This window comes from Mus musculus, chromosome 11 (assembly GCF_000001635.26).
Source record: "Mus musculus strain C57BL/6J chromosome 11, GRCm38.p6 C57BL/6J".
NCBI lineage: Eukaryota > Metazoa > Chordata > Mammalia > Rodentia > Muridae > Mus > Mus musculus.
Genome location: NC_000077.6, coordinates 97,085,818 through 97,201,317, shown reverse-complemented (window position 1 = coordinate 97,201,317; position 115,500 = coordinate 97,085,818). Strand labels below are relative to the sequence as shown.

Sequence of the window (115,500 nt, the reverse complement as noted above, 5' to 3'; positions counted from 1 at the left end):
GTTCATGGAATAGCCTTGTTTAACAGGTAAATTTAGAAGATAGTCTTCCAGCCCTTTGTCTTTCTTTTTCTTCTTTTTCCCTTCCTCCCTTCCTCCCTCCCTTCCTTCGCTCTCTTCCTCCTTCTTTTTTTTAGAACAGGTACTTATGTAGGCAAGACCAGCCAGACAAGCCTAGAACTCCTTATTCTTTTGGGTCTTCCTCTCAAGTCCCAGGATCCTGGGCAGGCACCTCACACCCATCCTGATTATTCTGTCCACACTAGTTTAAACGTTTCAAGTGTTTGTAGGGATAGAGATAGGCTGTGCCCCCTTTTCCTGTCCCCTGTGCACTCTGGTATGCCACAGCCTGGCCATCGTTGATGTCCCCAGCTCTTCACATGCTGCCCATAATGGTGTGCTTGGCAGTCACATCTGGAGAAGCGCACTGCCTCTGCTAGAGTCGCTGGTCCTGTATTGCAGCCAGCCGTCTTCCTGTTAGGTGTCAGTTTGGTGTAACTCCTACCTGTGACAAGTGAGGTGGAATGCATCTTGCTTCGTTGGTTCTAAGTGGTTCCTGTCAGAGTCCTTGTCATTGGAGATGTCAACTGTACTGTAACTGAGACCAGCTCTTCTAATGCTGCCTGAGTGTGCAGTTCTATTTATCCAAATTGGTTTTTAGACAATTTCACACAGTGCAGACTGACCACTCCCACTCTTACCTCCCTACTTCCCCCCTGTCAACAGCATCCTCAACTACAACTTCTGGCTCAAATCAACATTAACCGGATTAGAAAGCTATGTAGGGGGGGCTGGTGAGATGGCTCAGTGGGTAAGAGCACCCGACTGCTCTTCCGAAGGTCCAGAATTCAAATCCCAGAAACCACATGGTGGCTCACAACCATCTGTAACGAGATCTGACGCCCTCTTCTGGTGTCTCTGAAGACAGCTACAGTGTACTTACATGTAATAAATAAATAAATACATAAATACATAAATAAAAGAAAGCTAGTAGGGATGTGTTTTACAAAGATTCTGCAGGGAGCGATACAGCCAGCTAAGAAAAGGACCACAGCCTGCAGAATCCTAGACTGCAGAGACTGCAGCTCCCAGAAGCTCATGCTCACTTGCCGAATGTGGGACATCACAGCCTGAGTTGTGCTTAGGCTTCATTAATCCAGTGATTACCTTCCCCCAACAATTCAGAAAACCAACATGCCGGTGCCAAGCTATAGCTGTAGTCAGGTGCAACTTCCTGAGCTTAGTTTCATCGTGAGAGATGGGGATGAGGGGAACACGGCACAGGAAGGACCTCAGATAGGTATAATGTGGGAAGGGTTTTTTGTTTTGTTTTGTTTTGTTTTGTTTTTTTGACAAGGTCTCACTGTGTAGTTCTGACTAGCTTGGTGTAGACCAGGCTGGCCTTGAACTCATGGATAGCTAGGACATGCCACTGCCTCCTGAGTGCTGAGATTAAAAGCATAGACCACTACTCCTGGCAAGGTGGGTAGTTGCCATTTGTGGTCCATCCTCGACCATGCCTTATGTGTGCTGATCACAGTTTCTTGCTGGCATGTGAGTATTACAGAAGGAGGAATCTAGTGCAAATGACACTGGCCTTTCCCAGTTGCTATGACAGGATGGCATTGTGCAATCTCACAGCGCGACAGTTGCTGTGGCTGATGTACCTTTTAGTCACTGATTAAAAGACCTCACTTAATCCTAGCACTTGGAGATGGAGGCAAGTGGATCTCCGTGAGTTTAGGGCCAGACTGGTCTATACGGGAAGTACTGGTTATTGACGCAGAGGCTGAAGAAAGAGTTCAGCAGCCAAAAGCACACATACTGCGCTTGTAGAGGTCCTGTGTAGGTTCAGTTTCCAGTACACACCCATAGGAATGAACTATCAGCAACTCTATTTCCAGGGGACCCAATGTCCTTGTCATGCATACGGCACACATAAATACACAGATGTGCATACGCACACAGGCATGCACGCACTGGAATGCACATGTGGGCCACACATGCATAAATTTAAAAAACATTTAAATATCATGGTCATTGAAATTGTGTCAGAAAAGCCCCTGTCCCAAGTGGACTGTGGTGTTCAAATCCCAGCCTGGGATGTCTTAGTTCCTAGCCCTGGGGTATAGACAACAGACAGCGACTCCTCTGAGCTTTCACTCACTAAAGAAGAATGTCAGACATGGCAGACGTGGCCTCTGTCTGCCTGAGGCTGAGGAGTTAGCATGGACAAAGGGCAGCAAGTGAGTGCTCTTCTCCTGCAGGGTTAGGGCTTTGCTAGGTAATAGTTCTGCCGCTGGTCCCCGCCACTAACCATTTGGAATGGGAAGCACTGGATGCCATACAATTGAGAGCATCACTGGGGATTCTGAATGCTCAGGAAAAGTCATTTTGAGGATGTGATGTTAAATCAAGACCTGAAAGATTTTCCAAACAGGAAGGAAGGGTTTGCTTCCTAGCACCCAACTGCGGCTTCCAAGCAGGCAAAACTCCAGTTCAGGGAATTCAGTGCCCTCTTCTGGCCGCTAGGGGTACTGCGTGTACATGGTACAGACTACATGCAGGTGAAACGCCCATACACGGAAAATAATAAAATAATTTTTTCATTGAAAAATAGTGCACTCTAGGGGCTGGAGAGATGGCTCAGTGGTTAAGAGCACTGTCTGCTCTTCCAGAGGTCATGAGTTCAATTCCCAGCAAGCACATGGTGGCTCACAACCATCTGTAATTAGATCTGATGCTCTCTTCTAGTGTGTCAGCAACAGGATGCTCATATACATTAAATAAATAAATCTTAATAATAATAATAATAATAATAATAATAATAATAATAATAATAATACTGCATTCTAGCAACAGTACTACCGTAGTCACTAGTAGTGACGTTGCAATCTAAAGGAGTGGCACCCAGGGGTCCACATCTCCTGCTAATGGGAAGCTCTAATGACCTGCTGCTCCTCCGGGGATCTGATGGTAAGGCTGGAAACAGTTCACTTGAAAACTTCCAGTGTGAGGTCCGGAAGCCCAGGGGGTGAGCTCAGCTGCTCTGAGCAGGATCCAACCATTTATGGCCATGTGCATTTTTCAAGTACGGTTCTGCAACCTGGCTTCCAGAAAAGCTCAGCTTTCCTCGTCTTCCATAACCCGGTGGGGCGGACCCACCAGAGTCCACCGTCTTCCTGGTTTCTTCCAGCCAAAGCGTGTTCCGAAGACCTACCGGCTCACACATGCTGCCATTATCCCAAAGTGTTCTAGTCCTCCAAACTGCCCCGTCCCCTGTCCAGGCAGCCTCTGAAAAAGCTTCCTTCCCGTTAGTACTTTTGTGACATCTTAAGGAAAAGACAATGTTTTGTGAGTCGACTCTTAGAATGGCTCAAAAGTACATTTAACCGGGCAAGTCTGAGAGATCTGGGACTTAGGTTGCTTTAAGACTAGAGCCTCTATTCTTTTTTTTTTTTTAAAGATTTATTTATTTTATGTATATGAGTACACTTTAGTTGTACAGATGGTTGTGAGCCTTCGTGTGATTGTTGGGGATTGAACTTAGGACCTCTGCTTGCTCTAGTCAACCCCACTTGCTCCGGCCAAAGGTTTATTTATTAGTATAAGTTCACTGTCGCTGTCTTCAAACGCACCAGAAGAGGGCGTCAGATCTCATTATGAGTGGTTGTGAGCCACCATGTGGTTGCTGGGATTTGAACTCAGTACCTTTGGAAGAGCAGTCGGTGCTCTTACCCACTGAACCATCTCACCAGCCCCTAGAGCCTCTACTCTACTGTGTAGAACTTAGTGTTCACTCTGGGCCATTTCATTGTTCATCTATGGATGCTGACATCTGCAGGCCCTGTTTCTGCAGCTTCTTCCCAGCTCTGAGGAAAAAGAAGAAGACCCAGGTGCCCCAGCCCCTGGCCCCTGACTGTGGAAAAGCCCTACACAGCATAGAGGCTGCAAACTTGCATCCCCCCACCCCCACCCCCTTTGACCTACACAGCGCCTTTTTTGTATTATTGAGGGTTAACTTAGGGTCTTAACAAGTATGCTACGTGTATGTATGTACAGGAGGGTGCAGGTGCCTGAGGAGAACAGAAGATGGCGTTATTTCCTGGAGCAGGAATTACAAGACTCTGAACTAAACTCTGCCCATCTACAGGAGCAGTACGTCCTCGTCCTCTTTGCCACTGAGCAATCTCTCCAGCTCACATTTTTCCCCCTTTTTTTGAGACAGGGTCTCACTGTGTAGCCTAGTGGGCCGTGTCCTTCCTGTGTTGAACACGGGGCAGGCCTCACACTCGGCTCTCTGCTGCCTGAGCTTAACGCGGGTCGGGTCACAGGCACATGCTAGCACTTTCAGTCTGCTTTTTTCTATGTTTGAGATATGTCGCCCGCCCAGGCAGTTCCTGACCTTGTTGCCTCAGCCTCCCCAAGTGCCACCACACTAGACTTATTGACAGTTTAGTCTAAGTGTTGAATGTGTTAATTCACTAAATGAATCCCGGTCAGTGAAGAGAAACCCAGGATACACGAGACAAAGAGAACTGCCGGCTGGAACAGTCAGCACAACTGGAGGTGAAGCAGACATTCGCGCTGCAGGGGGCGGGAGCACTCCTGCCAAGGCGCAGGTCAGCAGACTGTTTTCATGGTTGTCGCTGAACAAGTTACGCACGGCTGGACAGCCTAGTCTCTGACTATGTTGTTTCTTTGTTAGGTTTTGTCTGTTTGTTTGAGACAGGATCTCACTATAAAGTCTTCATTGGTCTGGAGCTTGCTATGTAAACCAGGTTGGCCTTGAATTCACAGAAATCCTCCTGCCTCTGCCTCCCAAGTGCTAAGATTAGAATTTCTTGCCACCAGACCTGGCTCTTTGTTATTTTTTTTTTAAACATACAGTATATCTTCTACTGTATTTTTCCTTCTGCTCTTATGAAACCACCTCTATACAGGCTCTGGGGGAGGTCATGGGGCAGTGCCCTTTCGGGCTTCACGAGATCGATTCCTGACTACCTTGCTATGAATGGCAGAGCTTGGGAAGTAACGCAGCTTTTCTTCTTCTTCTTCTTCTTCTTCTTCTTCTTCTTCTTCTTCTTCTTCTTCTTCTTCTTCTTCTTCTTCTACTTCCTCCTCCTCCTCCTCTTCCTCTTCTTCTTCTTCTTCTTCTTCTTCTTCTTCTTCTTCTTCTTCTTCTTCTTCTTCTTCTTCTTCTTCTTCTTCTACTTCCTCCTCCTCCTCCTCTTCCTCTTCTTCTTCTTCTTCTTCTTCTTCTTCTTCTTCTTCTTCTTCTTCTTCTTCTTCTTCTTCTTCTTCTTCTTCTTCTTCTTCTTCTCTTCTTCTTCTTCTTCTTCGGGGGCTCATCCTGGAGCCAAGGTCCAAAAGCTCGTTGCCAGTTTTTAATATACTAGTATAGAGTCATAAAGAAACTCAGCTGCTAGCAGTGGTGGCGCATGCCTGTAATCCCAGCACTTGGGAGGCAGAGACAGGTGGATTTCTGAGTTTCGAGGCCAGCCTGGTCTACAGAGTGAGTTCCAGGATACCCAGAGCTACACAGAGAAACCCTGTCTCAAAAAAAGAAAGAAAGAAAGAAAGAAAGAAAGAAAGAAAGAAAGAAAGAAAGAAAGAAAGAAACTCAAAGCTTGCAATGCTCTGTTCTCTCATTCACTGTTAAGTGTGTTCTTCTAATAGCCATGTTATATCTTTTTATTATTAAATTTACTCGTGTGTTTGTGGGCACCAAGGAACAAACTTGAGGAAACTGGTTCTTTCTTTCCTCTGTGAGGGTTCCAGGGATTGAACCCAGACTGACTGAGCAGCAAGCACCTTTCCCTGATGAGCTGTCCCGGCTTGGGTGCATCACTTCTGTCCTGACTCGCTCTCCAGACCTTCTGCCTGGTGAGTTATTACCCTGGGGATTTTCCTTCATTGTTGTCTTGGAGACCTGTATTCTGACCCTAGACCACACCTCTTTTAACTCTTGGTTTTGCTTTTGTTCCCAAGGGTCTCACTTCGTAACCTAAGCTACTATGTAACCCGGGGCAGTTCAGGCTGATAATCCCAGTCCTGCCTCCCTAATGCTGTTGTTCACGGATGAGACACCGTGTCTGGCTGCCTTTCTGTCTTGCTTTACTAGCTAGTTTAAAGTGTCCTGTCTCCCAACTGGCTCCTGAGAAACAATGCCTAGAATAGGGTGTAAGAGGTTCTGTGTTTCAATTTCGTAAGTCTGTAAATGTGTTTGCTTAACTGAGTCGATGTTTAGTTACTATATACGATGGCAGGTTATGATCGTCAGGACGTCTAGCCAGGAGAGGATCTCTGGCAGGTCTCTCCGTGATCTTCCATCTGGAAACCAGGAAGCACGGTGCCTTTGCTGATGCTGTTTCTTTGACCCCCTTCATCTTCCCTCCATACTTTGGATCCACGTGGTTCAGCGATGTCATGATGCTGTTTCCTGCTTATGGATCCTTTTCCTCCTCGGGAAATCTGTGATCCTGGGCGGTGTCTCTGATTGTTCTGTCAGGGATTGCTTTCCCTCCTTCACTTTTCTCTGACAGTCTGTGAACATAGGACCTACTAGGCTACCTTGCTCCTGCTTGGTGTTTGGACAGGCTCTCCCTGAGTTTCTCTTTTCAGATTCACTCTGAAGCCCAGGTAGGCCTTGAACACTCAGTGAACCTTTCTGTCTCAGCTCCTGAGTGCCCATGGTTAACATGTGCCCCCGAATCCAGCTTATCTCTACCCGTGTGTGTGTGTGTGTGTGTGTGTGTGTGTGTGTGTGTGGTGTCAATGAAGGTATGCTTACCCACGAGTGCACAAGTGGAGGTCAGGGCTCTAGGTCAAGATGTCTTCCTTAATGTTGTCTCCACCTTATTTTTTGAGGCAGGTTCTCTAGTGAGAGATGTGAAACAAAGCTTTCTGCTTCAGCTAGACTGGCTGGCTGGAAACCCCCAGAGATCTCACTGTAACTCGGCTCTGCCATGCTCAGCTTTTACATGGACACTGACGACCTGAACACAGATCCTCATGGCTGCACAGCCAGCAGCAACCCACTGACCCATTTCCTTATTAATCTATTAAGAATAAACATAGGGCCAAGTAAAGCTGTCTTGAGTTCCACATTTTCATCTTTCAGATTTTCGGAGTTATGTTTTCTTTTCTTGTATATATTTAGGAAAGGTGCCATCTTGTTTACCGTATTGCACTTTTATCTACTTTCTGTGTATGAGTGCTTTGCCTGCACTTATGTATATGTATCACATGTATTCCTGGTGCCCAGGGAGACCAGAAGAGGGCATCAGATCTCTTGGAACAGATGGGTGTGAGCCATCTGTGGATGCTGGGAAACAAGCAAGAGCGACAAGTGCTTTTAACTGCTGAGCCATCTCTCCAGTGCACACCTTCATAGTACTCTGTAGAAAAACATTTAAAAAAATAATTCATTTATTTATATGGGTGAGGAATAGGGGGTCGGGTGTACATAGACCATGTTATGCGTGTGTGGAGGTCAGAGGACAACTTGCAGAAGTCTATTATTTCTGCCATGTGAGCCCCAGGGATAGAATTTAGCTGGTCAGGTTTTGTGGCAAGCATCTTTACTCAGTGAGTTGTCTCATTAGATCTATTGTAGTCTTTAAAATGATTTTATTTATTTTGATTTCTTGAGACAGGGTCTCTCTATATAGTCCTGGCTGTTCACTTTGTAGACCAGGCTGCCCTCAAACTTACAGAGATCCTCCTGCCTCTGTCTTCTGAGTGTTGTGATTAAAGACGCATACCACCACTGCCCGGTGCCTTTAAAAAAATTTTTTTTTAAGATTTTACTTTTTTTATGTATATGAGTACACTGCAGCTGTCTTCAGAAACACCAGAAGAGGGCATTGGATCCCATTACAGATGGTTGTCAGCCACCATGTAGTTGCTGGGATTTGAACTCAGGACCTCTGAAAGAGCAGTGCTCTTAATCTCTGAGCCATCTCTCCGCCCCATTGTTAGTTTGTTTGTTTTGATATATTTCTTATTCAAGTTGGGCTCCTAGAAATCCCCTGGCTCTAGGTCCTCATGCTGGGACTATGGGCTCACTGATGCTCCTACCATTTGAAATGGGGGCTGTGGTTGACTTCAAAGTATTGCTTTTACAGCAGGCACTCTACCAATTTTTTGGGGGGGGGGGGTTCCAGACAGGGTTTCTCTGTGTAGCCCTGGCTGTCCTGGAACTCACTCTGTAGACCAGGCTGGCCTTGAACTCAGAAGTCTGCCTGCCTCTGCCTCCCAAGTGCTGGGATTAAAGGCGTGCGCCACCACTTCCTGGCTCAGCTTCTTTTTATGTGGGTATGTGGGAGAGAGTGGGGACAGTGTCATTCTACAGCCACACACTATGCATTTCAGATTGGCCTTGAGTTTACAATAATCCTTCAGCACTCAGTCACCACCTTCTAGGACTCCCCTTGTGCACCAGATGGCTGTGGGCTTCCAATTTTTTTTCTTTTTTTAAAAAGATTTATTTATTTAGTTACATGCATACTCTCTTTGCATCCAGAAGAGGGCATCAGAACTCATTACAGATGGCTGTGAGCCACCATGTGGTTGCTGGGAATTGAACTAAGGACAGCTGGAAGAGCAGTCAGTGCTCTTAACCACTGAGCCATCTCTCCAGCCCAGGCTTCCAATTCTAAGGTCCTGCCTCTGCCTCCTGAGCAATCTCCTTATTTGCAAAGCTCTCCAATATTCAATTTATCACAGATTCCCTTGATTCGAAGTCACCTCATGACTGAGCCAGTGGAGGAAATGCTTTCTAAATGACAAGTTCTGTAAGGCAAAGATCACGTGCATCACTGTTTAAACAGTGCATGGCACATAGTAGGTTTTCAGTGTGCTAATAGATAAAACAGACATGATTCAACATGCAGCACATTCATGTGACTCACAAGAGAATGATTTGTCAAAGATGCCTTATAACTCGGGTCTGCCCGCCTCCCCATCATTCATCTTAGCCCACAGGAATGTGTATCAAGATACCTCCCACACTTCTGAGCCTCCCCTTGTCTAGAATTTTCTCATCCTTCTCTCTCCCTCAATACCTTATCCTTAATGGGTACATTCAACTACATTAATAGATTTGATGACTCCTTAAGTCTCCAGGCATTTTAAATGTATTTGGGAGGCCTGGGTGTGTAAAAGCCTTTGTAACATTAGCATGAGAATCCTAGCTCAGATCTCTAGTGTGATCTGATGTGTTGTGTAGTGATGATTGACTGTAATCCCAGGGCCCCTGGGGGGAGGCAGGAAATGAGGAGATAGAGGGCCAGTTAGTCCCGCATATGGGCTGACCTCTGGAGCAAGGAGTGATAGGAAGGAACCCGCCAGGTGGTAACTAAAGGTGCTGGGGTTACAAACCAAGGATCACTCAAGAACAGCTCAGTGAGCAGAGGCAAGAGGAGGGGCTGGAGAAGTCTGAGTCTTAAGCGTCTATTCCACGTGGATGGGTATTTTGCCTGCATGTATGTATGTGTGCCGGGAATCAAATCCTCTGGAGGAGTCAGTGCTCTTAAGTCATCGCTCCAGTTCTTGGAGAAGTGCTTTGTTTTTAAAGTCAGGTCTCTGCTTGTGAGAGCTGAAGCTGGAAGAACATCTCTGCCCTGCTTCTCTGTGAATCCTCTCAAGGTCCTACATTTCTTGTGAGAAGTGCTGTATGTAAAGATTAGTCTAGACAGGCAGGCAGTCCTTGGGTGTCTTTTTGCAGCACCGAGAGACTGACAGGGAACCCTCCTGCTTGGTCACTTGGCTGTGGACTCCTGGAGGGCTGGAAGGGACAGCAGTGAGCTCAGGGTTAGACAGCATTCATCCAATCAACTGGAGCTTCAGAGTAAAACTAAGAATCACGGGCTGAAGAGATGGCTTAGTAGTTAAGTTCACCTGCTGCTCTTTTTAGAGGACAGAGGGTCGATCTCCAGAACACACATGGTGGCTCACAACCATTTCTAACTCCAGTTCCAAGGCATCTAAAACTCTCCACGATGGGACAGTTGTGTTATGTATGCTCAACCAGTGCTGTGTGCTAAGGTACATCCCCGGCCCTGTTAGCCCCATTTGACTGAAGTACATCTCACAGGCTATGGAGAGATGGGAACACAAACTCAAGCAGGTGTTTCCGCTATCTGTGCTCAGCACTTAATGCTGTGGTCAATGTGGTGTTGTGGGTATGCCTTTAATAGGAACTAGACAGCACCATCTATAACTTTAGCTGAACAGCAAAAATACAATCCAATTTGGTTTCACTAAGGATCTGACGCTTGAGAGTAATTTTATTGCCACCCTGGTATCCTTTCGCCATCTCATGCCCTCTGACTGGTCCTATACAGACTGGTGCTGCGGCAGGGGTGTGCTCAGCAAATTGCAGGACATCAGTTTGTTTCCTGGAACCAAATTATGGGTCATCCTGCCTGGGCAATCTGTAAGAAAATGACAGGATTCTCAGGGATGTCATGTCACTGAGTCTCATTTCTTTTTTTCTTTTCTTTTTTTTTTTTTTAAAGATTTATTTTATTATTATATGTAACTACACTGTAGCTGTCTTCAGACACACCAGAAGAGGGAGTCAGATCTTGTTACGGATGGTTGTGTGAGCCACCATGTGGTTGCTGGGATTTGAACTCTGGACCTTCGGAAGAACAGTCGGGTGCTCTTACCCACTGAGCCATCTCACCAGCCCCGAGTCTCATTTCTAAACGTCTAGAAGAGGGCGCTGGATCCCCTGGAACTGGAGTTAGGAGGCTGTAAACTGTCATGTGTGTGCTGGCAACTGAACCCAGATCCTCTGGAAAAGCAATTCGTGCTTTTAACCACAGAGACATCTCTCCAGTCCCTACTATTTGAGAGAGGGTTTCATGTAGCTCAGATCAGCCAAACATGACCTTGAACTTTCCTCCTGATCCTATATCTACTTCTCCAAGGCACCCATTCCTGTGGACTGATAAAACTACGGAGGACTGCTAGTTAATGCACTAAGCAACCCCTCTGATATACATTCCCAGCTTCCCCATCATTGACTTAAAGCCACACATACAGAGCAGTCCTCCTAGTTGAGAGCAAAAGGTTGGGGTTAGGGAGCTGATAAGCTAGAGGAAATCACTAGGTAAATTATTGAAATACTGTATGAGGAATGATGGGCCTACATTTCTTTCTTTCTTACCAGGCTGGCCTCAAACTCAAGAAATCTGCCTGCCTCTGCCTCCCAAGTGCTGGGATTAAAGGCGTCCACTACCAAGCCCAGCTCTTTTTTATTTTTTTAAGATTTAATTATTATATGTGAGTACACTGTAGCTGTCTTCAGACACTCCAGAAGAGGGCGTCAGATCTCTTTACGGATGGTTGTGAGCCACCATGTGGTTGCTGATATTTGAACTCAGGACCTTCGGAAAAGCAGTCAGTGCTCTTATCCGCTGAGCCATCTCTCCAGCCGGGCCTACATTCCTTGTTGCAAAACTTCAAGTTTCTATAGCATTAAGTCTGCCTTTTGTCTTGAGAATCAGAGTTACGGAGGCACAGGACCAGCATGCTTCTGCATGTAGGTGTGTGCACATGCTTACAGTGGAGAGAGAGCACCATGGGTAATTCCAGCACTCAGGACTCCAAGGAAGGGAGGCTACAGAAATATTGAAGCCAGTCTGAGATACATATTGAGTTCTAGGCTAGAGATCCTGTCTGAAAGAGGCAGAACAGAATAAACTCACAAAAAAGAAAAATCGAATTACATTCTAATGAATACATTACAATAGAACTCATTTCCTGGGCAATCTTGGTGGCCCATGCCTTTAATCCCAGCACTCTGAAGGCAGAAGCAGGTGGGTCTCTGAGTTCAAGGCCAGCCTAATCTACAGAATGAGTTCCAGGACAGCCAGGGCTATACAGAGAAACCACCTGGCTCCGCCCCCCCCCACCGTGGGGGGAGGGGGGCAACCCAACCCAACCAACAAATCACAGCCAAACAAAAATTATGCTTGCATAGTAAACAAAAAAATCTTTCTTAAAATCAGGATAAGATGTGGAAGTATTCAGAACATATCTATACATGAAGCCATTGGAAACATACATTACAGGCAGAAAATACACACAATTAAAAAACCCCACGAGGCTATGACTTTAAGTGTTTCAGAGAACACTAAATCCCAAGTTTCCAAAGTGTGGCTAGTGTAGGGCAATTTCTTTACACCTTAAAAACAATACAATTTACATGCTATTTTGACCCATATGCTCCTAATCCCCCCATGACTTGCAGCTGGGTATCCAAATGAGGGGAGGGGAATGTTAAGCAACTATATGCAACGTATTTTTATCTTGTTTGTTGTATTTGTTTTTTGTTTTTGAAACAAGATCTCAGACTGTAGTTCAGGCTTCGGGATACTGAGATGGCAGGTGTGTCGCTACAGCTCGTCAATGCACACGTTCTTTATATAATACTACACAGATCTTGTAAACGAAGTCTGGACATCAAAGCTTTATGGGAACTGCTAAGTGGTCTAAGGACGCGCCTCCGCGAAACTTTGTTAACAGTCCAGGGCCCCGACGGGGTCTCCAAGGGCAATTAGGGGCGCCTGAAGCCAGCTCTGCTCGAGTCTGGAATGGGCTGTGTGACCTTGGACAGGCTCCACTCTCTCTCTGGGCTTCAGTTTGCAAATCCGCACGTTGGAAGGTGAACCACGTGGTTCTCATGGTCCGGTTCCGCACAGAGCGCGGCAGCAAGCCGACCTCACCATGAAGGCAGCTTCCTGTGGGCGCGGCGCAGGACTTTAACGGTTCCCGTCCCCGCCCCCTCCGAGGCCCGCGAAAGGCTCGCTTTCCGTACACCGCGGCGAGTGACGGCTCTCCGTAGCGCGCAGTCCGAGCCACTCGCGCGCAGCTCCGCCCCACCCCGGAGGCGTCCCGTCGTGCTCCGCGCCAGACTCCTAAGAGCCTGGGCGCCTCCCGCCTTTCCGCGCGGCGGCGACCCCGAACTCCTCGCTTCAGTTCTCCCGGCGCCCCGTCCTATCAACGTCCAGGATCCCAGCCAATCCGACGCGCCTGGAGCCTTTACCTTCCGCCCACCCTTCTCCCCGCGCACAGCCGGGCTGAGCCCGAAGGCCTTTACCGGGCCAGCCCAATCAGCGGCGCGCTCTTACCTGCCCCACCCCAGAGCCCCTCCCCTCGACCAATAAGCACGCCCCATCCCGCTGCCCGCCCAGCCAACCGGACCTTGAAGCCCGCAGGCCAATGGGCGCGTGGCGGCCCTTCAACGCTAGCCGTCCGGCCAATCGGGGGTTCCGCGTGGCCCCGGCCGTAGCCAATCGCTGGGCAGCGCGGTGCCGCCGCGGAGAGGTCCGGCAAGGATATCCCTCCGCCTCCCTCCCTCGATCTCTCTCCCTCCCTGCGATCCGCCTCTCACTCACTCACTGCCGCCCTTCCTTTCTCCCTCCGCCGCCCGAGCAGCAGCCGCGCTCCGAGCTGCCCCCGGGGTCCCTCCCCCGCCGCCAGAGGAGCAGCTGCTGCCGCCTAGCACATTAGGAGGGCGGAAGGAAGGAAGGAGAGCGGGGAGGAAGGGGAGCCGGAGCGCCTGGCCAGAGGCAGCCGGTGAATGGGCTTGTGGTGACCCCCACCCCCCACCCCACCCTCCCTTCCCACCCGACCCCCAACCCCCATCCCCAGTCGGAGCCGCCGCCCGACAGGCCGGGCCGCCGTCTTGCGAGGAGTCCCCGCCGCCGTCACCTCCGCCATGGAGCTCATAACCATCCTCGAGAAGACCGTGTCTCCGGGTAGGACTCGGGGCCGGGGGGTCGGGCCGAGGTGACCGGGGTGGGGGAGGGGGTGGCCCCTCTGACCCCGCTGCCTCTCCCCCCATCTCTCCCGGCAGATCGGCTGGAGCTGGAAGCGGCGCAGAAGTTCCTCGAGCGTGCGGCCGTGGAGAATCTGGTGCGTGCCGCCCCGCCGCGCCCCATCCCGCCGCGTCCCCATCCCTGCGTGCGGCCCTTCCCGCCCTCCTGGAGGCCCAGGCCTCAGGAACCCACCCCGCCCCAGCTCGTCCCCCTACCCCCCCGCCCGGCCCAACCTAACCCCGCCATCGGGAAGCCGGTGGGTGTGTCCCGCCCCGAGCCCCGCGTCTGGCCAATAGCGAGGCGCGCCGGGGTGATCGCCGTCCAATCGCCACGCGGCCTGAGGGCGGCGGTGCTGCGGGAGGGAGAAAGAGGGAGGGAAGGGAAGTTAGGTTGCATGGCGCTGCGTGTTCAGCAAGGGTGGGGGTTGGGGAGCCGGGCCTAGGGGCCATGTGGAAGCTCTGCGCCCTGCCGCCTGCCTTGTACTGGCTGCGGCCGGCCTCTCCTTCCTGTCCCCTGGTTTTGAGGCAGTATGCAACTACTTCCCAGAGCCCTACCCTTCCCCAGCTCCCTTGGTCTGTGCTCATGGCCACGCCTGGCACCCGACCACCTCTGGACCCATTGCCACAATTTTTTTCTTTTTCTTGCCCATTATTATCCCATTCCTGGTCTAAGTGCACGAATGTTCTGTTTGGACTTAGGTTTTCAGAGAACTCATCTTTAAGGATCTCAGGCTGAGGCTCATTTCTGAGATTGAGCCTATTCTCTGATAAATCACAAATGTAACCCCGTTTTTCATACTTTCGGATTTAAGAAGTACATTTGAGAAAAGAAAAAGTGACTGACTTTTGTATAGGAAAATGTGGGATTATTGAAGCAGCCTATTGCCAGAATGTTTCTCCTCTCCTTTTTGGGGGAAGGGGAGGGAAGCGTGGATGATATGGAAAGTCTCTTTAAAGGTAGGAAGTTTTAAAAAGTGAAAAAAAACATTGTAACCCAATGTCCTTTGTGAGAGCTTTGCAAAATAGTAACATCCATACAGCGACATATCTGATTTGTACTGACCACTTTTGGTGGAGAGGTAAGCGACTTGTGTTAAGGTTTTTTTATCTCACACCTTTCCAAGCATTTCCTTTTTAGTGTAGACTGAGAATTCTGCTCATAGTATATTCTTGGTTTTGCTTTTGCTACTTTGCAAGAAGCCCTTTTTCCTGCTCCTAACTCTTCAGTGGCACAGAATAGAAATTGGAGAATTGTGTTCTGAGCCTACTGTAGAGTTTGCTTACATTGAGAATTATCTCCTGTGTTTGAAGAGTTTGCTAACACTAAAAAAAGTGTCTACTTTGGCCTTCTATAACATTCCTGATTGGACAGATTACGTACAGGCCCACCCCCCTGTGTGTGCCTCTGTATGCTCAGAAAGAGGAAGGGGGGTGTTATAGATGATTATCTTTTGGACCTGTATTTCAAAACATAGATTTTTGGATGATTCATTGTTAGTTCACATTAGGTCCAAAACACCATAGGCTCCCTGGTATGTTCTGCTTCTAAATGAAGCCAGTTTTTTTTTTTTTTTCCCCTCTCTCTTTTTTTTTTTTTTTTTTTTGGGCGGGGGGGAGTCAAGACAGGATTTCTCTATATAGCCCTGACTATCCTGGAACTCACTTTCTGTAGACCAGACTGGTCTCCCAACTCTGAAATCCACCTGCCTCTGCCTCCTAAGTGCTGGGATGAAACCAATTTCTCTTGACAATTCATCATTCACATTGTCATATTCTTTCAATTTCTGAAAACTAGTTAACACTTTGGCTTACAGATCCCTTTTGTTGAACATGCAGAACTAAAACACGGAGGACTCGGTCTTACATGTATGTTAGACTGGCACACATATGTTAGAAAGGATGCCTTACATGAGATCACAGGGCTGTCCTGATGTTTTTGAACAAGATTTTTTTTTTTTTAATATACTTTTCAAGAATTCTTTTCGTTGAGCTGATTTGCAGTACTGGACATTGTTGTACATGCTTGGAGAAAGTTGTCACTAGGATTGCCGTGTCACCAGGCATCGACTTGCCTTTAATTCTGGGGAGATATTTATTAGACTTGGGCTCAAAACATGTTCTTGATAGGAGGAATCTGTTTCTTCATATAGCAGGTGACTTGTCCTTGAAGTGGCTTTTGTTGCTTAGTCAGGCCTTAACTTTTTGAACCCAAGGAAACCTCTTCAATGTTGAGTCTAGGCAGGTACTATTTCAAAGAGAGATTTCCCAGTTTCCTGAGATACCTTGATTTGATCTAAATTTTGTGTGCTTCTCTAGTTTAGTACTTTATAAGCAAGGGGAAATTGCTAATATGCTTGCAAATGCACCTTCTCCACAGCCCACGTTCCTTGTGGAACTGTCCAGAGTGCTGGCAAACCCAGGAAACAGTCAGGTTGCCAGAGTTGCAGCTGGTCTACAAATTAAGAACTCTTTGACATCGAAAGATCCAGATATCAAGGCACAATACCAGCAGAGGTGGCTCGCTATTGATGCTAATGCTCGACGGGAAGTCAAGAACTATGTAAGTGACTGTCCAATCCTTGATGTCACATGGTCTAAGGAACAGCATTGTAAGGGAGTGTTCATTTACCTGGCATAGAGCATGACAGATTTCTGAGACCTCAACTTTAACTGAATGTAAAAATTTATTCTGATTAGTCTCTTGGTGTGGAAATGGGTGTTTGGTGTGTTGTTGGGTTCAGCTTGCTAAGGTGACCTGCAGCAGCTTGGGAAACTTTAGTTGGGTCTCTTAAAAGATTTCACTCCTGAAGTACTGGGAGTGCCACACTGCACTCCGGGGTATCTTTGAGTGTGTAACAAGGTGTTAAGTAGCCCAGTCCATCCTCGGTTTTATTAAAGGGTGGCTATGAACTCCTAACATTTCTGCACTTACTCTAAAAGGGGTCAGGTGTTTGCCACCATGCCTGGATTTTCATAGATATCTTAAACATATTTTCTACTTTAAAAATGTGTGTTTATGTATGTTTTAGCAACTTTGGAAGCCAGAAGAGAGTGTTGATTCCCCTGGATCTGGAGTTACACGCCATCGTGAGGATCAGACAAGGGTGCTGGGAACTGAACTCTTTGGAGAGCAGGGAGGGTTATGCTGTTTTGCTCTCCCCAACACAGTCCCACAGCTCCCCTTTGTTTTAGGGATGGCAGGTCCTGTTGTTTGCTGGTTTTTACAGGATAATGTGTAAAGTCAGGGAGATAAATAAGTAATTTTGAGTCAAACAAAGAGCTTGAAGATTTGTCTATCTATTTATGTTTCACTATGTAGTCTAGGCTGGCCATAAACTCACAATCTAACTGCCTTTGCCTCTGAGTCCTGGGTGTGTAGCTTGTCTTTTTATGTACTTAAAACCAGTTATGGAAAACTTTCTTGAGATCTCAGCATTGTGAGTGAGTTCTTTGCTGGTTTTGCATTGTGGCCTTTTTATGATTTTGTTGTTGTTTTGTTGTTATTGTTGAATTAGAAAGCACAGGATTCAAACATAGATAGATAGGCTTGCCTTTTTCTTGTTTTAAGTACTAGTTACTTAGTGGTCTTTATGGATAGGGGCCAAAGGAAACTTGATAAATTAAATAGTCACAGTCATAATTTGTTCAGGGTATTAAGGTGGAAATGAGAGGAGTTTCTGTTTGTATTTAGGCAGGTCAAGATTATGGGCATCATAATTGCTGGATTTAGATTCTACTTTTAGGCAAATTAGTGTCCTGTGAGGCAGGTGCTTCCCTAGCAGTGACCCCCCCTCCCTTTTCCAGTCATCCTGTCTACTGTCACTTGGCACAAGTTAGGAAAACCAAATTACTTTGATTCTTCCTTGGAGTATATAAAGTTATTTTTACCCAAAATTGTGTCTACTCGGAAATGACATTTTTCTGAAGTGTTACTTTTAGACAGAGTCTCACTATAGCTGAACTCACTATGTTGACCAGGTTGGCCTCAAACTCACAGAGATCAACCTGCTTCTGTTTCTCTAGGGCTGGATTAGAGGTATGCCAATGTGTCTAGCTATTGAGTTATTTTAAATTACACATATGTGTGTGGGTATGTGCACTTTAGTACAGGTGCCTATGGAGGACAAAGGTGTAGGATCCATCCCCCTGGAGCTGGAGTTACAAGGAGTTGTGAGCTTCGTGACATAGGAGCCAAGCTTGAGTTCTCTGCAAATGTTGCATGCACTTTTAATGTCTGAGCCATCTTTCCAGCCAAGCATAATAATATTTTAATCCCCACCTCCTTAGTTGTTGGACATAAATCTTTTTTCTCTTTTGTTAGTTTTAATCATTTGAAGCTAGAGATCTCACATTGTTCCCAGGCTGGCTTCTACCACACACACGGTAGTCCTTTTCCCTTGTTCCCTGGTACTAGGTGTCTGCATCCTGGGCAGGGATTTAGTCAGATTGAGTAACTCCCATTCCCCTTCTGAAGTTTTAGAGAGCTTACCTCATTTTTCCTTTAGGATTTTCAGAAAGGAGCTTGCTCACTGTAGCCCAGGCTAGCCTCCGTCTTCTGAGTGCTGAGCTTAGGTGGCAGCCAGGGTGTCCACCACTGTGCGCCTTTGACAGCCTTCGTTTTATTGACAGCCATTCAAGCTCTGCTGTTCCTAGAGAGCAAAACTTTAAGATTGAAATTATTGTTATTAGGTGGAGGCTGGCAAAAAATGATATGCCATATAAGAGAGTGTTCATACTAGCTAATAACTGTACCACAGGGCACTAAGTGACCTGACCTAGTCAGCAGAGCTGGCCTGAATATCTACCAGCTCTTTTTTTTTTTTTTTAGCCCAGTGTTCATGCCAGGAACAGTTAACTGTTTGCCTTTGAGTGAGCTCATGGTCTGACTTAGATGATCATGGTAATGGTTAACCTTGCAGAAGCGGTGGCCTCCTCCTTTATTTTAAGCTGTGCGATTGCCCTGTATAAATGCTGCATTTCTAGTGAGACATGCTTAGTGGCGGGTTTCCATTTGGCATCACTGACTACTTCTTGGTGATGGCTAAGAACACTATTTTGGTTCCTAGGCATATAGAACTAGTCGTCTGAGAATTCAGTTATATAATGGTTGGGTCTTAGATTTTGGTAACATTTACTTGATGGTGTCACTTAACCCCAAGCTTTTTACATAAGTCAGTACTAGATTGTAGTGGACAGAAAGGAAGGAATTGTGTTTGTCGTTGGTGAGAAAATGACTTCCTTGAGTCAGATTAGATTAATGTATTGGGATTTATATTCCCCTGGGTGCTCCACAGCAACCCATCCCATAACCCTACCTTCCTGTCCAAAAACGGCAGTGAGTGTGCTCTTACTACAAACACATGCCTAGAACGCATATTTTGCCCTCTCATCTCTCCTGCCTTGCCTTTCGGGGCTGCTACTATCTGACTTGTTGAGTTTTGATGTGAGATGGGTTGGGAAGAAGAAGTCTATATTTGGCTGCAAGCAGGACTGGTTTTGCTTTAAGCTTCTGGTGTTGCTACTTACCTAGTCTTTTTGTGGGGTGAGAACAAAAGTCAGATACATGTTAAAGAAGTGGTTGTTGGTGGGTGAAATATACTCAGAGAATGTTACAAACTGATATTCTGTGTCATTTTCCCTCCTCCAAACTCGCCCCTCTAGGTTTTGCAGACGTTGGGCACAGAAACGTACCGGCCTAGTTCGGCCTCACAGTGTGTGGCTGGTATTGCTTGTGCAGAGATCCCAGTAAGCCAGTGGCCAGAGCTAATTCCTCAGCTGGTAGCCAATGTCACAAACCCCAACAGCACAGAGCATATGAAAGAGTCCACATTGGAAGCTATTGGTTACATTTGCCAAGATATAGTAAGTATTTGCCTACGGTTTCTAATCTATGCTTTGATTCTCTAGGTGTCACGTGAGTGATACTGGGGTCTCTATCACAAGACTGGGAGCACCGAGCTGCTGGAGTGCTTTAGAGATAGGAAGGCTTACTTTGGACCTTCTTTTCTTTTTTGGTTTTTCAACACAGGGTTCCTCTGTGTAGCCCTGGCTGTCCTGGAACTCACTCTGTAGACCAGGCTGGCCTTGAACTCTGAAATCCTCCTGCCTCTGCCTCCCAAGTGCTGGGACTAAAGGCGTGTACCACCACTGCCCCGCTGAACCTTTCTTCTCAAATTACTAATCATGTTCTGAAATAAGGAACTCAGAATGGGGCTGAGTTTGGGTGTAGCTAAGGTAGAGTGTGTAGTGTTCAGGAGACCTTCTGATACGGTCTCCAGCACAGAAGGAAAAAGAGGAAACTCAGTGGCAATCAGAGATTGTTTTTATGGTTTTGAGACAGTCTTGTATTCCAGGCCGACCTTGAACTCCTGAGCTTTTTGCTTCCATTTCTCAAGAGCTGTTTTTAGGGGGTGTGGGCGGTAGCCATGAATGTTCCCATGCCTTTTTATTTACTGTCTGGAGGCTAGTTTTCTCACCTCCAGTGTTAGGCACGGGAACCACAGGAGTCCTAGGTACAGCCCTCCTTGGACTGTTGCTGGTGAGGTTTACTCCTCTGTTCTCTGGTCAGCACTGACTTACTACACAGCCCATAACATTTGACCTGACCTTAGATATCCTTAGTCACTCCATGCAGGTCTTTGGCTGTTGTAAACTTTTATTTTTGGCACAGGTGGGGAAAACTACCAGATGCTGCTGTCCCTGTCCAGAGAACAGGGGCTGATGAGTTTGGTTTGTGCCATTCTGGGGGTATTTTGTAGGTCCTTTGCAGAACTACCCCAGCGAAACTAAGAGGAGGTTGTAGGCTCTCTTCAGTAGCTGTTAGCATTGGAAGGACAGCAGGTTAGTCAGCAGCGCGTTACTGGGTCGTAACCTTTCTCTGCTTGTTTTAGGACCCAGAGCAGCTACAGGATAAGTCCAATGAGATCCTGACTGCCATAATCCAGGGGATGAGGAAGGAGGAGCCTAGTAACAATGTGAAGCTGGCTGCTACCAATGCACTCCTGAACTCACTAGAGTTCACCAAAGCAAACTTTGACAAAGAGGTATGTTTCTCCGACATAACCTGTTAGAGTGTGAGAACTGAAAGACTTCGAGTGTTGGTTTTGTCTTTAAGGTCAGAATGTGCTCATCTCCAGTCTAGTGAGGTTTCTTGTGATGTGTCCAGGACTTGATGAAGTGGCAGATTGGCCGTGACGACCTGTTTTAATGTGTTAGGTCGGTTGTTCTGTTTGCTACGGAGGCATTCATCAAGTTTCATCTGCAGACTGACTTTATACCTAGTGGCTGACTTCCCATTTTCTCCAGTCTCCAGCTGCTAGCACCCACAATTCTGCTTTCTGTTTCTGTGAATTTGATTACTCCGGATACCTCATGTAAATACAAAAATGGAATCAGGCCTCATTTGTTGAACTTTTGAGTTACTCTAATGTTTTGTGTGTGCGCATGGCGTGTGGGGAATGGTGCGCATAGTACGCATAGTCAGGGGACAGACAATGCCGAATCTGTTTTCTCTGGTCCCCTTTATGTGGTTCCAGGGGTTGAGCTCCGGTCATCAGGCTTGCACACCAAGTACCTTTACCCACTGAGCCTTCCTACCAGTCTATCCTTGACTTTTCGTAGCTAGTTTTGTTTTGTTTGTTTTGTTTTGTTTTTTACCTAGCAAAAAGTTGTCCATGTATAGTTTTCTTCATAAAGCTTGATGATGATGATAAATGTTTTATATGTATGTATTGCATTTTGTATATCAAGTCATCCATTTTGGGTAGCTTTTGCCTTTCGGATACTGTGAACAGTGCCCGGGGAAAGTGAGCATGTGGATGGTTTTTGAAAGCTGACTTCAGTGCATTTTAGCCTATACTCAGAAGTGGGATTACTGAGTCATATGGTCTGAAAATATTTTTTGATTTATGTTCATTGACACCTTGGATCAGTTTTTGTTTCTTGGCCTTGGGTTGTGAGAGCTAGGATAGCACAGCAAACTAATTTGTGTATGTGTGATTGGTTACTTTGTTTTCTGTTTTGTATGAGACAGGCTCTGAATGCTGGGATTAAAGGTGTACGCCACCATGCCCAGATTCAGAGCAAACTAATTATAATTGGTCCAGAAATGGAATTTTCCTTTGAGATCACAAAGAGTTAACAGTGAAGTTAACTGTTCTGTTTGCTCTTTACCGTGTTTGATGTGAATTTATCTTTCACAGAAAAAATTTGTCTCAGAAACCAAATGTTCTGAATACCTTTATTTTTTTTTTTTTTTTGAGGTATAGAGTTCACTCTCTATAACCCTGGCTAACCTAGAATCCATTATAAAACATGCTAGCCTGAAACTAATGAGATTTCCCTGTTCTCCCTCTACACATGCGCTAATCTTAAAAATTCCATATAAGGAAAGTGGTTTTCCCACGTGTAGGGTTTGGTTTTGGTTTTTCCTCTTCTCACCAGCTGTTGTTAGCCTTGTGACAGTCTTGGTCTCTCTGTCCCCCTGATGCCTTTCTTGTGGAGTCTTGACGCTTCCTACATGGAGTTAATTCATTCCTAATGCTCTTTTCCTTTCTGCAGTCTGAAAGGCACTTTATCATGCAAGTGGTCTGTGAAGCCACACAGTGTCCAGACACAAGGGTAAGTTTGTTGCTATTTGAAAATTCTCTCTCCCTGTCTTCCTAGGAAACACTCTTATCAGCCATTTGGAGATTTAGGGAATCATTGAATTAAATAAAGTTTGAGTAACCTTGCTAATGAAAGTTTTCTTCAACATACGTAATAGATAGATACTATTACTCTCTTAACGATAGAGAAGGTTTTGACCACCTTTGCTAATTTAGTGCCATGAGTTGTTCAGTGTAGACATTGTAGACATTGAAATGAACGGCGCGTTACTACTGCTGTGACCTAAATTTGACCCTGGAAGTTAGTGAAAGGAATGACTTGGTCTGGGTAGCACCAGTAGGTTTAACCCTTCTGTGGGTTTTCCTCATGGTACATGGAGGGGGGCAGACTGAATATACAAGAAGAGATGTTTAAAATGGAGGGGGTAGGTGACAGCGTTACTCAGAGGTGCCTTTAGTCATTAAGTCTTCCTTCGCAGACTGTTTGCTTTCTTAGTAACTGTTGCATCTGTTCCTAAAAGGTAAGAGTGGCTGCTTTACAGAATCTAGTGAAGATAATGTCCTTGTATTACCAGTACATGGAGACATACATGGGTCCTGCCCTTTTTGCAGTAAGTATTTTATGTAATTTGAACTTGTAGTTAGTTGCTGGGCTCATTATTTTTAATTACTATTTTGTAATTCTGTGGGTTTTTAGAAACTTAATATTATAAAGTCAAGAAAATTACTTGAGTATGGGTGTTAAGGCTTGTTGTTTATTTTTGTGAGACAGTGTTTCACACCATACATAGTTCCAGTTGGTCTGAAGCTCACTATATAGTCCAGAGTGGCCTCAAACTCAACAATCCTCTTTAGGGCTGGAATTATAGGTGTGAGTCCCCTGATGAATGGTAATTTTAACTTTATATGCCAAGAAGATGTCTGCTTTCTTTGGCATTATATATATATATGTCTACCACCAACACTCCAAACAGGGTCCCTGTGACCCTGGCTGTCCTGGAGCTTGCTCTGTAGACTAGGCTAGCCTTGAACTCTGTAGACTAGGCTAGCCAGGCTGCCTCTGCCTCCTGAGTGCCGAGTAGTGCTAGGATTGTTGTAATTAGAGGTGTGCATTCAATAAGATATTTTAACTGATATTTTGCAAGGCTTTTTGTTTTTTGTACTCAACTACACTACACAAATTGCTTTATTTATTTTTTAGAATTATCTATTTTACGTATATGAGGACATTGTTGCTGTCTTTAGACACACCAGAAGAGGGCATTGCATCCCATTACAGATGGTTGTGAGCTTTCATGTGGTTGCTGGGAATTGAACTCAGGACCTCTGAAAGAGCAGTCAGTGCTCTTAACCACTGAGCCCACAAATTGTATTTTTTTAATCTGTTTGTTTTTCTTTTTTAGAGGCAGGGTTTCTCCCAAGTGCTAGGATTAAAGGCATGCGCCACCACTGCCCAGCTGTATTTTTTTAATCTTGAATGTGTGGTTAAAAAGGTGTCTGACTTGGTGTCTTTTTTCCTTTCAGATCACAATTGAAGCAATGAAAAGTGACATTGATGAGGTGGCTCTCCAAGGGATAGAGTTCTGGTCCAATGTCTGTGATGAGGAAATGGATTTGGCCATTGAGGCTTCAGAGGTGAGCCTGGGGTGAGCCTCTCTGAGAAGAGCTGCCATTGTGTCAGGGCTTGACACATCATCTCCTGGAGGGGTTCTGTTCTGGCTGGGTGACTGTAGAGATTGTTTTTCGGCTTACCAGATTCCCTTACTAATAAGACAATGCATGTTTTTGCCAGTTTCAGGTATTTATACTGGTAGTTCTGTTGTGAACACAAGGGGGCAGCAGATTGTCAGCTTACTGAAGTGGCCGCAGGGAATTGTTTCCTTAGGACCAAGATGTGTAATTGACAACTTACCAGCTCTGGAGAAGTAGTCAGCTATGGGGAAAGGGTGTCTCTGACTGGGGACCTTGAGCAACTTTATCTTGAGTGACCCTTGTGTATCTCGTGAGCCAAAAAAGCACTGTATATCAGACTTAGTTGATTTTTCATATACATTTCCTGTGTGTTTTGAAAATACAGAACAGCCTCAGGTGTTCCTATCCATCTTGTTTTTGTTTTTGTTTTAATTAATTAATTAATTAATTATATGTAAATACACTGTAGCTGTCTTCAGACACTCCAGAAGAGGGAGTCAGATCTCGTTACGGATGGTTGTGAGCCACCATGTGGTTGCTGGGATTTGAACTCCAGAACTTTGGAAGAGCAGTCGGATGCTCTTACCCACTGAGCCATCTCACCAGCCCTGGGGGTTTTTTGAGAACTTGTTTCATAGGACTTGGGGCTTGCTGGTGGGGCTGGTAGCCAGTGAGCCTAGGACTCTACTCTCTCTGCACTGTAGTGCTAGGATTATGAACTTGTAAATCATAGCCAGTTGTTTTCTGTTTTGTTTTTAAAACAGGGTCTGACTATGTAGCTCTAGCTGTCCTAGAGCTCATGTGTCCCACTGCCTGTCAAGTGCTGTTGAAAGCATGCACCACTGTGTCGGGCAGCACACAGTTTTCTCATGTGCGATCTGGACAGGAAACTTTGCAAACATTTTACTAGACTGGGTTATCTTTCTAGCACTAGATGTCAGGTTATTAATAGTTTTTTTCTTTTTAATGTATTCAGGGATGACCCTGAGTTTCTGATTCTGTCTCCCATCTGCTAAGTATGGATCATCTCCCACTGACTTGTGCAGTGTTGGGGACTAAACCACAGGCTTTGCACACGCAAGAGAAGCACTGTAGCAACTGAGGTTCATCCCCAGTCTAAGAATGTAGTTCTAAAAGTAGGCATGGTCCTTTAATATACAGGAACGTGGTGCATAGATCTGCATATGTGTGCTACATAATGCTGACGTTGATCAGAGTATGGCCACCAGCTCCAAATACCACAGCGAACACAACCCTGGCATTATATACCTGCTGTCGTTCTTACTGTAGGTCGTAGCATTCATCATAACAACTTGTGTACTTTGTGTTTCTCCTCAGGCAGCAGAGCAAGGACGCCCCCCGGAGCACACCAGCAAATTTTACGCCAAGGGAGCACTGCAGTACTTGGTGCCCATCCTCACACAGACACTGACTAAACAGGTGAGCCTCTAGACTGGTTGGTTCCGTAGGGAACAGCTTCCATGCATGACGTTGGCGCCATCTGTTGTGGATGACTCAACTTGGGACTAGCTGAGCTGAGCCACTGAGTTGTGCCTGAGTGTTTCAAACATTTTGGTTGTGAACAAACCTTGCATTGCTGTGATTTCATGAATGCTATAGCATTTATACTCATGAAACATGTGTTTTGTATAAGTTCCAATAAAGATAGGTTGTGGGTAGTAGCAGGAAGCTTGCCTGGCATGCACCTGTTCCCTCTGCTTCAAAGAAGAAAAAGAAAAAGTAGAATTGATATGCTACCTATAGGGCTCTTAAAAGTCTGTTTTAGTATCTGCAATAGTTTCATGAAATCATTGGATTTATGTATGTATTTTTAAAAACGAATAAAGTTGGACACATCCAAAAAAGGACTCTTAACCCATGAAAAATACTTGTTAGGGGCTGGGAATTTGAGCTCAGTGGCAGAGTGCTTACCCACCATCATGTATGAAGCCCTGAGGTTAGGTCTTCAGGGCCACCTAAAACAAGGTGTGTGCCTGTGATCCTAACACTAGGATCTGGAGGTGGGAGGATCAGAAATTCAAATTCACTTGGCTACCTAGTGAGATCTGTCAAAAGAACCCTGGAACCTAATCCAAAGCCTTCCATGTCAGTTATTATTCATTACAATGGCTAAGTGATGGCTCAGGGGTTGAGAGTGAGTACTGGACTCAAGTAGCTACAGCTGCCAACTCCAGGAAGACCTGTATTTCTGGCCTGCCTTCACAGACACATGCATACACATATTTTAAACACATTCATTCATATTTGTAAACAAGAGCAAGTTGTCTTTTTGTTCTATTTTCTTAAGACAGAATTTCTCTGAGTAGCCTTTGCTTTCCTGGAATTCTGTAGACCAGACTGGCCTAAAATTCACAAAGAAAGGTTCATTACAAAATCAAAATCAAAGCTGTCTTGAAGATCTAAGTGATGGGTACATACAACATTCTTAGGTTTTTTTGTTTTGTTTAAGCTTTTTTTTTGTTTTGTTTTGTTTTTTGAGATAGGTTTTCTCTGTGTAGCCCTGGCTGTCCTGGAACTCACTCTGTAGAGTATGCTGGCCTCAAACTCAGAGATTTGCCTGCCTCTGCCTCTCAAGTGCTGGGATTAAAGGCATGTGCCACCACGCCTGGCTTGTTTAAGCTTTTTGAGGCAGGGTTTCTCTGTGTAGCCCTGACTGTCCTGGAACTCCACTTTGTACCCCATGCTGACCTGGAGCACAGAGTTCCACCTGTCTCTGCCTCCTGAGTGCTGGGACTAAAGGCAGCCAGAGGTCTCATGAGCACTGGATTTTATACCACTGCTCTCCTCACTTTATCCATTGCATTGTTTCCTGTTATCATGTTTATGAACTGTTACTAAGAGAATCTCGCAGTGTCCTGTGTGACTCTGAGCTGTGAAGTATTCTGTGCCGGAATGTACATGTTTCTCGGTGCATATCAGTCTCAGAGTTTGTTAGGAATATGCAAGTTTAATAGCTTTGACCCTTTTTTTTAAATGTATGTCTCTGTGTGTGTTGCTTCCATATGTCTGTACACCATTTGTGTGGCTGCTATTCTTGGAGGCCTAGAGAGGGTATCAGGTCTGGAGCTAGTAGCTATTGAAGACAAGCCCCTCTACATCTCTCCAGCATCTGCAATGCTTACCAGGAATGCCTTTACTTTTGAATATATTTGCTATATTTTTTCCTCCTGAACAGACTTTTTTTTTTTCTTTTTTGAGACAGGGTTGCATGTATCACAGGCTTATCTCAAACTTGATATATACTTTGACCCTTTTTCCACCTACCAGTGTTGGAGTTACAGGGGTGTTGTAGCATGGCTGCTATATGTATTGTTGACAACCAGTCTCAGGCTTTGCAAGCCCTCTACCAACAGCTACATTTCCACCTGCTGTTGGTTTGAGACAGGATCGTTGTACACCTGGTTAGTCTCAAACTAAGATAGTCCTCTTTCCTCAGGCTCTTAAGTCTTACTTTTACAGGTGTGCTCCACCAGCCTGGGCATTCTTATAGGTAGTGGAGGTTTCTTAATTCTATTGTACATGATAATTGTATTCTTCCATCTGTTTCTTGGGGTGACGTAGGTTATGCTGTGATGAAATGTGAAAAAAGTTTTTTGTTTTTTTAAATCAGTGTTTTATATTTTACTCCCTGATTAAGCTCTAATGATACTTGGGAGTATATAGCAAGCCTTCTAAGTGAATTCATTGCAAGAAAAGCTTACTTAGGCTGGGCGTGGTGGCGCACGCCTTTAATCCCAGCACTGGGGAGGCAGAGACAGGTGGATTTCTGAGTTTGAGGCCAGCCTGGTTGCAGGACAGCCAGGGCTACACAGAGAAATCCTGTCTCAAAAAAAAAAAAAAAAAAAAAAAAAAGCAAAGCAAAGCTTACGTAGTGCCACATCTGTCACCAGGATGAAAACGATGACGACGATGACTGGAACCCTTGCAAAGCAGCTGGGGTGTGCCTCATGCTCCTGTCCACCTGCTGTGAAGATGACATTGTGCCGCATGTCCTTCCCTTTATTAAAGAGCACATCAAGAACCCTGACTGGCGATACCGGGATGCAGCAGTGATGGCTTTTGGCAGTATCTTGGAAGGACCAGAGCCTAATCAACTGAAACCATTAGTCATACAGGTAAAGCCCGGGGAAGTTTTAGATTTGAAATGGAATGGGGGTGGAGAGTGCGCACATGTAATATATGTGTGACTCTAAATAATCACAAAGATTTCCAAATAATTGAATGGTTCGTAGCACAGGCCTACAAACCCAAATCACACATTCTTGTGGGGATTAACAGGTCAGTTGCTCAAGGGTGCCACCCTTAACTGGATAATAGTGAGACCATCCTATGCTATGCAATACATTTCCTGTCTTAGTATAGTTTCTTGTCATTAATGGTGAAATATATAACTTTTAAAATTTAGTCATGACCAAGAAACTTGAAAAAAAGAAAAGGCTTTACCTTATATCTCTTAACTTAGCACTTGTTTTCTGTAATTTTTGGAGAGCAGGATATGGAGCTCTCACTATGAAGATTGTCTTACCAGGATCTTTTCTTATTTTCTTTTTTTTAAATGCTACATTGTAAGCATTTTCCTGTTGCTTTTGGACTGGAGAGCCTCCACATATATCCCAGGGTAGCCTACTGCCTCAGCCTGTGAGTGCTGCCATATCCACTAGCTCTGAGCTCCAGGGCTCACAACGAATGTCTTCACTCAGCCTTCTAAGCAAATGGGAATTATACTGTGCAGTGCTTAGCCATTTACTCTGTGTTTGTTTGTTTGTTTGTTTGTTTGTTTGTTTGTTTAGGGTCCTGTGTGTTGGGCCTTAAATCAGGATGTGGGGTGATGCTGGCCTTGAACTCCAGATTTTTCTACTTCCACTACCCAAGTGTTGGGTAGATAGGCTCACCCCCCCATTTCTATAATTTTTAATGGTATTATTCTAGTCTTTGAACAAAATTTACATTATGTAATGTAGTCTTTCTTATGGAAATATTTTTATTTTGCTGGTATAAATGACAGAAGAGCTCATGGTAATTTAATTTTGTGCATAAAGAACTGAGTCTGTCAGGATAGAAGCCAGTGCCACTGTGATCACTTCTTGTCTTTACCTGTTCCATATAGACTGCTTGAAAGTATCCACTACAATCTTGAATCATATATGGAATTTGGTGAAGGGAAAGAACATTTTAAACTGTTTTGTTTACTGTTATTATTTTGTTTTACAAAGGATCTAAGAACATTCTATCATTATATGGGGCCAGGGATTGTTACTATTTCACATGAGGTCTTTGTAACTCAGGCTGGCATCAAACCTGGTACATACATAACACATACTAGCCACGGGTGCCCTTCGCTGCCCTTAGATCCCAAGTGCTGCAGATACAGGCATGTGCCACAATGCCCGTGAGTATTTCTTCTGAATGATAGTCGTTATGAATTCCTTTTGTTTTGCTTTATTGTATTTACAGGCTATGCCCACCCTAATAGAACTAATGAAAGACCCCAGTGTAGTTGTTCGAGACACAACAGCGTGGACTGTGGGCAGGATCTGTGAGCTGCTGCCTGAAGCCGCCATCAACGATGTCTACCTGGCACCCCTTTTACAGTGTCTGATTGAGGGCCTCAGTGCTGAGCCCAGGGTGGCTTCAAATGTGTGCTGGGTAAGGGATTTTCTTCCTGGTGAAGGCAGGAGCTTGTCCGAGCCATTAGGAGGTGTGGGAGAGAAAGGTTACTTGTCTCATTGAAAGGCGTGCTCTGAGTTCTGTCTCTTAATGTCTTGAGAAGCCAGAGGGAACTGTACTCCGATTCGTTCCCAGAGCACTTGGACTGCACCTGCTGTACTCCTATGCTTGTTTTTAGATGAAAAGCTTTGTTTAAATGGGGTTTTTTGTTTTTATAACAAGGAAAAAGACAGGGATGAAAGCCAAAGGGGGTAGGCAGCCTCTGTGCTGACTCTGTAGGCTGTGTAACTTACTGGGGATAGAGTTTGGGAAAGGAGGAGTGGGGCTAAAATCCTGTGGTCTGTGTGTGTTTGAGACAGTTTTTCTATATAGCCCCGACTGTCTTAGAACTCAGTCTGTAGACGAGACAGGTCTTGAACTCACAGAGATCTGCCTGCCTCTGCTTCCATCACCCGGCTAAAATCCTTTTTTAAGAGTGTAAGAATAGGAAATGGTAGGCCTTAGTAAAAGAATTCTGCCACTTAGAGAGCTGGGCAGATGACTAGGCATCCACAGTATAAATACTTGAGGTATATGAGTGTTTGGTCTGTATGCATTTATATATTCCTTGTATCTGGCTGGTTCCAACCCCTGGAACTGGAATTACGTGTAGTTGTAAGCCAACTGTGGGTGCTCGGGACTAAACCTGGATCCTCTCTGCAGGACAGCAAGTGTGCTCTCCCATACTTAAATTTTCATCATCTTCATTATTATTTATTTGGAGACAGGGTCTCACTATCTAGCCCAGAAATTATGAGTGGATGCTTATGTATACATGTTTTTAAAGTTTATTAGCACAGCTACATCCACATAGAATTATAATACTCGTAGTCAAATAAATACATGACCATTTCCTAATAGATTCCCAGGCATGGAGTCTCTAGTGGTTTCCCTGGTAGACCACATTGCATTAGGAGTTGTCTCAAGAACCTGTTGGGAAATAGAGCCTCTTGTTTTTCCTTCCCTCAGATCTACTGAAGCTGGCGTTAGAACCAGTTGTGAATTGCCTGATATGGGTGCTGAGAAATGAACTGCTTTTCTCAGTGATCTTTTTTCTTCAAAACAGAGATAGCTCTGGCAACTAGGCTGCCTCTCCCCACCCCCTCAAAACTCAGAGATCCCCCTGCCTCTGCCTCTCAAAGTGCTCGGAGTAAAGGCGAGCGCCATCACTGTCTGATCCTTTAGATTATCTTAAAGCGGGTGGGGCAATGAGAGAATCCTGTAGTGGGCTTCTCTTAAGACTAATCTTAAACTGGCGTGGTGGTGCATGCCTTTAATCCCAGCACTCGGAAGGCAGAGGCAGGTGGATTTCTGAGTTCGAGGCAGCCTGGTCTACAAAGTGAGTTCCAGGACAGCCAGGGCTACACAGAGAAACCCTGTCTCGAAAAACAACAACAAACAAACAAAATCTTAAATCTCTACATTCCAGGCTTTTTCCAGTCTGGCTGAAGCTGCGTATGAAGCTGCAGATGTAGCTGATGATCAAGAAGAACCAGCCACCTATTGTCTGTCTTCTTCCTTTGAACTTATAGTTCAGAAGCTATTGGAGACCACCGACAGGTAATTGATACCCACTGGAGCCCGTGATGCACCCCTCACTGCTGTTGCTGGAGAGTGAGGCACTGGGACCACAGAAAGGAAGCCTGCTCTTTTCAGAACTGAGGAGAGGGTTTGGTAACCACGAGAGAGCTAGGGAGGGTGTGGTATCTAGACTAACACTCGCTCCCATGAGTTTTTTTTTTAATGGTTTTTCGAGACAGGGTTTCTCTGTGTAGCTCTGGCTGTCTTGGAACTCTTTCTGTAGACCAGGCTGGCCTTGAACTCAGAAATCCGCCTGCCTCTGCCTCCCGAGTGCCACCACGCCCGGCAGTTCCCGTGATTTTTGTTTCTTTGGTTTGCTGGTTGGTTTTTTGTTTTTTGAGATAGGGTTCCTCTATGTAGCCCTGGCTATACTGGAACTCATGCTGGCCCCAAAGGGGTTGAAGGTGTGCACCACCACACCCAGCTACCAACCATTTTTGCATCCTATTTACAGTTATTTGTGATAGGTAATGTCTCTGAACTGCATCCCCAACCTCTGGTTTTATTTTTGGGAAACTGTTGTCTGCTTTATGAGCCCCTTTATCCCTTCTTGGCTGAGGCCTGACTTGCATTGCGTCCTTGTAGACCCGATGGACACCAGAATAACCTGAGAAGCTCTGCGTATGAGTCTCTCATGGAAATCGTAAAGAACAGTGCCAAGGATTGTTACCCTGCCGTGCAGAAGACCACCCTGGTCATTATGGAACGGCTGCAGCAGGTGCTTCAGATGGAGGTGAGGCGACTGCAGTGTTTTATCCTGGGCAAGGTGGCAAAGCTTTGGATGCACACAAAAGTGCTTTTGCCCTTGACCATGCTCGGAGGTTTAATCACCATCACCCAAACCCAAAAAGCTCTCAGCGTGCTGCTCCCTGTTACATTGCAGAGGCTCAGCTGACATCAGCAGTGGAGGTTTCACTAGAGCACTGTTTGTTCTTTTCCTTCAGTCCCATATCCAGAGCACATCCGACAGAATCCAGTTCAATGACCTCCAGTCTCTACTCTGCGCGACTCTTCAGGTAGGATGGCATCATCTCTCTCCTTTTGCTTTTGTTTTACACGTGTGGGTGTTTTGCCTACATGTATGTCTGTGTCCCATGTCCATGGGGTTGCCCAAGAAGCCAGAAAAGGACACTGAGTCTCTTAACACCGGAGATACAAATGGTCGTAAGCTATCTTGTGGTGCTGGGAATTGAAGCCAGATCCTCTGGAAGACCAGGCAGTGCTCTTAAGAACTGAGCCTTCTCGAATCCTTAACCTCCTCAGCACCAGAAAGGAGCAGAATCATTTTATCATTGTTACAGATTCATGGCCACACAGCTGTAAAGTAGTGAGACCATTCTGACTAGGGGCTGTCCTCTCTCTGACTGAAGGGAAATTACTTTTTTGTCTATCCTAGAAGGTCTAATCTGTCGTTTGTGGTGATGAAGATGCCCCAGAATATTCTCTTCTTCTTTCTGTGCACCTTTCTTGTGTGGACAGCTCTTACCCGGATTTGTCTGGCTGGAGCTGGGTCTCATAGGGCTTATTTAGTTAAAAGTATGTCGCTGGGGCTAAGGTCAGGAGGCTTAAACTTGGTCATCTTTTGAAACCGTCTCTGATGGGGTGTTTATAGTGCTTTTTATTCAGGAGATTCTAATTAATAGTTACTGGGAAAACTGAAATAAAATGTCACTTTCTGCTTACTCCTTTTCTATCAGCAAAAGGAGAACATGGGGACTTCTGAGACATACGTAGCCCCTGGGTGTTATTATTCAGTAACACTCAGCTGTTGACTTAGCTATGAACCCCTCTTCCTGAGTGCTGGGATTAAAGGCCTGCACTCAGCTCTGGCTGCCTGGCTCAGATGTCATATTTTGAAGCATGGTGTTACAGCTTTCTCAACAAACTAAAGATAGAGATGATCCTGTTACTTTAGATAATGCAAACTCAAGAACAGTTTTCATAAGGTCTATGGACATGGAAGGAGTTGGGGTGTAGAAGGTTGTCAGGCACAGTGAATTGGAGAATAGAGAGATCATTGCAATTAATGTTGGGTTGCAGCTGTTTGCATGTGTCTTGCAGAAAATGTCATTTGGCATTTTCAAAATAATAGTGAGGGACTTAATATTTTATTTTTTTAGAGAAATGTGTAGTGTTCTGATTTGAAGATTTCAGTGACCAGATCCCAATTCTTGTTCATTTCACAGAATGTTCTCCGGAAAGTGCAGCATCAAGATGCTCTGCAGATCTCTGATGTGGTCATGGCCTCCCTGTTAAGGATGTTCCAAAGCACAGCTGGGTCTGGGGGAGTGCAAGAAGATGCCCTGATGGCAGTTAGCACACTGGTGGAAGGTCAGTGAGCAAGCATTCTATCAGGTTTCTTTTCCCTTGAACAGCACCTTGCTTTTTTATTAAGGTTTTCTCTTGTTGAGGGCTGAGGAAACAGAAGAAATACTCCGGTCTCATTCCTGCCTTGATACCTTTGAGTGTGGACTATAATGCTTTGGATTTGGGTTGATTGATCATGGGGCAGATGAACCTGAATCTTAGTAATTTCTTTTTTTCTTCTTCTCTTCTTCTCATCTTCCTCCTCCTCCTTCTGTTATTATTATTTTTTTAAGATTTATTTATTTTATGTAGAGAGTATACTATAGCTGACTTCAGACACACCTGAAGAGGGCATCCCATTACAGATGGTTGAGAGCCACCATGTGGTTGCTGGGAATTGAACTCCGGACCTCTGGAAGAGTAGCCAGTGTCCTTAATTGCTAAGCCATCTCTCCAGCCCTATTATTATTATTATTATTATTATTATTATTATTATTATTATTATTATTATTATTATTTTGTCTGACCATACAGAATTGCTTTGATTAAGGCATCTGAAGCATATTAAAAGAACACATTGTAACTCTGGAATGCTTTATCAGAGGTGACTAGTACTAAGGCCATTATTTAAGGACCACTTTTCTGAGGACCAGTCCCGTTTCTGGAATAAAGAGCCTGTGTCCACAACTAAGGGTAACCACATTCCTGTACTTTTATACAGATTTTGAGTTCTGGTGGCACCTCAGCTATGGAATGAGGCCTCAAAATAACAAAACGCGCTAGAAGTGTCTGAATGGCTACGAGTGCTTGCTGCTCTTACAGAGAACCAGATTTTGACTCCAGCACCCAGATGGGGTGGCTTACAAATACCTATATCTTCCTCTATAGCCTCTGGATCCTGCACACATCTTTACACACACAGACACAAAACACTAGAGTGCTGGGTGGGTTGAGTGAGTCCCACTCCTGTTGCTGTGGACTAGGCTCTGCCTGCCTTTCCCCATTCTCTCTGTGCTGTGGATTGAACCCAGGGCCTTGCCTATCTTAGACAAGTACTAGACCATGGGGTTCCACCTGCCTTTCTGCTACTTTTCCTGGCTGTGGCTTGTTACATCCTTGCTGCAGTTGAGTAGAAGACCTTGTTTGGAGGCTGGCTTCCAGTGGAGGGAGGAGGGGATATGAAGCAGTGTTGCTGGCCTTTCCTCAACATCCATGCTAACTTTTGGTCTTTTAGTTACAGTAAAATCTCGTTCTGAGGAGCATTGGCATTTTTTCTAAGGCATTTGAATTTGGCCCTTCCAGCAGTTATGAAACTTCCAGCAGTTAGGCTAACATGAGACCATTTGAATGCCTCCCCTATAGAAATACTAACACTTGGCTAACTTTTTGAGCACTGATTGAGTTCTTTGACTCACATTATGTCCTGTGTTTGTTCCATTGACAGTGTTGGGTGGTGAATTCCTCAAGTACATGGAGGCCTTTAAACCATTCCTGGGCATTGGACTGAAAAATTATGCTGAGTACCAGGTAGGATATGCTCTTGAGAACAGTCTCTGTGGGCTTTGATTGTTCCATATTGTTGAGACTGAGATCTGGAGCTTGGCGCCCGCTGATGTAGACGCTGAGCTGCATCCCACACCTCAGAATCATGCTCTGTCACAGAGTAGAAGAGCACAGACAAAGTCAGGTCCAAGCCCAGTGGGCCTGCTTCTGCATTATTTGTAGCCTTACCGTCTGCACTGGAGGTAGTCTGTGAAAAGACAGTGGGTTGCCAGGTAAAGGTTACAAGACGACTGCCTGAATGGTCCTAATTACAGGGCAGCTGCCAAGTTATGTGATCACTGCCCTAAAGAGCAGCACTGTTTCCATGTCTGCCACCATCTTCCTTTCCTGTGGCCCTCACAAGGCCACTGCCTTGCTGAATCTGGTGAAAGCTACATAATGTCCACCAGGGAAGGATGCTTTATTTTATTTATTCGATGTTCTCATCTTGACTCTGGTTCACATAATTATGAGAGACGTTTAAATAATCAAGCTGTCTTGCTAGCAGCCTCTTCTGTTGGGATGATCTCTCCCTTGGTTCTTTGCAGGTATGTTTGGCAGCTGTTGGCTTAGTTGGAGACTTGTGCCGAGCCCTGCAGTCTAACATCTTGCCTTTCTGTGACGAGGTGATGCAGCTGCTCCTGGAGAACTTGGGGGTAAGCAGTCTGCAGTCTAATTAGCCAGTCTTGGAAGGAACTGTCAGGCCGTGGCAGGGGCTGTAGGTTCCTCGAGCACTATCTGCTAGCTTGTGAAGAATAGAATTGTTTATTTTTATAGACATATCCAAAGTAACAAAATTAATTAAAGGAATATGTTCTAAATATACGATTTCTCTATCCAGCAGTAACTCAATTTTTTTCTCTCAAGTTTCTTGCATCTTCAGAGCAGATAAGATTTGGTGTTTCTAAGTTTCCTTTTTCTTTTTTCCTTGTTAGAATGAGAATGTCCACAGGTCTGTGAAGCCACAGATTCTGTCTGTGTTTGGTGATATTGCTCTTGCCATTGGTGGAGAGTTTAAAAAATACTTAGAGGTTGTATTGAATACTCTACAGCAGGCCTCCCAAGCCCAGGTTGACAAGGTAAGCTTGGAACTGTCCTGATGCGCTTTAAAGACCACTTTGAATAGAAGTCTGAGAAGACTTTATAGGTGTACCTCTTAAAATGGCCAATATGACCGAGGTTTTGTTCTTTTGTCTTCCAGTCAGACTTTGACATGGTGGATTATCTGAATGAGCTAAGAGAAAGCTGCTTGGAAGCTTATACGGGAATCGTCCAGGGATTGAAGGGAGATCAGGAAAACGTACACCGTTGAGTATATAGCCCAGCTCCCAAAATCCACTGACCAGGGTGCACAGGGCCAGTGAGCTGCATCTACCTTTGTAGCTCATTGGTGAACTAGTACCTGCTACATATGGGGAGAGAAACAATCGCCCTAATGAAGAGAGTGGTTTGGGGGAGGGGATATATAGACATTATATTTCTGCATCCTTCTACTTTGCTATGCTTTTTTCTCCTATGGGCGGGGTTGTAGGGGATCAAGCCCAGGGCTACATGGTATGGTAGCAAAGCTCTACCTGAATCATGCTTCTAGCTGGCTTGCTTTGAGGGAAAGGGCAGAAGTGCCAGTACTCTCTGCCGATTGCGGGCAGCAGGTGTTGAGCAGCTAAAGCCCCCAGTGGAGGTTGTTCATTCTGTGTTCCACTCCTGGGATGCAACTCAGTGTCGTGGGAATACTTCCCCACGGTGTGTAAGGCTTGCATCTATTCCATTCTTCAGTACCACAAAAAGGTCTTATGTCCTACCTGATCACAGAAGGGGTATTTCTCTCCTCTGCATTTGAAGGGTATCCTTCTAAACTGAAAAGTAACTTTTGTTAATGCCGTGTTTAGTTGGCTGCCCAGTAGGAATCTTTCCATTGGGGTAGAGTGACAGGGACATATTGAGAAGAGACAGAGTCCTGTCTGACATGGACAGTTTCATCAGACCTCCTCTTTCCTTTATAGCGGATGTAATGCTGGTACAGCCCAGAGTAGAATTTATTTTGTCTTTTATTGATCACATTGCTGGAGATGAGGATCATACGGACGGAGTGGTAGCCTGTGCTGCTGGTCTGATAGGGTAAGTTATTCTTTTTCCATGTGGGTCCTGGGGATTTAACAGCAGGCAGCTTTACCCACTGAGCCGGGGCTACCATATAGCTCTTCTGAGACCCTGAGGCTATACTGGGACATAGCTTTACAGCTCAAAGGCCTAGTGCAATTTCCCTTTTTTTGAGAAGGTCTTGCTATGTGGCCCGTGTTGACATTGAATTCATGATCCTTGTCAGCTTCTTCCTTGATTTCTGACATTACAGGGTTGTACCATCACACTCAGTGAGCTACAGCCTTGGGCAAATCTTGAACTGATTTGCCCAATTGATTCCAGAAATCTCTTACAAACAATTTTTAAGAAGCGAATGGATGCTAAGAAACATAGAGTTGCCTCACTCAGTCATTCGTGGGTGTTTGTTTTGCACAGGGACTTGTGTACAGCCTTCGGGAAGGATGTACTGAAGTTAGTAGAAGCTAGGCCAATGATCCATGAACTATTAACTGAAGGGCGGAGATCGAAGACTAACAAAGCAAAGACCCTCGCTACGTGGGCAACCAAGGAACTGAGGAAACTGAAGAACCAGGCTTGGTAAGCTCTTGTCTGCACTCTCAGGTCTCAGGAGGGTTTATGTTCTATAGGATTTCTAATATTCGCTGCCTACTGGTATTTTGGCTACACACTTTTTGGTACCTGTGTTTGAGCAGGCAGCCAGACACAGCCAGACAAATATTTCTAAGCCATATATTTGAGTCCTTGTGTTGAACGACAACACAACTCACTGACCAAGACACTGAAAATACTTTGGAACCTAATAAAATGTTCCCATATTTGTTCTCTTTCTACTCCTCCATGTCCTTTTTTATTTGTGCAGAGTGGAGGGTCTTTTTGTAGTCTGCTAGCCTAGATACTGCTTTGTAGATTAGACTGGCCTCAAAGTCAGACACCTGCCTTTGTCTCTCCCTCCTGAGTGCTGGGTTTAAAGGCGTGCACCTCCGTGTATGTATGGCCTTGCATGACCATTTATTTGCTTGGTTTCTGGAAATTGAACTCAGGACATCACAAATTGAAGTAAGCACATTTACCACTGCACTACAATATATGCTTATATATGGCAGCAGGTATACAGAACAAAGGAAGAGAAGAAAAATAATCAATCTTTAAGACTTGATGGGTCCCATTTTTAGCTTTGGGCTACTTGGTTGTAGGAGTTGGGGATACATATGACCTCAGAGTTGACCTCTTCGTCCTTTTGTTTTTAGATCTGGTACCACTGGGATGATGACCTGAGACCCCCACTGGAAATCTCCAATCTTTTGAAAAACCCGGAAGTGAGGAGTGTGCACGGATGCTGAATGCTTGGGAATGAGAGGATGAGTGAGTGAGGCTTGAAAACACCACACTGAAAATCCTGCCACAGCCAACAGCAGCAGCGCTGTTAGACATGAGCTAAGTAAGCACTGAGTTTGTAGAAAACATAACATCAGCCATCTTGGAACAGAGAAACAATGGATTTACTTACTTATTAAAAACAAAAAAGCTGTCTCTTCCCAGGGAAGGCTAGAACTAGCTTTCCTGTCTTGGCCGGTGCCGAATGGGTGACTGATTTGGGAGAGGAGGACCTGGGTTCACCTGTGGGGCTGTGTTGTGAAAGGCAGCCTGGCCCCTGCTACTGAGGAGAAAGATGGAGCCCGGGTCTTGAGCCCACCTTCACTGTACCGTTGCACTTGGTACTGTCTATGTGCCCTTGAGAAGGCGCGTGGGGGATTTCACAGTCTGAGAATGAGTGTGTGTGAGTGAGGCGGTACCCACATTCTCAACTTCAAGTCATTGCAGTTTCTTTTTCCCAGAAAACAAAGGGGTTTGATGTTGCATTTCATAAACTAACTGAAGTTCTGGCTACTGATGCAGCACAAGAGACGTGTTTTTTTTTTAAATGAGGAAAGACGCTGTTTAGGTTTGGTTTGGTTTCATTTTAATTACTCTAGGGAAAACACTGACGAATGGTCAGCGCTCCTGTCCTGATCTTTTCATCAAGGCGCCTTTCCTGTACTATGGTTCAGCTGTGAATGTAGCTATGGGGGGAGGGGGGAGAAAGGAGAACTCTGGAGTTAGAGGATATAGAAAATAAAAGTACAGTTGTTACAAAGAAAATGCAGACTTCAAAGACAGAAAAAGCCACAACCCAAACCAAAATTTAAATGCTTGAAATTGGCATCATAAACAAGCTCTCTCCTGACTTGTATTGTGGCAGTCGGAATGCCCCCAGAAAACTGTGCCAAAGAGTTTAGAAAACAAATGTACAATAAAAGTAAATACACTCAAAACCGCAAACTTCAGGTAACTATTTTGAATTGCAAATGACGAAAATTTAATGTTGAACGATCTGATAAAATAACCATTTGGAAACTGCTTGGCCTTCTGTCCCTTTCTTTGACTGACTGCAATGCGGTATTGGTCTCTTGCTGCACTCCAAACCAACTAACCACTAAGACAGTGTGTGTGTATCCGTATACACAGCATACACACACACTAAATACAACTGTTGTGATGAAAATGGCACCAGGAAGAAGGCTCTATTTTTCCACTGAAGTTGAAGATTAGTAAAATGGTGTCAGATGGTGACCCTGCTCGCACGCTTTAGTAATTTTTTAAAGTGTGGTGTGCTGTGATTATAATAAATCAGAATTATTTTTCCTTTTACAAGGGAACAAGGCACCCTGAGTTTTAGAGTCTTTCAGCAATAAGAAAGCATTTCAGTAAGCTGGCCCTCTTGGCTCGTGCAGATAGTAGGAGATTAGCTGGCGTTTTGAATATGCTGCTTTAAAAAACAGTAGACACCGAGGAAGTTTTTATTGCTTCCTGGTAGTGTGGAAGAAACACAAGACCCTCATTCCCATTTCCATTTCCATTGTAGTCAAAGGTATTGGCTTAGGTTTCTCCCGTGCTCCTTTCATCCCCTCCCTGCCTGAGCCTGTTCCTAAGTGGGATTGGCTCCGCTTGCCTGTCCGTACGAAATGCAGCGTCTGTAGTAGCTCTTTACAGGGTATCAGATATTGTGCCTTTTGGTGCCAGGTTCAGAGTCAAAGTGCCGATCTGATCTGTGAACCAGTGTACAAAAAAAGTATTTGAAGGAGAAATGCTCCATTATGAGCAAAGCTCTCTAGGAGTCCAAGCCCTCGGGAGAAGCCCAGGCCTCTGAACGCCTTGTTTCCATCTTAGCTGTTTTTTTCAGATTTACTAACCATTCCTGATACTAGATAGGGTTGGAACAGGGCTTAGGGAAGGGGGCAGAAATATTGGGGGAAAGGAAAAACAATGTGATCATTCCTCAGTGCTACCCATTTCTGTCCTGTGTGGGCTGCTTAGCGAGACAGCAGAGGATGAAGTACACCGAGAACCCTGATGAAAACAAGACCTTGCCTGTGTTTTGTCGTGTTCTGTTCCAGGGAAGCAGTTGACAAGTGCTGTTACTAATCCTTTCTCCCAGATGCATTCAGTGCTCGAGAGGAGGAAATGGGCTGATTGGATTGTGGTCTTGGTGCCTTGCTGTTCTATTCTGCACTGGTTACGCATTTTAATCCTCTTTTAGTTACCTTCAGCTACTGTTTTCTATGGTTTGGGTGTCTGTCCTTAATCAGTTCGTACCACATAAGGCAAATGAATGCGAAATGCATTCTGTCCACTCACTGTCTGGGCCTTCCCCACCCTGAGTCTTGGCACATTCCTTCAAGAATGTAGTTACCGTCTGCTTGGGAAGATGTCAGTGCAAATGTGAAGAAAATGGGCATCGGATAGACTTGGGTTTGCCACAAGTGGCATCTGCCTGCACCAATTACATTGGTTAATTTTGCTTTTCATTTTTCTCAGTTACCCCCAGTCCTCCCTCTCTGTTGAAATGTTGAAGATTTAGCTGTCAGAGGCAACTGTGATCCTGCCTTAGGGACTGGAGAAGTGGAGGGACTTGCTCAGTATGGTGTTCTAATGTTCAGAACCAAGCAGTCTCCTTACTTACTATTTTAAGATGTGTGTAGTTTGACTTTAGAAGAAGTTCAAATTCCATCCACTTTGATAGCATCAATCTGTAATTGGCATTCAGAATGCCCTTGGCATGCCAGTCTGTGAAGGCATTAAAGACCTGTTAAAACACTTGAGCCCAACTTTATTAACCAAAACTGATACCACCACCTTTATCTTCTGAATAAAGTCCGCTTTATTTTTATTTTCAACATTTTGCTGCTTCGTTCTTTGTTTCAGATGTCACTGCTGTGTCAGTGAGGTGTGGTTTGGAAGAAGCTGGAGAGAGTGTGTATATGTGTGTGTGTGCACCCTGCTGGCAAACTGAGGAGGATGTGGGGCGGTTGTCCTCTGCCTAAGACCCCAGTGTCAGTGCCCACCCAAACTTCCTGTTTAGCCTGCAACAACGGCCAGTTTCTCTTTCCTGAACCTTGTATTTAACTGGATCTTTTCCTCCCTCCTTTTGACTAACAGTGATACCTGCTGACTTAACTGTCCTCTTTTAAAGTAACTTGCATGTGGCCCTCCATACTGCATACTCCATACGGAAGCTCTGACACCTAGCCTGTATATACTACTCTCTCCAGATGTCATAATCAAAAGTAGAAATGGGAATGACTGTGTGCAGGAGGAACAGCTGTGTCTTATGATTGTGGAGATTACTGTATGAGAGCAATTTGTCACAAGCCACAGCCATTGGCCACAAACCAGGTGTGCTTTCAGTTGAGACTGCTGTCAAGGAAGTTCTTGACTACAGTGTGACAGTCACTTGAATGGTCCCCACTCAACCTGAAATGAAAACCAGCATCCTGACTGTCACAGCAACCTTCCTGTCTTCTCAGTGTAAGGAGCAGAGTAAGGTTGCTAGACTAAGGTGACAGGGAACCAGAGTGTGGGACCACCCTGAAGACTTCTACCTGCATCACAGCTGTTTAGCTGCTTTTTCCCAAGCACCATCTAAATGTGTCTTAAACTTGTTTACTCATTGGTGGTTGGCTTTTTTCCACTATCATGTAAGTTTGCTAATGTAGTTTGTTTTATATTTTTCTACTTTCTCTGTAGATTGGAACTCACTTTGTAGAAACAGGCAGGTCTTGAACCCAGAAGAGTCACCTGCCTCTGTCTCCCAAGTGCTGGGATCAAAGGTGTGTGCTAATATTAATGTGCCCACCCCTCTGAATAGCCTCTTAAACTTGAGTAAAGTGAAGCAATGACAGCGGGGTTGGTCAGTGTTCAGGCATCACCAGTATGGCTAATTGTTGTACTCATTTGCATTTAATGCACTCCTAAGTCAAAAGACTCAACTCTTCCACATATAATCATTCCAGTTTCAACTTTAGATTATACATGTCATAAAATGTCAGGCCCAAAACTGCCTCGCAGACACTACATGTCATTCATGTTGTAATGAAGGTACTATTTTAATCCCATTTTACAGCTGAGAACACAGGAGCTAAGAACTTTGTCAGCTTCCCCTTGCCCCCCAGAATCTGTGTACTGAGTATGGGTATTTTTCAAATCCAGTCCCAAGGCTTTTTATAGTCTTAACTCTGCAGTGAGAATTATTTTATACCTTTGAGAACTGCTTTTTGTGTTAGGGCAACAAGATGTCTCAGTGGGGTAAAGGCACTTGCTACATTAAACCTGACAGCCTGAGTTCATTCAGCTAGATGCCGTGATAGAAGGATAGAATCCATTCCTCTGACCTGCGCGCACACACACACACACACAGTCAGATAATACAGTAAGATCATAATGTTGTCTAAGTTGTTAATGGTGTGATACAGGACCTACTACATTGCTGGGTTGATCTCAAGCTTGAGATTTTGGCATCTGGAGTGCTATGATTACAGATGTGTGTTATCATGAGCGGAAAACTACAAATGTGGGTCTCTTTTATTAAGACTTGGGGCTGGAGAGATGGCTGTTTTTTTCCAGAGGACCTGGGTTGAATTCTCAAGCACCTGAACGGTGGCTCACAATCATCTGTAACTCAATTCTCAGAAGCTCGGATGCCCTCTTGGCACCAGGTGCACACTTGTAGGCAAAACGCTCATATAAAACTTTAAAGATAAATATTCTCTTGCTGCATATGTAAGTGCATACCTTTAACCCCTGAACTCAGGAGGCAGAGAGACAAATCTATGAGTTCAACTCTACATAGTTCTAAGACAGCCAGGGTGACCTAGTGAGGTGCAGTCTTCTAGAAGCAAAAAGATGATCTCTATGTGTACATGTGTCAGGCTGCATGTATTTATGTGCACCACAAGCATGCAGATACACATTGAGATACCTTTAGGAAGCTAGAGAACATCATATCCCCTGTAAGTAGTTTCAGAGGATTGTGGGTGGCTAATACTGCCTTGGGAACTGGCTATCATCCTGCCTCAAGCCAGGCAATGAGCTATTGTACACTGTTGTATAACTGCCAAACTCAATTCACTAGGGGTGCCAAAGGGGGGTCAACTTTCTTACTATTTGAAGTCTGAACTAAACCATCTCTACTTCTGCTCCACTTCCCCTCTGAGGCAGAAGCGTCTTGAAATAGTCTATGGTGCCTGGTAGGCAGGAAGGCCAGAGGGCTGCTGAGTAAGTGGCACTTCGTAACTCCCAGCCCCGTCTGCGGGTTCTGCACAGTGCAGCCCAGATGGGAAACCTGTGAGGCCTGCCTGGGCAACCTTTCTTTTCCAAGTGCTCCTTGGCCACATGTATCCCGAAGCTGAGCTGTCTTCATGCATTTCAGCTCTCCCTACCGGCCTGAGGTCTGGATGCAGACAGGGAGATAACCTGTCCTAATCCTGGGGATGAGAGACTCAGACTCTGGGTAACTTCTCCATAGCAGTGGCAGTCCGTGTTCTTTACTGAGTACCACCCTCTAGTGAGACAGTCAGACCTTTAAAAAATATATTTATATGAGTACAGGCACACCAGAAGAGGGCATCAGATCTCAGTACAGATGGGTATGAGCCAACGTGTGGATGCCAGGAGTTAACTTAGGACCTCTGGAAGAGCAATCAGTGCTCTTAACCACTGAGCCATCTCCCCAGTTCCCCAATTAGCTCTTTTTATTCCTCAGTTTCTTTGTAAAACATTTCATTGAAAGAGAAGGCATAGGAATTTTACAAGACTTAGAACATAAATTAGATAGCCAATCAATCGAATGATGAATATCAGACCCTAAAGGCACTGAGGATACATAGTAAGCTGAGCTAAGCCCCCAGATCTATTTCCTGTTGGGCTCATATTAATGGGCAATTAACACAGGTATTCAATAACTTAATAAAACTTTCTTTTTGGTTTTTCCAGGCCGGGTTTCTCTATGTAGCCCTAGCTGTCCTGGAACTCACTCTTACTCTAGACCAGGCTGGCCTTGACTTTACAGAGAGCCATCTGCCTCTGTCTCCTGAGTACTGGGATTAAAGCCCTGCACTGCCACTACCCAGCTTAGCTATCTCTCATTTAAAATTTTTCTTTTTAAAAAATTGAAGTATTTTTAACTTAAGTATGTTCATGTTTTGCCTGTGTGTGTGTCTGTATACAAAATGCTTCTCTGTTGCCCAAGGAGGCCATAAGAGAGCATTGGCTTCCTGAAACTGGAGTTACAGATAGTTGTGAACCACTGGGTGAGTCCAGGGAATGAAATCTGGGGTTGGTTTGTTTGTTTGTTTGTTTTTAAGATTTAATTATTTCATGTATATGAGTACACTGTGTCTTCAGGCACACCAGAAGAGGGCATCAGATCCCATTACCGACGGTTGAGAGCCACCGTGTAGTTGCTGGGAATTGAACTCAGGACCTCTGGAAGAGCAGGCAGTGCTCTTAACTACTGAGTCATTTCTCCAGCCCAAAACCTGGATCTTTTTTGGGGGGGGGGGTTGTTTTGGTTTTGTTTTTTCGAGACAGGGTTTCTCTGTATAGCCCTGACTGTCCTGGAACTCTCTTTGTAGACCAGGCTGGCCTCGAACTCTGAAATCTGCCTGCCTCTGCCTCCCAAGTGCTAGGATTAAAGGTGTGCGCCACCAAGCCTGGCAAAACCTGGATCTTAATGGAAGAACAAGTGTTCCTAATCACTGATTCATCTCTCTAACCCTGCCTTTTACTTTTAGATTTTTATTGCATGTATGTGTGTGTGTGTGTGTGTGTGTGTGTGTGTGTATGTGTGTGTATGTATGTATGTATGTATGTGTGTGTGTGTATGTATGTGTGCATGTGTACCACATGATTATTTTTACGTGTACCATATACATGGTTGGTGCTGGGAAAAGCCAGAAGAGGGTGTTGGATTCCCTGGAACTGGAGTTAGAAGCACCATGTGAGTACTGGAAACTGGTCCTGGTCCTCTGAAGAACAGCCAGTGCTCTTAATGAACAAGCCATCTTCCAGCCCCTATCTGTGCACGGTCCCTATTTTCATTTAATTTAACAAGCCCAGGCTCATTTGAATCTTTGTTATGTAATCCAGGCATGTTTTTATTTCTTCAAGATGTATTTATGTATGTATTTTATAGATAGGAATGTCTTGCCTGTATGTATATCTGCACACCAGAAGAGGGCATTGGATCCTATGGGACTGTAGTTACAGATGGTTGTGAGCCATCATGTGGGTGCTAGGAATTGAACACAGGACCTCTGGAAGAGCAACAGTGCTTTTAATGGCCTCTGCGTCTCTCGAAATCCTGCCAGGCAGGTTTTCAACTCTTTTCTTGCCTTAGCCTCCTGACTGTTGGATTATAGATACTATAATCTAGTATGTCCAGATTTATTTTTTTGTTATTTCAGAGGTAACAAGGGTGTCTGTCAGTCGGGGGCTGGAGAGATGGCTCAGTGGTTAAGAGCACTGACTGCTCTACTACAGGTCCTGAGTTCAAATCCCAGCAACCACATGGTGACTCACAACCATCTGTAATGGTGATCTGATGCCCTCTTCTGGTGTGTCTGAAGACAGGTACAGTATACTCAAATAAAATAAATCAATCATAAAAAGAAGAATCGGTGTCAGCCACCCAGCCTGGGCTTGAATTCATAATCCTCCAGTCTCAGCCTCCCAAGTAGTTGGGGCTAGTAGCACATACCACTGGGGTAATTTTGTTTGGGATGCTGGGGATGTGCTCAGTGGTCAGGCAGTTGCCTAGCATGCACAAATGCCCAGGTGTGTCCCCGCAACATGGACATGAATAACTTTGACTTTGGATAAAAATAAACATTGTTTTTGAGAAAATGAGACAGTTGTGAAACGGCTCTACAACATACCACATCTCCCCCAAAAGCCCAGCCCCAGAGGCTGTGGCTGCTCTGTGGTGCTGCACAATCTCTGAGGAAAAGAGTGTGAAGTCAGTGCAGGAATGACTTCCCCCACTGCCTCACCTCTGTCCACAGGACCCAGCAGCTACCCATGATGGCCCGTGATGGTTCCACAGTGTCCCTGACTTCCTGAGGCCTGGAAGTGTGGCGTCAAAGGTGGCACTGTCACATACATCTAATCAATTTTACCCGCCAGCGATTTGAGTCATCTGGTTTTGATTCAGCCTAATGCCGCTTCTTCCTCCGTTTCAGGCAAGAATGGGACAGGAAAGACAAAAGTTTCTGCAGAGCAAGAGGCGTGGGAGTGGGAGAAAGGCTCTCCTCATGGCTTCCAGGAGGGTTACTTGCCAGAGCTCTGCTTCAGCAGTGTCTCCCTCTCTTGCCATACCCGAGAAGGCCAGTTAGGAAGGTTTCAGACTGACTAGTGCCCAACACAGCTCCCTCTTCTATCTTAGCTGCCCCCCCTTACCCTTTCCACTCCACTGATTCTCTCCTGTCCCCTCCAGAAGAGGAGCCTAGCTGGTTTCATGGTTCTTAGAAGGACTTAGAGCAAACCCAGCTCTCTCAGAGAAGTGAAGTAACTGAAGTCTCGCAGTTTTGTTCCTCTATTCACTCAGTTCTTCAGAACATGCCTTCTAATCCTCCAGGATTTACCTCCAAGGCCATGTCATCTGTGGCTCTTCCTAGACAACCCTGAAGCCATGCCTTGCTTACTCCTCCCTTGCCCCAGCACCTTACATTCACACTCAGGAAGAGCCCTGTCACTGACTGCTCTCTTAGCCCTTGCTTTTTGAGACTTTACCACCTAGCCCAGCGACTCCCAATATGAGATTTACAGACGGAGGTCATCACCCTCAACTTCCTTTAATCTGACTGCTGCTGCTTCCCAGGTGCTGGGATCAAAAGTAAGCACCGTCATACCCAGCCTCCAGCTTTTTATTTTTATTTTTCCAAGACAGGGTTTCTCTGTGTAGCCCAGGCCATCCTGGAACTCACTCTGTAGCTCAGGCTGGCCTTGTACTCAGAGACCTACCTACTTCTGTCTCCCAAATGCTAGGATTACAGGCCTGTACCTGGCCAACTTGTTTTAATTATAAATTCCTTTTTTTTTTTGTATTTGTTCTACCAGATTTTAAGTTCCATGAGAGCAAAAAAGAGCACACTTCTTATTTTCAGTGTCCAGTATGTCATGGATGTTTGAGAGATTTTTGTTAAAAGTCAGACAATCCTCTCGCTGAAGAAGTAAGCTGAAACAGGAAGACTGCTTCTCACTTGATGCCACAGAGTGAAGCTATGTCTCAAAACACGCCCCCAAATAATTTTATTTTATTGAACAATGTAGTGACCATGGTCTGGGATGAGCTCTTGTCCTCAGAACTGTCTGACATGAACAAGAACTAGAAACAGAATATGCTGGAATCAGGGCCAGGGCAAGTTTTCAGGTTTCATCTAATTCTTTGGGGCTTTTGCCCCCAGCCACCTAGAGCCTAGGCTCTAGGGCACCAGGTGACTCACTGAGGCCTGCATTGTAAGCAGCTGCCGGCAGGGGCTGACTCATCCGGGAGAGTGTACTCAGAGGTCCCTCGACCCACTCACTGTCTTTTCCAGCAAGGGAGGACTTGCCATGGCCATGTCTGTGCTCTCGGGAATTGTGGAGACAACTCCACACCTGGCCTGGCCTCCAGTCTTGCATGGCTCCTGAGAAATTCTGGGGCCTGAAGGAAAAGGACACCTACCTTGTCCTTGGGTCTACTGAGCGGGACGACCTGTGTTCCAATCAGCTTGCCTTCATATCTACAGGATAGATGGGTCATCCTATACGGTCTAAGAAAGTTCGTGCCTGCTTGGCTAGCAAATAGCTGACCGGCCTCTGTGTTCTGGACTATAAAAGGGAGCAGGCCAGCAGGAGTCCAAGCCAGTGAGAACCCCCTCCTTTGATGAGTGTCCAAGACTGGGGCCGGTCATCCTGGGAGGAACAGCTTACCCAGCCTAGCATGTTTCTCCACAGTGGAGAAGATGACAACTGCCCTTGTTTCTCAAAGCTCCCCCGGAACAAGAGACCTTTTTCTTTCATCCTTCCCTTTTCAGAAGCACTCTGCTAGAAGCCAGAAAGGTGGACTCAGCTTCCATGGAATCTTCCTAGCTAAGTACTGACCCCCACCAGAGCCCCTTCCCTAGCCTATGCCTGGCCTGCAGAGTTTGCATCTCCCTCCCTCACAAGGCAAGGGCCCTCGAGCTTTGCTCTGGCGATCTCCCAGCAGAGTCAGGCTGGCTTTGCCTCTGTCCACGGTTCTTAATCCACCAGGGAACGAAAATGACTCATTAACATCTCCCCGGCACTTGCAGGGCACCTTGGCGTCTGATCTCTATTCTTTCCCCCTTGGGGTGGCCTGTCCGGAACGATCTCCTGTCTAAGTCAGAGGTGAAGTAACTTGCCCAAGGTCACACACAGTGGGAACGTGGCAAAAAGACTTATCTTCTGCCTGGCAGTTTGGCAGGTGCTCAAATCTTTGTGTAAAGGGCGAGGTATGGTGTTTCTTCATCTTTCTGGCCTCTGGGAGTGTCTTTAAAGGGCTTGGAAGGGATGTCCGTCTTCCCAAATGAACATTTTATCTCCTTAGTTCACGCTCACTTTCAAAGTTAGATTTAACTCTAATGTCTCTGTGTTCAAATAGATAGATTACTTCGATGCCCCTTCCTACGAGAGCAAAGAGTACATAGTCTAGTGATGTTTCTTCTCCGAAGACCAATAAAAAAATAAAAATATTTCCCCCAAATAAACAGCTCCACTTCTTTCCAAAATGTGCAACCCCAAGTCCTGCCCCGAGGCGCCCCAGCACACGGTCCGCAGACACTGCGCCGGTCGGCGGGGAGGGGAGGCCGCACGGCGGGGAGCTGGTGGGCGCCCGGCGCGCTGCCAGCCTCAGCCGGACCGCACCGCGGGGGCCGCCGCCCCTCGCCACGTGGTGGTGGCAACCGCGGGGTCCCGGGCGCCGGTCCAGCTGGAGAGACCCGGAGCAGCCGGGGAGGAGGAGGCGGAGGAGACGGCGGCGGCGGCGGCGGAGGAGGAGCGGGGCGGGCGAGCGGGAGGGAGGGGGCCGGGAGGGGAGGGGAGGGGGTGGGGAGAGACCCGGCGGCGGCGGCAGGGCGCGGAGCGGCGCGCGGTGCCAGGGGGTGGGGGCGCTGGGGCCCGTCAGGGGAGGGAGCCGGCGGAGGGGTGCGCTGCGACTGCGAGCAGGAGCCCGCGGCAGCCGTGAGTGCGGGCCGGGGCCCGGGCTGGGGGAGGGGGAGGGGCGCGGCGGGCCGGGGCGGCTTGGGGCGCGGGAGGCCGGGGCCCGGGCGCGGGTGGGCGGGCGCTGCGCCCGGGAGCAGAGTGGGGAAGGGTCCTGCGCCGCTGCCCGCAGCCTCCGGCCTGCGGGGCGGCTGCCGCTCAGTAGCCCGCCCGGAGCCCGGCCGCGGTGGGGGAGGGGGCTGCGCGGTCTCGGCCCCACAGAGGGGAGGGGCGACAGTTTCTGTCCGCCGAGCCCGAGGGGGTTTAAAGAGCCGCTCTTAAAGGGGCCGCCGGAGGGGCCAGGCGGGGACGGGCGCCCCCTCCCCAGTAGCCTGCGCGGGCGCTCGGCGCGCGGCCCCAGGATGCGGAGGAAGGCAGCTCGGGTCGCACGGCCGGGGTGTGTGGGGACACGGAGTCCTCGAGAGTGGGGGTGATGGCCGGAGATCGTGGGCAGGGATGGGGGTGGGGTGTGTAGTGAGCTCTGGTCGGCAGAGTAGGGGGAGGGGTGGCGTGGGCAAGAGAGGGTTAAAGGTGGGGCCAGCCCTTCAAACACGCGCACACGCTCCTTACTCAGACCTGTCACACGCGTCTGTCGCTCCGGCACTTAGCCGAGGCTGGGGGATGGGGGACCCGAGGCCTGCACTGTCGGAACTCGCGCCTTCGGACCGAGCCCCCTCGCCGGAGCGCACACACGCTCCAGCGCGCGCACACACCTCGGACATTCCCATAGTGCCTCACGTGACACTCGGCCCGAACGTGCCCACCCTACCCACACGCTCACGCACGCGTGCTCACACGCGCGCGCGCGCACACACACGTACACACACACACATACACAACCTCTGGTCACTCCCGAACTCCGCGCTGACCCCGGTCCTCCGCCCCGCAAAAGCACTCATTGACGGCGGCACACCTACACTCATTCACAGACACACACTCCCCCCCACATGGCAGCCACAGCCACACATTCATAAACAAGGGCCCGGAGATGTACACACGCACCCCCTCGCTGCCTACTCGTTTTGGGAGCCCTGAGTCATTCCTGCCCCCCTCCCAGGGCTCCCCATTTCCCTGAGTGCAGGCACAATAGGACAAGCTGGAGTCTCCCTTAATGGTCTCGGTTCTCCTAGGCCCCCTTGCCCAGTTTGCTGCCTCTGACACTCAGCCAAGGACTTCCTGTAGGTCTGCGCCTGGACGGTTGCCACAGCCCCGGCGCACTTGGGGAGGCACTTCCTTTTCCTGAACTCTGGGATCCTGCGGGAGGAAGTTGGGCGGGGGCCACAGAGGCCAGGCTGCCTAGCGGGACTAGCCTTCCTTAGGAGCAGGCGACAGAGGCCTGGGATGGGAATCTTGGCGGCTGTCGAGGTACTTGGGGAAAAGGGAGGTCTGGGGAGGAGACCAAGCCGAGTAGTCTAGGCAGGTTCTGGGCTGTGCCAATGCTGGGACAGCAGCCCTCCCTCCCATCTGTCCACAGGTCTCTCCTCCCTGCCCCTGATCCTTGGTCCTGTTTATCAGTTGTCCCCCACTCCACTCATGACGTCTATCTGGTTCCATTTCCTTCTATAAGCAGTCACAGCAGGGGATAGGGCAGAAACTTGAGAGAGAAGAGAGAGAGAGAGTTAGTTGTGAGATCTGTCTCTTGGCTGAAGCTCCCCAGCTACCACAGGTTCCTCAGACCAGCATGGAAGAGTTGGGAACAAAGAGCAGGTGGTCCTCTTTACTCTGTTCCTGCACTCTCAGGAGGCCCAGGGTGGGCTGAAGCCCTTACCATGGAGTCCATGTTTGAAGATGACATCAGCATCCTGACCCAAGAGGCCTTGGGGCCCAGTGAGGTGTGGCTGGATGGTCCTGGAGACCCGTCCCTGGGAGGGGACATGTGTTCTGCCTCCCACTTTGCCCTCATCACAGCCTACGGAGACATCAAGGAAAGGCTAGGAGGCCTGGAGAGGGAGAATGCCACCCTCCGCCGTCGCCTCAAAGTCTATGAGATCAAGGTCAGAACCTAGATGTGATGGCGAGCTGAGCTTGTAGTTGCCTGCAAGGGCAGGAGGGTCCCAAGAGGTGGCCAGCACTGGAGGCTGCCTGGTCCCTGAAGAAGTGGCTGCCTTGGGGATGAGGAGCTCTGCTCCTGCAGCCAATCTCAGGGGTGGAGGAGGAGCCCAGCTTTGGAGTGGTGGGTCCCATTGGAGGGGGCGGGGAGAGGCGCCTGTGAAGCTGGCAGTGGGGTTGGGGGACAGAGCGGTCCTGGGATGGGAAGCCAGGCTTCTCAGAGGACGACCCTCCCACAGTATCCGCTGATCACTGATTTTGGAGAGGAGCATGGCTTCCCTCTGTATGAACTCAAGGATGGCTCCCTGCTGGAGGTGGAGAAGGTCAGTCTGCAGCAACGACTCAACCAATTCCAACACGAGGTAAGCCCTTGCTTCGCTTCCCAGCCAACCCCACTCCCTTAGCCTCCTGCTTCCCTCACTTTGCCCTCAACCCCGCCCTGCCCCCGCCTTCCCTAAATCAGCTTCAGCGCTTCCTGTTTCTATTGGGAATAGGGTTGGGGAGGTTGGGAGCCCCCTCTGCTCCCTGTCAAGGCTGGTCCTGACCCTGGCACACCTCTCCGGGCCTACCCAGTTGCAGAAGAGTAAGGAGCAGGAGGAGCAGCTCGGGGAGATGATCCAGGCTTACGAGAAACTGTGCGTGGAGAAAAGCGACTTGGAGACAGAGCTGGGGGAGATGGTGAGGCCCAGAGAGCGGGTGTGTGTGTGTGTGTGTGTGTGTGAGGTATCTGACGTGATGTGATTCTCTACGTGCATTCCAACCCGATGAGTGTGTGCTGCCTGTGTGTCACACACACTCTGCTGCGTGCACACTCCCTGTATCCACTCGTCCCTGTCTGTGAATGCCTGCTTTGCCGTGTGAATGAGACAGTATCATCCGGGTCATGGGTGACTCTGTACCTTGGGCTAGGATGCTGTGTGTGTGTGTGTGTGTGTGTGTGTGTGTGTGTATTTGGCTCTCACACTGCATCAACCCTGTACCTATAGTATAGTATAGTGTCTGGGAGAGGGTATAAGTGACAAGAGAGGTGCCAGAGCTCTCCATAGTCCCAGCACAAGCGTGATGAGAGTTGCCATGTGGCCGTTTGTGTGTGGGCAGGTGGCAGTATCAGGAGATAAGGTCTCTGCCAACTCCTGTGCTGTGACCTTGATCAAGTTATTTAGCTCTCACCCCTCATCTGAAAAGCAGAGAAAAACGGTAAGCCATCTCACTAAGCTGCTGTGACGGCAACGGGACATTTGTGTAAAACGGTTTTCCTTTTATAGTCAGGAACGTTTGCTTGGTAGTCGCAGCGTGCCAGGCACTGTTCATATCCCTCTACACACATTTACTCATTTTAGCTCTCACAACAATCAAAGAGGTAGGCGTGGTACTGCTATCCCCATTTTATACAGGAGGTAGACAAAGCTTAGAAGTGCTTAAGTCCTGTATGCAAATGCAAGTCACATCCCTGAGGGTTTGGGGTGACTGGACCTGGAGCCCAGTGTTGGCATAAATGTCTCTGTGTGATAAGACCCAGAGGAGGTTTGGCTCTGACCTTGCCGGCACCAGTAGCCAGAAACATCTGCATTGCAGGAGCTGTGAGAGGAGCCTTCATACCTGTGACCACTTGTCGTGTGAGTGTAGGACACTCCAGCTGTCTGTGCTCCAGTCTGGAGAGTGATGACTGCCCAGCCTGGGGGACTCTTGGGTTTGGGAGACCACAGGGCTCCCTGGCGCTCTGTAGACCCTTGGCCGTCTGTCTTCCCTGCAGCGGGCCCTGGTAGAGACTCATCTACGGCAGATCTGTGGTCTGGAGAAACAGCTGCAGCAACAGCAGGGCCTCCGGGACGCAGCTTTCTCCAGCCTGAGCCCCCCAGCTGTCCCCGCCTCAGCCTGTCCTGACTTGGACCTGCACTATCTGGCTCTGAGAGGGGGACCTGCCTTGGGTCATGGTGAGATCTTAGTGACTCCTACCTTCCTGCTCTCCATGTCTCTGTTTAACTCCCATTTCAGTGTGACTGGGCACCTCTGGCTTGCCGAAAACCCCATTGCAATATGCTTCTTTTTTTTCCTTTTCTTTCTGGTTTTTTCCTTTCTTTTTTTCTATTTGTTTGTTTGTTTGTTTAAAGATACATAGCCCAATTGGTCTGGTATTTACTGTGTACGCTAGGCTATCCCTGAACTTGGAGTAATACTCCTTATTCTGTCTCTCCAGTGCTGGGATTACAATCATATAATATCACACCAGGCTGGTGTCTTCAGTATCTTAAATTTATTCATAATTATTCCCTTCTCCTCTCCAACCGTTCCTCCTCCCCAGCTACTTTTCACAAGTTCTCCCACTGATATCCCTTGGCCGTTCAGATCGTGCAATTCTCGGGTGTGCCAGCAGAGGGCGTCCCCACTCAGTCCCCCTAGGCTGTCATGAGTAGAGGCCCCTGAGGATGTTCCCGACTGCTGGTTCTAATCTGAGACACCTTCCTGAGCCCATTCTTGTTTCTCCTCCGGCCTCCCTGATTGAATCTACAACAAGCCCATTCTTAGTCCCCTTGGAATAGTATCTGCTCCTTCCTTCGTTGTTTGTCTTTCTGGCTCCTCTCAGTCCCTGCCCATACCGGTTTCACTTTGTGCGGATCTGGGAGTCAGTTGGGGCAGCTAGAGCCTACCCGACATCATCTTGTCTCCTGACAGCAGGTTGGCCTGGCCCTACGAGTGTAAGTGTGAGCGAGCTGGAGAGGAGGCGCCTGGAAGAGGCCCTGGAGGCTGCGCAGGGGGAGGCTCGGGGGGCTCAGCTCCGGGAGGAGCAACTCCAGGCGGAATGCGAGAGACTTCAGGGAGAGCTGAAGCAACTGCAGGAGACCCGGGCCCAGGTAAAGGGTGCTTTGGAGCTGCACAGAGTAGCCGAGGAGGGAGGGGTCTGGGCAGAAGTGAAGCTGGCTCTGACTTCTTGCTTCTCTCCTCAGGATCTGGCCTCCAACCAGTCGGAATGTGACATGGCTTGGGTCAAGAGAGTTGGGGATGATCAGTAAGTCACATCTAGCCCTTGCCCTCTCGACCCCATATGCTAGGGGACTATCCCAGGGCTCCATCGTTTGCCCTCCGTCTGTCCACATGATTTCAGTGACCTCTCTTCCTAGCTCTTGGGGTGTGGCGCCTGGGTTGCTTACCACTCTGCCCCTGTCACAGGAAACGGGGAGGGACTCTGAAGTAGTCTGAATCTGGACCAGGCCCATCTCCTCTCACCCTGTGGGGTGGGAGATGTACTCAGTGGCACTGCGCCCCGTTCTGTGTTCTCTATACTGAGTTTGTATACTAGAAACAAAACTTCGTGGGTCAGGTTACCCACTCTGACTTGTGAGGAGGGAGGTAGTCTCCCTCATTTAGGATCTGACCTGCCTTGTCTGTTTATTTAAAGGGAGGAGTGCTTGAGATGGGTAGAGGGGAGCTAGCTGTGTCTGTGGGGCCTTGGGATGTGCTGAGCAGCACGGGAGGTGAGTGCTCACGGAGCCCGGTGACTTTCAAGGCCTGCCGCCCCACTCTGAGAAACTGCTTAAACTTCCTTGTGCTTAGTTCCTCTCTGGGAGATGAGGCAGGTGATACAGGTTCCACACATTCCTTACCAGAGAACACTGAGGCTCAGAGAGGGAGGAGCTAGCCTTCCCTCACACAGCATAACCAGTTCCCAGGATCCCAAGGGCCCTCCCTCCCTTCCAACAGGTTTCCTCAGTATCCTCTCTGCTCCTGGCCAGCCAGGGGTACCCCTTGCTTCCTCCCCCTTGCAGGGTGAGGGCCTGGGTGGAGCTGTGACAACCAGAGAGGGTGAGAACCCAGTGTGTGGGACTGATGAGGGAGACCCCTCCCTCAGCTAGGCTTCTGTGGGGGTTGGGAGGGAGCTTGGTGGAAAGGGTCCACCCTAGCTTGTGACTGGGGCTCGGGGACCACTGAGGCCCCTATGTTCAAACCTGGAACACACACATACCGACATAGTGTAAATACTTGCTCATCCCAGAAGTTATGCCAAAGGCACTACTAGGAGTCAGTGGTTCCAGCCCCTTCTCATAGTGAAAGTTACACACACACACACACACACACACACACACACACACACACACACACACGAATGCATGCTTAATGGAATTCACAGGGCTGACATACCAGCTTTGATCCCAAGAACTCGGTCTGGGTTGGGGAAAGGCCTGGCCTTTGTCTCTCTGGACCCTGGGCAGTCAGTCATTCCTGTCAGATGTGAGAGGGGAGGGTGAAGTAGAACTTGGGAAGGGGCAGGGAGGGGAGGATCCTCAGGGAACAGGGATGCGTGTGCAAGGGACGAGGGATGGATAACACCATCTCAGAAGGTGTTTCCAAAGTTCTGTCAGTCACATTGCTTGTTCTGGACAAACTAGTCCCTTCCCTCCCGACCTGAGGGAGCTGGCTGAGGCAATTCTCCCATGGTGTGGTGGGCTCCCCTTAGGCTTGTGTGTGGCTTCTTTGATCATAGCCCCCTGGATCTCTGTCAGCCTAGCAGGCCCTGCCTGCTCATTCCTTCCCTTCAGCCTATGTGCTTCTGGACAGCCCCAGCGTGACAGGATCAATTCTCAAAGGAAGTCCTTACTCTCCTGGTAGCTTTATTTTCTTATTAATTCAGTCTTTTTGGTACTAGGTAATTCCCTGGGGCTCCCGCCCATCCTCCCACCTAAAGATGGCTCAGTCACCTCTTTCAGCTCCCAGGATCAGCAACCCTCCTCTTCCATTTACTTCCGCTGACTCCATATCAAGTGGGAATTTTATTGATGGGCTTTCCTGGGAGTGAAATGCTGGTACCAAATTACCTAGAGAAGGGGGGCAGCTCCTGAGTTCAGCCTGTCTCTCGGTATAAATCTTCCTATCTTGAAAGGTACCTTCCTTCTCAGCTTGTTCGCTGGGGCAGCCAAGGTGATCACAGTGATCCTCCTTCCACCAATGCCTGTAGGAACCCCGTCCTGGGGCTGTCTGTGCTTAGGAGTAGGCCGTGGACATGGCAGGCAGTTCCTTGTTCTCAGCTCCTGGCCCACAAACTCTAACCACCAGTGGTTCCCAGCAAGCAGGACTGACGCCAGGCCAGACACACCAGGCTGGCATCCTCTGGCCTGCGGGTAAGATTCTAGTGGAGAGCTTGCTGCCTGGTGGTCATAGCCCAGCCCAGGGAGCCAAATGGCCACAGAGGAAGGCAGGGAGGCAGGGAGGAGGGGGCAGTGGAGTTCACTGAATTTGTGAGGATTTTCAGGGAGGGAAGGACCCAGGGAGGTCCCAGTCAAGATGGCAGGTGGAGGATGCCCCGTCTCCTCCCCTCCGAGCCTGTGGATTCCTGGGTGGGGCTGCTGAAAGGATGGCAAATGCTGGGGAACACAGGCATTTTAGGGAGGGCTCCAAGTAGATCGCGTCTCTGGAAGTCAGGTGAGGTCTTGGTGGTGAGGGGCCCAGTGAAAAGATGAAGTTCACTATGGGTCATGAGGGGGAAATAGTGAATTACAGCCCTTTCTTTCTTCCTAATGTGGGGGGCTCAAGGTTGCAACCTGGGGCCTTTTCCGCCCACTCCTCCCACCCCTCTCTCTCCACCCACAAGCCTCTGCGTGGGCTGTGGTTAGTGGTGGGGAAGTGTGAACTCAGAAGAGAGAGGATGGAAACTCTGCACAGAGGTCAAGGGCAGTGTGGGGTGGGTCAGGACGGAAGTCGGAGACCCCCATGTACCCTGAGCTTAGCCTCCTGCCCCCAGAGCCAGTAAGCCCAGGGCCCCCTCCTCCAGACTTCTCCCCCTCCCTACTTCCTTTCCTTTAAGTCTCCTTAGGCCTGGTACCCAGAGCACAAAGAATTAACCTCTTAGCACTTGCAGCCACAGGGCACCCTGAGGGTGGGCAGGGGCTCTGCTGGTCTGGCGGACTGTGGGTTTGGAAGGCATTTCCACCCTGTGCACAGCTGCCGGCTGGGCCCAGAGCTGAGGGCGGCCCCTGTCATCCTTCTCCCTGTAGAGACATGCACACCTTATCGCTTATCACTGAGCGGTTTTTGTTGTTCTTTGTCAGAGAGTTTTGGTTTGGTTTTTGTTTTTTAAGACAGAGGTTCACATAGTTTTGAACTTGTTAGAGAGCTGAGGATGCCCTTCTAATCCTTGCTCCCCCAGGTCTCCCTCCCAAGCTCAAACGTTACAGAGTGTGCTACCAACTGAGGTTTTTATTTATTTTATTTTATTCATTTATTTATTTTGAGACAGGGTCATACTATGTATCTCTGGCAGTACTGGAACTCACTATGTAGACTAGGCTGGACTGGAACTCTCAGAGATGTGCCTGCCTCTGCTGGGATTAAAGGCGTGTGCTACTATAGCCAGCGCTTTTGTCTTTTTTTTTTTTTTTTTTTTTGAGACAGTATGTCACCATGTAGCCTTGGCTGGCCTTTAACTAATGGTGGTCCTCCTTTTTCTTCTTCCCAAGTGCTCGGATTATAGACATGAGCTACTACATCCAGCATACTAAATCTTAATCCAGTACCTTAAAGGCCAAAGCTTTGACGTGGCCTTTCTCACCCACACCTGTCTGTCTAGACTGGACCCGAGGTGAGGTGCTATCTCTACAAAGCTTTATCTTACTCTCATAAACATGAGGCACTAAGACATTGAGGAGCCAGGGATGGGCAGTCCAGGCAGGTCCCAGCTTAGAGTGACCAGGCTCACTGTTGACTGCTCGGGTGGTTCTGCAGGTAGGAGGACTTTTATAAGAGGGTGACCATGTGATTTGTTGACCAAATTGCATCACTTTTGAAAGTGAAAGGGGACATTGTTAATTATGCAACTAGTGTGAACAGGGACAGGCCTGGGCAAACTAGGAAGCCTGGCTCCTGCCACACTGTGAGCTACTCAGTCCCACGGTATCAGGGAAACTTTTGGGCACCTAGCCACCTCACTCTGCCTGGGAGAGAGAGGCTGCCCTGAAGAGCTCAGGTCTGGGGACCACAAGTCTTAGCTGGTCGAGGAGCATGAGGGCTCAAGGCTCTGGAAAGGAAGTGGTGGAGCACTGGCTTGTTGCAAAGCGACTTCCTCCTCCGCCAGCCCACAACCTCAAGTCCGCTCCACGGCCTGGTGCCTGTGGTCCCCTCCCTGAGGGTCTGGCAGGCGGGAAGACTGATGCTGGGTGTGCCTGTGGGTGGGTGGAAAGTTTGGCCCCTAAATTCCCCTGCTGGGCGGGGTGGCTGGGGCGTCGAGGGGCAGCCATGGGTAAAGATGGAAGGGTTGGGAGGGCCGGGAATGCTGTTTCTCACAGGCCTGCATCCAGGGATGGTTCTGACCACATGGCAGACCTTTCTCTGGCGTCCCTCTCCTCACACACCTGATTCTGTCCCCAGCCCTTACACTGTACTGTGCCTGATTTTTACCCCTATTTCTTATCCTGACCCTCAACTGTACCCATAGCCATGACCACAGAAGAACTACCAGCCCCATATGTAGCTGGACCCTCATGGTGGCTGTCATTCCGTCTTTAACCCAGTCTCATGACTTGGCTGCATTCTGGCCCTACGGAATCCACCCTGTACTGAGTCAGGAGGCTGAGGGAGTCTGTGTGGCTCAGAAGCTGCTCTGAGGCAGAGAGGTTTGGGAGTGGGCGCTCAGATCTTAGGTCTTCTGGTTTGCAGGTGCTTCATTAGTGGCTGTGAAGACAAATGCCCTCGGGGGGGGGGGTTGAGATTTCCCCGGACTACTGGAGGGAAGGATGAATGACATGTTAAAAAAGAGTGGGAGCCCCCCTCCTGCCGGCTCTGCTGCTGGTGCGCCGGCTTCTCTAAAGACTCCAGGGCTGAGGTGCCCAGAGCAAGTGTTTGAGCCACTGCTCTGCGGGCACCAGGATCTGCCCCGTCCTTGTGTGCCTGTCAGCCTCCTTCACTCTTCCCAGGGTACAGCACTTCTCTCAACACCTGGGCCTCTTCCTCCTCCTGTTCCCTTCTGCTTTCTCCCTTCATTTCTCTCACTTCCATGAGGTTTGGGAGCCATATAAGTAATGTCTATAGCCTGGACTTAGGAATCTGGGAGACTGGTGCTCCTATCCGAGCTTTAAGGACACGGCCAAGTGACTTTACCTCTGTGTACCTCTTTTCTTACCTGTGAGGTGGATTGGCTTAGAGTAGGTTGTGAAGACAAGTGAAGTTCCCAGCATGGAGCCTGGCTCCCTATCAGTGATCATCACCCAGGGCTTCGTGTGCTGTTGCTCACATGACCTGTTTCTCCCCCAAGCCATGACTGTGAAAAGCCTCTCAGGTGTGGCCAGGAAGTCAGGAAGCGGGGTGTGTATTCAGACGCACGTGTGAGGCTCTGTGTTGTGTTGTCAAGTTGAGTTTTTTTTTTCCACTGAATTGGCAGTGTTTTCAGTGAGTCACTCTAGTATGCAACCATCAGTGTGTGAGGAGAGAGAAGCCAAAGAAAGGGCATGCCCCACAGGCCTGTGGGGTGTCAGGAGGAGGCCAGAGCATGTCAGTCTGTCCAGGGTCTCAGAAGTCTTTGTGAGGCTGGGCTGGGGCTCTTAGAGGATGTATCAGCTTGCTCTGGGCCCAGTGTCATCTCGGAGAGGGTTTGAGCTCTCTGAGCCAGGGGCTTCTTCAGTTTCTTGTAGCTCCAATTGTTTTCCACTCCAAGGAGAATGCCAGGCGCTAGGCTGTGGAAACTAGGGTGGCTCCTGACAAGGGAGCCAGCAGGGGAGCAAGGGGCCTTGGGAACTGAATGTGACAGGTGAGATCTCCCAGGCAGGGTGTGAAGGAGCCGACCTGTATCTGTCACCTGAGATGCAGCAGGGAAGGTGGCTGAGGATAGCAACTGCTTTCTGAGCAGACCTGACACTCCACAACTGTACTGTCCTGAGCCCCCTGGCTCCCCTGCTGTGTGTGAAGCATGATCCTGCCCCCCCCAAGCCCCCAGTCTGACTAGGAACACACAGCTCCTGCCCTCGGATTGCTTTCAGTCTAAAAACTGAGACTTCCCTGGAGGAGTCCCCAGTCTGGTGTGGGACACACCTGGACTTCCTGGCCTGACAGGAAGACATCACGCCTTCGTAGACTTGTGAGATGAAGCAGAAGATGCGTCTTACAAACATGGGACCTGAGATATGGTGGGTTGGTGGCCATGGAGCCTGAAACTGGGCTCCCAAGATGACGGGCAGTGAGGCCTTGTTTTCCCTAAGAAGTGGGCTTAACTCCCAGAGTTCTTACTGTAATTGGATTCAAAGTAGTGTTACACCATATCCCCAGATTACAGAGAGTGCCAGTCTCGGAGCCCAGTCTGAGCAGCCTAACCCTGAACTTGATCTGTAACCCAGGCTGTCTGTCAGTTCTTCTACTCCCGCATCTGCCTCCTGAGCAGCAGAGATCCTGTCACCAGGGGCCTGTGCTGATATGTGTGTTGTGTGAATTCAGTATGGCTTTCTTAGGAACTGCAATTTCTGCAACAATTAGAAAAACGTTCACACATACCTGTCTGAGCTATGGTCAGCCCCCAAATGGGATTCAGTTCAGGGACCCCTTGGTATCTCTCTATTCCACATCCTTGCCCTAGGCAGGGCTCCCTAGAAGAGATGGCTGTGGCCGTGGGTCTTAAAGCACAGTGGATCCCTGCAGCTGGGCTAGGTGTGAACGCTGTATGGCCGAACAGGTTCTTTTCTACAGCCAAGGCTGAAGAACCACATCCCTTTTCTTCCTCACCCCTTGCCCTCTGACCTCAGGGTGAACTTGGCGCTGGCCTACACAGAACTGACAGAGGAGCTGGGTCGGCTTCGGGAGCTGAGTTCCCTGCAGGGGAGGATCTTGAGGACTTTGCTGCAGGAACAGGCCCGCAACGCAGGTGAGCTGGGCAGGTCCCTGGTGTGGGAACAGGAGTGCTGGGCCCTGGAGTCATCTTCCACTCCCTGGGTGGGCATTGCCATTGTAAGCCCTCTGGCTCGCCTCTTCACGCAGTCTGTCCTGCTTTGTCTTGCCCAGGCCAAAGGCACTCACCGCTGTCGCAACGTCACTCCCCGGCCCCTGCGTGCCCCTCACCCTCCCCGCCTGCCCGACCGCCGCCCTGTGCCCCGTGCCAGTCCCCCGCTGCACAGCGCCGTTCGCCCGTGCCCCCGTGCCCTTCGCCCCAGCAGCGCCGCTCGCCCGCCTCGCCGTCCTGCCCGTCCCCAGTCCCACAGCGCCGCTCGCCCGTGCCGCCGTCGTGCCAGTCGCCCAGTCCTCAGCGCCGCTCGCCTGTGCCACCCAGCTGCCCGGCCCCGCAGCCCCGGCCGCCGCCACCACCGGGGGAGAGGACGCTGGCCGAGCGTGTCTACGCCAAGCCGCCCAGCCACCACGCCAAGGCCGGCTTCCAGGGCCGCCGCAGCTACTCGGAGCTGGCGGAGGGGGCGGCCTACGCTGGTGCCTCCCCCGCCTGGCTACAGGCCGAGGCTGCCACACTTCCCAAGCCCCGCGCCTATGGCGGCGAGCTCTACGGCAGGCCGCTCAGCCCGCGCCGAGCCTTTGAGGGCATCCGCCTGCGCTTTGAGAAGCAGCCATCTGAAGAAGAGGAGTGGGCTATGCCGGCCAGCCCGCCCAGTCCCGAAGCGGGCACCATCCGCTGCGCTTCATTCTGTGCGGGCTTCCCCATCCCAGAGTCGCCTGCGGCCACCGCCTATGCCCACGCTGAGCACGCACAGTCCTGGCCATCCATCAACGTGAGTAGTGTACTGCTTCCCTCAGCCTGGGTAATTGAGATGCAGAGCAGAGAGTCTGCCCTCTCTCTGGGGTCGCACCTCATTGCTTATCTTCACACACAGTAGGCAGGGACGACCCTGCAAACACATCCTAGTTTAGCCTTTCCCTCCCTCCTTTTCCGGTTGGTAGGAATGAGTCCCCACCCCCACCTGTACTATTAAAAGTGTGGTGACAGTACTGGCTTTGATTCCGACTCCACTGCATAGTGTCTGAAGGACCCCCTTCAAGTTCTCTCCGGTTGTCTCCTCGGTAAAAGGAAGATGCTGCTGTTATTGTCTTAGGTTTTTAGGAAGAGGCAATGGACCTAAAGTACTACTCAGCCTGTGTGTCTCAAGCACACTATTGTTGGTGAGCGAAGGATGGGCTTCTAAAAGGGACAGAAGAACATGGACCCCCTTAGGGACAGGCCTACCAGTTCCCTCCTCCAAGCCTCAGAGCCTGGGCTCCTTTCTGTCTGTCGGCATGGTAACCCATTTCAGGGCCCGAGACTTTCACTAAATCAGTGAGTTTCCTGAGTGTCTCAGCTACCCCTTGCCACTTGGAAGGACTAAAATCGGGGTTGTATGTGGCTTAAGTTGACTGTGTTTCAGTCATTCCAGAAGCATGCCCAGGTCTTGGTTCCCCTCCTTACTGATGTGCCTGAGGTAACAGAGCAGTGACTCTTATCTGCTTTCCCAGCCCTGTGGGCAGGGCAGTAACCGCTGAGCTGCTGACTTGCAGTGGATGCTGAGGATGGCGCTGGAGAAAGGATAGCCAGACTCCTCCATGCCTGCCTCCATGCCTGCCGCAACCCTCCCTGATAGCCGCAGCTCTCCCTGATAGCTGCAGCCCTCCTTGATAGGAGTCCTAGGAAAGGGCAGGTGGTATGTGAGACCGAATCTAAGTGCCTTCATTTTCTTCCCACAGCTACTGATGGAGACGGTGGGCTCTGATATCCGCAGCTGCCCCCTCTGCCAGCTGGGTTTCCCTGTTGGGTACCCAGATGATGCTCTCATCAAACACATAGACTCCCACCTTGAGAACAGCAAGATCTAGGGCACCTCTCCCACAATTGGCTGTTTCTCTGTTCTCTCTCTCATCGCCCCCCCAAACACTCACTTTGAATGCTGCATGAATCTCGTGGGGGGCCCCTGCCCCTTGCGGTCCCCAGATACCTCCACTAGCTACCGAGTCAATGTGTGTGCCGTCTTCCCTGGTCCAGGCACCACTCAGCTCTGGCTCTTTCCTGGAGGTCGACCAAGGCTCTCCCCATCTTCCTGGTTTCCACTGGGGAGCGGGGATCTGGTCTGGGATGAGGAGGATATACCCTCCACCTCTCTCTGCCTTTCTGTTCTTCAACAGGGTTGTCTCCAAGAGGAAGTCTAGTGCTCAGGGGAGGGAGAGGAGGAGGTGTCAAGAGCTCTGGGAGCCCCTTCCCAAATGTCTGTCTTTCCTGGGCTGTGTTCTTCCAGGAAAGACCTCTTGATAGGGTCTCAGAGCCTGCCCTGCACACTGATGCCAGCCCTTCTGTCTCATGACCGACCAGCTTGGGGCTCGTGGTACTGGGGAAGGAGGCATCTTATTTCTTGTTAGTCACTGCAGGCCAGCTCTGTTCTCCCCCTCTGCTCACCCTGGGAAACCAGGTGGCAGAGGGGTGGGAGGACCCTGCAGGCCTTGGATGATCCAGCCCAAAGGGGCTGCCTTGAGGCTGGGACTCCTGGGCCATTACCCTCAATCCAGGGAACTGTCTGCCAGCCTCACAGGCCTGGGCTCTTCAGGAGCCCCTGGCACTAAGGTGCAGATCACCAAGGCAGATGCCTCCCCCCATCACCCCCACTGCAGCTCCTGACACCACAGGTTCCCCAGAGCCCAAGTGTGACTCAGCCTGTGTTTGCTGGGTAGGTGTCATCAGCCCCTGCCTTCCAGGCCAGAACCTGAGATTGGGCCCAGGGTGCTGTGGAGATTAATTTCAAAAGAGCTAACCCCCTTCCCATACCTACCCACCCACCCCTATATTCCCTCTGTGAAATCTACCTCAGAGTCCTCCCCTCAGAAAGACAGGGGAGTGGGAGGCTGGGGCCCCAGGCTGAGGTGGGAGCCTCCCGAGGGAGTCTGCTGCCCACTATGAATCCACCCCTCGCTTTGAGCCTCCCTGGGGCCTCGGCCAGCCGATGGCAGTGAACGCCACTGTCCATCGAATGTGCCATTCTGATCCAAATCTTCCAGGCCCCCTCCCCACACCCCTCCTTCCTCTGTGAAGGGGGTGAGGGGTATGTCAGCAGGGAAGGGGCCAAGGACTCCAGAGACATGTCATTGTACCCTGAGTGTTCCCCAGGGAGGGGACATGGGGAAGGGGGCCTGTAGAGGGGAGAGAGGGCCAAGTGCTCTCTGAACAAGTTGAAAGTCCAAATAAAACTTACCTGTTCCATCTGTGTGCGCTCAGGCTGTGCTTCCGTGGGCGGGACCGGGGTCTTGGCCCTCACTCGGAAGGTCTTGGAAACCACTGGGGAGCTGGGGCTGGCGAGCACGGTCAGATCTGGGGCTGGCTGGTGGTCACAGGTGACCCATGTCCTCACTGAGGACAGGTTTGAAGCAGCTGCCCATCCCTGACCAGCTGCAGGGGCTCTTGAGTTTTTCCCCTCAGCATGTCTGGCTAGCAGAAGTTCTAGAGCTCTGGGCCACCTTAATGGATCAGTAGTAGCCCTTATTTTTCTCAGATAACTTCTGAATGCTAGGAGGCAAGCTGGAACAGCACAGAAGGAAGCTGTGTTCCAGGTCCTCATGAGTCTAAGGCTATGAGGACAGGGCAAGGCTTTAGGCTCAACTGCTACCTCAAACACCCCAAACCGGGAGGTCAGAGCTGGGTCACAAACTCATGACTTTTGCCCCAGCCTTGGCTGTGCCCTCTGTGTGGAATAAAAAAAAAAAAAAAAAGTCTGAGTTTTTTATGAGTTATTTTTCATTAACTCTATCATCTCTACATGACTTTTTTTCTTTTTTTTTTTCCAAATGACCATTTCTAAATAGAAAACGGACTTGGGAAGGGCTGTAGGTATAACTTAGTGGTGTGGCTTTTGCCCAGCATGTACAAAAGCCCTAGGTTGAATCTCTGGAACTGGGGAGAAATTACAGGACATGGAGGTCTACATTCATCAGTGACTTGAGGTTCAGCTCTAGCCATGGTGGCTATCCCTCCACATTCCGCAGGACAGCCAACCTCTCCAACCTCTGTGTGGAATTAAGCAGCTGCTGCCTGAGGCCTGAGCGCCAGGGAAGGCAGAGCGGCTTGCGGATGTGGCTCACAGCCCTGAGAAAGGAGATTCTAGAACACCTTAGTGGTCCCCTGGCTCTGGAAGCACTGGCTCGTGCAACACAGAGACTTAGGGATGGTCCAGGAACACAGAAGGCAAGGGAAACCCTGAGCCTTGAGGAAAGAGGCCTGGAGCGGTTAGAGACTGAGAATGAGCACGGGCAGACGGGGTGACCGAAGTGGGAGTGGGCCCAGGTGTCCTGCCTGGACACTCTCCTGTCATCGGGGTAAAGAGAGCGAGGGGACATTGGATGCAGACTCTGGCAGCTTGTCTCCCTGATTTCTAGGGACTGGGGAAAGGCTCAGGTACAGGGCAGAATGTTGCTGGGGGCTGGAAGAGAAGGCAGGCAGAGGAGGGAAAAGGCAGCACATCTCCATCTGTCTCCATCTAGGTCCCCTCCATAGCACAGGCTTCCACCTGACACTCCTGAAAGGAAGGGGCTGGGAGCCCCTGCGACCCTCGTCCCTCCCACCTCTCAGGCAGGACTGTGATCACAGGACGTTTACTATGGATTGTTCCAGAGCCCAGAGGGCAATGGGGACTGAGAATTGCAGGCTTCAGGGACCAGGAGGTTGGCATTTCTAGGCTCCTGGAAATGAGGTGGAAGGTTGGAACAACTTTCTCTTGAGGAGGGTAGAGCGGAGACCCCTGAGAGGCTAGAAGCGACTCCCGTGGATCCACTTGCTCTCCCCAGCACAGGCCGAGCCTCTCAGGGCATCTCTCTGGCTCCATCCCCCAAATTTCCCCATCTGGAGGTCTCGGGTCATGCAGACTCTTGCCTCTGTCCTAGGTCCATGTGTTGGCTATGTCAGGTGATCTGCTGAGGAGGGTGCCAGTTCTTTGTGGCTTCTGCTGAGAAGAAACTGATAGGTAATAAAGGGAGGGGTGTATGGATGAGTGGGCTGTGTTAATGAGAAACACCTCACCCAGCTGATGAAGGCAGGGGGCGGAGTTCTTACTCCCTGACATCTTTATAAGGCAGGGAGCCAGGACCTCTCTCTTTCAGCAAGAATGAAAACAGAGCAACTTTGGTCACCACAGAGAGAATGGAGGTCACCGATGAGACATTAAGAGCAAAGGAAGGGCGGAGGGCAAAGGGCAAATGTGAGAAGTGGGACAAGGTGACTAGCCAGGGACAGAGAATGGGGAGACAGGAAACCTCCCAGCATTCCATTCTTTTTCCTGCCTCTGTGTCCACTCCTGTGACTTGTGAGATTTTCAGTGATCCAGAGAGCTAGCTGCTCCTGGCCACCCATGAGTTCCCACCAGATCTAATTCCATCCGCCAGGAGAGTTCTAAGCCAGTTCTGAGTGTTAGAAAGCCACTGGCCCTGCCCAGGAGCAGCCTGAGAAGGACGCTCTGGCTTGAGGTACTGGTCCGTGGCACACACTAGAGTCTATGCAATGGCCAGGACACAGCTCTCCGTTCATGGCCCTGAGTCCCGGCAGGGCTGAGGGCAGGCAGGGTAGGCACAGTGAAGGACTTGGGTGTCCACTCTGTGCCCACACTGTCTTCAAGGCAAAACTCTCTCTCTCTCTCTCTCTCTCTCTCTCTCTCTCTCTCTCTCTCTCTCTCTTTCTCTCTCTCTCTCTCTCTCTTTCTCTCTCTCTCTCTCTCTCTCTCTCTCTCTCTCTCTCTCTCTCTCTCTCTCTCTCTCTCTCTCTAGCTGCAACCTCTTCCTACAGCTTTGGCCACTCACCCGGCCACTTTGGCCAAGGGCAGAGCCACTAGGTGCTCTTCATAGATGCTCCAGACTGCTATGTGAATGTAGGCACAGGGGAAGGCAGGGAGGAGCTGGGGGGCAGGACAGGATGGGTGTCACCAGCACCTCCAGCGCCTCTTCATTTGCATTTCCACCGACACCCTACTTGACCAAGAAAATGGAGCCAGAAATAACAGGGAGGGGGAGTGGGTCCCTTGGGGGATGACTGAGGGGGCTCAACTCTCCCACGGTGCGGGAGACAGGAGGTCAGCATTACAGCTGGCCCTGGGGAGAAGTGTGCCCACTGTTGCTCATCCACCCTCAGACTCAGCAGACACCCCATCCCAGCCTCTCCATGCTCTCAGCCCCACACTCCCTAGCACTACCCTATTCCTGAGGCTACTCCACATCCCTACCCAGTGAACCCTGTCTCTGAAATCCCTCTTGCTACTGTGAAGACCCCAGCCCTACCAGCTGGGAAGTGGCCCCTGTCCATGTTCCCCAGTGCGGAGCCTGCCTCCTCCATCAGACTGAATCTTTCCCAGATCCTGAGCCTGGACTTCATGTCTGTCCATGAGCAAAGCAAGAGACCATTCCACACAGGAAACAAATCGGCCAATATCAGCAGAACACATGCTTAGAACCTATGGCAGGTGATAGAGAAACCAGAGACCAGTGTGAAGTCTCAGCGCCTAGGACAGTGTAGTACCCTCACAGAGGAATCTTTCCTCCAGGGGCTCCCAGTTCAAAAGGAGCCTGTCTTTATTTAAATAAGTTCTCCATGTTGAGCCATAGAGGGAAGGATCAGGGCCACTCCTGTTAGCCTTGCACATGGTAGGAAGAACTCTACTACCAAACTCCTGACCCAGCCAGCCATTTTTCTTTCCTCAACTTAGAGACTGTGGCTTAAATCCTCACCAACACATTCGATGCTCAAACTGTCCACATTAAGTTTACTTCTGCCCTCATAGGGCAGCCTCAGCAGAGGGTGGGAGCACAGGAGATAGTGGTTAGGTAGGGTGGGCCACAGCCAGTAAGTCCTCTTCCCAGCAAGGGGTCCTGGGACTCCGGATGGTGAAAAGGGGAGGGGGGAGGGCACAGGCAGGGAAATGAGGTCGTGAGAGACAGCAGGGAGAGCTGTGAACTCGCGGTGGGGAGTTAACAGTGAGCTGAGAACTCCCTTCACTCCCCCCCCACAAGAGATGCTATTTTGGGGGGAGAGAATATATGCAGTGCAGGGGCAGTGGGGGAGGCTGCCAGCTTCCCCAGGGGTCAGCCAGCTGCGTGCTGCTTCTAACTCTCCCAGCCATCTTTCTTGGCCTCAGTACATTCCCTTAAGTCTTCTTGTTCCTGACTTGAGATGGGGAGAAATGGGCTAAGAGATTCGGAGCTAGCCTTCTTTGACTACCTTCCTTGGAAAGCCTCTCTTATTCTTGTATCCTCCGTTGAACATGTAGAGGGTACTGGGGAACAGAAGCAAAGCAAAGTGCATCAGACTGAATGCTCTGGGTTATCCTAATGTCTTCCAAAGGCACCCTGGAGCCCTCTTCCCTCTTGGCATCAAACATAGGCCTTGGGTGGGTGTTCAGGGAGGCTACTGTCTAGAAGCCACAGCCCTCCCTGGGGAAGCCAATCTTGTTCCTAGGCCTCCCGGGAGCTAGATGGAGTGTGCTATCAAGAAGCAAAGCCACTGCTTGGCACAAAGGGGAAATTCTTGCACCCCAGCTCAGCTCTCAAGGGCCCTGACTCATTTTGGGATGAAGGCTCTAATGCCCTGTGGGTTTCTGTGGTGGCTTGGGGCAAAGGGAGGAAAAAGCAAGCAGATAGAGTGTGGCTGGAGACTTTTGTTTTCATTTTTAGAGTTTGGTTGTTTATCTCCTCAAAGGTATGGATTTACCCGAAGAAGGTTGGCTGGGGATGGTGAGTTAGGAGATGGAAAGCCCATCTCCTAACTCAGGACCAATTGCAATAGAAGGAACTCGGGGGTAGACTTTAGGAAGAATAAAAGAATACAGACAGCAACCAGAAGGATGCTAGCCCTCACCCAGATGGGCTGCAGTGGCTTGTTTCCTCCCTCTAAGGCTGGCCTGGCACCTGCATGGTCAGGCACAGAGGGAACACAGCAGGCAGCAGAGTCTGAAGGCTCTAACAGGAGGGATGATGGTGAGTCCAGCACAGCGATGTCCCCAGGCCCTACCACAAGTAAGGGACATTAGTTAGAAGGCCATGGGACCAGAAGATCTCCTGTTATCGCAGGTCCTCCCATGCTGGGTTCTTGTCTTCAGGCCTTTCCTCTTCTAGCTATGCAGTCCCAAGTGATGGAGACAGTGGCTCCTTGGTGCTCTGGAGCAAGAGGGTCTGCAGGGCTATTTGGCAGCCAGATAGCGCTCTAAAGATAGGACCTGATGATGGATCCATGCACCCCAGAAAAGAAGCTAAGGAGCTCAATTGGCCAAGACTCCTGCTTTAAGCCCATTGAAGGAGGAGCACTACCCCCCCCCCTTCCTGGAGCCCTTGACCTGTGGGTGTGACAGAAGCTGATCTCTCCTTCCCCCACAGATAGCAAAAGCAACTGTGGATGGGAGGTGAGGGGGAGGATGAGGAGATGGTGTGAAGGAGATAGCCTTCCCCAGCATGGGTGAGGGCAAGAGAGGCTAGTGCCCCCTGTGCTGGTCTTTGTGGCATGTCCTGCGCACAGGCTCTGTTTCATATTCGGAACACCAGCACCCCTTGCCTGCCTCGGTACCACCCCTGCCTCCCAGAGACCCCAGTGTATGCAGCTCTCCAGGAGTTCTCTGTGCTCAGAAACTCCCTCCCCCTATCCCCCACCGTGTGTGTGTGTGTGTGTGTGTGTGTGTGTGTGTGTGTGTGTGTGTGTGTCCCTGTCCCTTGTGATGGTCACAAATGGGTTGCCTCCCTTTGATGTCGAGGTAGAAGCTCTAGACTCATCTTGTCACACTTCAGCTGTGAGTACCCCGAACAGACCCAGTTATACACACACACACACACACACACACATACATTCACACGTGCACTCATGCACTGGGGCACTCCTTCCAGGACACCCACATGCAAGACACATTTCCTCTTGTGCATGTGGCGTACACACAGCCTCTCACCCAACTGGATCACTGCGACACATGGGTATACCTCAAGTATCACAGGAACACCAGAAAGAGTGCATGCACACGAACATGTGTGGCACTCTTGGATTTGAGGCTGGTCCCATCATCCAGTGGTATGTCGATAAACATTTAATAATCAGCTCTCCATCTGACCCATGACTCAGATGGTGGGAAGAGTCACACATCTGTGTTCTTGCTGTGTGAGGGCCACCTGCAGTCACCACTCCAGTGTCCTTAAGAGAAGCCACATGACTATGGGAGCTGGAAGCCCCTGAGAGTGCTGAACCTGGGCAGCAGTGGCTTATCAGGGCCAGCTTTTCCTGGGAGTTGGGGTTACCCCCTTCGCAGGCTTCTTTTATCCCCTATTCTATGAACCTCACTCTCCTATTGTTTCTCTTCTTCTCCTGCACCCCTTGGGCCACCAGGGATAGCTGATATTCATACGTGCCTCTTTTACCTTGCTTCCTTCTACCATGGCCCAGGCCACCAGTGACCCCAGGACGGCTTCCAGCAGAAAGGCTCTGGGGTGCTGTTTGTTGCCAAACCTCTATGTCTGGGCTGCAACTGTCTCTCAAGCACCTCATTCCTTCTCACTCATCTTCTAGGTCACGGGGCCACATGTCTGGCCTGCCCTGGAAAGCTGAGGGAGTGGGGAGAGAACCTTCATTTGGCAGAATGGTCTGAGGGTGAGGCTGTCCCTGCTGGGGTGTGACAGAGCCGTGTCTCAGCCTCCCTCGCAGCACGGAGAGAGGAAGAAACTGGACTAGGTGATGCTGATCTATTTTCCAGAGCCGACATACTGACATTCTGCACTTCTAGATTTTTCTAGACTCTGTTCAGGAGGAAATTTTCTTAGAATTCTATCTCTTTCCCTGTAGGCCATAAGGAGGTAACAAAAGTGTTTAGGGAGCATTGAGAATTCCTGACAAGATGGTGGGAGAGGAGAATGAAGGAGAAAGAGAAGACAGTGGGAATGAAGAAACGAACACAAAAAGAGAAAAGAGAAGAAAGGAGAGAACGGAAAAGGAAAATGTAAGGGGGAAGGGAAGAAAGAAGAGGAGGGGGAGGGGTGTTGGCTCTTCCAGCATTCAGAAAATAGAGTTTTCAGATGTATGGGAAGGGGAGCAGGGGATAGGAGGGAAAGTTTTGCTAAAGTCACAGCCCATCCTGACTGTGTGATCTTGAGCTGGGGACACTCTTCAGTACTGAGCCTCAGTTGCATCATCAGGGACACAGCCCACTCCTCTGCCGAAGGACAAGCGCTTCACTCTGCCTTCTGAAAACTGAAACCACAAAATTGGCTTGTGGTTGAGTGCATATCAGTCAACGCTATTCAGCTTGGCTTCCCAAGATGACTAAAGGGGTTAAGAACCCCTCTGGTTAGACCCCCAAATCTTCAGGTTTCCTCTGGGGCATTTAAGAGATCCTGAGATCCTGACACCACCTGGCTGTTGGTAGCAACATTCCTAACTTCCTAGTCCTGTAGCTTAGAGTAGGGAGGGATGTGGCCAGAGAATATCAGGGTCCTGAGAGAAGGGCAAATCTCCACCTGCCTGTCTGTCTCTGCTGCAGTTCTCAAGGATCGGTCCCTGATGGGGGCAGGGCCGGATAGGGTGGATTCTCTGCCTAGGGCCCAAGTACTAGGCAAGCACCAGGCTAGCGCTGAAGTTTAGGACCAGGCCCTTAGGGTGGAATTCCCCTAAGCCTCTGTAGCTAGCTGTGTTACCTGGACAGACTCTTCCTCTCTCTTGGGAAGTTCTGCTGATGGTCTTTCAGGTAGGAGGGGTGCAGGCGGCAGAAGCCAGGGCCCTCATGCCCAGTCCCCACAGCAGTTGAAGCCCTGTGAGTGGTCCAAAGTTCTGAGTTTCCAGGGCTACCTGTCTGCAAGCTGATCCTGAGTTCAGGGGAGGTGGGTGGAGAGACAGAGACACTCTCCTTTTTTCTTTTGGAACTCTTGGCCTCTTTTCTGGCCTCCTTTGGGTGCAATGCTGGGAGCATGAAGGAAGGAAGTAACATTTCTGTATTCTGTAAGGACATCTTTTAGTAAGGTTGCCATTTCCATTGAAAAGAGACATCTAAAAGCACGACTTAACACTGGCTAAGCAAACACAGCCAGCAGACGAATCCAGACCCCAGCCGGGATTAGGAGGGCTCTCCAGGCCTTGCTGACAGAGTGCCTGCCCTGCCCCTGAGGAGGCTCCCTGCAGCAGTTGATTCTAGTTGATCTGAAGGGGCTCCACCCAGATTCCGGGGGTCCTCTGAGCCAGCCTAGTTCCCATATCCCCTTCTTGATATAAAGAGCTTCTGATGACTCTGTCTGTCTTGCTAGGAAGAAGCGGGTTTTGCCTTCCCCTGGAACCCGAGCCCACAGTCCCCTCCAGCGCCCTGGGCTCTGCCTTCCCCTGGAACCCAAGCCCACAGTCCCCTCCAGCGCCCCGGGGCTGTTCTCTTTTTGACTGTCCACCGGTCTCAGTTTCCCATTCTCACTCTACTTTCCTGCTTTCATTCTTTCTCCATCTTTCTTTCTATTTCAGCCTCCTTACGCTAAAACTCAGGCCTCCCTAGCAGGACCCCTGCTTCTTCCCTTAGGAGTGAGATACTCCAGACTTTCATGCCCTCATCTAGGGCCTGGGGTCTGCCTCTGACGCTTGGGAGTGATGTATGGAGCCTTGGAACAACGGGAAGGTCCGCAGGATATAACCTGTGACTTGCACCCTTCCGTTTAAGTGCTGGTGCCCCGCCCCCTCACTCCACATCCCCGCCCCCCTCCTGTTGGGAAGAAGAGTCAGAATTCTGAGTTGGGAAGTACCCACTTCTCATCAACCCCTGCAGCCTGGCACCTGGGAGGCAGGACAATCAGGCGTTCAAGCCCAGCCTCTGTTACACAGCATGTTCGAGTCCAGCTGGAGCTACGTGAGATTTGTCTCAACAAAACAAATTGCCTTCCAAATTTCTCCCTCCGGAGTGAGTGAGTTAGGAGGTGGCGGACACTTTTAACATCCCTATACAAGGGGGAGGGGCGCTCCTCGTATTGGGAGGGATTTTATGGATGTAGGAAGGGACCCGGAACCTATGTATGAACCTATGTTTTGCGTCACTCGTTGACACTCGTAGTGTGTTAGTTCCCTCTTCCGCTCCGCCCTCCTTACCGGAGCTCCTCCCCCACAGCCAGACTCCTGTAGTTAATGGCGCAAAGGCACCGGGCTCTTAGAAGGGGGTGGGTAGCTACGCTGAGGAGGGGGCAGGAGAGGGACAGGAAGGCAGGTAGGCCCACCCCCGCCAGTGCCCATGCCCCCCGAGTCCCGCCTCCCCCTGGCTGACTTTTCCCAGCTTCGAGGAAACACCTCCTTTTAGCGGAAAGCGAGATGGTGTGGGGAAGCACTGACTCTCGGGCACAGGCGTGAGCCTGATTTTCCAGTCCGGGCGGGGCGGAGAGAGATGGCACTGGGGACGCCCGGGCCAGGGGGTTGACTCAAAGCCAGAACCACAGAACTCCTTCACTGTACTGTCGTCGGAGAACAAGAAGCCACCAGGTTTATAAGAAACTGCGATTCATCTCTGTCCTCTTCCACCCCTCTCTAAGTAATGAATTAAAGCTAGACTCGAGGAAGAACCTGTAGTCCGTGGGCAAGAAAAAGACTCTGTCTCAGGATCTTGCTCGAAGTCTTGTGTATTAAAGGAAAACGGCATGTTAAGGCTATCTGGAGCCAAAGGGTGGTGACCCTTGACCTCCCCATATGTTGTCAATCCCCCAAACAACAGTTCTCTCTTTTAAAAATTTATTTATGTATGTATATGAGTGCTCTGTCTTCCTGTTTATCTGCATGCAGAGGAGGGCATAGATCCCATGAGATCATTGTGAGCCACCATGTGGTTGCTGGGATTTGAACACAGGAACTCTGGAAGACCAACCAACGCTCTTAACCACCGAGCCATCTCTCTAGCCCCCTAACAATAGTTCTTAAGTTCCAGTTTGTCCGCATTCTGCTTCTGCTGCTTCAGTGGGGACATTCAGACCCCTCTATAGCAGAATAGCACTCAGTCCTTTGGCAGAGAGAGAAACAGAGCAGCTGGTTCAGCTTCTTAATTGTTGGCTCACAGGTCCCAGGGTGAGAAGCAAAGGGAGAAGGGTTTGGCCAGCAGGGCAGGGTAAGGTGTCCCAGCCTTAGAGAATGTAGCGCCACCCACAGGGCCCATGGGATCATCCATTCCCAAGGGCTGTCCAGACCTGTCCCAGACCTTTCCATTCTAAGGCAAGCACATGCCTGCCCAGATAGTGGGTTCAGCAGCCAAGAGCAGACATCCCAGGGGGACCAGTAGCCCCCCCCCCCCCCCCCCCGCTTCCCACTCCTGCTCCAAGAAGCCAGGACTCCAGGGTCTTTCCTGTCAGGACCCAGCTTCCTGCCTTCTCACCCTGCTCAACCTGATCTCAGCTGTGTGACTGTGCCCATCTCCAGCCCTGCTGTCCGTCCCTCAGCTCATAAAGGTGATGGAGTTGCTGAGTATCTGGGTCCAATTCTGCAGGGTCAGCAGGCAGGAAGAATGGCAGGAGGAGTGGAGGGGCTGCCAGGCGATCTAGGAAGGGTTTAGAGGCTTGCCTTGCCACAAAAGCACTCAGAGTCAAGGTGGAATTGGAAAAGACACCCGGAAAGGAGAGAAGAATCCAGGAAACAAACAACTGTGTTGAGGACATGGTGCCGACTTCATCCCTGAACCTTGATTCTAAAGTCTTATACTGGAACCCAGACTGGCCTGGAAATTAAGGCCATCCTCCAGCCTCAGGCTCCTCAGTGCTAGAATTACAAGCCTGTACTACCACCCTTAGCATGACCATCAGTATCTCATTTGTAGAATGAAATAGAAACAATGTCATCTTCACATGCACACACACGCACACACACACACACACACACACACACACACACACACACACACACAGAGAGAGAGAGAGAGAGAGAGAGAGAGAGAGAGAGGAGAGACACACAGAGGCCCCATGAACAAGATTCAGAGTCCCAGAGATGCCTGCCACTGCATTACCAGCTGTGTGACCTTGAGAACGTCAGTACCTTCTCTGTGCCTCTGTTTCCTTTCCTCCATCTGTGAAGCAGGCAGAGTGGTCCCCGCCCAACTCAGATATAATGAGTACAGGGTTTGGCAGCAGGGACAAGCAGAAAAACTGGGGTTTTGTCTCCAAAATCACTGAGAAAGGGATTAGAGAAAGCAGAAGCCAAATGGGGTGATATGTCTAGGGTAGCAGGTGTTCCGAGAGGCCCCAGAGCCCAGGCCAGTGCACACAGGCACAGATATTTCCCCCTGCAGGGCAAGGAAATGGACTGGTATTTCAACTTCCAGCTATTGCTTCAGATGCTAAGAACTTGCCTGACCCTGATGCTAACCTCCCCTCCCTGACCCACAGTGTCAGAATCTGGTGCTGGTGACAGGAAAAAAACAGGCGGGTATTAGGGGAGGGAGGGAGGGAGGTGTGTGTGTGGGAACTAATAGGCTACCTCACCAGCCACCCCACCCCCAGCCATTTCTAGGTCCTGCACAGAATGCCAGCTGCCCATGGCCCTGGTGGGAGGAGGTTTCCACGGTGCCTTGTGATACACACTGGGTCGCTGAGAGGGGTGAACTATAGACATCAGGCCTCAGGGAGATCACAGACTTGTGTGTCAGAGTGAATCTGCATCTGGGGTGATAAGTGGGGTTAATCTCAAGGTCAGATCTAGCCAATCCATTTTCATGCCAACTTGGCCCTGGGTGCCCTGCATGGTGGCAGCTGAGACTCGGATGTCCCCTTTACTAGAGATGGTGCCTTGCCTGGCTTGTCTCCCCACTATGGTTATCGGTTTCCAATCATTACCTTTATTTCTATTCCATTACCTAGAGATCTAAGGACCCTGAACGGTCCTTACTGTTCGCTGTTTTAGGAGACTCAGAAAAGAAATGGGATTGAGAGTGAAGGCTCATGGGAAAGGATGTCCAGCCTGAGGGAGGGGCGGAGCCCTAACCCATCAGGCATCTCAGATAGATACACAAACCAGACTCTCAGCCTCTTTGCTCTGCTCCCTGGGGTTCATCGCACTGCCCTATGCTCTCGGGACTCACCTCAGGCTCTGCCTTTTACAGGCTGTGACTGTCACCATGTTCATAGGAAGAGGGGGGACTAGGAAAGCTCTAAGAATAAGCTGGAGGGCCAAAGTAGACTCCAGCAGGACTCAGAGTTGCTAAGGTGATAGAGAGGAGGCAGTTTGGAGAGGCAAGAAACTGGGTGAGTTGGCTAGCTGTCTTTGCAGCAGTTAACCAGAGACTAGAGAGTGAGAAGGACTTCCATACAGGGTCTCTGGTGTTGGAGTGCAGGGAGTGCAATGTGGCTAGGGTGGGGTGGGTGAAGGAAGATCTATGCTGTCCTTCCTTTAAGGAGGAATGTGTCCAGAGGGGACTAAAAAACAGAATTCCAAACAACTCATGAACAGGGCCAGGCCAGCATCTTCTTGTCCCCAGTCCAGCCCCCGCCTCTGAAGCCCCCCCCCCCCCGCACACCTCTGGAAGCCCTCCTCAGCACCCCCACCCCACCAAAGCCCACAGCCCTGGGGAAGCTGTGTGGCCTTGTCACCACGGACCCAGTGTCGTGCCGGCTGTGGCTTCTTCCTTCTGACCTATTTTTTAATCATTTGATAAGATCCCCCCTCCCAAACCAAACCCCGGCCCCCGGGCCCGTCAGCTCCACCGCGTGTCAAAACCACCCTTGTCAGTTTGCGTTGGTTTCTTAGTCCAGTAGCCCCTCCCCTCAGGGCCTGAGAGCGAAGGCTAATTACCCAGCTGCTGAGTGCATTCCCCCCACCCCACCCCCTGCTACTCCACCCCCAGCCCCAACAGAGGGGGCCCTGGAGGCCTGCTGCTAGAAGAAGCTGGGGCCTCCTTTCCCTCCTATTGCAGGGCAGGAAGTCCTTCCTGCTGTCTAACCTCCATTCTTTTCTCTGTCCTGCCCCTAGTGGTGCTGAATGGCAGATGCAAGGACTGATATTCTAGACTGGAAGGGACTTTGAGGCATCATCTCCTTTAAGGAAAGTAAAAGTCGCAGCCTCCTGACCTGGATTTAGAGATGTCCTCCTGGGTCTCACAGAATTGTAGGGGATGGTCTCTGCCAAGGGTCTCAATTACAGGACAGAAAACTGAGATGCAGCGAGAGAAAAGGACAGGCCCAAGGTCATGTTCGGCTGGTGGGGTAGCTAGGATCAGAACCCAGACCTTTCTGTCTTTCTGTCTGTTGCTGGGTCTCCCTCACTCCATTCTGTTTCAGTTTCTCCCTACCCGTGTGTGTGTGTGTGTGTGTGTGTGTGTGTGTGTGTGTGTGTGTGTGTGTGTGTTGATACACACTCTATGGGAGCTTGTGGAGGCCACAGGTCAGTGTTAGGCATCTTCTTCAACTTGGTCTTCAAATACATTTATTTAAACATTTTTTTTCTAATGCGTGCAAGTGTTAGCATACATGTATATATGTCATCATATGGATGTGTGGTGCCCTTGGCCGCCAAAAGGGGAGTTACTGATGTTTGTGAACCACCATGTGGATGCTGGGACTGGACCTGGGTCCTTTGCAAGAGTAGTCAGTGCTCTTAACCATTGAGCCATGTCTCCAACCCTCCCCGCCCACACACACTTTTATTTTTGGAGATGGGGTCTCTCACTGAATCTGGAGCTTGCCAGTGTGACTGGTCTGGCTGGCTGGTCACTGGGTCCCAGGAATCCTGCAGCCTCTTTCTTCCCAGAGCTGGGATAATAAGTGGATATGTTGTGCTTAACACAGAGGTGTGGGAGAGTTAACTCTGGTCCTCATTTCTTGAAACGAGCCCTTTATTGACTGAGCCCATTTTTCATTCTGTCTTTGTTTTTGAGACAGAGTCTTACCATGTAGCCCAGGCTGGCCTGGAACTCAGCATCTTCCTACCTTAAACCCCCCCCCCCCAGAGTGCTGACATTCTAGGCATGTGACACTACACCCACCTTATTTTCTCAGTGACTCAGTCCTTATTCCCTGAGCAAGGACATCACTTCGTGCCCCTTGCGAGCCTCATCCTCAGGTCTGGGGTTGTCCAGCTTGCTCCATACACCATTAGAGATTGATCACTCCTCCAGCGTGTAGCTGCTGTCCCCTCTTCCCTCAGACTATCAGCTGCTCCATATCAACTTACCCTGTCACATTATCGAGAAGGGCAAAGCCAAGGGTCTGTGTGTGAGAGAGGCCTCAAAAAGGAGGCCCTGCACCAGGTATACAGGCATACAATAGAGTGCAGTTGGACTGGCCTTGAGGCTCTGACAGACTTGGAGATGCAGAGACAGACAGACAGACAGACAGACAGACAGACAGACAGACAGATACAAATCCATGATAGAGATCACAGTAAGTTCTTGGAGCCAGGGATAACAGGAATACTCGAAAAGGCAGGGACAGAGAGAGACCCTATTATTCGACATCAGCAGGCATATTTGTTATGAAATATAATGCGGCAAGGGGGTACCTGGCACAACCATGCCAAGGTGTGTCCATGAGTAACTACACCACACAACAGAGTTGGTATAAAGAAAGTTTACTGGGAGAAGGGAGAAGAGCAAGGACTTGGAGCAGGGGTAGAGGCAGGAGAGTGGACATGTAGACAGACGGACAGATGGGAGCAGACTCATGGGGGCAGAGAAGTGGCCAGGAGAGGGAGCAGAGAAGGACAGGAAGAGGGAAGAAAGAATGCTGGGAACACGTGGGAACACAGAGAGAACTGGGGCGGGGGTGGGGGTGGGGGTGGGGGTGGGGAGTCCACTGTCAGATGATGATGTAAGCCACTGATAGGTTCCTGGGAGGAGCCTAGTGGAACTGCTGTAAGCTAACAGTATTTATTGTTGTTTTAGTTTTAATTAATTTTCAGATAGAGTATACTGTAGTCCAGGCTGGTCTTCAACTTGATAGGTAGGCCAGGCTAGCCTTTAACTTGATCAGGAGTTTGAGATGACCTTGACTTCCTGGTCATCCTGTCTCTACCTCTCAAGCGCTGGCATTATAGACAAGTCCCACCAAGGCTGACAAGACAGGAGCGGTTCCACAGATCCAGACAGAGGCAGATGCGGCCAAGACCCACGAAGCCGCAGACAGGACACAAGGCTCTAGAGACATGTGCAGGCCACCACCACCAAGGCCAAGAAACACCAACGGAAAAAGCTGTAGTCCTGGTGCTTAATCCCAGCACTCGATAAGCAGAAGCCGGCAGATCTCCGTGAGTTCGAAGCCAGTCTGGCCTACATAGTTGTAAGCCAGCCAGTGCTACAGTCTCAGAAAATAAAGGAAGGAAGAAGACAGAGAGAGCTACAGACAGACAGACAGGCTCAAGAGCCTGGGAGAAAGCAGGGCTCATGCAGATGGTGAGGTTAGCTTGCCCGGCCTGGCACTGCTGGACTGTTCAGGAAGCTAGATAGCTTCCCGAGGAGACAGGGACAGAGGAGTCCAGCTACACAGGAGTTAAGGTTGGCTCTCCAGCCTTGCCCTGGCTTCTCTCTCCCTTCCCTCCTCCCAGGCTCCCTTTACCCAAGGCCCTGGCATTCCCCCACCCCCACCCTTGGTAACCAGACCCTGCTTCCTGCTGAGATTAAGGCCTGCCTGCCAGATTCTGGGGTGGGGGGGGCAACACCTCCCCTAGGGCCTTCCTAAAGCTTGTGCTCACCCTCAGTACCCTGGCAGCCTCTGTGATTACAGGGTTGCTCCAGTGATAGCATTAAGGGAACCCTCATCCCTAGACATGGGGTGCCTGTGGAAAAGTTAGGGGGGAAAGGACCGTAGTTTGGGACTGAGTTGTTGTTCAGGACCAGAGGGTAAACGGTACCCATCTTAAGAGGTATTCAGAGTGGCAAAGGGTGACCCTCAACCCGGACATGAGATCCTGAAGCCCTTGACCTTGGAGTAAACCCCGGGTGCTGGCTACTGGGGATTCCGACCTCTTGCAGCTGTCGCGGTTGGGGGTGGGGTGTGCTGTCCAGGTGCTGGCCACTGCCCTGCCCTCTCCCTGCTAAGCCGTCGGTTCCGGCCATGGGCATAGCCATGCTCTCTGAGGACTGGCTGGTCTGGGCCCTGAGCTGGGAGGGCTCCAGGGTGGGTGGATAACAGTGGGATGTGAGCAGACCTGAAGGCAGGATTGAGGGGTTATCTTGAGGAGGACTCTGTGTTTGGCATGTTTATGTACATGGGAGGAACCGGTGTGTGCAGGAACCTATCTGGGTTGCCAGTCTGCCTCTGGGCATAAGTGGCCTGACGTACAGGCGAGATCTGAAGTGCATGGTCACTCACCTAGCTGGGAGCTCTTGGGGGAGAAGGCTAATTCTAAGTTTTCAGAGTCCCCAGGCCTAGTTGATTACAACCGGCAGGAAATGGTGTACGGGGTCAGGAGGGAAGCAGGCTTGCCCCTACTCACTGAGAGGAGTCTCCTGAACAGGTTCGCTTCTGGCCCCAGGTCCTAGTGGAGGAGGGGGTGAGCATGAGGGGTCTTTTGTGGAGGACCCACAAAGCTAGATGGAAGACAGGGAAGATGTGGGTGGCTGGAAGCAAGAGACAGGCAGACAAGGCAGCACAGCCTGGGCCTCCATTCCCTTCCTTCCTCAGGGCAAGGCTCTCGGCCTTTAGAGTCCAAATGAATCTTTTTCACTGACAAGGAAAGCAGAGCTGTCAGGATGCAGGGCAAAGGTCACCCAGAGAGTGAGGCTTGGACTTGGGGGGTTCCCACCAAGCCACCTGTGGAAGATATTGTTTCCCTTTGTCAGGCTTTTGATACCCCAAAGCCTTTTAGCTTCTGAGGTCTTTGCTTTCAAGGGCATCCCCCTTCCTTGTTCTCTCCCCCCCCCCAGGGGCCTGAGACTTTCTCACTGAGTCACAGCTAAGGCTCTGACTTCATGGTTTCTTGACTCTGAATCTCTCCTGAGCATATCCTGAGCCAGGGACTCCTTCCTCTGAGCGCCTCGTTCAATCACTGTTCTGGCCTCTGTGGTTCCAAGGCAGAGACTTGGCTCCTGGTGCCCTGGGCTCTGGGCCACCAGCCCTACCCACCCCCCACTCCGTTTCTATCCTTCACTGCAACCCTGGGATGGAGGACTTGGTCCTGCACACATGTTCAGGAGAGGATCAGGCCCACTGATGCACCTGAGAAGGGAGAATCTGGCCGTAGAGTGTCCACCAGGGCACTGGAACGCCTGCGATGTGGCTTCCCTTGCCTTTCATCCACCTATTCCCTGTCCCTGGAAGTTTCTGACTTGGAGATAGCAGAGAGGAAGAGGGAGGATCCTGGACGTGGGATGTGAGGCATCCTCAAAGGCTATTGTCACCTTAAGTTCTTAACTCAAGACACTGTCGGGCCCCAGCATCAACATTGTCTAAGGAGCAAGTCCCAGAAACCCACATGACAGCTTGCTGGGACAGGTGGTGGCTTAGAGGAATGACCAGGGCTGTGTGGCCTTGGGAGAGAATCCCTGGTACTCTGTGTCTTAGACTTGAAAGAAGTCTTGCGCACTTGTAGAACAGCACATGGTGAGGAGAACCAGTGCCAAGTTGGAGGGCTTAGGCTCAGCCCTAAGCCTGGGGTGGGAGGTGGCAGTCTCTCCCCGCTGCTCCCTGTTTCCCTAATCTTTTCTAAGAGACTATCAGACCTTTTCTTTTGTGTGGTGCTGGGGATGGAGCTACAGTCTCCTACATGCCAAGTGTGTCACATATGTGCGTGCATATATACCTGCTATACCACCATGCCCTCATCCCTTGGCTAGTTTTCATTTACTTGACTTCTGGAAAGAACGCTGGGCTGGTCATCTACCTCAGACCCTCCGCCCTAGCTCTGTGGCTAACAGGGTGTGTGACTTCTGAAGTGTTCTGTCTCCCACGTTCCCCAGGGCCAGCCTATGGGTAGCACGTACTGGCAGGATGAGAGAGGGGCTGGGAGCAGCAGCCACAGGGCAGAGAGGGGATCCCAAGGGGGCCTCCTTTCCTCAATCCTGGCTTCCCACCTCTCTAGCCCTGGAGACTGGGAAGGGGGGTTGAGGTGGCAGCAGGAGGTGTCACTGTCGGGGTTCTTCTTCTCACCCAAGCTGGCAGAGGGGCGGGACTGGCAGTGGTGACACCAGGGCCACTCAGCCCCCGCTTTTCACAAGCACTTTCTTTTTTGGGTGAAAGAAATTAGAGGGAGTGGGGGGGTGAGAGTGGTGAGAATCTGAGGTTAATAAGGCAGGCTCTATCGACCCATCAGGTTATGGGGAAACCATTCTCGGGCCCCCCTCACTCCAAAGATGCACTTCCAGGACCACCCAGCTGTGATAGTCATTCCCTTCTGCTCTGAAGAGCTTGTTGGGAGCATAGAACATTTTGTTCCGAAGCAGGGGGATGGCTCACTTGACCTGAGGATCAGCGTGGAAGATCAGGGATGGAAAGGCTGAGGAACAAGACTCCATTTGGCCTTTCACAATGGGACACTCAGCAAAAATGCTCCCCCAAAGAGTTGTCGGTGTTCAAAAATTTTACCTCCTGGGGAAATCAGTCATTTGAATGAATCCCAGAAATCTATTTTCCACAATAGGGAGCCAAGGGTGCAAAGGTCACCTTCTTTCAAGTCCTGGTGTCTCATTTTGACCAACAACACACAGAAGCCTTTATGGGCGAGTAGGGGGTGAGGGAGTGAGGAGGAGGCCAGACCTCGATATCTGCTGCTGTCATGGATCCAGGCCTCATTCTCAAGAGCTGTGCTGATTGTCTGCCCCCACCTTTCCCTGGGTCATGTCTGCCTCCTGGGGTCCCTAACTTCACCTTCCCCTGGCAGCCTGTCTCTTGGTTCAGCTCTAGTTGGAAGGAGAGTGTCCCCCTGGGTCCCTACGGGTGAAGTCCTATTGGGCTGGGACAGAGATGTAGAGATGAAGTCACACCCCAGGGGAGAAGTGGGGTGGGGCAGAGATGAGGGAAAGAAATCTCTTTTTAACGAAATAAAACTGCATGGAAGTATTTTTTGAAGCATTCTTTAAGATGTAAATCTTTATATATTTGACATGCAAAAAAAAAATCCATTACACCGTGCTGAGTGAAGAAAAAAACCAAGAACCCACGTGGTAAAGCGGACTGCGAAGTTGATGTAAAATTAGACATCTGTGTGTGTGTACAAAAGACAGAGACACAGGAGGGTCTATACAAGGGAGGTATCCAGAAGGGTTTTCTTAAAATGTTAATACGGGAGCTAGTATGGGAGGGTGGTGGTTTGTCTGACTTCTGTTTTTCTTCACTGCCTAGATTTTCTGTACAGAGGATGATTTTAGTCCTGAGGCCAGCAAGATGGCTCAGCAGTTAAAGGCACTTGTTGTCCAAGCCTGATGACCTGAGTTCCAGACTCAGAACCCACATAAGGATGGAAAGAAAGGACTGACCCCACACAGCTGGACTCTGAACTCTAAACATGCACCATGGCACAGATGTCCACACACAATAACAAGTAACTTGCTTCCTGGCGGTGACGCCCTCCCTCTGAGATTATGCCTCACTCGCAAGGGTCTCCTTCATCACTCTCCAGAAGAGGAGAAGAGGAAACACAAGAAAAAGCGCCTGGTGCAGAGCCCCAATTCCTACTTTATGGATGTGATATGCCCAGGATGATATAAAATCACCAGTCTTTTTTTAAAATTAATTTATTTATTATATGTAAGTACACTGTAGCTGTCTTCAGACACTCCAGAAGAGGGTGCCAGATCTCATTACCGATGGTTGTGAGCTACCATGTGGTTGCTGGGATTTGAACTCAGGACCTTCGGAAGAGCAGTCAATGCTCTTAACCGCTGAGCCATCTCTCCAGCCCAAGTAACTCTTAAACGATACTTTACTTCTTATTTACTTACTTTTGAGATAAGATCCCCTGTAACCCAGGCTGGCCCAAATTGTAGCTGAAGATGACCTTAAACTTCTGATCCTCTACCAACCCTCTCAAGTGCTGGGATGACAGGCATGTGCCACCATGCCCCATCTATACAAAGCTGGGGGTGGAACCAGAAGCGTGGGTGTATGCTAAGCAGGCACTCCATCAGTTGAACTATATCCCAGACCCCGGGGATGCTTTTTATTTCAAAAGAAAACTCCCAATGGATTCATTTTCAGTTAGGAGGTGAGATTCTTCTCAAAATGCAGGACTTACCGTAGTTATTGGAATAGAACAGCGGAGGAAGGACTGTCTGTCTCCATCAGAGCAGGTGCTGGGCTCCCTGTCAGCCAGCTTGGACTACATACCTTTGTTTTTTTCTATAATAGAATGGAAACAGAGGCACACAGACACCGGTTGGTATAAGGTACACAGCCCCTACCCCCAATACGAATATTTATTTCCCCAGCCTACCCCATCAGGCCTGAGGGACTTTCAGGCAAAGGAAGTGACTTACCCAGGTCCTACACACCCGAGTCACAGTCAGAGTCAGCCCTGGGACTCTGAACACTGACAGCCAAGCGCTACTTCCCGTGTCTTTCGCTAGCTGTTACGCTGCCACGTGAACGAGCTTTTGTGGGAGCATTTCAGCCAGCCCAGCCCACCGTGGGCTGCTTTGGGTGCAATCTTCTTGGGAGACAGCTTCCAAGTTTCCTCCTGGGCTAGAGGGACAAGCATCATCCTCGGGCCTGGGGGGTGGGGTGGGAGGCTAGCGATGGGGGGTGGGGGCGGCGGACAAGAGACAGCGAGCAAACACTTTGTGTAAAGTCACAAAGCCTGGGCATACAGGAGGCAGCAACAAATATCTGTTGACTATGGATAGTCTAAGTAGCTCTGAGCCTGCCAGAGGCGTGAGAATGCTCAGATGGTCCCATCTGGGGAAAGGGCCTTTGCTGTGCCTTCCAGGACTGGCGGAACTTCCTGGGGGAGAGAAACCGTTTCTCTCCTCGAAGTTTCAGAGTTTCAGGTGGCAGGTTGACTCTTTCCCAGATTGGGGCGACAAGAGACTTACACTTAGGAGTGGGGGTCGGGGCTTCAGTCCTCACCAAAAGCGAATTCGCGCTGTATTAGCCACGAGGGGGCGGGGCGGGGCGGGGCCAAGGTGGCGGGGTGAGGGGACCCAAGGAGCTTCATAAAGCCACAGCAAAGGCCGCCGCGCCGCTAGTGACAGCGCGGGCTGCAGAGAAAGCCCAGGAGCAGCTGCGCGCCTATCCAACGCGCGCTCAGGAGCCAAGCGTCCCAGCTCCCGCTCCAGTGAAGTTTCATTGGTCTTCGGACGCCGCCCCCGTCGCCCCAGCCCTAAGGACCCTCGGGTCTCTTCGACGGCTGCTGGAAGGCGCCCAGCCCGCCTCGGATGGGCATCGTGGAGCCGGGCTGCGGAGACATGCTGACCGGCACCGAGCCGATGCCGAGTGACGAGGGCCGGGGGCCCGGAGCGGACCAACAGCATCGTTTCTTCTATCCCGAGCCGGGCGCACAGGACCCGACCGATCGCCGCGCAGGTAGCAGCCTGGGGACGCCCTACTCTGGGGGCGCCCTGGTGCCTGCCGCGCCGGGTCGCTTCCTTGGATCCTTCGCCTACCCGCCCCGGGCTCAGGTGGCTGGCTTTCCCGGGCCTGGCGAGTTCTTCCCGCCGCCCGCGGGTGCGGAGGGCTACCCGCCCGTGGATGGCTACCCTGCCCCTGACCCGCGCGCGGGGCTCTACCCAGGGCCGCGCGAGGACTACGCATTGCCCGCGGGGTTGGAGGTGTCTGGGAAGCTGAGAGTCGCGCTCAGCAACCACCTGTTGTGGTCCAAGTTCAACCAGCACCAGACAGAGATGATCATCACTAAGCAAGGACGGTGAGTGAGGTGCGCGCCGAGCGCAGCGAGCTCGCAGGGCGGAGCCGGCGGGAGTCTGGCCTCGGTGGCCCGCCGGAACAACGACTTTCCTCTTTTTTTTTTTTTTTTTTTTTGAAATCAAAATTTGAAGCTGCAGGTTGCTGAGTCTTTGTGTTCGTAGACTGAGCTTCAGTTTTAGGAGACGGGGGAGCAGGGTTGCGGGGAGGGCACCGCAAGCTCCGGAGAGCCGCGGGTGCTGAGGGTATCAGAGGGCTCAAAAAGGATGATGCTGTGGGCGCAATTAGAAGTTACTTTGGTGCAGAGGAAAGGATGACTCTCGCTTCACCGAGAGTTGGCCGGTGGGGGGTGGGGGGTGGGGGACTGGAGGGGGTTAATTTGCTCCTTGCCTCAGTCTGGGATCTCAGTGGGCAGCGAGGAGTGTGTGTTATAGACCTGACTGACCGCCTTTCGGTCCTTAGGTATTCGGGAAATTGAAGTGTTGGGGGCAGAATATTTTTTGAGATCTCAGTGTGCCTGTTCCTTTGCTACTGCTGTGCTTAGGGTAGCTTTGGTGTATGGGGGAGGGGGGGAGCAGACTGGGATTTGGTGACATGGAGAAGCGGTCGCCAAGTTTCTTTTCCGGTCTTACTTTGAGATCATATGTCTAGAGAGGGAGAGAGAGAGAGAGAGAGAGAGGAGTGTGTGTGTGTGTGTGTGTGTGTGTGTGTGTGTGTGTGTTGTGTAGAGAGGTGGGAAGCAGCAAAACTTATAAAGGCACAAATAAATGCCGAGGGCCTGAACGTGCCAAGTTCAAGACCAGTTGCAGCTGGTGTCCAGTCTTGCACTGTGCTCTTTGAGGCTAGTCCCTAAAAATATGTCCACTTTCTCACCCAGCTATTCATCAGTCCAGCCTGGGGGAAGATGGAGGGGGTCCCCTAAGCCTGTTGCATTAGTGGTATGGTTTGTGGCTCAGCCTGCTGCTTCCGGATCGAGTCTCTTTGCTGAAGAAAGAGAAACTTGCAGTTTCTGAGGGGTCATTTATAGTATGCAACACCTCGAGTGGACCCTCTTGTGTCTTATGGGAAGAGGCAGCTACCTTTCCCAGTGAGGACCAGCCAGAACTTTGCCATTAGTGAGTTAGGATGTGCGGTATTAGGATGGAGACTCAAAATGTAATTGAGAGATTGCAAGGGTGGGGTTTCTGGGAGGGGGACAGAAACCCTTGCCGGATCCCAGGAGGCACTGCTAGAGTATATTCCCTTCGGATGATGTGGGGAGAGGGCAGATAGCTGCTAACTACAGCTGGTTTCAGGCTGCTGAGTTCTTCCTCGCGGGGATGAACTGAGAATAAAACATTTGATTGGTTTTTGGCTCATCCTTCATCCGCAAAGACTTCTGAGGAGTTTCCTCTGCTCCCCCAATCCTTCTCTGAGTGTCTCTGGCACTGGCCAGGTTGCTGGTCCTAGAGAATGTCTGAACTGGAAGGATCCAGAAGTCCCTGTCTCTCACTGCATAGAGAAACAGACCTAGAGACAGCAGGGGACTCTTCGGAGGTTCCCCAGCTGGGACCAGGCCTCAGATGGCACCTGTCTGCTCCTTTTTTCTCCATTCTCCACAGCCACCTACACTGTCTGAAAGCCCTGCGTGGTACACCCAAGTGCTTTCGCTTCCATTATTTCTAGGCGAGCCAGGCAGGGCTGGCCCGTTTCATACCCACGAATTCTGAGTTGCTGGGATAACCAGTGGCTTACGCTAGTCCCGCAGTAGACTAGGTGGGGCCTCTAACCATGGGACTTTCTAGTATGTCAGCAACAGGAGGCCCTCTCATCCCGGGGCCTGGCCAGTCCTCTCAATGCCTTGTCAGGCCTCAGCTCCTCCAGTCAGAGAGAGCATCAGCCACAACCTCAGTGATGGCTGAGCTGGGCTGGGGCCTGTCTGTCTGTGGGCTGGGTTGCTAGGGGAGGCATTTGGAGGGACACACTCTATATCACTGGGGCCTGTCTGTCTGTGGGCTGGGTTGCTAGGGGAGGCATTTGGAGGGACACACTCTATATCACTGGGGCCTGTCTGTCTGTGGGCTGGGTTGCTAGGGGAGGTATTTGGAGGGACACACTCTTTATCATTGGCCTGGCTCTATGGACTCCTCTCCTGTGTGCGCCTATAGGATTTTTTTCCCATGACCACTTTTGCTCTCTCCCGTTTGGATCGGTGCTCTTATTATTTTAAGTGCTGTAATTGGAACCTGGGGCCTAGTGTATACTAGTCATGTTTTTTTGTTTGTTTGTTTGTTTTAAAGCCAGCTGTGGTAGTGCACCCCTTAAGTAATGCACACGCATAATTGGAAACTAGCCTGTGCTACATAGTAACTTTCCCCTCCCTCTTTCTTTCTCTTTGCTATGTAGCAAAGGCCTCCTTTGAACTTCAGCTCTTCCTACCTCTGCCTCCCCAGTGCTGGGATTACAAGGATGTGCCACCACGCATGTTTGACACTCTGTCTCAAGGAATCAAAACTAGTTTACTTTTCAATGCTAAGAATTGAACCCAGGGCCTTATGTGTGCTCTGCACACACAGTCACACTGCTACTGAGCCACATCTTTAACTTCTTTTTTTTTTTTTTAAGATTTATTTATTTATTATATGTAAGTACACTGTAGCTGTCTTCAGACACTCCAGAAGAGGGTGTCAGATCTTGTTATAGATGGTTGTGAGCCACCATGTGGTTGATGGGATTTGAACTCCGGACCTTCGGAAGAGCAGTCGGGTGCTCTTACCCACTGAGCCGTCTCACCAGCCCAATTTCTTATTATGACAAATCACACTGTATAAAAATAAAAGGCCAGGCGTGGTGGCACATTCAATCCCAGCACTCAAGAGGTAGAGGCAGGCAGAACTCTGTGAGTTCGAGGCCAGCTTAGTCTACAAAGTGAGTTCCAGGACAGCCAGGGCTACACAGAGAAACCCTGTCTTGAAAACATCAAACAAACACACAAGACCAAAAACCCAAAAAACAAAAATAAACATAAAAGTAGAAAATATATCATCAGGCTTGGCTTTAAAACTATTCAGTATTGGTCTGGTCTTTTTTGTTGTGAGTTATTTTGCTTGTTTGGTTTTTGTTTTCTTTTTGACTCGGGGTCTCACTCTACAGGCTCAGCGGGCCTGGAACTCACTATAGAGATGGGGCTAACCTTGAACTTATAGAGATTCCTCTGTTCTTGCCTCCTGAGTGCTGCCATTAAAGGCATTTGCCACCTTGTGGGTATTTTGAGATAGGATCTTGCCTTGCAATCAAGATTGGTCAGCAATTGTTGATCTTTCTGCTTTGAATCTTTATGTTTCTCTGAAAATGAATTTCGGTTGAGACAAGATCTTAATTCATGTATTCCAGATTAGCCTGGAATTCTCAACCCACCTGCTTCACCCTCGGGAATGCTGGGATCACAAGTGTGCACTGTAACCATGCTTGACTTAAAAGTGGAATTAAAAAAAAGGGGGGGCTGGCAAAACGGCTCATTGGGTAAAGGCACTTGCTGCCACACCTGACAACCTGGGTTTGATTGCCCTGTGGGTTTGATTGCCAGGGCCCAAATGGTTGAAGGAGAGAATTGACTCCCATAGATTGTTCTCTGAACTCCAAACATACACTATGACATGTGGGTATTGTCCACCACTTGCACCATCCAAGAAAAGAAAAGTAAAAATAAGAAAAACAACAACAAAACAAAACAAATAAAAAACAAAACAAAACAAAAAAATCAACCAGGGTTGAAGAGATGGCTCAGTCAGTGAAGTGCTTGTTTTGCCAACGTGAGGACCTGGCATGAGGCAGAGACTGGCCGGTGGATCTGTGTAAATTCAAAGCCAGGTCTACAGAGTGAATTCCAGGACAGCCAGAGCTATAAAGAGAAACTCCATCTCAAAAAACAAACAAACAAACAAAACAAAAACAAAAAATAAAAAAATAGCCAATTACCTAGGTATGGTGGTGTTCGTAATACCTGGCCAGCCAGCCTAGAGTAATCAGAGACCTTTAGGCCAATGAAAGACCCTTGTGTTTAGATAGATAGATAGATAGATAGATAGATAGATAGATAGATAGATAGAGTAGACAGACAGACAGACAGTGCCTGAGAAATTATATCTGAGTTGTCTTCTGGCTTCTACATTGACATGGGCACACATACATACGTGCAAGTGCACACACACACACACACATGAATAAATAATTTAAAAAATCCAATTAGCACACCTAAAAAAGAAATTCCTAAATGCCTTCTGAGTGTTTCATAAGAGTGTGCTAGCATCATGTGTGTGTGTGTGGGGGGGGGCAATCCTCATATTTTGGATCCTAAGGCCACACTGCATGACATGGGGTCCCTGTTGGATGGGGCAGTGACTCCCCATCATTTCCTTTGATGCCTCTCTTCAGATCAGATCCCAGGGGTCCCATCCTGGAAAGCAGACAGGGAATACCACATCAGTTCAGCCTTACCAAGCCCTGTGGCCTCTGTATCTTCCAAGTTTGAGCTCCAGCTATCTGGGAGGTCCTGGCTGTTTCCTTTTGCTGAGAGTTTTGGGCTCAGAGCAGAGTCCTTTCAGTCCTCCTGCTTTGGCAGGCTGGCCTGTCCCTCTGTAGGTTTCAGTGACCTGTAAGTCACTACCACATCACCCACGGCTTTCTTTCTTTTTGAAAAATTCTTCCATCCCAGACCTAGCCACAGCCCCTCAGCCGTTGGTCCTGGGCTGACTCAGTCTGTCCCTGGTCCCTCCTCTCCCACCCACCCTGGGCTCACCCACTAGTATGGATCTGTGGTAGCGATGCTTTTGGTTCTGAGTGAAGAACAGGGGGATGACGGCTGATGAGGGCGGTTCTAGTGGGGCTCAGAGAGGGAAATGGAGCACAAGAAGAGTTTGAGGTGAGCCAGAGAAATGGCTCAGAAGTGAGGGTGCTTCCTGTAATCCTGACAAACTGAGTTCAGATCCCCCCACATACTCGTGCGGAGTAGGTTACCCCAACACGCAGGCATACACCTCCCTACAGAATAAAAATAATAAAATGTAATACTTGTCTTTTTCTTTGGTTCCCCCTACCAGGGATTTTGAGACAGGCTGCCCTGGAACTCTCTCTGTAGACCAGGGTGGCCTTGAACTCAGACATCTGCCTGTCTCTGCCTCCCAAGTGATGGGATTAAAGGCATGTGCCACCACCTTTCTATTAGATATAATACCTTAAAAACAAACAAACAAACAAACAAACAAACAAACAGGAAGAAGAGTCTGGAGTCTCCTTGGTGCACTTTTGGAGCAACCCGGGAGCACTGCGTGCAGGCTGAGCCAGTCAGTGTGTAGTGAATGGTAAATACAAATAATAGCCGTAGGACGAAAGGCTTTCTCAGTAGGCAAGAGAGGCCGGTCCCCGTGGGCGTGTGGGTGGGTACTAATTGCTGGTAATCCCCACTTTTCTGGCTGTGATTGGTTGATTATTATAATTAAGATAACTTTGGGGAGAGCTGGTGTTAAGTAGCTCGGTTTGCAGATGCGCTTGGTTATGTGACGTCCGGGTGGCGAAGGCGCTTCCTACTTCATGTGAGGTAGTGCCACAGCGCCTTAGTGTCTTTTCCCCATCGTCTCAACTCTCGAAATTTTTAATTACTTTTTTTTTTTTACTTATTATTTTACTTCTAAAATTACTTTTACTTTTTAAATATGTTTTTATGAGTATATGTGTGTGGGAGGGATCATGTATATGCTATGAGTATGGAGGAGCCTATAGAGATTGGAGGTCAGAGCTCCTGGAACTGGAATTATATAGGTGGTATGGAGCCTATAGAGAAGTCTAGTACAGCAGGCGTGGTGGCGCACGCCTTTAATCCCAGCACTCGGGAGGCAAAGGCAGGCAGATTTCTGAGTTTGAGGCCAGCCTGGTCTACAAAGTGAGTTCCAGGACAGCCAGGGCTATACAGAGAAATCCTGTCTCGAAAAACCAAAAAAAAAAAAAAAAAAAAAAAAAAAAAAAAAAAAAGATGTCAATTATGGGTCCTCTGTAAGGGCAGAATGTATTTTTAGCCACTGAGCCATCTCTCCAGTCTTTCATTTCTTTTTCTCTTTTGGTAAGACAGAGGCTCACTCCAGGCTAGCCTTGAGCTCCCTGTATCCAGGTTACCCTTGAATGTGCAGCACACCTTTTGCCTCAGGTTCCTAAGTGCTGAGATTTTAAGTGTAAGACACTGTATCCCACTAAGCTTTCAGACTTTTTTTTTTTAATTTAGATTTATTTTATTTGTAAATCTAATGTTTGGAATTATAAAATCGAATGTTTAATAATTACTCATCTAATGAATGAATGCTTTGCTCATGTGTATGTATGTCTGTACACAACATGCATGTCTGGTGTGCTCAGAAGTCAGAAGATGATGTTGAAGGCAGAGTTATAGGTAGTTGTGAGCCACCATGTGTGTGGGCTCTGGGTATTGAACCCAAATCCTCTGCAAGAACAAGTGCTTCTTTTTTTTTTTTTTGTTTTGTTATGAGACAGGGTTTCTCTATGTAGCCCTGGCTGTCCTGAAACTCACTCTGTAGACCAGGCTGGCCCCGAACTCAGAGATCCACCTGCCTCTGCCTCCTGAGTGCTGGGATTAAAGGCGTGCACCACCACACCCGGCTATAAGTGCTTCTTTAAAAACAAAAAAAAATATTTATTTTTATTTTATGTACATCGGTGTTTTGCCTACATGTATGTCTGTGTTGAGTGCTGGATCCCTTGAAACAGGAGTTACAGACAGGGGTAAGCTGCCATGTGGGTGCTTGGAATTGAAACTAGGTCCTCTTAGAAGAGCAGCCAGTGCTCTTAAGTGGTACACCATCTCTCCAGCCCCCAAAACAAGTGCATTTAATTGCTGAGCCACCTCTCCACCCATGGATTTTTTGTTGTTGGTGGTGCTATATTAAACCCAGGGTCTCATGGATGCTAGGCAATCAATGGTTTTTTTTTTAATTTTTTTTTTTATTTTTTAAGTACTTTGATGTTTTGCCTGCATGTATCTCTGTATCAGGGTGTCAGATCCCCTGGAACGGGAGATACAGATACTTGTGAGCCGCCATGTGGGTGCTAGGAATAGAACTTGGATCTTCTGGAAGAGCAGCCAGTGCTCTTAACCCTGAGCTGCCTCGCCAAACCCTAAACATGCACTCCTATACTGAGTTGCGACCCCAATTTAACTTCTCACATCTTTACAAAACACTTGTTTCAAGAGTCCTCTTTCTCCTCCTCCAGAGTCTGGGCCCATGGACTAAGAATCTCAAAATCTCTTGGAAACGGCTACTCAGAAAAGCCTAGCTGTTCTTTACCTGCTCTGAGGAGGACTCAGCTGGTCAATCCCATGGAAAGTTGATTGATGTCTGAAACTAGTCATTGCTTTGTTGTTGGAGACAGTGTCTCACTGTGTAGCCTTGTCTGGCCTAGAACTCACTATGTTCCCTGCCATGTCCCACAGCCGTGTAAAAATCATCGCTAGGCGGGTTAGCCTTGGGGCAGCAGAGAGTCATGGGATCTTGACTCTGTAAGTAGTTTTAAGGAGGTCAACTTGGTAGCAGATTCATCTCCACTACTGGTTTCTTCTTAGTAAAGCAACATGTAGATCAGGGAGCTATTTGGGGATTCTAGCTGCTGGTTATTTCAGTAGTGTGTGTGCATATGTGTGTGTGTGTGTGTGTGTGTGTATGTACATGTACAAGTGTGAACATTTGTGTAAAGGCCATTAGTTAACCTTGAAAGTCATTCCTCTGGAATCCTCTCTGTCTGTCTGTCTGTCTGTCTGTCTGTCTGTCTGTCTCTCTGTGTCTCTCTTTCTCTGTCTCTCTCTCCAGAATCTCTATATGTAGGCTGGCTTCAAACTCACAGTGATCTGCCTCTGCCTCTCAAATTCTGGGATTAAAGGCATGCGCCAGCATGCTTGGTTCATTTATTAATTAATTTGTTTGTTTGTTTATTTTTGAGACAGGGTCTCATTAGCCTAGAGTCTACCAAGAAGGCTAGGCTGGTTGACAAGAATCTAAATGTCTCTGCTTCCCCAGTTTTGGAATTCTAAGTAGATGTCACCACACCAGATGTCACCACACCAGGCTGCCTCTTCCTCTTCTCCTCCTCCTCCTCTTCAGTGTGGGCACTGGGTACTCATGTCTTCGTGATTGTGCAGCATCTCGCCATCTTTTAAAGTGAAACTAAGACCCCCCCTCCTTTGCCTTTCACTTACAATCTTCCTGTATCTTTTGTCACCCACTATCGGGACAACAGTAGGACAGATGGACAGAAACCGTAGTGTGGGGTATTCATCAATCTCTCTATAAGCTTCAGTGTCTTCAGGTGTAGAGTTTCAAGACGTTTTGTTTCTCCAAGGACTGTCTTGATGAGTTGGCTTGTGCGTAAGTGGAGGATGGATAAACATAGTATGAGGCTGGGTATGGGGCTTAGTGGCAGGGCCCTAGCCTAACATCCGCGAGGCCCTGGGTTCTATATTTGGCACCAAAAAGGTGTTTGCTATTCTGTTCCTTTAGAATAGAAAATATGAATGAGACCTGGTCACTAGGTAAGAAAATATATATGTTTTATGTTTTTTTATGTGTATGAATGTTACGTCTTCATGCATGTGTTACAGGTAGTTGTGGCCCATCATGTGGGTGTGGAGAATCAAGCCCAGGTCGTCTGGGAAAGCAGAGCCATCTCTCCAGCCACCTTACCCTCTTAAGACAGAGTCTCCCTGTCCCGTAGCTCTAGCTACCCTAGAACTGCATACGTAGACCAGGCTGGCCTCAGACTCATGGAGATCCATTTGCCTTTCCCTCCTGAGTGCTGGGATTAAAGACAAGTGCCAAGCCAGGCATGGTGGGTGGACCTCTGTGGGTCAGAGGCCAGCCTGGCTCACATAGCAAATTCTAGGATAGCCAGAATTACATATGAAACCCTGCTTCAAAATAATAAAATACGCTAGGCAGTGGTGGCGCACACTTTTAATCCCAGCACTTGGGAGGAGAGGCAAGCAGATTTCTGAGTTCGAGACCAGTCTGATCTACAGAGTGAGTTCCAGGACAGCCAGGGCTACTCAGAGAAACCCTGTCTCGAAAAACCAAATAAATAAATAAATAAATAAATAAATAAATAAATAAATAATAAATAAGCAAGCAAGCTAGGCAGTGGTGACACACACCTTTAATCCCAGCATTTGGGAGGTAGACCCAGGTGGATCTCTAAGTTTGAGACCAGTCTGGTCTACATAACAAGTTCCAGGACAGCCAGGGTTACACAGAGAAACCTTGTCTTGAAAAAGAAACAGGGCAGGAGAGGTGTCTAATGGCTAAGAGTACTGACTGGCTGCTTTCCCAGGGGTCCTCATTTCAACTCTCAGCAACCACATGGTGGTTCATGACCATCTATAGAGAGATCTGATGCCCTTTTCTGGCCTGCAGGTGAACATGCAGCAGAGCACTCATATATAAAATAAAATAAAATAAAATAAAGTCTAAAATGTTTTTTAAAAGCAACAAATATTAATAAAGACATGCACCACCATGCCCAACTCCCTATTTTTTAAACTTATTTTTATCTACATGTATGTGTGCTTTTGTGAGTTTATGTGCACCGTATGTGTGCAGGTTCTTGTGTAGGCCAGGGCCTGTTGAATCTCCTGTAGAGTTACAGACAACTTGTGAGCTGCCTGGTGTGGTTCTGGGAACCAAACCCTGATCTACAGAAGAGCATTAAGCGCTTCAATTTCAGAAACTACAATCTGAATGGCTTAAAGTGAATGGGTGAGGGAAATGGATTGAAAATATTCTCCCCACCTCGGGTTTTCCATACTTAGCTCTTGGTCTAGGGATGTAGCAAAGCTGGTAGGATTCTTGTCTAAAATTCACTATGTCTTAGGTGGATCCCTAACACTACACAAACTGGGTATAGTGGTGTGCACCCTAATCCTTGCACTTTGGAAGTTGAGGCAGGAAAATTCAGTCATCCTTAGCTACATTGTGAGTTTGAGGCTCCTCTAGTCTATAGGTTTCTTGATTAAGAGACAAAAGCTTTCCTATCCCATGTGGCTCCCTGAGAGGTGGGATGTGGGACCTAAAGGGATGTCCAGTGAGTGTTTGAATCTGTTGTTCTGACCACACCGCTCTCCCCGCCCCCTCCCCACTCCCAGCTGGGGCACAAAGGCAGAGCTCAGTCATTGGAACTGGTGATGCAGAGACTGGGCATGGTGGCTGTGGCAGTGAAGGCTGTGGCTAGAGTGGACAGAAGAGATGGTGATGGTAGCGCTTGGAGACAAGACGGCTGTGATGGTGATAATGAAAGTCAAGACTAGCGTAATGGCAACTGTGAGTCAGTGGCTGTAACTATGATGGAGATGGTGGGTGTGGTGACGGGAGTGACGATGGCCATGGTCATGGCGGAGGCGTAGCCAGAGTGAGGGTGGGAGTGGTGGCTTTGACGGAGGTGGTGGTTTGAGAGATAGAAGACATGGTGAAATCGATGGATATATTAATAAGATTGTAGAGATGGTAGCTGCAGATGTGGTGGAGGTGGTGTCTGTAGAGATGGAGGTAGCGGTGTCTGTATTATGGTGGACATGGTGGCTGTATTGGTGGTGGTGGTGGGGTGGAGGTGGTGGCTGGAGACAACATAGCTGTAATCATGGTAATGGCAACGGCAATGATTGTGGAAGTGACAGTAACAACCCTGGAGGTTGTACTGGTAGAGACGGTGTCACCGTGATGGTGGAGATAGCGGTGAGAATGATAGTGGTTGTGATATGGAGGTGGTGGTTGTCATGATCGTGATAATGGGGGGCAGCCATGGTGGAAGTGGTGGGGAGGCCTTTGCAGGAGAGCGTTCCCTTTTCTGATGCTTTCACTTTAGAACAAGGGAGGGTCATGCAGGATCCCACCCACCCACCAACTTCTGCTTTTCCTGGGACCCAAGACTAAGCATAAGAACGATTAGAGCCTTCAGGATGCCTAGGGTGTTTGATGAGTTTCTGAAGGCCAGACTTGGGGCAGGGCACACTATAGATGTGACTGGAGTGTGGGACAGAGAGGACCTGTCAGTGACTTCCATGGGGCAGGAGTGTGTTGCAGAGCGGGAGAGTCATGGTGGAGCTGTGGAACTCAGGCACACCCACCTTCTGGGACTATCTTTAAAGGGTTGCCTGGTGCCTTTGGCCCATGCAGGAAGCTCACTAATGTTAGAGACAGTGGTTTCCAGATAATTATCTAGTAACTGATCTTTTGAGAGGAAAGCGTTATCAAAAGTCTGCAGGCTGGGATGTGGCTCAGTGGTAGAGTGCTTGCCCATCATGCATTAAGCCTTGGGTTTAATCAGCAGCAGTACAGAGGGGTAGGCACTGATTTACTGTGTCTGCTGGTGCCCTGCAGCTGACTCTAAGCTACCAACATGACAGGGTTGAACACAGAATTGGGGGCAATGCACAGTAGCCATTGTCTCTGTTCTTCAGCTGCCTCAGACAAAGACACAAGTAAGCTCAAGCCGGGGCCACAGTACAACACGTCAGAGCACTGAGAAGAGACTCTTGGGTTGTGTGTACCTTGGCTTTTGGTAGAACGTGATTATTGTTAAGTGTGAACAATTTAATTTTGTTTTTGTTTTTGTTTTGTTTTTCAGGACAGGGTATCTCTGTGTAGTCCTGGCTATCCTGAGACTTGGTTTTATAGACCAGGCTGGCCTCAAACTCAGCGATCCTCCTGCCTCTGCTCTTAGGTGCTAAGATTAAAGATGTGTTCTACCACACTGGCTAGTGCAATTTAACTTTAAAAAAAAGATGTATTGCTGGGCGTGGTGGCGCACGCCTTTGATCCCAGCATTTGGGAGGCAGAGGCAGGTGGATTTCTGAGTTCGAGGCCAGCCTGGTCTACAAAGTGAGCTCCAGGACAGCCAGGGCTACACAGAGAAACTCTGTCTCAAAAAAAAAAAAGATATATTATTAATTTTGTGTGTGTGTGTGTGTGTGTGTGTGTGTGTGTATGGACATGTGGGTGTCAGTGGAATCCAGAGGCATTGGATCACCTTGGAGCTGGAGTTAAAGACTGTTGTAAGCTGACGTGGGTGCTGAGAACTGAACTCAGTCCCCCTGGAAGAACACTATATGCTCTTAACCATTGAGCCATTTCTTCAGTCCTATGAATTAATTTTCTGTTACACACACACAGACACACACACGTATATTTAAATTTATTTATTTATTTATTTCATATATGATTACACTGCAGCTGTCTTCAGACACACCATAAGAGGACTACAGATCCCATTACAGATGGTTGTGAGCCACCATGTGGTTGCTGGGAATTGAACTCATGCTCTCCGGAAGAGCAGTCAGTGCTCTTAACCGCTGAGCCATCTCTCCAGCCTACATCTATATTTAATAACTAACAAGCTAGCTACCTTCTGACACACTTGTCAGTTGGCTCTTGAGGACAAGTGAAGGCCGGCTACAGCTTGACACATGCACACAGGTGACTGCCACTGAGCCCTGGCTGATGGTCCCTGGAACTTCTCTGTTCCCCACAGGCGAATGTTCCCATTCCTGTCCTTCACCGTGGCCGGGCTGGAGCCCACAAGCCATTACAGGATGTTTGTGGATGTGGTCTTGGTGGACCAGCACCACTGGCGGTACCAGAGCGGCAAGTGGGTGCAGTGTGGAAAGGCAGAAGGCAGCATGCCAGGTACAAGCTTCGGGAGTGGTGGGCATGCGTTTCCTCCTAGACAGGGCGCCCCCTGGTGGATTACTCAAGCCCTTACCCCGATGTGAAGGATTGAACCCTACAGCCTATCCACCCACCTCACCCTTCCTTTGGCTTCTTACCTCTTCTCTAATTTGATTTAACTGAGGTGGGGAGTGGGGGAGGGAGAAAGAGACTCACTCTGCTCAGTCCTCTGCCCTTATCTGCCCCTGCTCAGCCTGTCTGTCCTCTCCCTTGCATCTTTCTCACGGTCCACTCAGAAGAGGCAAAATCCCACATCTCCAGTGTCTGGTCGATACTTGACAATAAGGTTAACTGTCCACAGGGAACCGCTTATATGTCCACCCAGACTCCCCCAACACCGGAGCCCACTGGATGCGCCAGGAAGTTTCATTTGGGAAGCTAAAGCTCACCAACAACAAGGGGGCTTCCAACAATGTGACCCAGGTAGGATTGTCAGACCCACCTGCCTATATGTCTGAGATCTACCCCCTGACATTTCCTAAGACCCACTTTGTACTGTTGGAGTCTCGTCTCCTCTCCTCTCCTCTTCTCCTCTCTTCCCTACATAGCCAAGGATAACCATGAACTTCTGTTCCATCTGCTCCTGAGGGTGAGATCACAGGCATGCACCACCAGGCCTGATTGATGTGGTTCAATCAGATATTGCACCAGACTAGACAAAGGTGCTAGCAATTGAGCTGCTCTATGCCCCGGCTCCTTTTCTTCCTCTCTATGAGTCTTTCCTACCCATCTTTGGGAGACAATGAGATGGGTGGACACTGGATCTCTGGCAGTGGTTGCTCCTGGGTCAACACAAGTCAGAACAACATGAGGGCTTCTTCACTAGATCATGATCTGTCACCGAGATGGTCCTAGAGCTTCAGGGAATGGATGTTCAGTGTGAAAGTGACTTTACATTGAACAATTATGGGTCTTGTTTTGGTTTGTTTTACACATTTACTTCATCCATCCATCCATCCATCCATCCATCCATCCATCCATCCATTTATCCATCTATCCATCCATCCATCTATCCATCCATCCATCCATCCATCCATCCATTTATCCATCTATCCATCCATCCATCTATCCATCCATCCATCCATCCATCTATCTATCTATCTATCTATCTATCTATCTATCTATCTATCTATCTATCTATCTATCATCTATCTACTTATGTAGTTATTTACTTAGTAAGTTACTCAGTTAGTTAGTTGTGGGGGAGTAAGTTGCTATGATGTGTTTGTGGAGGTCAGAGGACAACTTGCTGAAGTTGATTCCCTTTTTCTACCACGTGGATCCCAGGGATCAAACTCAGGTCGCCAGGCTTGGCAGCAAATGCCTTTATCTGATGAGCCATCTCCACAGACCCAGTCCTGTTTTGTTTTTTTGTTTTTTGTTTTTTTAAATTAAACAACAAAACAAAACCTGGAGCTGGAGAGAAGATTCAGTTGGTAAAGTGTTTCCCTTGAAAGACAAAGACCTGAGTTTCATCCCTAGAACCTAGGTTAAAAGAGAAAAGAAAAGCCAGTTGTAATGGCATGAACCAGTTATTTAAACACTGGGAGCGGGTGGCGGGGACACAGGTGGATCCCTAGGGCTCACTGGCCAGCCAGCCTACTTGGTGAGTTCCAGTAGGGATGCTTAGGGGAAGTTGCATGGTGGTAAGGTGGTCGAAGCCACAAGATGAACTCAGGCATCCTTTCTAGTCTGTCTCACTGTGGGGCTAGTAGTTACGTAGGAGAGTGCATCTAGAGATGAGGCCAGCTTGAGGTCAGGAGGACCTTCCTTCCAGCTCCTTCCGTGACCCTGTCACCCCCTGGCCCCTCTCCAGATGATCGTCCTGCAGTCTCTCCACAAGTACCAGCCCCGGCTGCACATCGTGGAGGTGAATGATGGAGAGCCAGAGGCTGCCTGCAGTGCTTCTAACACACACGTCTTTACTTTCCAAGAGACCCAGTTCATTGCAGTGACTGCCTACCAGAACGCAGAGGTGAGCCCGGGGACGGGCATCTGCCAGAGGGAGGGTGGGACAGACTTCTTGAGGAGGAAGAGGGGACTCAGAGAACTCTATTTCCCCGTCTCTAGATCACTCAGCTGAAAATCGACAACAACCCCTTTGCCAAAGGATTCCGGGAGAACTTTGAGTCGTAAGTGTTCTGAGTTCAAATCCCCTTTGGTCTTTCTGAGATGGGACTGTGGTTCAGTGCTCAACATGCCCTGTCTCTGCTTCAGGGGTCTGGGGACCATCATATTAGAAGCCTAATATAGCCTTGATCTCTCTTTCTCTCTCTCTGTCTCTCTCTGTCTCTCTCTGTCTCTGTCTCTCTGTATTTATTTTATTTATACGAGTACACAGTAGCTGTCTTCAGACACACCAGAAGAGGGCATTGGATCTCATTACAGACGGCTGTGAGCCACCATGTGGTTGTTGGGAATTGAACTCAGGACCTCTGGAAGAGCAAGCAGCCAGTGCTCTTAACTGCTGAGCCATCTCTCTAGCCCCCTCATTCATTGTTTTTATTTTTATTTATTTTTTAGCATGTACGCATCTGTTGATACGAGTGTCCCCTCGCCACCTGGACCCAACTGTCAACTGCTTGGGGGAGACCCCTTCTCACCTCTTCTATCCAACCAGTATCCTGTTCCCAGCCGTTTCTACCCCGACCTTCCAGGCCAGCCCAAGGATATGATCTCACAGCCTTACTGGCTGGGGACACCTCGGGAACACAGTTATGAAGCGGAGTTCCGAGCTGTGAGCATGAAGCCCACACTCCTACCCTCTGCCCCGGGGCCCACTGTGCCCTACTACCGGGGCCAAGACGTCCTGGCGCCTGGAGCTGGTTGGCCCGTGGCCCCTCAATACCCGCCCAAGATGAGCCCAGCTGGCTGGTTCCGGCCCATGCGAACTCTGCCCATGGACCCGGGCCTGGGATCCTCAGAGGAACAGGGCTCCTCCCCCTCGCTGTGGCCTGAGGTCACCTCCCTCCAGCCGGAGCCCAGCGACTCAGGACTAGGCGAAGGAGACACTAAGAGGAGGAGGATATCCCCCTATCCTTCCAGTGGCGACAGCTCCTCTCCCGCTGGGGCCCCTTCTCCTTTTGATAAGGAAACCGAAGGCCAGTTTTATAATTATTTTCCCAACTGAGAAAATGCCGCTGAATTGGAAGGTGCCCACTAACTTAGAAAACAGACGCGGGGCTGAGAGCCCCGAGCTCTTCCCCATCCCTTCCCTGTATAGTGATTGGTTGGAGAGGAAGCGGGGCAAGAAGGATTCTGGGGTTTACTTCTTGTTTCCTGGCCCACAAGGAAATACGACAGGAGTGTCCCCTGCCCCTTTCTCTGCCCGAACTACAGTCACGAACCTGGTGCTGCTTCTGACCCCATGGTTCCATGGAGAACGGAGAATGGACTCCAGAGAGTTTTGGACCCAGAGGGACTTCATGGCTTTCTGCGAGGTGGAGGGGTCGGGGTGGGGAGTCCAGGAGAGCTGCTCTCTTCCCCTGTCCAGTCAGTAACTTTCAACTGTTGGTCTGACACCTGTGTTAATCTCTGACCTGAAAGTGAAGATACACGCATTTTTACAACAGCCAGCCAAACAGAGAAGACTCAGGTGACTGCGGGCGGACTGGGCCACCTGCGAGGAGACAAGAGAGGGTGGGTGCAGAGGAAGGGTTTGAAGGGTGCACATTTCACCAGGCGAGGTCACTTTGAACCGGTGTGTACACACACGGGTGTCTCTTTTTTATTTCTTCGGGAGGGGGGAGGCTATTTATTGTAGAGAGTGGTGTCTGGATGTATTTCTTCTGTTTTGCATCACTTTCTGGAAATAAACATGGACCTGGTAAACACGCCCTCCTTCTGTGGCTGGTCGGTAGGAGGTGTGTGTGTGTGGATCAAAGTTTGCTGATCTAGCAAAGTTGTCCTGTGGGCTCTTGATTTTGGGGGGTAACTGCCAGGAACCTAAAGTGACCCCACTTAGGGATAAACTCAGAGTATGTCTTGTCCTCAGCACTCCAGCTGATGGTTCATGCCACCACATGTGACCAAAGGTGTATTGTGACCAAAGAGCCCCTCAGCCTATGTTGCCTGCTCAGAACCCTGGAGGGAGGCAGTGTGGGAGCAAGGTTAGGACCAGGCTGGGTCGGGTGGAGTTTAGGAAAGCCAGGACTCTTGATTTATCTTTGCATCACTCTCCATTTTTTAGGAGTTTGTTCAAGTGTTAAAGGCATAAGTAGAAATTATACCATGTGATGTTGCCACTCTTTTGTAGGTCACGATCAGGCATACACTAGCAATTCCACATGAGTCACCTTAGTACACACTCGGGCAGGATTAGCGCTTGATGAAGTCCTCAGTGTGGGAGCTCTCCTCTCTCTTTTCCCCCCACCCCTCTTATTTAGTTTTCATTCATAACCATAAACTTAACTCTGAAATCCAGCTAGACTTGGAGGGGAAGAAGGGAAATATGGGACCCCAGGCACTTCAGTGAGAGCAGAGATTACAGGGTGTTGCGAGCAGATGACGTGGGGGTGCTTTCCTGAGCTACAGAAGGAATGGTCTGGTGGGTAAGATGCTCGAAAGTCAAAAGAATTAGAGTTGTCCATGGTTGGAAGTGGGGATCTTATTTTCCTCCTGGTTTTGCCATTCCTGGACCCCCAAACACTCCATGGCTTCCACGATGTTCATGCCTTCTCTCCCCTTCCCCTCAGTCTTGGCAATGCAGGTGAAAAACCAGTGGGAAGCATTAATGTTTGGTCCAGCATTTGCATGGACAAGATGCCAATGACCAGGGCGCTTCAGGATGAAGTTCTCATGCTCCAACTTCTCCCTGTAGATGGACCTGCCGCCAGTGCCACGGTGGTGTGTGACATCACCACCTTGGCACATGAATCCTAGAATTACTGTGTGAGAGTAGGAACCCTTACACCCAAATCCTATCTCTCCAGACAGAGCTCAGAGCACGGAAGTTCTCTGCTGCCTTTGGAACTGTGTCTACAAACAGCTTAAAGATTATGTTGTAACCCAGGCTGGCTTCCAATTCACGGTGATCCTCCCGTCTCATCCTCCCAAGAGCTAGGATTACAGACACAAACCACCATGCCCAGCTTTCTAGCTCTCTGTTTCTGAGAGAGAGAGAGAGAGAGAGAGAGAGAGAGAGAGAGAGAGAGAGAGAGAGAGAATTTGAGTCAGGGGTAAATGGCTAGCTGCATGCACAGACTGACCACCCAAGCTTGATGCCTTGAATTCATGCAACAGCTGAATCTGGTAGCACACATCTGCCATCCCAGAGCTCCTAAGAGATGGGAGGCAGAGACAGGAGGGTGTCTTGGCAGCTTACCAGATGACTGGCACAGTAGGACAGTAGGAAAACAGTGGGGAAGAGAACAGTTTTAACTTGGCAAGAAGAGAACCAACCTCAAAAGATTGTTCTGATTTCCAGGTTGGCCTTACAACATAGACCAGGCTGGCCTCAAACTTACAGAGATCCACCTGCCTCTGCTTCCTGAGAGCTGGGATCAAAGATGTGCCCCACCACACCCAGCTGTGTATGTGTATATTTGTGTGGGTGCCATGGAAACCAGAAGTGGGTATCAGATTCCCTGAAGCTGGAGTCAGATGTGGTTTTGAGCCTCCAGATCAGTGATGGTTTGGTGGGAACCAAACTCAGGCCCTCTGTGACATCATCAGATGCTCTCAACTGATGAGCCACTGCTCCACACCCTAAAATTAAAAAAAAAACAAAACAATTCAAGCCAGTTGAGGTGGCAAGTGCCTGCAAACTCAGCACTCGGGTGACTGAGACAGGAAGGCAGACAGTTGGAGACCAACCCAGGCTGCACAGTGAGACCCTATAGTGAGGAAAAGAATAAGGACAACTGCAAATGATATCAAATTTTGCTACACTTGAATAACTGACATTACCATTCAATGGGTTAGACAAACAGAAATGGTTTATAAAATTGTGACCCTACAGAAATCATGTTTTGTCTTAATGAAAATGGTTGTATTTTAATTTGTAGATTAATAATACAAATAAGCAAAACACACACACACACACACACACACACACACACACACACGTACACACACACACAAACCTCTCAGAACCCAGCTGAAATAAGAGAATTGTGGGTTGGTGATAAAAGTTTCCTCACTAGCAGAACTATTCTTTGCACAGACACCCCTGAAATGAAGAAAAGAAAAAAAAATAGGGCTGGAGAGATGGCTCAGCGGTTAAGAGCACCGACTGCTCTTCCAAAGGTCCTGAGTTCAAATCCCAGCAACCACATGGTGGCTCACAACCATCCATGACAAAATCTGATGCTCTCTTCTGGAGTGTCTGAAGACAGCTACAGTATACTTACATATAATAAATAAATAAATAAATATTTTAAAAAAAAAGAAAAGAAAAAAAATAGTCTTTGAAAGGAACGCTGTAAGGTTAAGAAAGGTTTTTTGAGCTAGAGTTATAGATAGTTGTGAGCCACTATGTGGATGCTGGGAATTGAACCTGGGCCCTCTGCAGGAGCAACCAGTGCTCTTAACCACTAAGCCATCTTTCCAGTGCATTAAATTCTTTTGTATTCATTTACTTGCTCATTTTTATACGGATTAGTGTTTTGCCTGCATCTATGGCTGTACACTTGGGTAGAGTGCCTGATGCCCACAGAGGTCAGAAGAGGGTGTCAGATGCCCTGAGACTGGAATTTCAGAGGGTTGTGAGCCACCATGTGGGTGTTGGGAATTGAACCTAGGACTCTCCAGAAGAGCAACCAGTGCTTTAACCCACTGACCTATCTAGCTCCACACCACAAACTCCTAAGGCATTTCTCCACTATGTTTTAGTCGATACCATCTCTCTTTGGAATTATGATGCTATTTTGATTCATGATCATCCACTTTAAATTTAGGTGTTTCTTTCATCTTCTGTGTTCTGAATATTGAATGGCACATGTTGGTTTGAAGTCCTGTGGCAGGCTGGGAGTGGGTATGTGCATGTGGGTGGATGTTACTGAGGCTCAAACCCAGGGCCTCAGGTGTGCTAGGCAGGCACTCCACCAGAGAGCTACATTTCCAGTCTCATCGATGTTAAACCAGGGGTTCTCAACCTGTGGGTCTCGACCCCCCTTCCAAAGCACTGATGATTACATTGCAATTCAAAGTTATAGTCATGAAGCAACAAGATGATTTTGTGTGGGGGGGGCAGTTCTCACCACAGCATGAGGAATTCTACTAAAGAGTTGCAGCATTAGGAAGGTGGAGAATCAGGGCTCTGGATTCTCTTTCACATTGAAGTCTTAAATACTGGGTGATCCTTATCAACTCACATTTAATAGCAAGGCTCTGGTAGTCCCTTTAAGAGCACTTGGGTGTATAGGAGAAGTGGCTATCTCTCACGGGCTTCCCATAGGGTGATCCAGGAGGGTGACCCTGCAGAGAAGCTGGCAGTGGGGTGCTGGATCTGACCTTGATTAGCTTATGAAGCCTGAATGTATTGAATGCGGTGGCACCTTTAATCCCAGAGGCAGTTGGCTCTCTGTGAGTTCAAGACCAGCCTGGTCTACATAAGTGAGTTTCAGGACAGCTAGGGCTATATATTAGAGAAACCCTGTCTTAAAGAACAACAACAACAAAAGACCCTCAGGCCACACTCGCATGCAATCTGTTCCTTAAGACAAAGAACTAACAGGTGCCAGCCATACCTGTTAAGAGTCCTTAACTCTGAGGGAAAAGCCAGCCCAGCTTCACCCTCCCTCCCTTTCTCTCTTTCTCTCTCTCTCTCTCTCTTTCTCTCTCTCTCTCCTCTCTCTCTCTCTCTCTCTCTTTCTCTCTCTCTCTCCTCTCTCTCTCTCTCTCTCTCTCTCTCTCTCTCTCTCTCTCTCTCTCTGGGACAGAGTTGATGAGAAATACTGGACTGTGGTCTTACAGTTCCACCTTATAGTCCTATCTAGTGCCTTTTCTGTGCCCCTTGACAGGTAGGCAAGGTTAGACCATGTAATATGAAGCTTGCCCACTGAAAACCTGTAAGTGTCAGAAACTGCTCTCTTCATCTGCATTTGAAGGAATACCTCTCCTCTTTCCACCTTTAAGGATCCATTATGGCTGTGATAGTGTAACTGATAGTCTGTGAGCTCAAGGGTCTGAGTGAGCCTTCATGTCCCTTCATGCCCCATCATACTAGACATGGTGAGTATCTCTCCTAATGAGGCCACTGTCACTTCTCAGGGCCCCATGTCATGAAGCTGTTGTGAAGGGTGACCTCATCTCGGCTCCTTTCTATGAATCTGTCCATTCTCTCTTAAGTTGAAACAGAACAAGTATAGCTTTCCCTCACGGCATCCGGTGGCATCAGGTTGGTAGCTTGACATCGCCCATAGTGGGAATATTTACACTATGGGAATAGATCCGTGCTGCAGTAAGGCACAGCCCCTCCCAAAGAGCTTGTTTCCTAACGCAAACTTGAGAGTTGGCATCCCCTGCAATATGAGTGCACGGAGAGACCCCTCCTGAGAGGATCCATTCTCCACAGGAAAGCCCCCAGCAGCTGACAGCGCCCTGTGAGTGGGGCAGGAGAATGGAAAAAATGGAAGGTCACTTTTTTCACCCCCAATTTCTATGTGTTTATGGTGTGTGTGTGCATGCATGCACACGTGTGTATGTGAGTGTGTGCACGTGCATGTGCTATGGCATGTGCACTGAGGTCAGGGGACATCCTTGGGTATCAGCCCTCCCCTCCCACCTTGTTTGAGACTCTATTATTTTTCTACCGTGTGTATAAATTGCTGGCTTGTGAGCTTTTAGGGATTCTCCTGTCTTCATCTATCATCTCCTGGGAGCACAGGGATTACAGGTGTGTGAACTGCGTGCCAAGCTTCTCCATGAGTGCCGGGGACATAAACAAAGGTGTATCACCTTGTATGACAAGGGCTCTTACTCACTGAGCCATCTCTCTTGACCCTCCATGACAAGTGTGACTTTGATTTTCTTTTTTCCATTTTGCCAAACCGCTCTTACTACCTTTAGGCTCCCAAGTCCTGCCTTTCTCCTCCTCTCCAGAGAAGGACTCTCTGCTTCTAGGTGGGGATGCTGGTGAGACGGCTCTGGGCGCTCAGCGTGAGAAGCAGACATGAGCATCTTGTCATGTCTGAATTCAGACTTCTGATCATCTACTAGTTCTCTGCAAGGGGCTCAACCCCCTCCTTCCACCGCAGCTGACTGCCCCTTGGGGGATGAATCAGCTCCCTCGTTGCTAGGCCTTTTAGAAGACATGCTAATTCTCTGCTCCATTTTGTGCAATGGTGTTATTCCCAAGTCATTCTCAGCCACATAGAAAGCTAGAGGCCAGCACAGGCTCCATAAGACCATGTCTCAAAATAATCTGTGAGATCATAGTCCTTATTTTTAAAAATTCTGTCCCCAACCTCTCCCTCAGTAGGTCAGGTTTATATGATGGGAAGGGGTCTCCTCTTGTGCCTCACCTTATACCTTATCAGAGCTTGGTGAAAGGGGCTTGTTACATGGAGGAGATGGGATTGAGAGTAGCTAGCAGATTCGGGTGGCCTTCAAATGGAGGCTGCGTGAACTGTGTTGTAATGGAGCTGTCAGGGAGATGGGCATGTGGGAGGGGTGGGGTCCTTAGTGCTGTGTTGCTATGAGGATACAAGCCATGACCAAAAGCACGTGGGGTGGGGGGAGAAGTTTTTATATTTAGTTTACACATTCTGATCTTGGTCTATTATTGAGGAAATATAAGGCAGGAGCTGAAGCGGGGACCATGGAACAATGCTGCTCACTGGCTTGCTCCATGGCTGGCTCTGGTTTGCTTTGTTGTTTGTTTGTTTGTTTTGCTTTTTTGAGACAGGGTCTCTGTGTAGCCCTGGCTGTCCTGAAACTCACTCTGTAGACCAGGCTGGCCTTGATCTGCCTGCCCCTGACTCCCAAGTACTGGGATTAAAGGTGTGCACCACCGCTGCCCAGATATTTTGTTTTTGTATTAATGTGTACAGGCATTCTGCCTGTATGTGTATACCTGTGCACTGAGAGTGTGGCATGCCCTTGGGGCAGAAGAGGGTCAGATCCTCTAAAACTGGAGTTACAGACAGCTATGAGCCACCACGTGGGTGGCGAGAATCAAAGCTGAAAGAGAACCAGTGCTCTTAACTAATGAGCTGTCTCTTCAGCCTCTTGGCTTCTCTTTCCTTTCCTTTCCTTTCCTTTCCTTTCCTTTCCTTTCCTTTCCTTTCCTTTCCTTTCCTTTCCTTTCCTTTCCTTTCCTTTCCTCTCCTCTCCTCTCCTCTCCTCTCCTCTCCTCTCCTCTCCTCTCCTCTCCTCTCCTCTCCTCTCCTCTCCTCTCCTCTCCTCTCCTCTCCTCTCCTTTCCTCCCTCCCCCACCCCCTCTCTCTGTCTCTCTCTCTCTCTCTCTCTCTCTCTCTCTCTCTCTCTCTCTCTCTCTCTCTCTCTCTCTTTCTAGCACAGAATTGTCTTCCCAGAAGTGGCACCACTCAGAGTGGACTATGCTCTCTCACAACAATCAGACTTGCCTACAGGTCAATCAAGTGGAGGCAGTCCCTCAGTTGAGATGCCGACTTCCCAAATGACTGGAGTTTATGTCAAGTAGACAAAAATAAAATAAAATTAAATTAAATTAAAGCAAATTAAATTAAAGTAAAATAAAAATAAAATAAAATATAAACACTCTACTAGGCATCTATACTCTCATTTCTCTGGAATCTGAGGCAAGAGAGTAGCCATGAACTCAAAGCAAGCCCAAGGTATTGAGATGAGCGTGAACCTATCTCAGTGCACAGACACAGGAACACAGTGTTAGTGTTGGTGGCTGGAGCAAGAGCACAGGAAGAAATTCCCTGGTCCCAGCTCCTCTGAGGTCGTCCTGATGCTCCCTGCGTCCTGCAGCCACTGCAGGTGCTGGCGGCAGCGTCCCTTTGGTTTGGAGTGGGCGTCTGAAAGTCTTCAGCACATGTCACTGAGGATATCCTCGCCCAGTCATGGTAAGCAGTCTCTGTGAGCAAGAGGGCAAAGACGCGATGTACGCACTTCCTTTTATGGGAAGATGCTACCCAGCTCTTCCCACAGCAATATCGGCTACCCAGGCTGGGGGTGGGATGGAGTCAGAGACCACATCTCACCCCTGTGGACATCATTTTCAGATCAAGAAGGTGGTGTTGTCGTTCCTAGATCTTGCTGAAGTTTTTGTTCTCCTTTTCCTTTTGAGACAGGCTTTCCTGCAGAGTTAAGGAGACAGTTCTCTGAGACAGGGTTTCTCTATGTAGTCTTGGCTGTCCTGAAACTCACTCTGTAGACCAGGCTGGCCTCGATCTGTGTGAAAGCAAAGCTTGTGGAGTTTGCTACTGTATACTCCTAACCATGGAGTTAAAGTCAGAAAGATGGCTAGTGATTTTTTTAAAAATATTTATTTGTTTATTTCATGTATGTGAATACACTGTTGCTGTCCTCAGACACACTAGAAGAGGGCATCTAATCCCATTACAGATGGTTCTGAGCCACCATGTGGTTGCTGGGAATTGAACTCAGGACCTCTGGAAGAGCAGTCAGTGCTCTTAACCGCTGAGCCATCTCTCCAGCCCCCGTGATGTTGTTCTTCTTGAGGATGCAGGTCCTATTCCCATCACCTATCTAGCATCTCATAATCAACTGTAACTCCAGTCCCCGGGTATTCGATGCCCTCTTGTGGTCTCTGTATGCACAGATATACATGCAGACAAAACACCCATACACATAAAAATAATATAATTTAATTTCTTATTATAAAAACTTTGGGAGCTGCTATGAGTTCAAGTGTGACCTGCTCTTCACATGGAATTCTGGGCAGGCCAGAGCTATGTAGTGAAAACCTGTCTCAAGAAACAAACATTACAGAGTAGGTCCTTATCTTATGGTGCTCAGAAAATGACTTGTGGTTCATTCTGATTGATCTGCCAGACATGGGCAGTCAATTTGGCTGTGGAGTTGGAAGCTGACTGATGGGCACAATCTGGGAGCAAAAATGAACCCAGATTAGTTTAATTATCCTGGATGATGATAAAATGAGGGAGATAGTTCTTTAAAGGAAATTCATATGAGAGTTCTTTGTCTGTCTGTCCATCTGTCCGTCTGTCTGTCTATCTGTCTCTGTGTCTCTCTGTGTGTGTCTCTATCTCTCTCTGTGTGTCTCTGTGTCTGTGTCTCTGTCTCTCTCTCTCTCTGTGTGTCTCTCTCTCCTGTGCTGGGTATTGATTCCAGGGCTTTAAGATGCTAGGCAGGTGCCTTTCCACTGAGCAACAACAGCCCCCGGGCTCTCTGCTCTCAGATCCCACCCAGATGTTCTTAGGCCCCGGAAGCAGGAGACCCTTACCTTAAAGGCCAGGTGGCCAGCAGAGCCTCCAGACCTATTGACAAGACAGCACCACCACAGCCAGGTTTGGGGTCAAATCTCATGACGGTGACAACTTTTTGGCATCAGTTCCTTGCATATGGTATCCTAGGAGTTTGAATGGCAGATAGCCAAGAGGGATTTATTTTAATCTGTGTCATCAGAAAAATCTCAAACGTGGAAAATAAGGGCCTCAGATTACTCCACTCTGAGGCTGTTCAAACTCTAATACCGTCTGGAAGTGGGACTCTCGTGCGGGACTTTAAACTTCGACATCTGGCCATGGAGGACAAGCTGAGATGAATTTAGAGGGTGGCCCAAATCAGAACCAGCCAGATTATCTGTGAAATTAATGACCACACTCCCAGGCCCAGGCTTCGGGTACATTTTCTGGATCCTGGACCTTACAGGCTGCCCTTCCAGAGCTCCTGGGTTCCATTGCCAGAACCCAACCAACCATCTGAGAACCCACACAACCATCTGAGAACCCACACAACCATCTGCAGCTCCGGTTCTAGGAGATCTGATGCCGCCTTTGGCTTCTTCAAGCACTGCACACTCTTGATGCCCTGGCAGTCATGAAAACAAAACATCCACACACATAAAATTAAAAACAAAGGAAGAACTATATGCTAAAAAATATATTGGGGCCAAGCATGGAGGCACACACCTTTAATTCCTGCAATCAGAAGGCAGAGACAGGCAGATCTTCAAGTTTTAGGCTAGCCTGGTCTACAGAGCAAGTCCAGGATAGCCAGGGGTTCACAGAATTATTCACAACACTGTGTGTGTGTGTGTGTGTGTGTGTGTGCGCATATATGAGTACATACAAATATAGGTATGTGTGTGTGCATATACATATTGGAGCTGCCAAAATGGCTCAGCATTTGCAACCAAATCTGATACTGTAAGAGTAAAACGTAAAAACAAAATTCTAGGCCTTTAGGCCCAGGCTTGGGAATAAGGCCTTTGTCCTTTGTGACTCAATGTTCCAAGGTATGCTAATCCTAAAACAGATAGCGACATCCCTCCACCCACCCACTTCCTGGGTTCAAGGAGTATTCATTCAAAGAAAGTCACCCTGACCTACCCTGACCATTGCTGGAACCCGCTATGCAAAGGTGCTATTGTTAGGGGCTCTTAGAAACTGTCTTGAGAAATAACCCTCACAATTACCAGGTATTCCTCGTGACTCTTGTGACTTTGCACTTCCTTGTGACTCTTAACTGGCATCTTTGGTATTTTTTTTCCAACAATGCCCTTCCCACCTCCTTGAGTTGTGGTTTCTTCCTTTAAATACCCCCTTATCCAGCTACTCGGGGCGTCAAGGTCCTCTACCCCTGCGTGGTGTATGACCGTGGGCCTGAGAGCGCTCTTGAATAAAAATCCTCTTGCAGTTTGCAGCAAGACCGTTTCTTGTGGGTGATTTTGGGGTGTCGCCTCTCCTGAGTCAGAACGTGGGGGAGTCCTCACGTTGTGGGTCTTTCAATACCTTGAGTTTGAGTCCTAAGATTCACATGGTAGAACTGACTCTTGGAAATTGTCCTCTGACTTCCACACATGTATTGTGGCACATGCATGACCACACTCCCACATACATACACACACATCATATACACGTGCACACACAGTAATAAATGAAAGTTTTATCTTATTTGTAAGTTTCTTGAGACAGGTTCTTACTGTGTATACCTGGCTGGCCTGGAACTTATTTATGTACACCAGACTAGTCTGGAACTCACAGAGATCCACCTGCCTCTGCCTCTTGGAATTAAAAGTGTACAACACCCTACCTGACATGTGTGTGTGTGTGTGTGTGTGTGTGTGTGTGTGTGTTGTGGACTGAGAAAAGGCTTAGCTGATGAAGTTCTTGCCATGGAGCACAAGCCTTGACCCCCCCCCCAGAAGTCCTTGATCCCCCAGAAGTCATGAGAAAAGCTGAGCACTGTGGGGTGCACCCCAACGCCCAGCACTGGGGGAGTGAGGACAGGCTGGTTCCAGAGGATGGCCCACCAGCCAACTTAACTTAATCAGGCGGAGTCTCCCTCCCTCCCCCAGGCAAGTGGGCTGCATCTGGGGATCACAGACACGCACATACACCACACATCTGTTCATAAACCCACATGCACATGAGAACACACACACGGTATGTTTGCATGCATTGGCTGCCTTTGAAGACGGTCGTGTTGAAATAGGAGCATCAATGCAGTGTTGGTGGAAGACGGAGCCTTTGAGCAGTGACCAAGAGGGATGAAAGTCCTCTCACGGGAAGAGCGGGTCCTTGGGGAATGCGCCCAGTCCTCCTTGTTCTGTTTTATATTTACTCTCACCATCCCACTTTCTGTCATGTGACAGTGCCCTAGCCAGATGGTGCTGTTATGTCCGTGGACACCCAGCTTCCAGAACCGTAATTTAGACCAACTTCTCTCTGTAAATTACCCAGTTGTGAATATTGGCATAACAACAGAAAACGGACTGAAAGCTAAATATCCATTTACATGAAACCAAATCACAGAAGGGAATAAAATCCTTCTTGTTCCCAGGCTCTGCACCCCTCCATGTCTACCCCTACCTCCCCCCCAAGATTTATTTTCAGTTAGAAACGTGCTGGTTGTGATGGCGCACACCTTTTATTCCGGAGGCAGAAGCAGGAGGATCTCTGTGAGTTCCAGGTTAGCTTGGTCTGTAGAGCAGGCTCCAGGCGAGCCAGAGCTGCCTAGTAAGACCCTATCTCAACAAAACAAAACACACATGCAAACAAGAAGTAGTTATGGCTGGGGTGGGCTGGAGAGATAGCTCAGCAGTGAGTGTGAGCACTGCTCTTGAAAATGACCTGAGTTTGGTTCCCAGCACCCAAGTTAGATGGAATGCTTCCATGTAGGATTGAACTCCACCCACTACCCCCCCCCCCGACCCCCTGGGGATCTGTGCTCTGCAGGCACCAGCACTCACGTGCACATACTCACGTGCACACACTCACATGATTCAAAACAATAAAAGATAGGGGCAGGAGAGACAGCTCAGTGATTAAGAGCACTTGCTGCTTTGGTAGAAGATCCAGGTTCAGTTCCCAGCACTCGCTGGCGTTTCATCCATTGGTAGCCCCGTTTCTACAGGATGTAGCATCCTCTTTTGGCCTCCTTGAGAACTAAGCATGCATACAGCACACTTATTTAAGAGAAGACACAACTCGCTGTTCTCACGGTCCACGAAGACAGTCCCAGGTTTCTAATCAGTTTGGTGGATGCCCGGAGGTGGTAGCCTTTAATCCTAGTACTCGGGAGGCAAAGGCAAGCAGAGTTCTGTGAGTTCAAGGTCAGCCCGGTCTACAGATTGAGTTCCAGAACAGTCAGTGCTACACAGAGAAAAACCAAGGAGATGGAAGGAGATGCACAAACGGAAGGGACACATGGGACTAAGTCACTTAGGTGTAGCTGCAGAAGAGGCAGGAGAGGTGAGCTGTCTTCCTCGTGGCCATTGCCCCCTAAACACCAGTTCAAGCTTTTCTTGCTAATGAAAGAGCCAGAAGAAGGACTTTGGGAACCCACGATCTGGATTTACTTTCCACCCTTTGAGCGTTTCCTTCTGGCTTCTGGCTTTGGGTGCCACAGCTGAGCATTATGCTGGCCGTCAGATCTTCATACCACGGCAGGAAATCTTTTGCTTGGCTTGGAAGCTTCCAAATGAAAAGCACAAGGCGCCGGGCAG

The 115,500-nt window shown here is 49.0% G+C and overlaps 3 protein-coding genes and 1 non-coding gene across 10 annotated transcripts; all 4 read left to right on the top strand.

The window, feature by feature from the left end:
• Positions 1–13,425: 13,425 nt before the first annotated feature.
• Kpnb1 (karyopherin (importin) beta 1) lies at positions 13,426–41,608 on the top strand. Its single transcript, NM_008379.3, has 22 exons — positions 13,426–13,772; positions 13,871–13,929; positions 16,209–16,391; positions 19,493–19,693; positions 20,722–20,874; positions 22,391–22,450; positions 22,959–23,048; positions 23,962–24,072; positions 25,468–25,569; positions 28,041–28,265; positions 29,605–29,796; positions 31,286–31,416; positions 32,023–32,170; positions 32,382–32,453; positions 33,624–33,768; positions 35,189–35,271; positions 35,835–35,942; positions 36,222–36,365; positions 36,488–36,593; positions 37,290–37,404; positions 37,804–37,965; positions 38,637–41,608. Coding segments are annotated over exons 1-22 (2,631 nt in total). The 5' UTR covers positions 13,426–13,732; the 3' UTR covers positions 38,638–41,608.
• Positions 41,609–49,811: 8,203 nt separating this feature from the next.
• Positions 49,812–65,147, top strand: Tbkbp1 (TBK1 binding protein 1). 7 transcript variants are annotated; one of them, NM_001372527.1, is made up of 10 exons: positions 49,812–49,944; positions 51,703–51,956; positions 52,251–52,373; positions 52,585–52,689; positions 53,765–53,945; positions 54,688–54,863; positions 54,957–55,018; positions 61,728–61,846; positions 61,984–62,696; positions 63,643–65,145. In NM_001372527.1, the coding sequence occupies exons 2-10, from the start codon at positions 51,732–51,734 to the stop codon at positions 63,769–63,771; spliced, it is 1,833 nt and encodes a 610-aa protein (NP_001359456.1). In that variant the 5' UTR covers positions 49,812–49,944; positions 51,703–51,731; the 3' UTR covers positions 63,772–65,145. The 7 variants fall into 7 exon arrangements, with proteins under 7 accessions (NP_001359456.1, NP_001359458.1, NP_001359457.1 ...); NM_001372529.1 differs by having other exon boundaries at positions 54,685–54,863; NM_001372528.1 differs by lacking the exon at positions 49,812–49,944 and adding an exon at positions 50,199–50,359.
• Positions 54,899–54,954, top strand: Mir7235 (microRNA 7235). The gene has a single exon (NR_106094.1). It is a non-coding gene; the product is annotated as a microRNA 7235 (primary transcript).
• Positions 65,148–85,986: 20,839 nt separating the features above from the next.
• Positions 85,987–103,311, top strand: Tbx21 (T-box 21). Its single transcript, NM_019507.2, has 6 exons — positions 85,987–86,668; positions 99,220–99,374; positions 99,718–99,839; positions 101,233–101,391; positions 101,487–101,548; positions 101,940–103,311. The coding sequence occupies exons 1-6, from the start codon at positions 86,181–86,183 to the stop codon at positions 102,544–102,546; spliced, it is 1,593 nt and encodes a 530-aa protein (NP_062380.2). The 5' UTR covers positions 85,987–86,180; the 3' UTR covers positions 102,547–103,311.
• The last annotated feature ends 12,189 nt before the right edge of the window (positions 103,312–115,500 follow it).

What these genes read in the sequence shown, in the direction of transcription:
- Kpnb1 (NM_008379.3), top strand. Translation starts at nt 13,733, where the DNA reads ATGGAGCTCATAACCATCCTCGAGAAGACCGTGTCTCCGG. An exon ending in AAGCAAACTTTGACAAAGAG is followed by an intron (nt 20,875 to 22,390) that starts GTATGTTTCTCC and finishes TCCTTTCTGCAG; the next exon opens with TCTGAAAGGCACTTTATCAT. An exon ending in AAAATTATGCTGAGTACCAG is followed by an intron (nt 35,272 to 35,834) that starts GTAGGATATGCT and finishes GGTTCTTTGCAG; the next exon opens with GTATGTTTGGCAGCTGTTGG.
- Tbkbp1 (NM_001372529.1), top strand. Translation starts at nt 51,732, where the DNA reads ATGGAGTCCATGTTTGAAGATGACATCAGCATCCTGACCCAAGAGGCC. An exon ending in TCAACCAATTCCAACACGAG is followed by an intron (nt 52,374 to 52,584) that starts GTAAGCCCTTGC and finishes GGGCCTACCCAG; the next exon opens with TTGCAGAAGAGTAAGGAGCA. An exon ending in AGTCCTGGCCATCCATCAAC is followed by an intron (nt 62,697 to 63,642) that starts GTGAGTAGTGTA and finishes TTCTTCCCACAG; the next exon opens with CTACTGATGGAGACGGTGGG.
- Tbx21 (NM_019507.2), top strand. Translation starts at nt 86,181, where the DNA reads ATGGGCATCGTGGAGCCGGGCTGCGGAGACATGCTGACCGGCACCGAG. An exon ending in ATCATCACTAAGCAAGGACG is followed by an intron (nt 86,669 to 99,219) that starts GTGAGTGAGGTG and finishes TGTTCCCCACAG; the next exon opens with GCGAATGTTCCCATTCCTGT. An exon ending in GGCAGAAGGCAGCATGCCAG is followed by an intron (nt 99,375 to 99,717) that starts GTACAAGCTTCG and finishes AACTGTCCACAG; the next exon opens with GGAACCGCTTATATGTCCAC.